Here is a 123,052-nt window from a genome sequence, read left to right as displayed (position 1 = left end):
TCCCCTAGGAGGACTGCACCAGAACATTTGATATGCAAGACTGCCCAATGTGTATTGCACGCATCAAAGAGGATCAACAATTGTGTACCACCATGCTTGGACTGAAACAGGTATATATATTGCACCAATAAGTGATATATTATTGAGTAATTGTAAGTGATGATTCATGCGGTTGCAGACAGTGAGAGAGGGTGTTCAACTATAATTTTTAGGCTTGATTGAGATGACTGGCAATGTTTGTGGCATGATTGGTGATAATGTTTCCTGAAGGTGATTGGACTTTCCCCTTTGACACTTAGCAAAATGTGCTTGTCGGGTCCACTCCTTTTTTTCTGGTTCACAATCTACAAAGACCTCACCAGTCTGTTTAGTTAACAGACACAAATTCACACACAACAATTACTCAATGTCTCTCTTCTTGTTCATCATCAACAGAAGTGCACTACAGGTCAATATCTCTCATCTGGGTCAGGAGTCCGGACAAAGTTGGACAGATTCATTACTTTGAGTCAGGAGGATGATGGAAGGACGCAGGGCAGGACTACCTCAACAACAGCCAGAAGCAGAAAGTTATCAACTTCAGGGAAACCAACATGATGATTACTCCAAGAGGCCTACTCAGCGCAGTGGTATGGTGAGAGGTGGTTTGGGGAATGCAATGCTGCTTAGTGGGTGTGCTGGCTCAAATTTGAATCTCCTTTATTATGTGGTTGCGTGGTTGGGTGGGGAGCCTGTAGTTGCAAGTAACTGTAGACAGTCATGTGATATTACATCATTGCATTATGCATGCTTTTTAGTTTAGTTAACAGACACAAATTCACACACAACAATTACTCAATTTCTCTCTTCTTGTTCATCATCAACAGAAGTGCACTACAGGTCAATATCTCTCATCTGGGTCAGGAGTCCGAAAAAAGTTGGACAGATTCATTACTTTGAGTCAGGAGGATGATGGAAGGACGCAGGGCAAGACTACCTCAACAACAGCCAGAAGCAGAAAGTTATCAACTTCAGGTAAACCAACATGATGATTACTCCAAGAGGCCTACTCAGCACAGTGGTATGGTGAGAGGTGGTTTGGGGAATGCAATGCTGCTTAGTGGGTGTGCTGGCTCAAATTTGAATCTCCTCTATTATGTGGTTGCGTGGTTGGGTGGGGAGCCTGTAGTTGCAAGTAACTGTAGACAGTCATGTGATATTACATCATCGCATTATGCATGCTCTGGGCAAAAGGTTATGATTACAGTTGTTAGCCCAATCAGCCTACTAGTACATGCAGCCACTTGTCTGGGAATGGTTAAATATGCTCTCACTTCTCAGTTAATCGATCACACAGGAGTCATCAAATGAATGATTGCAGCGGACTATGCTCTTGCTCTGCCTGTGAGTCTTTCTGGTACACTCTTCATGAAGCTTAACTTTTGTCCTTCTCCTTGACTCTACAATGTTGATTCCGTTTTACAATCCATAACACAAAAAGGCAAAATCTCCATAACACGTCTGCTTACCTCACTCGACTGCTTCAGTTAGGCACCCAAGATTAACAGGCAATCAGAAGAATACAGATGCAGCACCCAATTTGGCAATACAGTATCATTTTTCTTTTAAGAATAATTTTTTTTATAACTGTGTGGGTTCACTTCAATACTCCATTTGTATTTTTTAAATCTAGATGACAGAATACTTTGATAAATATTAATTACTTGGGTCTTTGGGGCTGTAGGACTCTTTGCAATGCATTTAACTGAGCTGAGTCATAGTAATTCCTTTATTTCCTTCCACAGCAGATTGATAATGATGTGCTGCTCATCGCCCAGAAGAGTATTGTTGTTGTGTAGGGTTTGTCTTTGTCACACCTTTTTCCAAATCCCCATTTCCCATCCAATCATCAAAATCTTAAACCTCACACCCAACCCCCCCCCCCCCCCCCCCCCGGGCTGTGTGATTTTTTGAGGTGTAACTTAATTTACAACATAAATAAATCACACACTTGGTGGGGTAGATGTGGTGAAAGCGACACCAGCTCACTGCAGGACCTTCTATTACATGAACAATAACCCACATTGCCCCATTTACCCACCCACGGATAAAAGTGATCAATATTTTTGAAATAGAAGAACAACATTCACCAACATCATTATTCAGGCTTTGTGTTGTGTAAATGTAAACCTTGTCTACGCCTCACTCTGACTCCACTCCTTCTGGCTCAAGGATTTTTTATGTTCATTTTTAATTAAATACTAGCTCCCCATTGCTCAGAAGAAGTTACTATTGCTGGTTTTTGTTATCATATTAGGTGTTCTTCTTTGTTGTGTTACGGTGGTATTCTGGTCTCAGTTTATTTATTTATGCAGTACTTCTAAACTTATGATAAAAGTAATATAATACACTAACACTGTATTTTTTTTCAATCTATCTGCCTGTGAGGGATCATAGATTGATTAATCCTACAGTTGGAGTTCACCTAAATGGAAATGGGACCTTGCTTGCAATTAGTTCCCTATTAACGTGCTAGCCTGCTACTACTACCACCACCATAATATACTACTTTGGGAAACCCTGCAGAAAGTACTTAGGGAGTGCTGTTGTAGGCAATATAGGCAAAGGCAATCCAGTCCTAGAGGTCAATATAGTTACAGAGGGTAGTAGGACAAGGGTAATGTATACTACCTTTTTAAGAAGATTAAAAAAACAGGCTGCACTCAAAAGCGGCAGTGCAAAGTACTATTTCCTCAAAAAATGATTTGAGGCATAAATAAAGTAAAATACTCATTTATTACACTTTAATTTTTTTAAACAGTAAACCCCACCCCTTCCACCCACACCAGGCCCAACCCTCTCTCCAAACAAAACTTCCCATCTCCAACCAATGTCCAAAAGTCCAACAGAATGTCAAAAGAAACAGTCTCAACTCCCATGCTGATTCCCACTCTCTCCACCCACAACAAGTTTGACTTCCTGAACGTGCCAGCCTCTGCAGAACTTTGCTCTAAAAAAGGTGGCTTGAATACAAGGGGGGAAGGGGACAGTGGTGGTGTGATGAAGGGCTGCCAGTGTTGCTAGTGTTGCTGTTGCCAGGAGGCTGAAGGTATTGGCAGCTGAGGGCTGGCAGCTGCATCTTCCTCCTCCACCTTCTCCTCCTGCAGGACCACCAGCCACTGAAATTCAGCCTATATGGCCTCTAGCCTCTGCTGCAGCAGCCGGGCAGCTATCTCCTGCCTAGTAGGTGGTCGACCAGCAGGAGTAGCTATATCAAGAAAGAAAAAAGACAAATGGTAAACCATGCTCTGTGCAAAGCACTTGTTTAAAATTGTATAGTGGCACAGTATCAGTACATTGCTGGTCCCCTAGAGCAATTTTAATTTGATGTGATAAAAGACACAGCCATTTTTTACCCATACATGCCTCACAAAAAAGGCAAATGCACTAACTGGCTCAAAGGAATTTAGAAATATTAAACAGCACACTAGTTTAAAAAAAATTCTAAATTACTGGAGGCCTGCTAGCTAGCGTGTTGGTAGTCAGTACTTTGCTACTCTCTGAAGTCTGTGGATGTGGTAGCATAAGGGATAAATATCTTGCTTTAATTCCAATGGTCCTGCTCTTTTTCAAAATACCTTTCTATTTTACGCTGACTCCATCACTGGGAGATTGCTTGGAACTGTACGAGCTACAGAAAGAAAGGGATAGAGAATGCTAATTTATTTATATTACTACTACTACCACTATCCTAATGACAGGACAAAAGGAGCCTTCATGACTTCTTAAATAATCAGCGCAAGCGAGCACCAACTGGTATGATTAGTAGCACCAAGCACCTGGCTGGATCACAGAATATTTGTAACATAAACGTAACCCCTTCGATGCTCATGATAGAGCAGTTCCGTCATTAGCATCGGTTGGGCTGTGCTCATAACAGAACCGCTCCGTCATGAGCAAAACCCCTGGGGGAAGCGCTGGTGCTCCCCCCTGGGGCATCTATCTTGTCCCCACACAGGGGGATGGCAGTGGAAGAGTTTCCGCTGCCACTCCAGACCCCCCACGCTTTCCCATGACGTCAGCGCACGCCGACGTCATCAGGAAGCGCTGGGATGCCTGGAAGCCATTTGCTTCCAGGCGTACCAAGCAGGAAGAGGTAGGAAAAGGAAGTGACCCCTTGGGCAAGGGTCACTTCCTAAAGGTTGGCAAATAATTTAAAGACTTCTCTGCCCCCCCGGGGCCAGATCGCCTTGGTTTTTTGGCGTGTCTGGCCCCAGGGGGGCAGAAAAGCCCATTAGAGCCATGGATTTTTTATTTTAAAAAACAGAAGCGACCCCTTGGGGAAGGGTCGCTTCCAGGCCGCAATTTTTTTTAAATGAGTACTCTGCCCCCCCTGGGGGCATATCGGCCCATTTATTTGGCGTTTCTGCCCCCCGGGGGTGCAGAATACCCCTCTAGACACCAGGGAGTCTTAAAGGAAGCGACCCCTTGGGCAATGCTCGCTTCCTTAGGGGGCATATTTTTAAAAGTCTTTTCTGCCCCCCCCCTGGGGACTGTTTGCCATAGTTTTTTGGTGTTTATGGCCACAGGACAGGCATTTAAAAAAAATGTGTATTTGGCCTTTGTGACCTGGGGGGGAAGGGGGGGGGGGGGGAGAATACCGCACTAGACACCAGGGAGTCCTTTTATTATCTAAATGAAGCGACCCCTTGGGCAAGTGTCGCTTCCTTAGGGGGCACATTTTTTTAAAGTATTTTCTGCCCCCCCGGGGACTATTTGACTTGTTTTTTTGGTGTTTGTGGCCCCAAGGGGGGCAGAAAAGCCCACTAGAGCCAGGGATCATTTTAAAAAGAAACGGAAGTGACCCTTCTGCAAGGGGCCTAAGTTTTTTTTAATGTGTATTCGGCCCCCCCTGGGGGCAGATCGGCCCGTGTATTTGGCATACCCCACTAGACACCCGGGGCCTCATTTATGACTTTTTTTCTGTAGGGAAGCGCAGCAGGCCTTCCTGCTGCGCTTCCCTATGGCAAAAGAAAAGGGCAGAAATGCGCCGTATCTATAAGATACGGCGCATTCCTGTCCTTTTCCCCTGCGCCGGCGCACAATGGGCTATAGTGCAAGGGTGCCTGCGTTGCGGGGAAGATTATTTTTGTACAGGAAGGGAAACCTTTCTGTACAAAAATAATCACAAGAGGCTTTTCCTCTTTCTATGTGTGCTGCAGAATGCAGCACACATAGAAAAAGGAAATACGAGGAGAAATAAAGACATTTCTCCCTGTTGCGCCTCCCTTACGCCTCCCCTGGGGAGGCGTAAGCTTTTGGCACTGCTTCAGAGTTACGATTTCTTGTAAATCTGGGGCAGTGTCAAAAGGCCATGGATGTTGCTGGGAACGCCCCCAGCAACACCCATTGCACGCCCCTTTAACGCAGAACACTGCGTTAAAGGGACTGATATTTATCAGGCAGCAGTACGCCACAAAAACTGGCGTACTGCTGCCTGATAAATACCACGCAGGCTTCTGCGCCACGGAACTTCATGAAAAGTGAAGTTCCGATGGCGCAAGGGGCCTCATAAATGAGGCCCCCGGGACTTATTTGAAATAAAAATGGAAGCGATCCCTTGGGCAAGAGTCACTCCCAGGGGGCGTTTTTTTATTTTATAAATGTGGTTAATGTTTTTTCTGCCCCTCCTGGGGACAGATCTGCCTCTTTTTTTGTGGCCTTTTTCCCTAGGCGGGAGGGGGAGGCAGAAAACCCAACTAGGCACCAGGGATGTATTTCTTTTGCAAGGGGGGCATATTTCTGTCTGCTGTTTTCTACCCAACCCCCAGACAAGATCACTCGATCCCTTGGGCAATTTCACCTCCATTTTTGTACAGCCCTATTAGAAGGCCCATCTGGCAGATTGACCAATTGGCTAGTGACATAGTGTGTTATAATGTTAATTCTTTTATTTTTTGTGAATTGCAATTGTAATGCTTTTTTTCCCTTTTTGTTCTAGTTGAAAGCTTTTGCTCTTTAAACTGTTCAAGGTTGCGGTTTCGTTACTTTTGGTTCTGCTGTTTGTTTAGTTGCTTGTGTTTGGTAAGAGACTTTTTTTGTACAATGTAAATGTTTTTCATTTCTCTGCATGAATGTGTTTTTTGCAAATGGTGTAAAAATTGCAGTATGTTTGGCTTCTGTTTTTTAAGTGTCAAAAACCTGTTGCATTTGTGCTCGATGTGTATTTTGTTGTTTTGTGAGTAATTGGTTTTGTTTTTTTTCTTTATAGTGAGGTATCATTTTTGCTGTCTCCCTGCAGAGTAGTTGCTGGTGAGTGTAGCGGTCTCCTGCAAGTGAATCGTATAGTTTTTGATCTTTGTGATAAAGGCACACATTTTTTTACTTACTTATTTTGCACAGTGTTGGTTGTTGTTTACTTGTTTGTGCAGTCTCCTTTCTTAGTAAGGATAATGGCTAGCCGCAGGATTACTGCTCAGCAGGTTGTTTGTATGCTTTTTGAGTCTTCCTCTGACCATGGTTCAGAGTCTGACTCTGCATCTGAGGCAGAGGAGGCAGGGGAAGATTCAGGCAGTGAGTCTTCTCTCCACATGGCATCATCGGATGATGAAGCTACTCTCAGTGCGAATGAAGCTACTCTTAGTGTGGATGAAGTGTCTGTGTTAGAGGAGGACATTGATGTGCCAATAGTGCGGCACGAAGCATCTGGGCTGCAGCCTGGGGCTGCAAGACTTCCCGTTGGGATAGTGTGGCAAGACGCATCTGGGTTGCAGCCTGGGGCTGCAAGACTTCCCGTTGTTATAGTGCAGCAAGAGGCATCTGAGCTGCGGCCTGGGGCTGCAAGGCTTCCCATTGAAAGTGCTGACCTCTGGGTTGCCCCAGGCATGGTGAAGCCGGCATTGCCAGACTTTACAGAGTGAATACTGAAAACCTTTTGCAGATAAATGTTTTTTAGTTGTTTATGGACAATGTGTTTTTGGCAGACATTGTTGAGCAGACTAATTTGTATGCCAAACAGTTTTTGAGGGACAACAGTGCCAGCCTTAAGCCCCACTCTAGAGCTACCCGGTGGACTCCCACAAATCTGGAAGAGATGAAGAAGTTCTTGGGTTTAACTTGTTTGATGGGCTTGCTAGGGAAGCCAACAATGTCTTCATATTGGTCTACTAGTCATTTGATGGCAACCACTATATTTCAGGCAGTCATGAGTCGTGATAGGTATTTGCTTCTGCTTCAGATGATGCATTTTGTCGATAATGGTTTAGTGTTGCCATGAGATCACCCTGATTGTGACCGCCTTTTTTAGATTTGGCCTGTCATTGAACACTTTGTTGATCGATTTTCTGAGATCTATGTTCCAGTGAAAGAAATTGCAGTGGATGAGTCTTTGGTGTTGTTCAAGGGCCGCTTGGTTTTTAGGCAATACATTCCTAGAAAGAGGGCCCGCTATGGAATTAAGCTGTATATGCTGTGTGACAGTAGGACTGGATATGTCTCTAATTTCAGGGTGTACACCAGTAAGGAATCCAGGATTAACCCCCCTGGTTGTCCTCTTTTGGAGTGACTGAAAACATTGTGTGGGAACTTGGTAAAGGATTTTTGAACAAAGGCCACCATTTATATGTAGATAAATTCTACACTGGTGTGCAGTTGTTCAGGGAATTGGCCAAAGTGGACACTGTTGCTTGTGGCACAATCCGCTCTAACCATAAAGGTTTCCCAAATGAACTTGTTTGTCAAAAGCTTGTAAGGGAACAGTGCAGTATGTTGCGTTGCGAGGAGTTTCTAGCTGTGAAGTTTTCAGACAGGAGAGATGTCTACATACTGAACCATCCATGATGAAAGCCCTGCACCTGTGACTGTTTGGGGTCAGGTTGCTGAAGCTGTGTGCATGTTAGACTATAATAGACACATGGGTGGTGTTGGCAGAGTAGATAAGAGGTTGGAACCTTACGCAGCTCTTCATAAGGCTTATATTTGGTATAAGAAGTTGGTTATTCATCTTTTCCACTTGGCAACCTTAAATGCTTTTGTTGTGTTCCCGGATTCTTGTCCTGAGTCAAAGATGACTTTTGCTAAGTTTCAGGAGTCTGTAATAGGCAGCCTTGTTTTTAGTGGAACAGGCAAGTGTTCCTATAGTTGGAGGGCTGGAGGATGTTGCTAGATTGAAAGATTGCGACTTTCCTGATCACATTCCTCCCACACCCTCAAAAGACTTGCCCAGTAGGAGAAGTAGAGTCTGTTGGCGAAGAGGTATGTGGATGGAGACTTGTATGTGGTGCCCTAAGTCTCCTTCTAACCCTGGGCTGTGTGTGCCTGCTTGTTTTAGAATGTACCACAAGCAAAACAATTTTTGGGAGCATCCATGAGTGGTAAAGTGATTTGCCTGGCCTCTATTGTTTAATATTTTTTGTTCAGTCCCAAGGTTGGCATTTGTGTAGTGTATTTAGTTTCAGATTTCATGTTAGTAGATTTGTATCTATTTGCAATTTGTTTGTGTTTTCTTATTTATATAAAAAAAATCCTAAATTTGATGGCAGTGTGCGTGGAGTGGCGCTTGTCTGGCGGTGTGCGTGGACTGTCGCTTGACTGGTGGTGTGTTTTGATTGGCTGGAGGTGTGTTTTGATTGGCGGTTGTTGGACCTGGCCCTTTTTGGCAGGTTCACCCCGTAACTTTTTGCTTTTTCCTAGCCTGTTTCTGTGACCTGGTGTTCGTGATTTTAGGCCTCTGCGCACTTTTTCACTGTGGTACAGTGTAAAGTGCGTGAGCTCTCTGTACATGTGTGGTGAGTGACCTACCCTCCCATAGGAATGAATGGGGAATATGTATGCCCCTGGTAGTTCCTGATGTGTGGGGAGTGCAGGGTCGAGTTTGGTATGTGCGAACTCGTGAGATTGAATGCTGCGCAATGATATATGCGGCATGATTGTGTCTAGTGTAGAAGTGCCACTTCTAGAAGTTGGCATATTTGTGTAATTTGTGTCTGGCGTGTGATTGGCTGAAGCTGGCTGGAGCTTGGCCCCAGTACTGAGCCTGGGCCTGCTTGTGGATTGACTGTCTGGTTTGAGGGTCCTGAATGGGGCTGGGTTTTCCCCACACAATGCTGGCTCTACCCCCTGGGGTGCGTCTGATGTCCCTAGCCTGGCCAGTGAAAGGAATTCCCTATAACCAGTTCTAGCTGGTTCTCACACTGCCTGCACCCTGCTAGACAAAGGATTTCTCTGTATAAAAAGGGGCTGTGCCCCCTTCCAAAATGTTCTTGTCTTGTACTGGAATATGCCAGGGGTGGGCTCTGCCCAGCCCCTGGATGCCTGGAGGACTTCTGGGGGACCCCTCTGCCTTGCCTGGGCTGATTGGGGGACTTTGCTTTGCCCTGGGATCCTTTGGACCTTCTTCCTGGCCCCAGGACTTTGCTGCATCCCCTGAAGAACTTTGCTGGAACTTGACCTATCCTTCTAGTGCTTGGGAGCGCTGTTTTGCCTGTCCTAGCGCTGGGAGCGCTGCATATGCCTCTATAGCGCTTGGGAGCACTTTACTTTTAACTTTCTGGCAGAGCGCTGTGGTTATCCCGTGTGGGAAGCGCTCCTGCCCTTTGTGTGCTGAGTGCGCAGTTGCCACCCTGCGTCTTGAACGATATTGGATGATCATTGTGGACGGGTGCCACCCCGTTTATTGAATTATTTAGCGAGTGCCTACCTCGCTTTGTTATTGATTTAAGAGAGGGAGCCTACCCCTCGGTTGATTCCTCGCCTGCCTGAGAAGGGCCGATGTGCTGCCCGTGGCGACCTGGAAGCTCTAGAGGCCAGGACCGGAAGTTCCGCCTCGAGGGAGCAGCCCGAGGAGAGAGAAGAAGTACGGCGAGAGATGGCGCTGGGCTCCCGTGAGACTGGGAGAGCCCCGCACTGCCACTGAAAGAAGGAAGCCGCCTGCCGTGTCCGTCCCGGGGCTCCTGAGTGAAGGGAGAGCCCCGGGGAGAGAGAGAATTCCGGCCGCCCGAGCCGCGAGGCCTCCGTGCGGCAAGGAGAGCCCCACAGCAGGAGAAAGGAGAGCCCCGCACCAGGAGAGAAGAAGCCCCAGCCGCCGCGAGCAGTCGGTGAGTCAGGGCTGGGCCGGGCAGAGTGGGACAAATCTGTTTTCGCTCCCCGTGGGAGCAGAAGATGCCTAGGGGTGCCGGCGGGAGACAGAATCAGGGCGACCCCGGATGGCAGTGGGCCGCCCCAACGTTGTCTAGAGCCTGCAAGGCTCCCCCAATGGGCATGGTGTTTCCGAGCCCAGATGTCTCCAGTGAGTGGTGCCAGCTCTTGAGGGGGCATGTTTGTGAAAAGAGCCTGAGTGGCTCTAGCCTGGCCTTAGGTGTTTAAAGTGCCAGTGAGAGCTCAATCTGCATTTTGGTGGCCAGAGCCTGAGAGCTCCAACGATTGGGCGCAGTTCTGTTCTAGGGTCAGTGAGGACCCTGTCACAGTTTTGATTCCCCGCTGCCCAAGCAGTTGGCCTAGGGACTGCCACACTTGGTGGCTTATGTAAGTTTTAGCGCAATTGTGCGGTTTTATTACACCTCTGAATGTTTTTAGGCATCATGTGTTTCCCTTTACTACACCTCTGAATGTGTTTTCATGCATTATGTGTTTTTGCGCTATTGAGTTGTGTTCTGGCACCTCTGAATGTTTTTATGCATCATGTGTCTTCCCTGTCCTTACACCTCTGAATGTTTAAGGCATCATGTGTTACTCCGGGATAAGCCTGTCTGCTCGTGCCAAGCTACCAAGGGGGTGAGCAGGAGTTATCTTGGCGTGTGACTCCCTTGCCCTGACTAGAATGGTGGTTTCTGCCTAGCTTTGGCGTCAGCCTTAGCCAAACAGAAATAGCCAGTTCTAGCAGCGGTGTGTTTGTACTAGCGCTTGGCTGGCGGTGTGTTTGGATTGGCGCTTGGCTGGTGGTGTGTTTGTACTGGCCCTTGACTGGCGAGTGTTTGGACTGGTGCTTGGCTGGCGTTGTGCGTGGACTGGTGCTTGGCTGGCGGTGTGCATGGACTATCGCTTGGTTGACGGTGTGTTTTGATTGGTGGTGTGTTTGTACTGGCGCTTGGCTGGCAGTGGGTTGGAACTGGCGCTTGGCCGGCGGTGTGTTTGCACTGGCGCTTGGCTGGCGGAGTACGTGGACTGGCGCTCGGCTGGTGGTGTGCGTGCACTGGTGCTTGGCTGGCGGTGTGTGTGGACTGGCGCTTGGCTGGCGGTGTGCGTGGACTGGTGCTCGGTTGGCGGTGTACGCAAACTCGCGCTTGGCTAGCGGTGTGTGAGTAGTAACTAGCTGCTGGTCACTACACACAATGCTAGCCAAACGCCACTCAACGCAATCCGTTGGCTGGTGTGGTTGCTGTGTCAGTAATGTGGGCGTGTGAAATTGAAGGGCCCTTGAATGGCGCTGTCTGCTGGTGTGAGTGTTGTAATGTGCTGGGCCTGCGGCTGGCATTGTGAATGGTTTTGTATGTGTCACATGTATGAAAGGAGTGTGAATGGCCTGTAAAGTGGTTGGTGCCTTGAAGTGGCTTTACAGCTCACGAGCTGCGAGTCACTGATTCAGTTTTTTGTCCATTCAATTATTGACAGTGCATTTCATTATTGTGAAATCTCTTGTTAATACAATTTTATATACTGAACCATCACTCGCCCTCGTGCCAAATCCAACCAGTATGTGTGTGCGCTTGAGGAACAGATGGCTGTGCAGTAATCTTTGTCTGTTTTATCTCTCTGTAAAGCTGTACATTTCATCTAAGAACAACCTAACAACTGTAGTTTTTGTCGTAAACTAAACACCCATGGGAGTGCATGGTGATGTCTCTCTTGTGGATCCAAACAAGTTATTTTAACCACAATGTCCTGCAAACCTCAAAATGTGATTGTGACATTTCCCTTGCATAATTGTGCCCACATTTTCACACTGCAGAAGGTAACAACAAATTTCCAACCCCCCAGCATTTCTCCAAGTATCCCAAGAGAAATGGTACCTCACTTGTATGGGTGGGCCAAGTACCTGCGGCAGGGAAGGGCCCAACACCTATTGATGCAACATCAAAATTACCTATCACAAACCAAAATAGTTTTGCAAGGGGGGTCCCATGAGTTTTTGGTGCGGGGATCGGCGGCCATCTAGGGAAACATACCTAACCTATACATTTCTGAAAACTAGAAACCCGGGGGAGTCCAGCGAGGTATGGCTTGCGTGGGTCCCGCATCATTCTCCTACCCAGAATCCCCTGCAAACCACAAATTTTGCCCCAAAATTACTTTTTTCTCACATTTCTGTGCTGGAAAGTTCTGGAATCTGCGTGTATCCACAAATTTCCTCCCACCCAGCATTCCCCCAGGTCTCCTGATAAAAATGTTACTTCAATTGTGTGGGTGGGTCGAGGACCTGGGACAGGCAAGGGCCCAAAAACTATTGAGGCAACTTCAAAATTACATATCACAAACGAACCTGGTTTTGCATGGGGGTCCCATGAGTTTTTGGCCAAGGGCTCGGCAGCCATCTTGGGAAACCTATGTAACCCATACATTTCTGGAAACTAGACACCCGGGGAAGTCCAGCGAGGTTTGTCTTGCGTGGTTCCCCCATCATTCTCGTACCAAGAATGCCCTGCAAACCTCGAATTTTGCCGAAAAATTCACTTTTTCTCACATTTCTGTGTGAGAAAGTTCTGGCATCTGCGTGGATCCACAAATTTCCTCCCAAGTGTGGCAGGGTATGCTCAAACGTGAGTCCCTTGCTCACTTTGCCACTGGATTCAAGCAAGCCGGTCTGAAGACGGCTGGAATGCCAGAAACCGGTCCTCGGAAGCTTGTTTCCGGTCCAGGGAACACATGGCTTGGCAGTTCGGGCTGGACTGTTCCCATGAGGCACAGGGTCAGACTGATTTGCATATAGCCATGTCTGAACTGGGGTGGCAGAGTGGGCTAAAGAACGGTGATGGATTAAACCCAGATCTTTTTACATGGTGTGAGTGTTTGATTGATTCAGATGCTCCGTCCATCACCACTCCCTTTTGTACCGTTTTTGGCCGCCATAAGTGTGTCAGGGTATGCTCAGACGTGAGACCCTTGCTCACTTTGCCAGTGGATTCAAGCAAGCTGGGCTGAAGACTGCTGGAATGCCAGAAACTGATCCTCGGAAGCTTGTTTCCGGTCCAGGGAAGACATGGCTTGGCAGTTCGGGCTGGACTGTTCCCATGAGGCACAGGGTCAGACTGATTTGCATATAGCCATGTCTGAATTGGGGTGGCAGAGTGGGCTAAAGCACGGTGATGGATTAAACCCAGATCTTTTGACTGGGTGTGAGTGTTTGATTGATTCAGATGCTCCGTCCATCACCACCCCCTTTTGTACCGTTTTTGGCCTCCATAAGTGTGGCAGGGTATGCTCAGACGTGAGTCCCTTGCTAACTTTGCCACTGGATTCAAGCAAGCCGGGCTGAAGACGGCTGGAATGCCAGAAACCGGTCCTCGGAAGCTTGTTTCCGGTCCAGGGAAGACATGGCTTGGCAGTTCGGGCTGGACTGTTCCCATGAGGCACAGGGTCAGACTGATTTGCATATAGCCATGTCTGAACTGGGGTGGCAGAGTGGGCTAAAGAACGGTGATGGATTAAACCCAGATCTTTTTACATGGTGTGAGTGTTTGATTGATTCAGATGCTCCGTCCATCACCACTCCCTTTTGTACCGTTTTTGGCCGCCATAAGTGTGGCAGGGTATGCTCAGACGTGAGACCCTTGCTCACTTTGCCAGTGGATTCAAGCAAGCTGGGCTGAAGACTGCTGGAATGCCAGAAACCGGTCCTCGGAAGCTTGTTTCCGGTCCAGGGAACACATGGCTTGGCAGTTCGGGCTGGACTGTTCCCATGAGGCACAGGGTCAGACTGATTTGCATATAGCCATGTCTGAATTGGGGTGGCAGAGTGGGCTAAAGCACGGTGATGGATTAAACCCAGATCTTTTGACTGGGTGTGAGTGTTTGATTGATTCAGATGCTCCGTCCATCACCACCCCCTTTTGTACCGTTTTTGGCCTCCATAAGTGTGGCAGGGTATGCTCAGACGTGAGTCCCTTGCTAACTTTGCCACTGGATTCAAGCAAGCCGGGCTGAAGACGGCTGGAATGCCAGAAACCGGTCCTCGGAAGCTTGTTTCCGGTCCAGGGAAGACATGGCTTGGCAGTTCGGGCTGGACTGTTCCCATGAGGCACAGGGTCAGACTGATTTGCATATAGCCATGTCTGAACTGGGGTGGCAGAGTGGGCTAAAGAACGGTGATGGATTAAACCCAGATCTTTTGACTGGGTGTGAGTGTTTGATTGATTAAGATGCTCCGTCCATCACCACTCCCTTTTGTACCGTTTTTGGCCGCCATAAGTGTGGCAGGGCATGCTCAGACGTGAGTCCCTTGCTCACTTTGCCACTGGATTCAAGCAAGCCGGGCTGAAGATGGCTGGAATGCCAGAAACCGGTCCTCGGAAGCTTGTTTCCGGTCCAGGGAAGACATGGCTTGGCAGTTCGGGCTGGACTGTTCCCATGAGGCACAGGGTCAGACTGATTTGCATATAGCCATGTCTGAACTGGGGTGGCAGAGTGGGGTAAAGCACGGTGATGGATTAAACCCAGATCTTTTGACTGGGTGTGAGTGTTTGATTGATTCAGATGCTCCGTCCATCACCACCCCCTTTTGTAACATTTTTGGCCTCCATAAGTGTGGCAGGGTATGCTCAGACGTGAGTCCCTTGCTCACTTTGCCACTGGATTCAAGCAAGCAGGGCTGAAGACGGCTGGAATGCCAGAAACCGGTCCTCGGAAGCTTGTTTCCGGTCCAGTGAAGACATGGCTTGGCAGTTCGGGCTGGACTGTTCCCATGAGGCACAGGGTCAGACTGATTTGCATATAGCCAAGTCTGAACTGGGGTGGCAGAGTGGGCTAAAGAACGGTGATGGATTAAACCCAGATCTTTTGACTGGGTGTGAGTGTTTGATTGATTCAGATGCTCCGTCCATCACCACCCCCTTTTGTACCGTTTTTGGCCGCCATAAGTGTGGCAGGGTATGCTCAGACGTGAGTCCCTTGCTCACTTTGCCACTGGATTCAAGCAAGCAGGGCTGAAGACGGCTGGAATGCCAGAAACCGGTCCTCGGAAGCTTGTTTTCGGTCCAGGGAAGACATGGCTTGGCAGTTCGGGCTGGACTGTTCCCATGAGGCACAGGGTCAGACTGATTTGTATATAGCCATGTCTGAACTGGGGTGGCAGAGTGGGCTAAAGAACGGTGATGGATTAAACCAGATCTTTTGACTGGGTGTGAGTGTTTGATTGATTCAGATGCTCCATCCATCACCATCTCCTTTTGTAACGTTTTTGGCCGCCATAAGTGTGGCAGGGTATGCTCAGACGTGAGTCCCTTGCTCACTTTGCCACTGGATTCAAGCAAGCCGGGCTGAAGACGGCTGGAATGCCAGAAACCGGTCCTCGGAAGCTTGTTTCTGGTCCAGTGAAGGCATGGCTTGGCAGTTCGGGCTGGACTGTTCCCATGAGGTACAGGGTCAGACTGATTTGCATATAGCCATGTCTGAACTGGGGTGGCAGAGTGGGCTAAAGAACGGTGATGAATTAAACCCAGATCTTTTGACTGGGTGTGAGTGTTTGATTGATTCAGATGCTCCGTCCATCACCACCCCCTTTTGTACCGTTTTTGGCCGCCATAAGTGTGGCAGGGTATGCTCAGACGTGAGTCCCTTGCTCACTTTGCCACTGGATTCAAGCAAGCCGGGTTGAAGACGGCTGGAATGCCAGAAACCGGTCCTCGGAAGCTTGTTTCCGGTCCAGGGAAGACATGGCTTTGCAGTTCGGGCTGGCTTGTTCCCATGAGGCACAGGGTCAGACTGATTTGCATATAGCCATGTCTGAACTGGGGTGGCAGAGTGGGCTAAAGAACGGTGATGGATTAAACCCAGATCTTTTGACTGGGTGTGAGTGTTTGATTGATTCAGATGCTCCGTCCATCACCACCCCCTTTTGTACTGGTTTTGGGGAGGGGCACCTAAGATTTTGGCCCCGGGCTCGGCAGCCATCTTGAGAAAGTACTAAACCCAAACATTTCTGTAAACTAGACACCAAGGGGTGTCAAACGAGGCATGGCTTGTGTGGATCTCTCAAAGTTTTCCTACCCAGTATGCCATGCAAACCTCAAATTTAGCTGAAAAAACACATTTTCCAAATATTTCTGTGTTGAATCACCGTGCCGGCTCAAATCTCCTACCATCCAGCGTTCCCCTTGTTCTCCCAAGTAAAATGATACCTCACTTTTGTGGGTGGGCCAAAGGCCTGTGGCTAGGAAGAGTCCACAACATAGGGATTTAGAGTATAGCAACGAGAATTCTAAGCGCTACATTTAAAAAAAATACGTTTTTAGTCAATTCTGCTTTGGACACTGTTAGAAATGGGATTTCTGGTTGGCTAAGGCTTACGCCAAAGCCAGGCAGAAACCACCACTCTAGTTAGGGCAAGGGAGTTAGACGCCAAGAAAACCCATGCTCACCCCCTTGGAAATGTGACACGAGCAGTAAGGCTTATCCCGGAGGCAATGTGTGAAGCGTTTGCGCAACACACACACACACAGCAGCAACACACTAGGCACACCACAAAAAGGAACTCCACACAAGGTTATATATAAAAAATAGCCTTTGTATTACCATAAACACATTAGATCATAATCACACAGATACACTGTGCCAACTGGCACTGGGCAATATTTACAGGGGATTATTTACACAGGACAGGGCCACGTGGGCCACTCTCAGAATCAGCACTTAGTAGAAATAGCACGTAGAACAACTGTAGTACAAAATAACAATTGTAGAACACAACCAGTAACCACTGGTAAAAGGTAGGTACACACTACACAATACTAATCACCTTAGGCATAGATCACGCAGGGAAACAAACTCATTAGCATAAACTATACTAGGCAAAACAACCTCCTATGCATAAAACCACAGTTAGAGGTATCACAGGACAAGCATAAAGGCAGTGCACATTACGCATAAATCACACTAGGTATGAGGTAATCACCATCACAAACACAGTATACCATCCCCTTGCACCAGAGTCACATCAGGTACTGACCCCAGGCCAACTGGCTTTCAAGGGGGCTCAAACGCCCTTTGTCCCAAAATTCAGGGCTGGCTGCGCACACAGCCAAAAGAAGATTGCGCAAGAGTTTAGGGCCTAAACGTGGCAGCTGCCAACTACTTGCTGGGCAGCTGGAGAATCTCAAAGAACATGTCCCCTAAGAAAAGAAGAACCTAAACGGTGCAGCTGACCACTACTTGCTGGGCAGCTGGGGAAACTGAGCCTGGAACCAGCCTGCCTCCGGGCTCTCCTCTGGGGATCTATAAAAATCAATGTGCCCCCAAAAACGGTGCAGCTGCCTGCGTGCTCGCAGGGCAGCTGAAGATGGCACAGGCACCACTATGCCCTGTGAGTCTACCACTGGGACTCTAGAGACAAATGCCAATAATGGAGCGGCCCTCTGGCAGGCGGGGCTGCTCAAGGAAGAAGCTCTGGCACTACAGTGCCTCCGGGCTCTGTTCTGGGTCCCTCTGAACAATCTGGCCTCTGTTGGAGCCACTCGGGGCTCTAAAGTGATTGTGCCCCCGCGTTGGAGTTGCCTGCGCACTTGCAGGGCAACTCTGAAAATGGCCACTGGGGAAGGAAGATAAGGGCCCCTCTGGGCCCTTTAACAATACTTAGGCCCTTCGTTGGAGCGGCCCACTGTTCCTGCAGGGCCGCTCGGGTATGCAGGCACCGGTCCTGTGCCTCACACTTGCTCCCCAGGTCAGCCCCACTCACCAGCGTTCTGGTGCCTCCTCCGGTCGATGTCTGGGGCCTCACTGCAGCCGGATCGGGATGCAGGGACTCTCCTCTTTGCCCAGTCTCACGGCTGTAGGGGAAGCTCCCTCTCCCCTCAGCTCTCTCCCGGCTCTGCAGCTCTTCTCCGCCTCCTCACAGTAGCGGGCCAGACTCGGCAGCAGGCGGGGCTCTCCCCTAGCACGGGAGCCCGCTGCCTCACACGCTTGCTAGCTGCCTCACGTCTCTGTACAGGAGCGGTGGTGGGCTCCCGTCCGCTTCCAGTCTCCACTGGCAGCCCCGCCCTCAAGCAGGCAGTCCCAGGCCATCCCGCCTGACTTCCTGTTCACCGAGGCAGTTCCGGGCTGCGGCGGTGATCTCCAGGCAGCAATGTGGGGTGGGCACCTGCTTGGAATCAGAATAAAAATGCGGGCAAAATGCAGGGTGGGCACCTACTTAACTACAATAAAAATAAGCGGGGTGGGCACCCGCTAAGGTCGGTAGTACGGGGAATCCCTACGCTGGGGATTCCCTCTCTCTCCCCTGGCAGCGCGATGCTGCAGAGAGCCTTTAAGATATCAAAATAGAGCGCTCCCCAGGAAAGGGAAATCCAGCGCTTCTTCAGGGTTGTGAATAAAGCGCTTCCCAGGCGCTTAGATGCAAAAGTCCAGTAGAGTCTTTTCAAGAATGCAGGGAGGGCAAAGGCTGGGCCCAGGGGCCAGCTCACAGGGCCCTCCAGTAGGAGCCAGTCCCCAGTGGCGGTTCCTCCTGGCGAGCAACAGCAGCAGCAGGCCCCCCTCAAGTTAGAAACAAGAGTTAACACATACACGGGGTCACAGCCCCTTGTTATACACACATATCCTTTGTCTGGTAGCACAGGGTTAAGGGAAAACCAGATGCAACTGGTTTTGGAGCACTTTGTTGTGCTCAGCCCCTCTCCCCATTCACAGAAATGGCTAGGGACACCAGTCGCACCACAGGGGGCAGAGCCAGCATTGTGCAGGGTGAGGTAATATAAATTTTATGGTCATGTTGTGTTCCCTAGCGAGTACCCCACCGACTCCATGTACGAGTTAAAAGTGCATGTAACTTCCCTCCTGTACCAGCTATGAAGACGCAAATACATTTGCGTCCAACGTTAACTTGTCCTCTTTCAGACCCACCATGAATGGGTTTGATGGTCCGTTCCTAAGTATGCTATGCCAACGTCTTTTTGAAGTGTACTCCTACGTTTTTCAGCCTGGCTGAAAGTAGGCCCTGAATCTCTGCCACCGAGCCTCTTTTCTGGCTTCTGACTGCGAGGGCCTCTGCCCAAGCAGCCCCCGTACCCGTGAACTCTGACTTACTTCTAGCGCGGCCCTCCGTGCTCAGCTCAGCCTGCTGCCTGCCAAGATTGACTATAATCTTCGAGTTATCTGTTTTCCTCCCCGAAGATACATTCCAGCCTGCTAGCTTCAGTAAACATCCTTCCTCAGCTACAGGGCTAAAGGGCCGACCTGTCTTTATGCAAGTAATTCATAGCCTCTGTTGCCATGCTTCCATGGAAGGCCCCATGCCCCCACGCTTCTCATACAGACACTCAGGCGCTTATACACGCACTCACAGCAAGTATAGAATAGCTTCTGCTCTAGAGACCTTTCTGCCCAGATAGCTTAGTTCCTAAACATCAGATATCAGATATGATAGAAGCACAAGTTGATCTGACATGCCAGACTTCTGTCTCTTTCCGCCAGTGTAAATGTCAAGTCCCCTGCACCCCGTCTATCACACGTCATGCAGCTGCGCGCGCATCCAAGCTTCCGATTTCTGCTGACATTGCAACATTCTGTTAGCACCACCCCTTGGTGCCACCCACTTGCGTCACCTATCAGTGACGTTTCTAGCACACACCCTAGTTCACGCCTAGTTTACGCCTCTTGATGATGTACTAGCACCACGTGTATACTGTTATCTTGTCTTCTCTCAGCTGTTACGCCTCTTACATTGAACATTATGATGTAAATCAAGTATATAAGCTATGTATTGTCAATAAACGACAGCGCGCTCATCTATCCCTTCTGACATCCTGTGTGGTGGTCAGAACATGATATCCTGATTCCTTTATGAGGAATAAAACCCTTAGAAACTCTTACACCACGGACTCTGTTTTCCTTCATTTCGATTGAGTTATTATTGATTAAGTACTTATCTGCATAGAAATTAAGAGAGTAAATTAATTATTTACATCATTTTGGCGCCCGAATAGGGACCCCTCCCCCACCTCACGCGCCGGAAGGTGCGTTGCAATCCGTGTCCCCTGCCATCAGTTAGACGGACCACACGTGTACTGGCAGGATTTCCTGCATCCCCCTCTGACACACGGAGGTGACGAAGACTGCGATCAGTGCCCAGACGAGGCGGTGAGGAGTGCGGAGGATCCCGACCAGAGCCCAGCCGAAGGAAGCAAGGTCCGAGGTGTGAAGAGGCCCACCAGTTTTCCGAAGTTTTCCGAAGTTTTCCGAAGTTTTCCGAAGTTTTCCGAAGTTTTCCGAAGTTCCGAGTCGAGTCCAGTCGAGTTTTCCGAGGCCTTCTGTTTTCCGTGCTTCCCGGTGAGTACCATTGCTGGGTCGTATCTAGACGGGTTTGGGTACGCAAGTCCGGTCTGCACTGTTTTTAGGCAGTGTATCTGTACTGTTTAGCAGTATATAAAGTATTCCGAATTTCTGCACTGTTACAGCAGTGTATCTGTATCGTTGAGCGGTACATTCAGAGTAGGGGGAAGTTAGCTATGTCTTTAAATGTTTCATGTGATTAATGTCGTGGTATGAATGTGATTGTTTTTGTGCATTATTGTGTTTTTTTTGTTTAAATAGTTACAGGCGAAATTAAGTATTAAGGATCAAGCATTTCAGTATCAAGTAGGCACAATGCCGTTTTTTAACAAATTAAAGCAGATAGGAACTAGGAAAGGGATGTTAGAGGAAGAGATTCCAATCCCCCCTAGGGACACTCCAGGTAATTTCATGTATAATAAGCATGGCATAGACGCCATCTTGTATCTAGAGTTATGGACAGATTATACCAAGCACCTAGAGGAAAGATACCGATGGCCAGTTAACGGAACATGGGATGCCGAGTGCATCATAAAGGTAGAAGAAATATTACGGAAAAAGAAAGCTAGACAATCTCAGAAAGACGCCATAGAATTTTGGCGTAAGGAATCACGTAAGCGTGCTGATAGAGCACTCCGTAGAGAAGACAGGCTTAAAGAATCAGAAAAGGCCCAAGAAAACGAATTAGTTACTGAGGGAATTCGAGTAAAAGTAGAACAAATAGATCGTATCCAAAATGGCAAAGTAAACAACATGTATCTTTTGGCCGATGGTACCCCTGACGCCATTTCAGAAATACCGAAAAATTTGCCGTCACCATTAGTTCCAACTAAAGTAATGCATAAGACTACTAAAGACATATTCCTAAATTCATATCTCGAAGATGTAGCGCCAGCTTACACCAATCTGCCTGTTCGTGCCCTGCCTACTGACAGGGCCGGGGGTGGTACTGCCCCCCAAGATCACTCTCAGCCGACACCGAAAAAGACTAGTTCCGTTCCGCCAGCTCCGCCACTTCCCTCACCTAAAACTGATCTGCCGAAACCACTTCAATCAGATCCTACTAAAAGACAAATTCAGATACTGACTACACACAGAGATAATGCCCAAGTTTCCGCTTCAGGAGGTGCGACCGCGGGTCTCCAGACCCCGCCACCGACTCACAGATTAAATCTCAGAGGTATGCAGAGTCCTCTTACGCACAGATCCCCCCGTTCTTCTAATTCATCCCGTCTTGATGCACTAAAAGAAAATATGTCAGTTTGTAGATATGATCCAGAACCTGGACAGGACGACTTAATGATATTAGCGTCTTTACGGTTAAGATCTGCTACTGATAGTTTGTTATGTTATGCAGGAATGAAGGAGCGCCTAGATAGAATATATGAGTTCGTTCAAACGGGAAAGGACCCCGACAGTATTAAGGATGCCCTGGAGAAACAGAAAGTTAACATGCAAGCACTGATACTACGATTTTTCATAAATTGTCTAATAAGAGAACGAGACAGGCCCGGAACAGATCAGAGTGAATTAGATGCATTGAACAAGTGGGGTCAAAATATAGCTGATGGAAAACATGACAGACAAAATTGCATAGAGGCCATGTATAAAAAGATAAGGAAAGCAGTGATAGCAGTACACGAGAAAGAGAAAGAAAAGGTTCCCTCCGAGGAGGAAGAAGAATCTGAAGAACTAGAACCGACTACAAGCACTATAGCATATGTAGGTAAGGGAACTTATCTTAGGAAGGGTATCCGTCCAGAAAGCAAGAGAGTTTTCTTCTCTGCCTTAACGAATCCGAATTCTGCTGAGCATCAGTTCCAGGAAACTGATAAACGGCTTCGAGATCGAGTGGGGTACCATGTACTCAATTCTATGGATGAACAAGAATTAGCCCGATCAGCGGTATCATGGGCCGAAAATGCAGACATATATAATGATGACACCGTAGCACAGACATTTCTGAACCTCTCCCCCGACGAACAGAAATTAGCAGGGGTATATATGATTCAGCACCTTCTCATTAAGTACAGAAAACATTATTCCGATCCAGGTCCCTTACATGAGACACTAGAAGCACTACTGATGGATAGATGGAGAGGCCTAAGCACTAAATTAGTTCAAATAATTCTAGAACAACGACGCAGATATGATACCTTTGTAAGTCCTGAATATGTCCCCGCCCCACCTCCAGAAAGGAAAATGTACCATATGCAGTGCGGGGGTGGTATTGAAAGTCAGAACCCCTTACGAGAAGTACACCCTGTTATGGGTGAGGACAAGGTTTTGAAACGCGTGTATGTGCACACGCCTCTGACTAAATTAGAACTGTTAGAAATGAAGAAATTAGTACCATGCCATGATAAAGACCCTGCAGGTTTCCATAGAGAGCTTAAAGACATGTTATTAATGGGGGACTACACATATGATGATATCATGAAAATGTTGAAAGTATTATTGCCTACGGGTATATTCGAGAAATTAAAGGAAAAGGAATGGGAGGTGGGAGACACAAAGATTGCCTGGGCAGAAATAGAAGACGAAGAGAAAAAACGGGTTCCAGGGTTAGGCCTTGGGGACAAAACTAAAGCATTACCAGGTTTGATAGTACAGGTCCTGCCCAGATTATTGACAACTAGAAAGGAGGATTGGGATGCAATCTCGTCCTGTAAACAGAAACATGATGAAGATACTAGCGACTTTTATTCAAGATTCGAGAAATGTTTTATTATCAATAGTGGCCTCCAGCCAAGTAGCGAGTCGTACCCACATCTTTTTGTATCAAAGTTAGTCGAGAATTCCCTACCGTTAGTTAAAAATAGAGTGTATAAAGTCGAGAGTACATGGCAAGCAAATACGCCATCCCAGATGTTACAAATGTTACAATATCACCAGAATAGAATTAGGGAAGAACAAGATCAGGAACAGAAGCGCATGAAAGACACGAAAATGAAAATGTTAGTAGCCCAGACGGTCCCATCCGACAGTCACAGGAAAGGTACGACCCAGACAAGTCACGCTGCAGCTCCTGTTAAAGGGACATGCAATTATTGCAAGCAGCCAGGTCACTACGTACACGAATGTGCAGTTCTGAAACATAACATAGCGACAGGTAAAACTAAAGAGAGACCGCATCCGCCTAGACAAGACCATAACCAGCATCAGTCTACACAGAATACACAGCCCATGCATGCATCTGCACAGACAGCACAGACCGTAGCAGTACCACAGCCACAGCCCATTGCTGCAACTCAGCAAGTCTCACAACAGATGTACCAGTATGCCCAGTCTGCTTACCCCGAATATTCCCGATATACATGAAACAGCCTAGAGAGGGAAGGTGGCTTGCCTCTTATCGAGATTCCTGTAGATCAAGAAGGTCCTTATGTACACAGTCAAGTATTGGGGAAAGATAGAAAGTTTTTAATTGACACAGGGGCAAGTCGCACTACAATAAGTCATGACGAAGTTCCAGGGGCACCCCTCTCAGGCTCACAAAATGTTTCCCTTGGTTTTTCAGGACAACCTATTGTAAATGAAGTATCAGAACCAGTTCCCCTGGCTGTGGGTCCATTATCACGCGTTACAGACCTGTTACTAACAAAATCATGTCCGGAAAATCTGTTAGGAATTAAAACACTGAAGGCTCTAGGAGCTATAATATGCTGCTCCCCGGAGGGGGTTAGACTCTTTCTGCGGGATTTCAAGGGTCATTACGTCCTTCGTGAGTTTGACGTCAGATTGAAAAATGTACCTGATTACTTGTGGGCAAAAGGCCCAACTGATGTAGGATGTATGCACATTACACCATACCGCGTTACCCTCAAGGCAGGTGTTGTATTACCCAGAATCAGACAATACAAGTTACCACCCGATGCTGTAGCGGCTTTACTGAAAATCATTGAAGAGCTCATTGCCCAAGGAGTGGTCGTCGAGACCGACTCCAATATCTGTAACTCACCCATCATTCCGATTCTTAAACGTACTGATCCCAATGCACCGCCAGTATATCGGCTGGTGATTGATCTTCGAGAATTGAATAAATGCATTATCCCACAGTATCCTGTGGTCCCCGATATATCATCTCTCTTGACTGCTATTGATTCAGAAGCAACGTTCTTTACTGTAATTGATCTCAAGAACGCCTTCTTCAGCGTGCCTATTGATCCAGAGAGCCAATATCTCTTCGGATTCTGTTTAAATGGACGCAGTTTCAAATTTTCGCGCGCACCTCAAGGATTCACAGAAAGCCCCAGCATCTATAGTCAAGCACTGAAAAGACAACTAGATTGTATTCAAATGCCAGTTAACACCGCTTTACTACAATACGTCGATGATCTGCTGATCACCGCACGAAGTGAGCCCGAATGTGAAAAAGCATCACTGACAGTTTTACATTTCCTGGCCGACAAGGGACACAAGGTGTCTCCTTCGAAGCTACAATTCTGTGTTCAGCAAGTTGTGTACTTGGGTCACTTGCTGTCCAAAGTGGGGAGACAGCTCACTCCCGATCGCATTCAGTTAATTGTGAACATGCCGCAACCCAAGACACAAAAGGAAGTGCGGGCCTTCATAGGCCTCACCTCGTACTGCAGACAATGGATTCCCCAGTATGCATTTCTAGCTAAACCACTCATCCAGTTAACGACACAGGAGGCAGCGACTTCGACTGTCCTCCCTTGGACTCAGGAACACACACAAGCTTTTGAAGAATTAAAGAAAGTTTTATGCCAAGCACCAGTTTTAGCGACACCATGTTACAGCAAACCGTTTACACTTTTTGTTACAGAACGTGATGGCACAGCGTTGTCTGTCCTCACTCAAGACCAAGCAGGTTCACATAAGCCTTGTGCTTATTTTTCTAGTACATTGGATTCAGTAGCTCAAGCACTCCCTGCGTGCTTAAAGTCAGTAGCAGCAACAGCGTTAGCAATAAGACAAAGTGATTCAATTGTTTTAGGTCATCAGTTAACAGTTCAAGTACCACATTCTGTAGAGGTTTTGTTAAACAGAACCCAGACTCAACACTTAACTATAGCACGACTGACAGGTTATGAATTAACACTATTCCAGCCACACATAGAAATCAGACGTTGCAGCATCCTGAACCCAGCAACACTGTTACCTACAGTTATGACAGATCCAGCTCCGCATGATTGTATAGAAATAATTAATGCAGTAACTAAGCCTAGACGAGACTTAACAGATGTCCCATTGACAAATCCAGACCTGACACTTTATGTGGATGGTTCATGCATGAGAACAAGTACAGGAGAATTAGTGGCCGCGTACGCCGTGACCACTGAAACTGAAATTAAAGAAACACATCGTATTGACACACTGTCTGCTCAAGCGGCAGAGCTCATCGCTCTGACTCGAGCCTGTATTCTAGCCAAGAACAGAAATGTTAACATATACACAGATTCCCGCTATGCCTTCGGAGTTGTACACGACTTCGGAGTCCTCTGGCAAGAACGAGGTTTTCTGACTTCCCATGGGGCCAAGATCCAACATGGCCCCCTCATTCAAGCACTGTTAGAAGCAATACATTTGCCCTCGGGCATATCAGTCATGAAGTGTAAGGCACATACTAAAGTCACAGATTCTGTTTCCCAGGGTAACGACCTGGCAGACCAGACAGCAAAACATACAGCACTGACTCACACCCAGACTACTGATGTGACAAAGACAATAGTCCAGACCCAGTGTATGGCAGTTAGAGATCCCGCCCTAGATGTAATTGATATCCAGACACATGCTACTCCAGAGGAGATAAAGAAATGGACTGAACTAGGAGGGATTCAGACAGATCAAGGTTGGGTGACGAAGGGAAAATCTATATGGTTTCTCCCCGACTCAATGGTTCAAGTCATGATAAATACAGCACATAGTCCTGCCCATCTTGGAGAGAAAGCCATGTTAGACAGTTTACAGAATCTCTGGTACAACAAACACTTACGAGCAGCAGCAAAACAGAAAGTGCGTACTTGCATGATCTGTTGTCAGTTCAATCCAGGTAAAAGTGTCCCTGTTGAGCAAGGTGGATTTCATCCTCCCGATCACCCTTTTGAAGTCCTCCAGATGGATTATATCCAGATGAATAGCTGTAGAGGATTTAAGTATGTCCTTGTAATTGTTTGTGCTCTGTCCCGCTGGACCGAAGCATACCCAGTCCCAGACTACACTGCTCCGACCACTGCCAGACAGTTGGTTCGTGAATTCTTCCCACGGTACGGTTTGCCCCGTGTCGTGTATTCAGATAACGGACAGCCGCTCTCGTCCGAGCTGATGAGACAAGTTTCCCTCTTGCTAGGATATCAGTGGAGGTTCCACTGTGTCCGACATCCCGAAGCAGCTGGCCTTGTAGAAAGGCATAATCAGACACTAAAAATCCGTCTTGCCAAGATCTGTCAGGAAAAAGGGGTCGACTGGATAGTCGCCCTGCCCGTGGCACTATTCTACATGAGAATGGTCGCCCACTCGAGATCAGGGCTATCCCCGTACGAAGTGGTCTTTGGCAGACCGCCGAATATGTGGGGGACGCCCGTTCCGAAAAAGATCACTGATATTGATTGTAACATGTTGACAGATTACCTTGCCTCCTTGATGTCTGCACTCCAATCATGTCGTTCACAGGTTGCCGCAGCCTTCCCTGACAACACCAATGTAAAGGCGCATGAGGTCCGTCCAGGGGACCTGGTACTCGTCCGGAATTTCGACCGGAAAAGTCCGCTGGAGCCCCGCTGGAAGTCTCCAAAGACCGTTCTGCTTACCACCAGGACCGCCGTGAAAATCGAGGGGAGAAAGGGGTGGGTCCACACGAGTCACATCAAACTATGCAATGAACTAAAAAACGGACTGAAACAGGACTCTGACTCGTCCACCCCCACCAAAGACTGTGTTGAAGCACAAGACGTTACTGTGCCTAAAAGAGAAAAGACTCCTCAAGAACTTTACCGTATGAAGCTTCGATCTAGCAAGTCAGACAGTTTAATTGTTTAAGTCCTCCCCTAGGTGAATCGGTTAAATAGTTTCTGACATGTATCCCCTAGATCGAGTTAGAGAGAGAGAGGAAAAGAGAAGAACATATTGCAAATCACTTCGTAGTCACTGCATAGTGACACTAATAATCATGTTTATTCTGAGTATTCTAATTATTATTGCCAGCATTCTGCTTCCTATGTACTGGCCTATTTTCAGGCGTGAACAATCTGCTTACAATGTCTCTGCTGAACACACTTTTAGTGAACTTCCCGCACATGAACTCTCTTACAGACTTGCGCTGCGCAACAATACATTCATTAGTATGTTACACCATTCCCATCAGACAAATAATGCTACAGACTGTTGGATATGTGGCCGACTCCCTCCCTACCAGAATTACAAGGGAGCTCTGCCTCTCTTTCCGTACCCATTCACTCACAATGGCTCCTGTGGAGCATGGTTTAAAATAATTAATTCTTTAGATCCTGATATTGCTGTTTTCGATGGGGGCTGGGTTTGGGGAAACTTGAACTTAGTCCTGCTCAACGTCTGTTATCCTGATAAAGAGGGACTTCCCACTCGAATAGGAACTGATCTAGAAAATGAAGTATATGGATTAGGTAATTACACAATTAGCCTTATGATCCTCACTGTTGAATCTGAAACTGCTCCAGTTCTGCCCCATATGTTAGTACTACCAGTCACAGGTGAATTATGTGTTAGCAAGAAAGGTTCAGTACACGTAGGTCATAGTAAATGCACTACTGTGGTCGAGTTCAGTGACCATGGTAAATCGTCCTTTAAAGCTATCAGTCATTCCTACTTTGTTTGTGGTCATACCGCATACATACGTTTGCCTCCAGATTGGGATGGTACCTGTTACATTGCCTTCCTCCTGCCACCTGTTTTTCTAGCTCCCCCTGATTACCATAGAAATACGAATCTAGCACCGAATAGACCCAAAAGAGATATTCCCCTTGTCGACTACACAGAAACGGCATGGGAACAGTACACTGATTTCAATAAAGGATTCTTTTTCTTCCTAGGGCCTGTCCAAAACAGTAAATTAATACGCAGATTAACGAGAACACTCGAAGCAGTAGTGAACGAAACTGCCTCCGCTCTAGGTAACTTAACAGAGGAGCAGTCTGCTATACGGACTGTTGTCCTTCAAAATCGCCTTGTGATTGACGTCATCTTGGCAGATAGAGGTGGAGCCTGTAAGGTCATCGGGTCAAGTTGCTGTGTTTTCATTCCACAAAACGCACCATCTGTCTATCAAGCTATCACCCGTTTACATAAAATTGCAAATCAGATACATCAGAATCCAGGCACCTGGACTTGGTCCGGTTGGTTCTGGACTACGTTAACAGCTTGGGGATGGAAGATCTTATCCTTCCTAGGCATTGGCCTTGTTATAGTATTCAGTTGTTGCCTGTGCCTGCAGTGTGGGCCAGCGATATGTGGACTGTGTGCCACATCCTGCATTGAGCATTCCAGTTGCCTCTCAAACAGTCAAAGAAAGAAAGACGAACATATAATGTTACAAGAACAAACTGATCGATTTATGAGGATCGATATATCATGAAGGGTCCGTAGGGAACAAGGAGGGAATGAGGTAATATAAATTTTATGGTCATGTTGTGTTCCCTAGCGAGTACCCCACCGACTCCATGTACGAGTTAAAAGTGCATGTAACTTCCCTCCTGTACCAGCTATGAAGACGCAAATACATTTGCGTCCAACGTTAACTTGTCCTCTTTCAGACCCACCATGAATGGGTTTGATGGTCCGTTCCTAAGTATGCTATGCCAACGTCTTTTTGAAGTGTACTCCTACGTTTTTCAGCCTGGCTGAAAGTAGGCCCTGAATCTCTGCCACCGAGCCTCTTTTCTGGCTTCTGACTGCGAGGGCCTCTGCCCAAGCAGCCCCCGTACCCGTGAACTCTGACTTACTTCTAGCGCGGCCCTCCGTGCTCAGCTCAGCCTGCTGCCTGCCAAGATTGACTATAATCTTCGAGTTATCTGTTTTCCTCCCCGAAGATACATTCCAGCCTGCTAGCTTCAGTAAACATCCTTCCTCAGCTACAGGGCTAAAGGGCCGACCTGTCTTTATGCAAGTAATTCATAGCCTCTGTTGCCATGCTTCCATGGAAGGCCCCATGCCCCCACGCTTCTCATACAGACACTCAGGCGCTTATACACGCACTCACAGCAAGTATAGAATAGCTTCTGCTCTAGAGACCTTTCTGCCCAGATAGCTTAGTTCCTAAACATCAGATATCAGATATGATAGAAGCACAAGTTGATCTGACATGCCAGACTTCTGTCTCTTTCCGCCAGTGTAAATGTCAAGTCCCCTGCACCCCGTCTATCACACGTCATGCAGCTGCGCGCGCATCCAAGCTTCCGATTTCTGCTGACATTGCAACATTCTGTTAGCACCACCCCTTGGTGCCACCCACTTGCGTCACCTATCAGTGACGTTTCTAGCACACACCCTAGTTCACGCCTAGTTTACGCCTCTTGATGATGTACTAGCACCACGTGTATACTGTTATCTTGTCTTCTCTCAGCTGTTACGCCTCTTACATTGAACATTATGATGTAAATCAAGTATATAAGCTATGTATTGTCAATAAACGACAGCGCGCTCATCTATCCCTTCTGACATCCTGTGTGGTGGTCAGAACATGATATCCTGATTCCTTTATGAGGAATAAAACCCTTAGAAACTCTTACACCACGGACTCTGTTTTCCTTCATTTCGATTGAGTTATTATTGATTAAGTACTTATCTGCATAGAAATTAAGAGAGTAAATTAATTATTTACATCAAGGGAAGGCCCAGCCCTATTCAGGTCCGAGGTGCACTCCTCCCTCCCATCAACATGCAGATCTCTCCATTCACCACGGGGGCAGACCCATCCTGACTCCTGGAGCCAGGCACACCAGCCAGCTCCAGCCAATCACAAGCCAGACAGTCAACTCACATTTACTACACAGACATGCCAACTTCTAGAAGTGGCGCTTCTACACTAGACATATTAAATCTGTGCACAACGTCGTGCAGCATTTAATCTCACGAGTTCGCACATACCAAACTCGCCCCTGCACTCCCTACACATCAGGGACTACCATGGACACACACATTCCCCATGCATTCCTATGGGAGTGCAGGCCAATCTCACCACACGCAATCAGACTGCGCCGGCACTTTACACTGGGACACAGTGATAAAGTGCGCAGAAGCCAAACACAACCAACACCAAGCCACATTAAAAGCAAAAAGTTTAGGGGTGAACCTGCCAAAAGGGCCAAGTCCAACAGACACCCACACAAGTGAGGTATCATTTAACTCGGGACACTAAGGGGAACGCTGTAAGGTTGGACATTTGTGCCGGCACGGTGATTCCAAACAAAAATATGTGGAAATGTGTTTGTTTCTGCTAATTTTGAGGTTTACATGGCATTCTGGGTAGGAAAACATTGTTGGGTCCACACAAGCCATACCTCATAGGACTCCCCCTGGTGTCTAGTTTTCAGAAAATTTTGAATTTGGAACTTTCCCAAGATGGCCGCCGAGCCCGGGACCCAAATCTCAGGTGCCCCCCCCCCAAGACCAGGTAGTTTTGCTGAAGGTAATTTTGAAGTCTCCACAGTATGATTTTGGCCATTTCCTATTGCAGCCACTATGCCTACCCACACAAGTGAGGTACCATTTTTATCGGGAGACCTGGGGGAACGCTGGGTGGGATGAAATGTGTGGATCCATTCAGATTCCAGGACTTTCCCACACAGAAATTTAAGAAAAAAGTTAATTTATCGGCGAAATATGAGGTTTGTGCGGGATTCTGCGTAGGAGAATGATGAGGGACCCATGCAAGCTATACCTTTCTAGATTCCACCAGGTGTCTAGTTTCCAGAAATGTGTGGGTTAGGTAGGTTTCCCTAGATGGCTGCCGAGCCCCTGGCCAAAAACTCATGGGACCCCCCATGCAAAGTCAAAAAAGAAACCCCTTTGGATAAATGCACACTTCACACCACATTCATACACAAACCTGCCTCTCAACAGTGGCATAGCTATGGCTACGAGGGATGCAGTAAAGCAAGAAGAAATTAGAGTACAGATTTAGAAAAATAAACACATTTATTGATAGTTAAAAATTATTAAAAACACTTTGCATATTACAATACATATAAAATTTGTTAGACCTGACATCATTGGCGTGAGTCTCCCTTCCATTTTTGATGGATTGCCTCCTCTGTTTTGATATGTTTTTGCTGGTTATATGTTTTGGGCACTGTGCCACTGCTATTCAGTGCCACAGCGCAAGTGCTCCCTATGTTAAATTGATGTCTTGATTGGTTATTCCATGATTGAGTTATTTGATTTACTGTCAGCCCCTAGTACAGTGCACCATGTGTGCCCAGGGCGTGTAAATCAAATGCTGCTGGTGGGCTAAAAAAGAAAGTTATGACGGCCCCTATGGTGGAACACTTTGAGGAAAAGGGGCATGGCGAAAATTAGTTCAAATGGTCAATACTTTTCTGCACAAATCAAATTAAACGTCCGACAGATGTAGACAGAGTGTTGCTGCAAAAAGAGGCGTATCTAATTTTAAAATTCAACAGTACCCAAACGGGACTCAACAATTTGTCGGAAATATCAAGGTTATGAAAAGTACAGTCTTCTCGCTGATTAAGAGCCGGAATTTTCTGAAAAATCTGTTGAACACCATGAGTGTAACAAGTCACACTATGTTGATAAACTTAGAAGGTCCACAACTACATATAGGCATGCAGTTTGTTTATCTAATGGCATTAAGGCTAGTTGGAAGAACTAAGAGTACCATGATTCCTAGAGCCATGTGAAATATATACTAAAAGATCCAAGATGGCGATTACTGCAGACACAATCGGAAAAGTGACGGCTTGTGGAGGGAGAGAAAGGTAATGTGTTCCCCCAGCTCGATAATAGTTTTAAAGCCATGTGAACGTATATTTGAGAGACCTATAATGCGTTTTTGTTTACGCATTAGGAATCGACAAAATATATGCGACAGCGGGTCTCGGAGGAGAACCGGCCGATCAAGACGACCAGCGAGCAGGTTAAAACCAACAGGTATATGCTGTTTTTGTCAGGGGACATGCAGCATCGATAATCTGTGTTTTAAACTAAATCCTGTTCCCCACCTTTACTCGACAGCTCGAGATGTAAGACGCTGAGATAAAAGAAAAGAGTTAAAGATAGAAAACGTAAAGAATATAACAACGGGCCCCAGTGCCTTGAATCCACTCTCCACAAAAATAAGGTAGGACAACTCCTCTCAGTCCTCAATGACAACCAGAAACATCATAACTTTTAAAATAATGTGCAGCCGTGTTAGAATAAAATCTTTTGTCTATACGAATAATTGATACAATCAAGCAGTCTAGAGACATATCCGATTTGAAAAGAAGATTCAGTTGCCCCAACACACGCAGGTAGATATGAGGAAAACATCTGACGTGGGCAGTGTGTTTGGAGAATAGAGAGGGTAAATTCAATCAACAATTAAAACTTTATTGTTGTTTACACCTATTACAGATAAATGTCAGAGCCCTGATGAGAATCCAAGAACTTGCTTACTTGGATTTGAAAGGCATCGGTAAAACCTAAGGAGCGAATACTCTCATTGATTGAGTAAACCAGCCAAAGCTGGGTGTAAATTTGTTCACCTCTTAGGGAAATAGTCTCCTTCTCTGACTTTGTCTGAAAGCTATTCTTTTGAATATTGATTTTGTTGTATACTAATTGACTTAAGTATAAACACATTGTGATTTATTGGTCATCTTGTATGTAGGATGTTCATGTTGTATTTATTTTTTTCTATTTTTTTGAGTATTGTCATGTAAATATGTAAATGTGTTGTAAATAGCACTGAATGTATATATGTTTCTTTTTTCATTCACAAATCTGATAAAAAAGAGTTTATTAAAGGAATTTAAAAAGTCATAAGGGTAAAAATAAAAGTACCCGGACAAACTAAAATGTATTTTTTTGGTTTGATTCCTAAAATAAGTATTTGAAAACGTGTGTGGTGTGGGCATTTTGTGTATTTTTTTGCTGGTGGGCTTGCAGCACTGGTTGTGCCACCCACAGAAGCAGCTTGTAAAGTGTGTCTCAAGCCTGCCATTGCAAGGCCTGTGTGAAGTCAAGCACTGCCATGTCGACTTGGCCAAGTGCACTCACTTGCCAGTCCCTAAAACTTCCCTCTACTTCATATTAGACACCCCTTTCGTAGGCCCAAGGGCAGGGTGCATTGTAAGTATAAGGTAGGACATGCTCTGATGTGTGTAGTATGTCCTAATAGTGAATTACAGCCATTTTCGTTTTTCACTGTTGAAGGCTACCTGTTCTCCATAGACAAGAATGAGCAGCTAGATTATTACATTCTTATAATCCTAACTGACTCAGGGAACATGGTAGAAATTCAAATTTGGTATGCCTAAACTCAGAATAATGGACTGGAATGGAATCGGATTTGTAAAGCGCGTGGCTACCCGTGGGCTTCCCAGCGCTGTGTGTGTGAAGCAGGCTAAGGAGCAGGGGTGACCTAGGGTAAAAGGCTGTTTTTTAGGAGTTTATGGAATTTCAGTAGGTTGGCTTATTTGCGAATGTTGAGGGGGAGAGAGTTCCAGAGCTTTGCGGCGTTATAGGAGACGAGGCATCCACCTGTTCGTGCCTTCTTAATTCTGTGAGTGTTTGCGAGGAAGAGGTGATCGGATCTTAGCTCTCTGTTGGCTTTGTAAGGAGTGATCAAGGCTCTTAGAATAGGGGGGCCTTTGCCCTGGAAGATTTTGTGCGTTATACATAGGGACTTAAATTTGATAATAAAGTACATCTTTTAGTAAAGTTGGTTTTAATATTCTGTGTTTGAAAATACCACTTTTAGAAAGTAGGTATTTTCTTGCCTAACTGTCCAGGCCTGCCTCTGCTAGGTTGTGTATTCCTTGTCTGGGTTTGTGAGTGTCCAGGTTAGACTTCAGCAATGCGATCTACCTCGGTGCCCCTGAGATCACTCTGAACAAACTTCAACAAGTTCAGAACGCGGCTGCACGAATGCTATATAACATCCCCATGTCTCGATCGGCCAAACCAGCACTGAGGGCGTTACACTGGTTGCCAATACGGGAAAGGGTGAAATTTAAATCCCTTTGTCTTGCGCACAAAATCTTGCACGGCAAAGGCCCCCCCGTCCTTCAAAACATGGTGATCCCGTATAAAGCCAGCAGAACTTTACGCTCGGACCAGCAACATCTGATCGTTGTCCCCAGGGTCAAAAAGGCCCGATCAGGAGGAAGGAGATTCTCCGTTAATGTCGCTACCCTTTGGAATGCTCTCCCCCTAGGTCTACGCGTGGAACCATGTCTTTTGCGTTTTCGAAAACAATTGATGGCTCCACCTCCTCTGGGGCGGCTGATATCTCTGCCCTGCACAGTGAAAGGAAGAAGAGAGTCATGTAAACAAAGTGCTCAGGAACTGGTTTGGACTAGGCAGAGGCCTCTTTACCTTCAGAGAACAAAATATTTTGGGGTATAAATATTGGGACCCTGATCCCAAGAAATTAGATCACTTCTGGAACAAGAAACCTTTTTGCCAAGGAAAAGAACCAAGGAAGCAGCAGGAGTTTGGACTGGCCCTCTGCCAGAATGCTGTTTGCTGGGTTGGCCTGCAGTGGTTGCTTCATTGCCAAGGGAAAGGATAAGGAACTTTTTAAAGGACTTCCATCTACAGAATATTCTCCAAGGGCTTGAACTGTGCTTGCCTCCTGCTGAAGTCTCAGGGATAAAAGACTTCACCTCCAGCTCCCCCTGAATTTCCTTGCTGGGAATTCTGACTCCAGACACTTGCGTGCTGCTGGGAGATGGAAGCGCGACGCATCGAGAAGAAGCGTGTCACCGCCGCAGCTGAAATTGTCACATCGCCGGAGAAGCGAGCCTTCGCCGCTTCTCCCTGGAAGCGTGTGTTCATCGAAGCTGCCTGCTGTTGCATCACCGGAGGAGCGTGATCCCTTTGAGAGAGTCGCCGTCGCATCACCAGAGAAGCGTGTCACATGGTCTGTCACGGCTCCAAAGTACAGAGTTGTCGCAAGGCTGCCAGGGAGTCATCGCATCGCCATTGTATCGGCGCATCAAGAGCGCCATCTTCTCGCATCGCACCCGAATCATCGCATCGCATCAAGGCGCCATCTTGCGGACCGCAACGGATCTGCAGGCCGAGAATCCACGCATCACCTCTGCACCGGTAAGGCTCACGACGAGTCCCCTACTCTGCGCAAGCATTGAAGCAGGACGTAACCGTTCCCCCGGGTCACCGAACCGACGCATCTTCCCTTTTGCGAGCCTTTTGTTCACTTTGCGTTACGCATCCAAGTACTTTGTTGAGAACTTTGTCGCATTTATCATCAACTTGAACTAAGCAACTTTAATCATCTTTAAGTCAACTTTTAGTATAGTATTGTGGATTTTTGTCGTTTGTTGTCTTGCGTTAATTCTATAAAAAGAATACCTTTTTTTATAAAACCTGTGTTGTGTCCATCTGTAGTATTTCCACTGTATTACTGTGTATATTCACAAATGCTTAACACACTGCCTCTGAGGTAAGCCTGTCTGCTCCTGCCAAGCTACCAAGGGGGTGAGCAGGGGTTATTAAGGAGTGAAATCCCTTATCCTGACGTAGAAGTAAGGATCCCTATTTGGCCAAAGGTGAATACCATTGCCAACTAGAGACCCCCACTATTAGGTGAAATATGCGCTTAGTGTTATCACAGCAATGATTCTGGGGTTAAAGCCACCCCAGTCTTTTAGCTAGAATTCTGGTAAATATCTCCACGTCCACATTTGGTAAACATATGGGCTGATAGGAGGCACAGAGTTGGAGGTCCTTCCCGGGTTTAGGTAAAACCGTGATAAATACTTCATGGTCTCTGTAAGGGCACTCTGAGTGCTAAATGAGTTGTACAGTGGGGCCAGCATGGGAGACAGCTGCACAGGGAATATCTTGTAAAATGCAGCTGTTAACCCATCCTGGCTGGGAGCCTTGTCCGGTTTAAGCTTCCCTATTGCTTTGAGGACCTCCTGCGCTGTGATATCTGATTCTAAGAATGCTGCTGTAGGTTCAGGGAGTTTTGCTATTGGAGCCTGTTCCAGGTACACAGAACAGTTTGTATGAAGGAGGGGCTCTGTGCTGTCAAGCTGGGCATAAAACAGACCAAATGTTGCCACAATGTCTGTGTCTTGTGTTAGGGAGTTCCGGGCATGACCTAATATATGAGTGATACACTAAGTGTGAATCTCCGCTCAGAGCATATGCGCTAGGAGTCTTCCTGCTTTGTTGCCCCCTGCAAAGTAGTTTTGTTTTGTGCAGAGCATGGTTTGTTCCGCTGGATCCATATTACGGGCCTCAGGCTTTTTTCTAGATATTGTAAGTTGGTGCTGTATCCCATGAGAGCCCAACTGCCTGTGTGAGTCTTCCAACTCCCTCACTGGTGTCTTTAATTCTAAACGTTTGGCTCTCCTCTTCCTATTAAGCTGTGCCGAAACAAATATATATGTCCTTCTCACCACCACCTTAGGGGCATTCCAGAGAATTGCTATCTCAGTGTGGGGCGTATCACTGATCTCCAAGTATTCCATGATCGTCCTCACCACCTCTTTAATTGAAAGGACGTATGACAGTTCTTTAGGATTGAGGCTCTACACCCTAGATCTCGGTCAGTTATTGGGGAGGTGTAGTGCAATCGGAGTAGGGGAGTTGTCCAATATGGAGGCCACCTCTACGTCTGCATGGGACAGCTCCGGCAAGAAGTGAGTGGATGCTTAAAAAATTGTTGATTCTTGCATACGGCTGATGTGCTACCTAGAAGAAGGAATAGGATCTTGTGATGGGTTTCAATGACCTCCATGCATCAGACAGCTCTGGATCTGACAACCATTGAAGTTCCTGCAGATAGAATGCTCATGTTTGTCCGGCTCAGTGGAGGGATCGAACTAAGTGCTCCACCCCTGCCTTCTTTCCAGGCCTGAAGACCAGTATTGACGGTCGAACTAATTGGAAGGCATACGGCTGCAGACCTTTTTTAACTGGTGCATCTCTTGTAGAAGACATATATCGCACTGGGCAGTCTTCAGTTGGGACAAAAGTGCTATTCTCTTCGCTGGAGCATTCAATCCCATGACATTAAGGCTAACTATCTTCACTGTGGGCAAAGGGGTTAAGGTACAGCCATAGAAGCTCGCTGGGAGAGGAGATGCACCTGTGTTGCCGATAAATGTGTTGAGATGAAACAGTGTCACATGTTAATAGAGCACGGAAACATATGTAGAAGAAATAAAACAGGAGGACATAAACAACCAAGTCACCAACTGGTGTAAAATAGTTAATCATGTATTATGGGTCCATGACGTTGACTATCTGAGTCATGCAGCATAGGGGTGTAGAGGTTGTGGGTTCTCTCTGCAGCACTCTATCAGACGTACTGCAAAAAAGGGCAAATCTGAAGTTCAAGCAGAAGTACCATTGTTGGCAGGGACGTCCGGAGGGCCATTGTATGCAGACACTAATGATCCAACATTATATGCATCTGAGGAGGGCGCTGGGAGGCACTCAACCGCGACCCGATCACTTCTCTTTTTGCTCCGGAGACTGATCCCTCCAAACGAGGTGCTGAAAATGGGCCAATCTCTCTCTAAGACTCTCCATTGTGGTCGGCTCGCTCAACCTTTTTCGGGATGGGCTGTGGATTGCTTCCCGGAATCATGCCACTGGGAGTCGCTCAGGGTCATCTTGCTCCAGGTTCAGTCCCAGAATCACCACCGCCTCCAACTGGGTGCAAACCATATCTGTCTCTCCCTCCCAAACAAAGATGAGATGGAAGGGGTGACCCCACCTGTAGTGGGCCCATTTATCTCTAAAGAATGCGGTCACCGGCTTCATGGTTCAACAGCACTGTAACATGATAAAGGAGAGAGCTTGGTAATGGAGCACCTTGATCCCCCCAAATAGGACATGGGATTGATTGCATACCTTATCCATAATGAGTTCATTCTGGTGGAAATTTTTGAGACACGTAAGGATGTCCTGCGGGGATCACGGCATCCCAAAGGGGTGTCCCTCTCTGTGCGTGCAATCCAGGAGAATTTCCTCTTCTGCCAACTTCGGAACAATATGGCGGAAGAGCCGGAGAACATAATCTTCCAGACTGCCTGCATCTGCCTGCGGCAGAACACCCTTAATTCTAATGTTAAATCTGGGAGATCTGTTTTCTAAGTCCCCCAGATAATAATTTAGATCAGCGTTGCAGTCTTCTCAAGCTCAATGATCTCATTGCGCATGCGTCCAACTCGTCTTCCCTCGTATCACTGCTCTTTTCCTTGGTATCCACTTGCTGCTCCAGATTCCCCATGTTGCGCCCAAAGTCCTTTACTTCCTTAGTCATTCCCATCTTCAGAGTCACTATGTCATCTCTCACGGTGCTGAACAGGGATTCCATGAAGCTGCATGTGACCGATACCTCTTCATCTGCATCTGGGCCCTTGCCTGGCTTCGGCGGGGAGTGAGTAGGTGAGTCTGGCTCCCTGGTTGTCTCCGCCCACTTGGAGGAGTTCTTAGTGAATAAGGGCCATATGTACCAAGCAAATTCGCATTTGCAAAGGCCGAAATTCTGCGAATTTCGGCCTTTGCGAATGCAAATTTGCTAAATGGAATGTATTGAGAAAGATTTGGTGCAAAATAAGGAATCGCAAAATCTATGTATGAAAAAATCGCAAATAGCGATTTTCGGATATTCGCAAATTACAGAATCACAATTATCACCAAGTGGGAGCAGGTGGTAACCAGGTGCAACCTATTTAAGCACTAGCAGAATGCTACAGACTTTTTACCACAATGGCGGGGCTTTACCTGATAGCCAGGAGGATGCGACTGGGAGCTGCTGCACAGAGGAGGAGACACCAGGAGAGGATATTCCGTGCGCGCATAACCATCTTCCAGCGCACTGAGGAGGACATCTACAACCACTACAGACTGGATGAAGACAGTATACTTGATTTAATTGAAGAACTCAGACCCTTCCTAGAACACCCGACACGCAGGACACAAGCCATCCCCACTCACATCGCGGTCCTGTGTTCACTACAACTGTTGGCCTCAGGTAGTTTTCAGGGTGTGATAGCCTCAGCAGGAGGGGTGTCACAAAGTGCCCTTTTGCACTTTTTCCATGCGTTCCTTGATGCCATGGCACCCCCTTTTCTGAATGGTACAGAGGATGCAACACCACATTTACTTCCCCAGCACCCCACAGGCAATAGCCCAGACCAAGCAGGAATTTTACCAAATTGCCCAATTCCCCCACGTGATAGGATGCATAGATGGGACACATGTTGCAATATCCTCCCCCTCAAACAATGAGTACATCTTCCGGAACCGCAAATGCTATCATTCATAAAACATTCAGGTGGTGTGTGATGCCAAACACATCATAGCGGACATAGTAGCAAAGTATCCAGGCAGCACACATGACGCATTCATCTTCCGTCACAGTGGGCTATACTGTAGAGCATGGGTACTCACAAACTTTCTCTCGGGGGCCAAATTTACAGTGTGGTTTGTGTCCGAGGGCCGCACCGGTGGGGGCGGTTTCAGTGGGGAAGGGGGCGGGGCTAGAGCAACAAAAAAAACTGCGACCATGAGGTTGATCACAGGTCCCTGCAGCGGACGCCTTTGTCCACTGAGCCACCACATCTCTCTCTCTGTCTCCCTCCCTCTCTTTCTCCCTCTCCTTCCCTCTCTCTCTCTCTCTCTCCCTCCCTCCCTCTGTCTCTCTCACTCTGTCTCTCTCACTCTGTCTCTCTCACTCTGTCTCTCTCACTCTGTCTCACTCTCTCTGACTCCATTTCCCTCTCCCTCACTCTATTTCTCTCTCCCTCACTCTGTCTCCCTCTCTCTCCTTCCCTCTCCCTCATTCCCTCTGTCTCCCTCTCTCTCCTTCCCTCTCCCTCTCTCTGAGGTCTCCCTCTCTCTGAGGTCTCCCTCTCTTTGCCTCCCTCTCTATGCCTCCCTCCCTCCGTCTCCCTTTACCTCCCACTCCCTCCCTCCCTCTGTCTCCGTGCCTCCCTCTCCCCCCTCCCTCTGTCTCCGTGCCTTTCCCTCCCTCAGTCTCCCTCCCTTTCCCTCTCACCCTTGCTCTCCCTCTCTATCCCTGCCTTTCCCTCCCTTCTCGCTCTCCCTCCCTTTGACTCCCTCCCTCCGTCTGCCTCCCTTTCCCTTCCTCCCTCTCCTTCACTTCATATGGTCTTGGTACTCTGGGGTGCCTTGCAATATCCTTTTAATGCAAATCACAGGGTACTTTATTTCTTATAATATATGGTGACTCCATCACCCTTCCCACACACTGCTTAAAGTCCTTGGGTTGTTGCACTTTCATATGAAATCAATAGTATGTTTGCTGACCTGATGAATAAAAGTCGGACCTGTACCACAAAATTAAACACGCCAAAGGGCAGTTAGACTTTTTTTGCAAAAAGATATTGGAATCAGTTTAATACATGTCAGATTTTAAAAAAATGTTGTAGTGCAGAAGCAATATGCATGGACAGAAACAGAGATGATATATTTTTCCATCATTTCCTAATGCATGCATGCAAAAAATATATATATATATATGTTGCCATAAATGTCTCCGTTCTACAGATCATCGTTCATTCAGAAAATGCGAGGTTTTGTTTTTGCATGTTTAAATTGCAGCTTTAATAATGCTCCATGTCCTCCCTTTCACCTTTGCCGCTGGCTCTGGCAGCTCTGGCAGCAGGCGTGATGTCAGAGCTCAGCTGTAATAAGGCATTACAGTTGATCAGCTATGTCAGTTCTTTTTCACAGGCGACTAGAGATGTCACAAGTCGCCTACCGTATGGAAATCAGAGACACACTTTAATAAAGGGATTCCAGTCTCTCCTATATTATGAACGCCCTTTTAATGTTACACTAATGTTGGACAAAATGAGCGTGCGCATTAAAATCCACCCCCTGCCCCTCACATCTTCCCCTTGAAATCTGCTCATTATAAATAAAGTGCAGGTTCTGAAATGCGGCTGACGAGTTATTATTCAACGTTAAATGTGCTTGTCAAAATGCTGCCTGATGGGATTGGAAAGTGGGCCCTGTCACAAAGATAGCCCCAGGTAGAACCACTGACCTTTTGCAGGAATACACTCACTTCTTTGTAGGGCAGTGGGTCTACATTAGCCAGTGCACAGAGGGTGCACAACTTCAGCCAATGGTGAGTGGGGTTGCGTTACGGCTGGCAGGCTGATGTACTTCAATTTGTATGAGAGAAAATGTATTTGCGAACCTAAACCCTAATTTTGTGGGTTATAGACGTGGCTGATCGCTAGTCAAAAAGGTTACTTTGCTTGTAAGCTGAATTTAAATGCTAAACATCCTTAACCATCAGATTAGGCAAGCACTAGTTAACAAACTGGTGGTTGAGTATAATGCAAAAATACCCAAGGGCAACAACAGTACTCTCTCGCTCCAACAGATGTTTCAACAACTGCTCTTATATTTGAGGAGTAAGGTTCAGAGCTTCATCTCTGCGAACAGCTCTCTCCAAGAATTGAAGAGGAATTGTAATTACACCAAACCCAAAGGTCGAGCTGTCCCCATAGACAGCCATCCATCACACCGCAGATTCCCCCAGGGACACAGAGGTCAAACATTGGTCACGGGCCTTACTCTGTCCCAGGTGGGACAGTGGCACCACATTACTGAAAATGCTGAAATAGCATTGGGCAGAGTCTGCTTTAGCGTTAGTGGCCTCCCAGTACAAGAGCCTTTGTTGCCCCCCTTCCCGCCTACTCTAAGGATGCCTTCACTATTTCCTTTCAGTGCTTCCCCTCATTTCTTTATAGCCACCCTCTCGCACTGAATTGTTAATATTGCGATGCCCATTCTAATGTAGGGTCACAGAGCGCTTGACATAAAACGCACATTATTCAGTCAATGAATCCTTCTCCCTCCATTTCCCTCCCACTCGCTCTCCATCCGTGTCTGCCTCCCTTTCTCTCCCGCCCTCCCTCCCCCTCTGTCTCCTCACCGTGCTGTGTGTGCCCAGTCTGTGACAGCTTCCAGGCGCAGGCCCACACACACACAGCCGCACCCGAGCTCTTGACAGATCTTTAATAGACCATTAACATGCTAATTAGGCCTTGATCACCTCTCAGCGCCCCTGCAGCCCCACTCGGACTACGGCGGGAATCGCCCGTCCCCCACAGAGCAGCAGAGTTGCCGAGTGGCGCTCTGGTTGCAGACACACTTTAAAAAAAAAAAACACGGGTACGATATCTACAAGGTCCGCGGGCCGCCAGGGAAGGCTTGCCGGGCCGCCACAGGCCCGCGGGCCGTACTATGAGTACCCCTGCTGTAGAGTCTCAAGAGGGGAGTTTGGCCAGGGATATCTACTAGGTAAATGCTTGTAAACATAGGGCACATTTGTACTGACTACCATGTGCAGTTTAGTGACTCACCAATAACATTTCTACCCACAGGTGACAGTGCATATGCAGTCCGGGATTTCATCATGACGCCCTACCTCAATCCTGCCAATGCGATGGAGCGCAGATACACAGGGCACACATAGCAACCAAAGGCACCATCGAACAGACATTCGGGATACTGAAGAGCAGATTCCGCTGCCTCCATAAAAGTGGAGGTGCACTCCAATACAGCCCACAAACATGTTGCAAGATAGTGGTAGCATGTGCGATGCTGCATAACATTGCTACCAGGAAAGGCACACCAGTGGAGCTGAGTGAATCAGAATCCTCTGAAGTGGAGAGGCCTGGACCAGGAAGTATGGTAGCTGGTGTAGCTGGTGCAGCAGATGGGCGCCAAAGGCGTGATGAGATTACGCGCAACTATTTCTAGGTAAGAAAAAATGACACAATGGCATATCTTATGTGTGTAACTGTGTTTTTATTCCTTAATTGCAGGAAATATTTTGTTTCACGTCCTCAATGGCAACTAGTCACACTCCATTAGTCATGCACATGTTTTACTCACAGTGTAATATAGGAAACAGGAGTGAGTGTATAGTCAAGTCTGTAGTGTTATCAAAGTTGTCACCGCATGTGCGGTGCAGCCTAGCTGAGGCCCCTGTTGCATGATGCACAGCATTATTCTAATTGGACGTTGTAGGCCTGTTGTTCCTGCCACTACGGCGTCTCTCCATGATGGGTGGTGGGGTGTTGCTGCTCCGCCCTGACTGTGCGTCCTCTTCACTGGGAGTTAGTACACCAGGCCCTGTTGTACGAGCTGCTCACAGCTCATCAACAGCTGATGTTACCTGCACAAGTGCAGTAGCAATATCCTGGCTAACATGTGCAAACTGCCGCTGCATGTCTATGCTGCACCTGGTCTGGATGTTTGTGGCAGAGGCCAAACGGTTAATGGCCCGTGTTTATCTATCCAGGCGATGCTGCTCTCAGCGCCTAGCAGCACGGTCTGCGCGCATTTCCCCACGAAGCCCCTGCAGTTCTCTTGTAATGCCTATGAAGCCTGCCCTCACCTCTCTTTGTAATGCTTTAATGTTTTTCACTTGCAGGCGCTGCACCAGCAACATATTCAGTTCCAGGCCGGCAAACACAGATTCCTCACCCCAACCTTCATTGTTGATGGTTGCGCAACGTCGGCGCCTGCCTGTGCCTTGTGGGACTTGGTGGTCTGGTGCACAGACCTCTGCTGTGGCTGTGTGTTCTCAGAGTGCAAATCTTCATCACTATCCTCTGCCTCGCCCTCCATTGGTGGTAGTGGTCTCAGTATGTGTCTCCTTTTCTTTTGCGGGTTGACAGGGCTGTCCTCACCATCTGTGTGTTCCTCATGCCCTGTGTCTCCTGAGTTTGGATGTTCATTGACAGTTCCACTGCCTGTAGGCTTTGTTGTTGATGGTGCTGGTGACAGAACAGCACAGAATTAATAGCTGTACTCACTTGCACTTTGTAAATAAATTAATTTCACCGTTTGTGATGACATTTGTTAGTTATTTCCCTTTCCTAACCTGCGCATGCTATTTTTGATTTGCTTGGCTGAACATGCACAACTTAGGATTTCATGTGACTACATCTCCCATGATGCATTGCTGTGTCTGCTTGTGTACCTGCTGTGGAGTACAGATCTTTTTTCTGCCCCTAGGTCGCTGCTGGGGGGTGTTTGGGGGTGTGTGAAGGGTGTGATGGCATGCTTCTTACCTGGTCCAGATGCTGGTTGATCTGAGCTGTCCAATCAGCCACGCCCCTTACGCTTTCTGTTTGCAGGGTCCCCTCCACCAGTTCCTCCAGAGGTGTTGAGTCCGACACTGTAGAGGTCCCTCCACCGGTGTGCCTGGACTGCTCCAGCCTGGCAGCTAACTTCTCTTTGGAGCGCTGGCGGAGGTCGTACCAGCGCTTTTGTAGTTCATCAACACTCCAGTGTGTCACCCCCAGTGCATTTACTTTATGCTGTATGTCAGCCCAAATGCGCCTTTTACGGGTCTTTGGCACCTTCAGAGATTTCTTGTCAAAAAGTAATTCATGATTTGGAACCATTTCCTGGATTAATGCCTCCAGTTCAGCCTCAGAGAATTTCTGCTTCCTCTTCCTTGAACTTTTTCCCTCCTGCTGCTGCTGCTGGGTTTCCTGCCTGGGCATGTCTCCACTTTCAGCCATGTTGCTTCAGTAGCACAGTACACTCTCCAACACTCCTTCACTCTGACTCTGAATCAGCAACTCAGGTCCAGCATGGGTAGTGAATTACTTCCTGGTTGTGATGGCATCATGCTGCACCTGGTTTCCGATTGGCTGAACTGCGAAATTCGCAAAATTGCGATTTTTTCCGGTAAGAAATTGCAATTTTGCGATTTTTAACGTGAAAAAATCGCAATTTTGCGATTTCTCATGGTTAAGGAATCGCATTTGGGGATCTCGCAAATAAATAGCAATTTTTACAGAATCACTATTTATTTGCGATTTTTTTCATACATACCGATTTGCGATTCTGAAATAGCGATTTCTTAAAATTCGCTATTTCAGAATCGCAATTCAGTACCTTCATACATATGGCCCTAAGTCCTTCACAGTTGGGTCCTTCTTTGTTCTGGTGGACGTCCTTTTGCTCGCCCCCAATAGGTCTAGTGAAATATGCAAGAGGTGGGTGGTGCGTCTCCCTCACTGGCAAGCAGCGATGATACTCCTAGTGGTCGAAGCCGCCTCGTATCAGCACAGTATCTTGCTCCTGTCCAGGTTCCACCAGGAAAAAAGAACCAGCAAGGCTTTACCTCCAGTGGCCCCTTTAGTGTCTTGGGGCCCTAGTCCCTCATGCTACTAAAATGAAGGACGCAGACACATTTTAGATGGTTGGTTAACTGGCCCTGAGCACGTGTGTTGAGCCCCTTTTATTTGGCAGGGTCATCTGACTGATGACGCCTGTGGTGGGTGGGTGTTCAGTGTGTGACAAGCATACTGGAACACTGGAACGTATCTCTGCGATACTACATCTCTCCCAAACTTTAATGAAGATCCAAACAAAATGAAGTCCGAACCTGCGGGCGAAAAATACAAAATTGCAGAACAAACATAACTCGATGTGGGCGACTTCCACATAGTCTCTTCACTGCTGGTCATCTGCCGGCGAGGGTGTCCTTACAGCGAGGACCATTAGTTCTCCTTGGCACAATGTTCTGGTGCACTGTGGACGTGCTCCTTTGTGTACTTGCGCCATGGAAGTATGCTCTCCAGTTCCTTTCTTCCGACACCGCAGTTGGTGAAAAGGTGCAGATGGAATCATGGTGGAACATTGGTGTTCTGCTGTCCACTGTATACTCCTGGTTGAGGTGTTTTCTCCAAATGGTGGCTGTCTCTGACAGGGTCTGCAGTTGCAGGGTATCACTCCCACCGATACCCCTCTCTTGTGGGTGTCGCCTCTCACTGGACGACCCGGAGGCCCTTTGCTGCCAGGCTTCCACTGGACCGGTGGGCTGCCGCCTTGTTGCTCCAAGCGCGTTGGAGGAGTCGCTACGGGTCCCTTCTCTGTGTCCGAAGCTCCACCTGAAAAGGGTGTTGTTGGCACTTGTTCTGTCGCATGCTACCGTTGTTCTCACTGGACCTTCAGAGCAAGCGTCAACGGTCCATCTCTCGTTTTGGGATCCACTGCCACCGGTGTCCCTAAGGCATCTGCCCCTGGATATCATCGGTTCTGTGTCGGCTCCATCCCAGAGGTAGTTGTTACCAATGGACCGGCCTGCTCGCCCCTGTCGTTCCCGGGTGATCTTCGGGTTGCACGTAGATGTGTGCTCCCAGTGGTGCTGATGTTTTCCAGGTGCTGTGTTCGGATGTCCGTGCATCCTTTCCCATTCCCCATCGGGTATTCCCCTTATGGTGTGTGTTGTGGTGTTTCGTCACGCACCTTTCTGTGCTCTTCTCCTTTCCTCTTCGGGTGTTCTCCTTCTGGTGTGTGATGTGCCGGACTGTCATGCACACCTCTTTGCTCTTCTCCTTTCCTCTCTTCTTCCTTCGTCATGGCGTCATACCACTCAGGATTGGTCTTCTTATCCTTTCTTCTCGACGTGGTCTGGTCTTCTATCTGGTTGGTCTTCCCTCACCAGGCGTCACCATGTAGCATGCACACTACCCTGGTCTCCCTGGTTTTGTCCTCCCCTAGGACACAATCTTCATATCCATCTGTGATTGGACCTGTCGTCGCGACCTTCTCTCGCTTGATTCCTTATGACTTTTAGTTGATGTTGTTATACTTTGCTTCAGTCTCTTTCTGGTCCTCTTTGTGGACATCTCCTCCGTTGTTCTCTTCACCGATGTCTTCTCTGTTCTTCTTGTCAGATGTCTCGTCAGATGTCTTCGCTCTCTGACTTCTTGCCGGTCAGCATCCTCCTTGCGACCAACGGGGTGGTCGGCTTCTTTCTCCTTGCGACCAACGGGGTGATCGGCTTCCTCCTCCATGCGACCAGCAGGGTGGTCGGCTTCTTCTGTCTTGCGACCAACTGGGTGATCGGCTTCTTCCGTCTTGCGACCAACGGGGTGGTTGGCTTCATCCTCCTTGCGACCAACTGGGTGGTCGGCTTCTTCTTCCCTTCTCGGGCGACCATCTGACCGGTCGGCTTCTTTGCTTGGGCGACCATCTGGCTGGTCGGCTTTTCGCTGTAACTTTCTTGCACGTCATCTCCCTGTGACCTTCTGACAGGTCTCAGAGGACGCGCTCCCAGCGTCTCTCCGTCATGGTGTCGTGGTTCTTTCTTCGCGGCCTTTTTCAGGCTGCTTTGGGAGGGTTAGTCACGTAGTGTGACTACCTGAGTCCTTTTGCTTGTCAGTCGCAAGTTTGTGCTTCACTTCGTACCGTCTGTGGAACACCTTCAGTGTAGCGTTGCTCCTTGCGCTGGGTGCTTCTTCACTTTCGCTGGCATCGTCGCGCTATTCAAACGTGTGTGCTGCACTTCCTCAGGATTTCACTGCATTTCCATTTGGTGGCATAGGCTCTGGTGTCTTGGTTGTGTCTGTGGCCATCAGGCGTCACCTCCTCTACTTTCCCGCAGGTCCTGGCAGTGTCACACTTTAGCTTGCTCTTTTGCTTTCTTGCTGCTGTGTGGCGTCCCTGCGCCAGTCTTGCGCTTCTGGTGCTTTCTTGTGCTTTGTCGCTTTTACTTTTGCAGCTAGGTAGTGACTTTATGCCACTCTGGCATGGCAAGACTCTTGCTCCCTCTCGTGTGTACTTGACAGTCCCCCTTTTGCCCGGGGTTGCCTTCCTTTATTGAACAGAAATCCAGAGCACACTAAGTGTATCAAATCAAATTTCAATCTTCAAATGGTCATGCCAATGGGATAGATCAAACCAAGCATAAGTTTTTCAAAAAGTTTTATTAGTCAACAGTGTTCTCATTCTCAGAATCACTGTGCCTGTCACTCTAGCCTACACGTGTTTCATCACAGCATGTGGCTGTGAATCTTCAGGGCTGATCTTAATGATCGAGGCGAGTTATCGGTTTTTGTTCCCGCACTTGGAAACTGGAGCTGCACCAAGCTCAACCCACGGCCAACAAACGGCCTTTAATACTGTTGCTGTGTAACAATACACGTTACCCCTTGTCTGACAAATCGGAAACCGAACATCATCGGTACCGCTTTCGTTTTAACAAAAAACACCTGATTAGGACCGGGTTGGAATTATCACCGGTCACCCGATAACTCGCCTCGATCATTAAGATCAGCCCTGAAGATTCACAGCCACATGCTGTGATGAAACACGTGTAGGCTAGAGTGACAGGCACAGTGATTCTGAGAATGAGAACACTGTTGACTAATAAAACTTTTTGAAAAACTTATGCTTGGTTTGATCTATCCCATTGGCATGACCATTTGAAGATTGAAATTTGATTTGATACACTTAGTGTGCTCTGGATTTCTGTTCAATTGCTGTAGAGAGAGGTCCCGGATCCTCTTCTCGTACAGAGGTTAAGGTTTTCCTCTGCCAAGAAGCACCTAACTCTAAACTACGATACTATAAAGGCTTACCGTGATAAGTTGAGCGCCAGATTTCTGAACACTAAAAAACCTGCTCGCAGATTATATAGATTGCCTTCCTTTATGCCTTGTGTGCAGCTTACTCAGGTTGTGCACATTGTAGCGATGGAGCTCCTGAGATTGACCTCATTCAGGAGAGCGATGGTTGCCCCTGACGGTTCTGCCTTTGTGTTTTCCCTCATATGGGCTTTCAGATGCAGGTGCCCTACATGGAGAAGCTTCTTTCCCCCTCCCTTGGCAGTAGCCAAAGTCATTTCTCCCTTCTACAGTTTCTGTAGCTGTTCGAGGGATGCATTGTAGCAGGGACCACCAGGTGGCGCTGTGGTTGCTATCCTGAAACTGCTTCTCCTCTGGGGGCCTGTATGTGGGCTTTTCCTTTTCCCTGCAGGCACCTTTTGGCATGCTGCGAGGGCTTCTATAACTCTCACTGTCTCTTTTCACTGGGGTCAAGTCAAAAGCTAATCCCCTGGGTGGGTTTTACCAGGGAGCAGCCTCTCCATTGCTCTGTGTCATCCTGGCACACGCGTGCAGAGAAAGGCCGTCGCAACCACGAGTACAAGTAGGCCGCACTCCCTCCTCCTTCTGGTGATACCCTCGATCGGGGGGCCCAATCCCCACACTAGCATGACATAGTGGGGATGTGAGGTGAGAAAGGGGTGCTCACGTTCTCTCCGTGAGACCCCGCTGGCATCAAGACAAAAGCCTGGGATCTCAGTATTAGGAAGGTGCTCCAGCAACCACTCTGCCTCTCTAGGGTTCACCGCATTTAGGATCAGGCCGACACCAGGCCCATGATTCCAATTAAGTGTAACCAGGCACCCAGCTTGCAGCATGGACCTCTACTTAACATACTCCATATGAATATCTCGTCTTAGAATGTATAGAAGGACAGCCCTAAATAGTTATAAAAATTCACAACTTCCACCTCTCGGGCATTCAAATACCATTTGAATGTATTCACTTTTATCCCAAATACCACCACCTTGGTTTTCTCTAGATTAATTTTAAGTAACTTTTGCATACTTTATCTTGCTAAGCTATCTCATTTTCTTTGCAGAACAATAGGGGTGTAGTTTGGCAGAACCAAGTCATCTGCATATAGTGAACATGGAATGCGCTGTTTCCCAACCGTGTGAGGAGAATGAACGTCATAATTCTATGGCTGCTGGAAAGTCCAACAAAAACAAACTAAATAGAAAGGGAGCTAATACCCATCCTTGATGAAGACGATTCTGAATTGTAATTTTTTGTGATGCTCTGCCAGATTTATTCAGCTCAACCTGTGCCAGTATGTAGTGCTTGTTGTGCACTGAGAAGGTAATTTGGGAGCTTCCATGTCACAAGTTTCCCCCATAGAAGTCCCCTGTCTACTATGTCGAAGGTTGTTTGAAAATTGATACAGGAACAGCACAGCCATTGCTTTACTTCAGGGCCTTTCGCATAATGGCGCATAGAGCAAAACAATCCTTGCTCAGTCTATATAATTTTTGCTCGTGAGTCCATGCATCCACCCGCGAGAGTAAGATATTTGAGAATACCTTCACAGAGATGTCCAAAAGGCAAATTAATCTATAATGTGAAGGGTCCGAACAGTTCCCCTTTTTCAGGATGAGTTTCTCTATTGAGCCTTTCCAAAAGAGGGGATAATTACCCATTAAGGCTACCCAGCAGAGCAGAAGGGAAAAAACACCCTTGCCTAGTAGGTGCTATTGGACTTAAATAGCACTGCCGGGGTATTATTGGGACCTATGGCTCTTGATCGTTTAATCCACTCAATTACCACCTTTACTTCTTTCATTGAAAAGAGAGAGTGGCAACTTCGTAGAGGTGGTGCATTTAACACTAGATAAAATTGGAGGGGTACCATATAGACTATCTAAGTATGCAGCCCAGGTATCTTCAGTGATCATACATGTAAGGGTTCCCCCATGGGGGGTTTGAAAATTTGTGTACTTTCGACTAGAACTCCCGTTGGTCTTTCATTTGTGTAACCTTAATCAAATCGTCCCAGTTATTATGATAAAAAGAGCCCTTTTTCTATTTAACCAGCTGCTTATACAGACTCTTTAACCCATACATCTCTTGATTTAAATCACCTTCTAGAGACTGCCTAACTTGTTTGGATTCTTTTCTCACCCGACCTTTCATTTGCTGACAAGCAAGATCAAACCAACCTTTACCTTAGAATGACAAGATGTCTGTGCCCCATGTTTATTTATGTTGACACATATACGATCCAGCACATTGGCCAAGATCTCATTGAACCACACAATTCTATTCTCTTGGTTCAAGGAAAAACCCTTACCCTCCTGGCGTGAGCTACTAAAGTATTTTGAGCTTCAAAAAAAGAGATTCAGGGGAAAATTTAGACTTTGACATACGGATACTCAGTCACAAATATGACAGAAATGCTGTCCACTCTATTAGTTGTGCATTGTATCCTTATGCAATTGTACTAAGGTGGATGAACTATCTGTTACATCTGTGACGGAGTACATGGAGGCCAAACTCTAAATCAGGTCCTTAGTCCAGATGCAGAACTTTTGACCTGATGAAGGCTTAAAAAGGAATCTACAAGGCAAGAGGACTTTGATGGTCTGTTAAACTGGAATTTTCCTGCAGTTCATTTTTTCCCACCAAAACCAATGGCTCCAGCTGGATCTCATCCAATGGCTATCGACTTCAAGAGAAATTCTTTAGATACAGTCTAAACCCTTGCTCTGCTGGAGATTTTCGACATTCATAATAAAGACTAAACTAGAAGGCAAAAGCTTTTACTGGGATGACCTGCTTCGGGTATCTGACCATCTCTTTATCATGGTCAGCCTACAATGGCTGACACTGCTCCTAAGTGTGGTCAACAGTGAACAGTGCCTTCTGATTAAATTTACTTTTTCTGGTGCTTTTTGCGCAAAATATTTAGGAAAACATATCTCCAGTTCTTTAATTGGGTTTTGTTTATTCTGTCGAATTTTTCTTATTAAACTTTTCTCAATTTTTATTAAATGGGTGGTATTTTGACTGTTTGGCGTTGCTAACATTATCCTAAGGTTAAGTCTGTCTGCTCTGTTACATAGCTACCAAGGTCTGAGCCCACGTATACTTGTTGTAATTGTAAGTTTCACCTGACAAGTATTTCATCTTTCTGCATAAGATTGGACACCGTGTTTTTAAAACTGACTGGATTAATGTAGTCCTTCACAGTCTTGATTTGTTTCGAAGGGTTAGCTCAATGGCTTGTCCATTTTCACTTTTCTGAGCAAGTGGGCAGTCCCCTGGCACCCTAATTACATACCGGAGGTGGCAAATACTATTGTGAGCTTGGCCGTCCATCTCCTCTGCACATTTAGAACTCCCATATCTCTGCTGCATACTACTTCTTTTTGGTCCTTTCCTATGTACAATATATGCTTTAGGAGGTTCCATTTGAGCATCTAGTGTCGTGATTGACGTTGCTGATGTGGCCAGCTATGGTGCGTTTCCTAGTTGTTTCGACAGAAGAAATAGGATAACAGTGGGCAAAAATGTAAGCAGATGCCCACCTCAAGACTCTACAATGCAGTGTTTTTTCATCTTTTGCTGGGCCCACCCTGCAGTATCATCCGATTTTTATCTACTAGCTTCCTACAAGAGACTTAAACCAGGAGGTCCTTCACTCGATATAGGAGTGCATCTCTTTGATAGTATTCATCCTCACAGACCTGACATTGTTCAGTGAAGTAGTGTGGCTCACTGGTTAGAGGCGGCAGACCCGAGAGCAGAGGACGGCCCGGGACCAGGGTTCGATTCCCGGCGCGGCAGGTTTCTGGACCAGGGTCAGCGGACTCGATAATTCTCTCGCCTCGGTGCCCACTCTGATCAGCGATCACACTCGGCAGCTCTGGGCATTAGCTTGCCTCATCTTCACTAACGGCCCCACCAGACCGCCGGGGATGCCTGGTCTCACCATGGAGATACCCATTAAGGGACCATCTCTCAGGGAAGCCAGGAAGGGTTTCGAAGCGGTCGAAGCGCCTTGGGACCCTCCGGGTAAGTAGTGCGCTATATAAATGCCTATACATTACATTACATTCAGTGGGACCAACAATCTGCAGAGAAAAGGGTTTCCAGTGCAAACGTTCACATGGATGCATAGAGCAGACACAACTACCATATTGAAGTAGCTTCATGAATGAAAGTGTTGTTTGAATGAGATGGTAGCTGGTTGTGGTTTCATAGAGTTAAGAAGGTTAATTTTGGAAAATATAGGGTTAGGATTCTCGCCCACACATCCGTGCCTTTAGGATTCTACTGACACTGTATCCTCCTTTGTATGGTAACAGGAGGGTTAAGTGGCTAACAAGTGTTTTATCGTGATGAAGCAGTCTCAATTACTTCGAAGAAACGAATAAAATAGCACCCTCAAAGGTAGAAAGGAGTCTGGTACGTTGACAGCTTTAGAGAGTTTCACTTTTTTTCTGTACCAAAGTTACCGCTCTGTGGAACGCCTCAAACCAGCCGGTTAAATACCTTCTTTTGCGAAATGTTGAAAGCATACTTAATAACTTTTCGTATATTGAACCTTTTCAATGTGATTTTACAGATGATAGAAAAAAGACTATATTGTTTTTTACAAAATAAATTATGCATCAGAGAAACACTCCAAGAGAATCTATTGAATATTGTGCCTTGCCATAATCAGCACTTAATGGGTGTAATAGACTGTCCCTGGTGGTTTGTAACTCTGCTTGGTCATGTAATTTGGCGTCCACTAACAACACTTGGGCATGTAGGTGTGTGCTCTGCGTATGGATCTGGCCATATTAGCGTATAACTATCACTGTGATGGTTTAAGCTCTTGCATGTGTCTGAAACTGGTGTAAGATCCTAGCAATAGCAGAACCTGTCCATGTGCAGCTGTGTCTTGGCACAGGAGGCTCTCTTCGGTCACCACATGTTTCTTGGAAATTCATGTTATTTGCTTCATTCACTATCCAATCTCACCCCATGACTTTTCCAACTCTGTATGTTTTCTCAATATGTTAACTTCCGTTCTTAACTCTTCTCCGAGCATATCAGCCTAAGAGAATTTAATGACCTGTTCCAAAGAGGTCTTCTGTCTAGCGTGGCACAGAGGGTGAAAATCGATGGGTAGAGATGCTAGCTAGATTATTTGCGACCATTTCTCCTATCATCTTCTCTTAGTTTAAGTAGCCATATTTACTCATCCTCTGGTAAATGAGATATCACTTATATCTTGACCAATGAACACTAGTGTCATGTTACCTAAATTGTAATGCTGTGTGACAATTGTGCGTCAATACTGTGCAATTCTGCACTTTTGTTTGAACGTGTTAATCAGTCTAAGAATAACATTTACAATGACCAATCAAAGAAAAATCCCACTGGTTGGTCAGAAATGTGTTGAAATCGATGGTAAAAATGTTTACCTCCACTGGTTCAATCTATCTATCCTGAAAATTCTTCAAATGTGTTGCAAGCAAGGGTTTGTTATCTTTTTTTGTAACCACAGATACTCATAGGGCATATTTATCAAGACTGTTTGTGTTAAATGTTATTTTAAATAGGTCTTTTATAGCGCACGGCTACTCCGAGGAGTGTCCCGGCGCTTTGTACTACATGACCTAAGAAGGGACAAGCAAAAAAAAACAGTAAAGAAATGAGGCAAAGGGACAGGATTCAAGACAGAGCAGGAAGTCACTAGCAAGTAAAGAGCCAAGTCTTTAAGCCCTTCTTGAACGCAAGCAGGTTAGGAGTAGAGCGCAGGGTCAAAGGTAAGGAGTTCCACAGCTGCGGAGCTAAATGCCTGAACGAACGTCCGCCAATGCGGGCTTTTTTTATTCGGGGCACCACAGCAAGAAAGAGGGACTCCGATCTCAGGGATCGTGCCGGGTGGTAAAAAGCCAGCCTACTTTGCAAATATTGAGCTCCTGCGGCATGCAAAGCTTTGTGGGCCAACGTCATAGCCTTGAATACTATCCGTTTCCGGATAGGGAGCCAATGTACAACTTGCAATAGGCTAGAGGCACTGTCCAGCCTGTGGAGGCCAAAGATGGCTCGCGCAGCAGCGTTCTGGGCCACCTGCAGGCGTTGTAAAAGGTACTCCAGCAGACCGAGATAGAGGATGTTCGAATAATCCAATCTGGATCCAATAAGGGCCTGAACTGTCGTTCTCCTATGTTCCTCAGAGAGTAGCGGGAAGAACTTCCGGAGCATCCTAAGAATGCCAAAACATGTTCCTGTAAGAGCCAGAACCTGGGATTTGAGCGTCAGCCCATTATCGATTTTAATTCCCAGGTTCTTAGCTGACTGGGATGAATGAGCTGGGGGGAACATGTCGGTGGGCCACCACCCACGCCAATCCGGATCAGATGGACATCCGAAAAAGAGTATCTCAGATTTATCTGAGTTGCACTTGAGGCTGTTTAGCTGGACCCAATTAAAAACAGCCCCAAGGCACTCACGGATACTTTCACCATCAAATTCTTCTCCCTTCTGGCAGGTGAAGAGAAGCTGGGTGTCATCGGCGTAGGATACGATCTGGGCCCCAAAAGACTCCACCAGTGTCGCCAAAGGGGTCATAAAGATGTTAAATAGAGTCGGGCTCAACACGGAGCCCTGAGGTACTCCGACTCCCAAAGGCGACATCTCGGCGGAGCCAGGGGAGGCCCAGACAGTTTGTCGGCGGTTGGCTAGAAAAGAGCGAAACCAGCTGAGCACCGTCCCCCTCAGACCGATTTCATGGAGTCATGGAGATTTCATAGAGTTTGCCCATGCAATGTGACACAAACCAGTGCAACGCCATAATAGCTTTCTAAATTCCAGTGAAAAGTAACACAAACAGCTGTTTGAGCTGCTTTGCATTACTTTGTACTGAAGGGGTATCCTATGAGTGCTACGTTGGCATTCCCACGCAAACAACCATGGTTTTTCATGCAAAAGCCATATCTAATAAAATTGTTAGGCGGCACATTTATATATATATTACCTACTGGCGGTCGCCAGTAGGTAGTTATAGTTAGGATCTACTTTCCATAGGAAATCCGCAGCATTCTATTAGGAATAACTTTGGCGCCGGTGGACGAATCTTTGCGAATTTCTCAAAGTAGGTGGCCCGCTCCACTCCGCTCCTTCCCTGGAAATGTGGGGGGGATTCGTCAAGCGGGGGCCGAGATAAAAGGGGGGTCCCAAAACGTGTTTTCTCCATGTTAATTTCCATAGGGCGGTCGAACTCACTTTTAGCCTGAACGGCTGAATGGATTTCCACCAAACTTGGCAAAATTGTAGGGACTGGTAGCCCGATGTGCCTTTGCTATGTCTCAAGATATGTGCTCCAGTGGATTTTGAGTAATTTAGGTTAAAAAAAATATATATATCTATGGCCGCGCCCCGGTACGCGCACCGAGGAGCACTCTGGGCGCGCCACGCGAGGTGCGCACGGAAAGCTGATTGGCTCTCGGGTGTCTGTAAATATTCGAAACAGTCCGGAGCGGCCGCCATCTTGTGTCTCGGTAGGATAGAGACACAAGAGGGGCCAAAAACAAAGGGGGAAATAACCAAAAGGGGGCAGGGTAGACCCCCCCTGACCACATAGGTTTGATGTGGGGGACATAAAAGGGCCCCGGCGCTGAAAAAAAAAAAAAAAAATCAATTTTCGCGGCGGAGCGACCGGTACGCGTACCGGGGAGCGTACCGTGGAGAAAAAAGCATGACAGAGTTTCCCAAAAAAGTTGCTTTTTTTATACATTAGAGGTAGTTCTAAAAAGAACTGTTGTTTCTATTCTTTTTGTTGTTTTATATTTTTTTTATTTTTTTTTTGAACATTTTTTACTTTTTTTGACTTTTTTGAACATTTTTTTTTTTTATTTTTTAAGGGGAGAAACAAAAAACAGGGAATTCTAAAGGGCTCAACAGGAGCAACAACAAAAAAGCGGAAAAAATTAATGTTTCCTTGGGCACTTGTGGTTATCCCAAGCACGGTTAATAAGTGTGATGCATTGCTCTCCATAGCATACTGTTTGTCCACAAAAAATACAAACCATTTTAAAATTGGAAAACTTGGTTTGTATGGTGGATCACATCTCCCTAACTTCCGGTCCTGATGGGGTGGAAACATTAGTTTGGGAGGTGCTGGCAGAAGATTGGACAGGGTTTCTGGCCAGTTCCCTGACCTCTGCCCTAGCATAGTTATTTGGATGCTTCCGTTGCATGTGTCTGATCATGGTGTGGTTTCCAAAGGAGTATTTTTTGTTGGGATTCCCCCTTGACAGCTCCTGATGACATATTAAGCAGGTTGCCTTAGGCGCATTTACTTTTTTTTTGTCCTTGGGGATTGAAAAAAATTGCCAGATGATGTGCTCTTTAGGTTTGTAGGTAATATTGTCCTCTGGGACGAATCTCCTCTCTCATCCTCCTCATCCTCCTCCTCTTCTTGATCTCCACCACTGTGAAGTTGTGGTGGTCCTTGTGGTGGTGGTGGTGGTGGTGGTGGTGGTGGTGGTCCAGAAGATCCAGCAGCTGCAGCTAATGTAGCCATTTTCTACTGAAATAACTGCAGGTCTACCTCTCTCAAAGCACAAAGGTAGAATGACGAAAAAAGGTGGGGTCTTTCATCATTTGGAAAAGAAAACTGATCTGAACCAATGAAAAGTGTTATTTTTAGGTCACATGACCTGGCCTTACATCATTAGGAAACCAAAAGTGAAATGAACCAATAAAAAGTTTTATTTTCAGGTCACATGACCCGACGCGCTTATGCTACGCGCCCGTAGTCGCGCCCCTGAACGCGCCCGAGGGTGCGTAGCGTAAGCGTGTCAGGATGCTGCGCGATCGTATGCGCTCGCGTGCTCCCAGGTGCGCTTACGCAGTGCGTCATATGATGCATCACGCGGTTACGCGAAACGTCACGATGTTGTTTTCATACGCGAGAATAGCGCTAACGGGACGCTCACCGGTACGCGCCCCGGGGCGCGCCAAAGCACTGCGCTTACCCGTGCGTTCACCGGTACGCGCCCCAGGAGCGCTCCGGGGCAAAAATTTAAAAAAAATTCAAAAATATTAAATAATTATACAATATAAAATTCGTTATAAAGATGTTTACTTGTTATACCTATAGAGAAATGCTATTAAAAAACCATTGAAATTCACTGAAAAAATAATAGGTTTCACACCAGTTATAGTTAGGAATTAGCATTTAAAAAACCTATTAAATTCACTGAAAAAACCATAGGTTTGACACCAGTTATAGTTAGCTGGAAATTTTACTGAGATAAAACCATTGAAATTCCCACGTTATAGTTAGTTGGACTCACTATAACTTGCGCGTGTAATGCACTGCTGATGACATCACATATTACATCACTCATGACATGGTCAGTGACATCACTCATGACATCACTGATGACACCATCCTTGTGACAGAGCGACAGACCTCCTTTCACTGTAAAGTAACCCTTGAAACACATATTCAAAAATAGAAACTAACATTTTCAAAAAAGTGGAGATACCCATGCCAGTTACAACAACCAATTCAGTAATTCCACCATTTATATACACATTCACTCATTCACCAACAGTTCTATATAGTCACTCATACATATACTCACTCATCATATGTAGTGATACACCTATACATCCTGTAACACACCGACAGTCTTCCAAAGGTTGCTCACACACATACTCACACATGCAAATAAACTATTGAACATCCATTTATTTGCATATACAGCTATACACACACTACCACCTTACTTCTAAGGAAACTCACACATACTTACTCTCTTAAACAATCACTTATAGAAACACATACTTATTTAACACCTTGGCTGCTAATGGTTTTCCCCTCCTGTGCTGAGTGGCTTTGAAAGCCACTGTTCATGACGAGCTCAGCTCGTCATAAGCACAGCTCCAATGTGCCTCATGACGAGCTGAGCTCGTCATGAGCATGGAAGGGGTTAAACAAGAACTCTTTCAATCTCTCACTCTCACATATACTCACTTATATACATCAATACTCACATATACTAGATTAAAACATATGTAGTTACTGATAAAGACACTAGTGAGACAGTCATTCACCTACTAACTCACACATATACACACTCATCCATCCATACAGTCCTGCACATATGCCGTCTTCCAAACACATAAACAGTGAGTCAGTCATTGATGCATCTATTTACTAAGTAATACCCCCACCAAACCATACAGACACTCATACTGATACCAAAAAAAACATCTAATAACCCATATACACACACATGTAGCTACTCACCAACCCATGCAGCCACTTATACACAAAGTGAAACACTGATACAAACATTTAAATATTTAAACAATACTCGCTAATATATGTATTCACTAAAATACACTTAATAAGCCAGTTAACCAATCAATTTAAAAAAAAAACATCCATTAAGACACTTATTTAAACATTTATTCTTCCATCGACCTTTACATATACATATATAAAACATATTTATTTTTCAGAAAGACACACATTCACTGGATGGTGTCATCAGTGATGTCATGAGTGATGTCACTGACCATGTCATGAGTGATGTAATATGTGATGTCATCAGCAGTGCATTACACGCGCAAGTTATAGTGAGTCCAACTAACTATAACGTGGGAATATATATATATAATAACTCCTCCTTGAGACAGGCATTAACAAGGATAAATGTTCTAATTGCTCCCAACTTTTCACAAGTTGCACTGTACAGTACACAAGTACACATCCAATGGGTGAAGAGTTTAAAAGTTTCTCTAGCCATAATATTTTGTGCGCTACACAATTCCTGTGCCAGTTATCACATAAACACATTTGTATTAAGGTGCATATGTCATCTTTCATCCTCTTCACTGGACTTTTATTGATGCTCCATTATCACTCATATCTCCTGCTTTACTCTCAGAATCCGGTATCTTTCAAGAAAAGCGCCTCAAATCATAACTTTTAGAAGTGCGTGAAACCCCACTGACAACCTGCTGGCATCATCAGCTGCATGCTGGGTCGCAGAGCCATTCCATTGGCAATCACTGTCATTTAAATTTGGATTTGAAAAACAAATCCAGGCATGGATTTTTTAATCTCGAGATAATCAAAATGCTGTCAGCAAGTTCATTACCAGCACGTGTAAAAACCCAAACACCTTTGCAGATTGGATCTTTGAAGTAAACCATCCTTGACACCATAAACTACAACAGAAAGTGAGGCATACAGTAAACACACAAATACAATTGGTGACTGCGAGCATCTGTCTTTATTTTAGCAGTGGTATGGTGCACATTCTGCAGTCTCAGTTTTGGGAGCAGTTGACCCAGTAAATATTGCACCAGCGTAAAGACTTATTAAAAGTGTATTCAAAATCGGACAAGGGGTATGAGCATTGAATGCAGGTATATGGAATACATCAGCTGTTATTGTAAACTGTTTCGCTTTCTGCAGTTTCATTGCTATTGTAGCACACACTATATGTCGGTCTGTGTGAGGTTTTAAAACGTTCACGTGACAGATTCTTGTATTACTTAATCTATTTTAAGCCCCAACTCAATAATCAAAAGCCACCATGCCATTATTTACATGAGAGGAGTGTAGCTTGATCGTCGTTTGAAGAAAGTATGATTTTACAGCACATGCAATTACCACATATGCCTTCCCGTGCAGTATTTATCACACAGATGTATTTAGCACGCGTTACGTATGTTTAAGGTAAGTATATATAATTTGTATTTTCTCTTTTTTTAGGGGAACCCCCTTTTTTATTTACTACTACCTACCCAACCCTAAAATGTCCGTTACCTCCCCTTTGCACTACCCACCCCTAAACCCTAAAATCACCCTTACCTCCCTTTACCACTGTCAAAACCTAAACCCTATAATTACCCTACCTCCCTTTACTACAACCCCTAAACCTTGAAATTACCTTTACCTCCATTTATTTCTACTCGGACTTAAACCCTTCTTTTTTTACAAGATAATTAAAGGTATCATTTTGAGTCTGATGAACAGGTTCCTCCATCACAAACGTGACAGATATCCTGACTACCAGCCTTCATGCCAAGAATCGATGCAGAGTACTCACTGTACTGTTAGCAAGAATGTTATGGATGCTATCTGATTTTATGAAGGCTGGTAGTTGATCGGAGAAAGCCTAGTATTATTTCCTTTACACTGCTATAACTGGATATACTTTGATCGTTGAACCCTATGAAGGTTGATTTCGGCAGAGGCCATCAATGACATTATTTAGATAGATATTGCAGTTCACGTCCTGATGAAGTCTTTAGCTATTACCAATAGACGAAACACGTGTTGGTTCAATCTGTGGCTATATGTTGTGTTGATGAAGAACTGAAGCGCAATTCGATGTAGACAAGACTCAGAATAAAGAACATCTGAGAAAACTACTACGTGAATTAATTATTGCTGAAAATTACATGACTGTGGCTGAGGAAATTGACTTTGTATTCAGTTATAAGTGTGTTGACATTTGTTTAAACTAATTGACAACGTCGGGTGGTCGTTGTCAGTTTCCTTTGAGCACTGTCTGATAACCTATGGTCTCTAATTACGCTTTCACATAACTGTGCTCAGCCTATACCCCACTACCCTCCTATCACGAATCTAAATTAGGCCCAATGTATTATTTATTTTTATAAATCTATGTCTGCATGGCAATGGCATGCATTAAAGGGGCAAATAATTGCTTGTGTGGTATTGATCTGCCTGGCACTTATCTGCATGACTAAGGCAGCGTGGTAAAGGGTATTGTGTGAGAAAGTCGGCATTGTAAAGGCGGGTTACCCTCGTTTTAGTTACTTGGAAGGTGGGAGTGGTATTTCAGTGGGTGGCGAGGGGTCGTCAGCAAATTTCATAGAACGGCAGAACAGCACATCCTTATCGCCAAACCCAAGCTTGTACTGCCAGACGAACATTTTTTTGTGAGCCTCTAACGATACACTGACAGATTCTTCCATCTCCGTCGCCTCATTCCAGTTTTCCGATTCCGTATTGACATTTGTCCCCCCGTTACTGGCACTCATTGAAAACTGCTGTTTGGCAAATGCTGCCGTGAGATCTCCTGCACTGTAGGTGTAAGACATTGATATGTTCCAGTTTTTCTCCACACTCGTCATCTTCTCACGGGTATACCCCACTTTACGGGTAATTTTCTTATTCCACTGTATTGTTGAGTCCGAATCATTGGATATGGTTTTAATGCACTCCCAGGTGCCGTACGCCGCCCCCTTAGTGATAGCCAGGCCTCCGGGCATGAAGCTGATGACGTCACCATGAAAGGAGAATGGCTCACCGTCTTCGTTTGTGTTGAAATTGGTGCACCTGTAGTACTGCACTCCCCATTCGTCATGCGGCTTCACAAAGTAATAGTAGCCCTTTACCCCCCAGTAGTACAGTCCATTTTTGCAGTTTGGATGTAGACTATACTCCACGGCGTCTTCATCCGTGTTCATGTTTTTCACTCGACGGTAAGTGCCTTTACTCTGGAAGATGATGTAGAATTTTCCGAAGGCCGACAGGTAATGGTCGCCCCCTTGGCAGTTTGGGTGCAGACTGTACACCACGGCTCCACTATCTTTGTTCATGTTGGACACTCGTCGATAGTTGTTTCCTTTGATGATGTAAAAGAGGTCATCTTCGTGGGCCAGATAGTGGTCGCCGCCCCTGCATGACTGATGGATGCTGAACACGTTGAGGTCTTCTCCCTTGTTGAAGTTGGTCGACCTCATGTAGCAGTTCAGGTCCGAACGGACAATGTAGTAGTATTTGTCCACGCCACAGAAATCCACCGCTGGGGCATCTTTCTTGGGAACAATTGCAACCATGTTGTTCGGCGCTGGAAAATAAAACACCCAGTGAGCATCATTCGTAATTTTCAAACTGAATATGCAAATCCTTATAACATCCGTAGCACATTTACTGTTAAAAAAAGGCAAAAAGATTTCCCATACACAAGGCTTCTATACTTCTATACGATCATGAACTATGGCTCTTTTTTGACTGAGCTTATAATATGTCAAATATGATGGACAGAGCTGTTGTCTCTTTTGTGTCTAACATTTGAGATTGCTGAGTTGTAACAAGTGCAGCGGCACCAGCGCCCAGGTGTTTTAGGGGCCCACTGCTCCCCAATAGGGCTGTCTTTTACTAGACTGCAGATAACTCTTTTTCTTTGCCTGCGTTTGATTCTGTACCATTACAATACCTCTCTGTGTCTTCTTTCAACACAATGAAAGATTATAATATGACACAGGTTTGCACTCAAAAGCTCAGTGCTTTGGACTTTCCATGACTACAGCTTTGAAAAAATATGTAGGGCTATTTCAGGTCTGACAAAATAGCCCTGCTTATTGCTACACTGTGTAATATGAATATTTGATACGCAGTTATTTTGCTACGGGACCTGACTTTCACACCGGCGGCTGACACTGGAAGCAGGCATTGCGACGTCAGTACTCAACTGCAATAGCTCATTACAGGTGAGCAGCTCCATCTTTTCCTTTATTACCAGTGTCTAGAGATAGTGTTTCGCCAAAATGTTGATTTTTAAATATCATGGCACATACATATAATTAATAAATATATTCGCTGATGACTCACTACTCATTTCCAGAGGCTCATTGACAAATTCTTGGCATTCTGTGAGATTAGGGGCCTGGAATTAAACATGGAGAAAACCAAATACATGGTATTTGGTAAGAGCAAGGGCAAAACTAGACAAGTGAAGATAGTGGAAAACCTCTTGAGAAGGGGACTACGTTTGATTACCTAGGAGTAAGGCTAACCAAAACCCTGGGCTGGGAACTCCAACTCGTGAAAAGCTATCTAACGTTAAGTCATACATTCAAACCCATACTCTGATTTAATAAACAGGCTTGGTCCCGGTCGATTACCCCTGCCCTGGACATTTATCGGATGAAAGCCCAAATTGCTGCACTTTGTGGCGCAGAGCTATGGGGTCACGTTCATTAGCATAAATTGGTGGTAATTGGAAACATATTCGCCAGATTCCTGGTCCCTTTCCCAGTTAGCACTTTGTTGACTGCTGTTTTTTGATTTAGGGCTAAAGAGAATTGGAGGTGTTGCCTCAATAAAAGAATTGATTTACTGGTTTACTGGTTTACTGATTTACTGATTTACTGATTTATAGTGTCCACTCCGAGGTTAGGAGAATATTGTGAATCTTTGAAAGAAGATTTATTTTTAATTGGTGCTAAACGGATTTCCTGGCTAATCCATGTAAAATATTGGTGCATATCATTGGGGTTGAGCCATTTGTGGGACTGCCCGGAATGTATTAGTAAAAAAGATAAAGCCACTGTGAAAGCTGAGTCTTGGGCCTTTGTGGAAGAACAGTACCTCATAAGCAGAACTGCGGTGTACCTTACCAACGTGTTTTTAAGTTTTAAACCTTTTCCTAAGTTTGAGCTACTTTATGATCTGTTTTCACCACCTCTGGCGAAAAGTCTCTATGTGAGATTTAGATTACGTTGTTTATGGGGGCGTTGCTTAGCGCCCGACGGGAATGGCGGCACCCGTGTGAGGCTCCTCGGCGGCTTCGGGCGGCTCCCTCTCCTTTCTGCACCTCCAGCACTGTTTTTCCGATGTAGAGGCGTCAGAACATTTGCTTCACCTCCTCAGACCTTTCCGGTCCCCTTTCCACCGCAATTTGCCGACTTTTGGACTATGTGAGTTCTTTCTTCAATGTCGCTGCATCGCTACCGCCATTTTGTTTTTCTCTTTCGCGCTGGGGTGCCGATTTTCAGCGTTTCCAATGGATAACTGTGGTTTTTCTTTCACTTGCTCCTCCTGATTTTTTACTTCTTACAGTTCTTTAAACAGTGGCATGTTTTCCTCGCATATCTCCAGTATTGTTAATATCGCTCATTCTAACTGACTAACTGCGGTGGCCATTTTGCACCTTTTTCTCTTTCACTACCTTTTTCCTACATGGGCAGATCCAAAGGCTCCCTTTCTGTAGCTCTTCCAAAGAAGCACATTTTTATCAAAAATTTAAAGGTTTTCACTGAATTCTCACGCAAGATTCTTCTCAGCTAGTAGACAACATGGCGGCATCTGACCCTGCGATGGCGGCTTCTGGGAATTCCCTTACTAAACGCCTCAGACAGAATCCTCTGTCACCGCCTAAATCAACCTCGCCTGTCTCAATGGAGGTATTGCAAGAGGAAATTAGAGCGTTACATCCTTTCATGGAGGACACCAATGCCAAACTTCAAGTCCTTACTGATACCTGGACTCAACTTGATAACAGACTTACTGCAGCTGAACAATCCATTTCTTCCATTTCTGACACCTGTGCAAAAATCTCCCCTCTTCAATCCCAAGTCTCTCTTCTTCAACGACAGGTGGAAGAGTTGGAAAATCGCAACAGACGCAATAACCTTCGTATTTACAGCCTTGAGGAAGGACAAGAGGGGTCCGACCCTCTCTCTTTCTTTAAATCTTTTATTCCCAAGGTCCTTCATATGCCTGAAAGTACTGTGCCTAATATTCAAAGAGCGCACAGATTGGGTCGCCCCTCATCTTCTGCTTCTCCCTCGCAAAAACCTAGAGGTGTGATCCTATATTTCTTGGAGTACACAGACTTATTGAAAGTTCTATCTGCATCCAAATCCTCTCAACGTGTTACTTGGTCTGGATCCACTTTATTCTTTGCCCAAGACTACGCCAAGGCTACCGCAAACAGGCGGAAGGCCTTTCTAAACATGAGACCTGCTCTTCGTGCAATGGGCGCTCAATACGGACTCTTCCATCCGTGCCTATTTATGGTCACCTTTAACAACAGGACAACAACTTTTGAAGATCCGCTTCGTCTCCAGAGTTTCATCAACGCTCATCATACTGATGCCATGGATTCCTCCTCCTCTAACGCTGGCTGATTCACTTATGTCTACTATATGCTTGTTGTTTTATCCTTCTTGTTCGTCAATTGACCTTTTAATGTTAATTTTCTTCTCCTCATGTTTGTTTTGGTGTTTATCTTTTTCTTGTTTATTGCATTGTATGCTTTTTTCTTCAACATGGTTATTTCCTGTGAGTTACATTCAGGGTCACCTCATGGAATGTTAAAGGTTTGAACAGTCCCATTAAAAGGCAACGAGTGCTCTCCCACTTGGCCAGATTAAAATCTCACATTGCCATGTTACAAGAGAACCATCTCTCTGATGTTGAAGCTTCTAAATTGCAAAGACTTTGGGTTGGTCATGTTTTTTCCTCCCCAGCCTTGGGAAAGAAAAATGGTGTTGTTATTTTGGTTCACAAAAAGTTTAAAGTTTCTGTTTCTCATCAAGAAATTGACTCTGATGATATTGTTATTTTTACTGTATATACTCCAGTCTCTGTTGACAATAATTTTTGGCCTTCTATTTCAGACAAGTTACTTTCTTTTGATGACAATTATGTTATTTTTGGTGGTGATTGCAATCAAGTTTTTGATCCCATTCTCAATAGGAATTCCCCTGTTAAATTTGTCACTTCCAAAATGCATACTCAATTCACCTCTACTATTCGTCGAAAATCCCTTACTGACATTTGGAGACTCTGTCATCCTGTCCTTCAAGAATACAGTTTCTTCTCTCCTCCCCATAAAACGCTATCCCGTACGGATTACCTTTTCCTTAGTAAATCCCTGACCCAACACGTACTTACCTCAGACATAGGTTCCATCCTAATTTCTGATCACGCCCCTGTTACTGTCGATTTTGACCTTATCCCCTTTTCTTCTTCCTTTAGCAGATGGCGTTATAATAATTCCCTTCTCGCAGATCTTAAATTCTCTAGCCAATTCAGTTCTTTTGCTGAAGATTTTTTCAATACAAACTCTACCCCTGATTCTTCCCCAGCCATGATATGGGACTCTATCAAAGCTACCGCTAGAGGTGTTATCATCAATTACGTTTCTCACAAAAAGAAGAGCTTTGAGCGACAATCCTCTCTCCTTCTTGCTAAGATTAAAAAATTTGAATATTCTTATTATCGCTCCCCCACAGACTCTTCTTTAAAAGACCACATTACGGCCAAAATCGCTTTCAATAAAATCTCCACTGAAGCTGCATCTTCATATCTTTTAAAGAGCAATGCCCGTTATTATGGGGTCAAAACAAAATGGGGAAACTTCTGGCCAATTATTTGAAAACTAGACAAGATAGATCTCGGATTGCTTCTATAACTGACTCTACTGGTACTTCTCTTTTCAAGGATACTGAGATCCTACAGGAATTTGTCAACTTTTACAAACAACTTTATACCCCTGATTTCGTTCCTCTTCCTTCTGAATTATCCTCATACTTTCACTCTCTCGTTCCTCCCTCTTCTTCTCATGTTGATTTTCGTTCTCTTAAAACTGACATAACCTTAGCAGACCTCTCTCACGCAGTTTCGGTCCTAAAACATGGTAAAGCTCCTGGCCCAAATGGGTTCACTATTGAATTCTATAATCATTTTTCAAAACTTCTCCTTCCACACATGCTCCTCCTTTTTAATTCTTTTATTGTCAATATTTCTTCTCACAGTATGTTTCAAGAAGCTATTATCTGTCTAATTGCACAAGAAAATAAAGACCCCGCTTTCTGCAAAAATTATCGTCCCATCTGCCTAGTAAACACAGACTATAAAATATTTGCCAAATTACTTGCTCCACGTATCGACCCTATTCTATCTGAAATCATTAGACCCGAACAATCTGGCTTCGTCAAAGGACGTTTGTCTTCTGATAATTCTAGAGCGTTCTTTCATGTTCTCAGCAAAGCTTCTTCTTCTGAATCCCCTCTCTCAGCCATAACTCTAGATGCTGAAAAGGCATTTGCCAGAATTAGCTGGGATTTTATGTTTCGAGCTCTCACCTGGATTGGTTTTACCCCCAAATTGATCTCCCTTATTTCTCTCTTGTACTCTGGTCCTAAAGCCTCTATCTTTGCCAACGGGAAAGTGTCTGATTATTTCTCTCTCTCAAGAGGAGTTTGTTAAGGTTGTCCGTATCCCCTTTATTATTTATTGTAGTCCTAGAACCTTTTCTCCCTAAGATACGTCAAGACCCTCAAATCACTGGCTTTAATCCTGGCCCTAATCAGATCAAATTATCCGTTTATGCGGATGATATTCTTTTATATTCCTCTAATCCTACGTCCTCCATACCTTCTTTCCTTCACCAAGTTGATGCTTTTTCTTTGGTTTCCGGTTATCGTCTTAATCGTGACAAGCGCGAAGTTTTACCCCTTAATAATTTATGTCTTCGTCATTACTTTGATCAAACAGGTTTTTCCTGGCAACCGAACAAAGTTAAATATTTGGAGCTATGGTTCTCCTCTTCTATTTCAGAAACTATGAAAGCCAATTTTGATTATATTATAAAAAAATTATCTGACTCCATATCTAAATGGCACCCTCTCTTACTCTCTTGGTGGGGGAGATTGGATTCAATTAAAATGATGTTAGCCCCTATTATCTTGTATTGTCTTTCTATGATCCCTGTTCGAATTCCTGGTTATTTTTTTAAGAGATTAGATTCTATTCTTCCCAAATTCCTATGGAAGAATAAACCTCCAAGGATTGCTTTATCTTCCTTAAAAAAAGATACATTTTATGGAGGGCTTAAGTTTCCAGACTTTAGATCCTATCGTTACTCCTTCATCCTTAAACAAGCTTCCCTCTGGCTGACCACTAATCTTCCTACTTATCCCCCTGTCTGGCTCTCTTTGGAAAAATCTCTCATCTCACCTTTTGACTTTTCTGAGATTTTGACTTTTTCTGCTAAAGCCTCCTTTTTACAGTCTCCTATCATTGCTCACTCCCATCATCTTCTGACTCCTTTATTACCCTCTTCTTACCCCTCCCTTCTCTCTCTCAACAACCCATCTGGCATAATAAATCTCTCCGCATTAAAAATCACTCCTTTTTCTGGAAATCCTTGAAATCCAGGGGTTTGTTATGGATTTCCCAACTCCTCCAAGATGGTATTCCCCTAGCTTTTCCTGATCTTCAATCGCTATTTCGTCTTCCATGTTCCGCCAAGAAACAATATGATCTTTTACTTCCTGCTCTTCTGCAATACCTTCAATCTCTTCCCTCCTCCCGCGATCTACCTTCCTCTGTGATACACTTTCTCCGCTTTTATTCTCCTCTCCTTCAGCTTCTCGTATTTACAACTCCTTGGTAATATATTCCCCGCGACTTAAATCAAAGACTGAATTGGCTTGGGAACAAGACTTATTAGTAACTTGGCCTCTCCCTTTCTGGGATAAATTGGAGTTAATGGTTCATAAAACGTCTAGGGCTGCGAACACTACTCAAACGCTTTATTTCATTTATCAACGCTTGTTATTTACCCCGGCCAAACTGGCTTCTTTCTCTCCTGATCTTTCACCTCACTGCTGGTCCTGGCCTTGTCCCTCTGCTGATTTACTTCATATGCTTTTTTCATTGTCCCAACATTTCCACCTTTTGGCACTCAGTTTGGTCCCGTACAAATACTATTTTCAATATAAAGCTCCCTTTTTCCCCCTCTAATGTCCTATTAGGTCCCTTGTCTCCGGATTTACCCCAACACTCCTCTCATTTTAAATTATTGGACCTATTTTTTGCAGTAGCCCTCCGCCTTATTACCTCCAACTGGAAGAATTCCTCAAAAGTCACATATTCCGCCTGGTGGAATGCTATTTGTTTTGATCATAGACTTGATACCAATTATGTTACCCCTTTTTTCTTTTGCCATTAATCGGGATTTACTGTGGATCCCTCTTACCACTTACCTATCCTTGCATGTTCCCTCCAGCTCCACTACCACTACTATTACTCTAAACACCTCATCTGCTGAAGTTCGTAAACCTCCATGAGTTTTCCTTTAGTTGTCTTTTGCATAACCTTTCTTTTGATTTTTTAACAATTGCTGATTTATTCCCATTGTTTTTTACTCTTATTATTGCTTTACTTTGCATACAGTGTTGTACTCGCTTCTAATACACATGTTTCTGATTTCTCCCCCTTTTCCCCCATCTTGTAGTTCCATATAAATGTTTATTGATTCCGTTTTATTGTATATCTGCAGTATCCTTGTCTTTTTTATGCACTATTTCATCATATTTCTGCAGTGTTATTCTATATTTCTTATATTTGGATCAATAAACTTGAACTTAAAAAAAAAAAAGATTACGTTGTTTACCCCTAAGGTCATCCAACACATGGGTTACAAATGCAGATACAGCCACATGCCCAACCTGTGGTTATGGACTGAAGACAGTAGAACATATTTTATTTTCTGGTACAGAATATCATCTTCTCTGTAAAAAATGGACTTTCCCGGTTTGTTGTAACTTGGGAATCAGACGTTATTAGGTGGCACTGAGTGTATTAAAATCTGGTACGACGACATATATTGTTTTTGCTGTAAGTAGGTTTTTGATGAGCGTCTGGTTCAGGCAACAGAAGTTCTTGTCCCAGATTAGCCGAGAAGTTCTAGTTTATCTGAGATGCAGTTATAGTCAGGATGAAACAAGTGTTATTGCAGGAATTTATATCTAGGATTGCTGACCATTTGAGCCACCCAGCACTTTATGGATATGACTTGTAATTACAGTCTGGATAAAATGATTGTTATTGCAAGAATTCCTATTTAGGATTGCTTGACTCTTTCGAGACACCAAGCACTTTATTGATATGACAGTATGTTATTGACTTGTTTTATTTATAATAGTTTTTATCCTGTTGTCCTGGATGTAAAATTCAGTTATTTTATTAATGCTTATTGCTTTTTTTACTGTGCATGGCCCGAACCAAGTGCTGAATTTTAATATTGCTGAAACAGTCATGATTCTTTTAAAACATTTGACATACCCTGATTGTGTGGATCTGACAATTGAAGATGCAAGCTGTCTTGAGTTCACTCAATCAATCAATCAATCAGGTGTTTGTTAAGCATGACTACTCACCCGTAAGGGTCTCAAGGCGCTGGGGCTGGGGCGTTCGTAGGTTCCAGTCCATCAAGGAGGGGGTCTGTCGAAGAGCCAGGCTTTTAGGTTTCTTGCGAAGATGGGGAGCGATGTTGTCTGTCTGAGGTGGAGCGGAAGGTTATTCCAAGCTCTGGCCTCGAGGAAGGAGAAGGAGCGGCCTCCCGATCTGGTCTTTCTGGTGCGGGGGACCTCGGCGTAGGAGAGCTGGGCTGATCATAGGGTCCTTTGGGGTGGTAGAATTTGAGTCGGCTGTTCAGGTATTCTGGTCCGGTGTCGTGGAGGGCCTTGTGAGCATGGGTGAGCATCTTGAAGGTGACTCTAGCTTCGATGGGGAGCCAGTGGAGTGTGCGCAGGTGCTGGGAGATGTGGCAGTGTCTTGGCAGGTTGAGGACCAGTCTTGCAGTGGTGTTTTGGATGTTCTGTAGCTTGCGGTTGAGGTTTTTGTTTATTCTGGCATTGAGTGCGTTGCCGTAGTTGAGTCTGCTAGTGACCAGGGCATGAGTAATGATCTTTCTTTGTTTGAGCGGGATCCATTTGAAGGTCTTATGTAGGAGGCGGAGGGTGTGGAAGCAGAAGGATGAGACAGAGTTGATCTGGCGGTCAATTTTAAGCTCTTAGCTCCCGAATGATTCCCTGGTTGCATGCGGGGTGCTTGGGGGTTGGCAGGCTTCTGAGGGCGGGGGGCCACCAGGTGTCGATCCAGGCGTCGGGGTTTGGGCCCATGATGAGTACTTCCGTTTTGTTGGTGTTTAGTTGTATGCAGCTGTTTTTCATCCATTTGGCGACGGCTTCCATGCCTTCTCGAAAGTTGTGTCTGGCGGTGTTGGGTTCGTTGGATAGAGAGAGGAGGAGTTGGGTGTCATCTGCGTATGACACAATGCTGAGTCGGTAGGTTCTGACGATGAGGGCGAGCAGAACCATGTAGACGTTGAAGAGCGTAGGGCTGAGGGAGAACCCCTGGGGGACTCCATAGGTGGTTGATGTAGGGTACGAGCGGAAAGGGAGGAGTCTGACCAGCTGCGTTCTGCCAGAGAGGAAGGGGAGATCCAGTCAAGGGCCTTGTCTTGGATCCATGCATCGTGGAGTCTGCGTATTAGGGTGCAGTGAGAGACTGTGTTGAGAGCCGCTGAGAGGTCGAGGAAGATGAGGGCTGCTCTTTCTCCTTCGTCCAGTAGGGTGCGGATGTCGTCTGTTGCGGCGAGGAGGGCAGTTTCCTGACTGTATAGGGGTCAATGTAAATGACCATTTAGTAATTCAGCTGAATCTGGTATTGTGTATTTATTTGGGCCGCTATATACTTATGTACTGTACGCATTTATTGGTATGCGTTTGAATGGTTTTTTTACTATGTTTTCTATATTTCCATATATTGTCTGCATGTATTTTATTGCTATGCACTTTAATGGTCACATATCCGAAATAAAGTATGAATTTATAAATATATTGTTGCTACCAAAATATTGCCGGACAAAATATTGTTGTCAAATATATCTTTTTTTGTTGGTATATATCTTTTATATTTTTTTTAAACAGTGGTTTTTCATATAGTTTTCTTTAATAGAGTTGTAAAAAAACATTTTTAATTCTTTGAATACGTTTTAGTTAAAACATAATTTTAGTTGTTAGTGTTCTTAGTATAATTGTTATTCTTTTAAATAGTTTTTGAAATTTTAAGTGTTTTAGTAATTTATTTTTTCTGGACCTGGCCCTCTCTGCAGGATAACTCACAAACCTTTTGCCTTCAACCCCTCCTGTTCTTATAACCCATTTTTGTTCGCCTTTAGGACTCTGTGCACTTTACCACTACTAGCCTGTGCGAATGTTCTTGTGCTCGCTCTTTTGATCAGGGTAAAATGGGCTTACACCCAATTAGCACCTTACATTTATTTGTAAGTCCCTAGTAAGTGGCACTGCATGTAACCAGGGCCTTTAAATTAAATGATAGTAGAGATCCCTATAGGCTACTCACTTAAGTAACCTTTTTAAACTTGTCCCAGGTCTGCCAATGAGGCGTGTGTGTGCAGATTCAATTTAATTTCAAAGACCTTTATTCAATTTAAAAAATAAAATCCCAAAAGAGCCAAATAAATATCACACAACACAATAACTTATATTAAAAAATGGCATCTATTGAGGCTGATAAAGTAAAGGAAATAAAACACACTGATTCAATTACGTCCAAGGGAATCTAACCTTTTAAAGTCCAGTATATAAAATAACACTAAGTGCATTTACACATGTTGAGAATAACGCCAAAAATGTATGACAGGTATCACAATTGAGTGTCATATTTAAGTCTTAAACTGCTTCTTTGACCTGCCAAAATAAACCATTTTCCAGGCTTATAACTTCCTTTCTAATACAGTTAAGTCACCCCCTAAGATAGGTCCTAAATAGTCTTGGAGCACGTGCAATGTATTTCAAATGCTGGACATATACGCTTAAGTTTTACATGGTATCAAACACCTTGTATTAATAAACCCATACAGATTCCTGTTTTGGCTTTATTAATACATGTACCCAGAGGATACTTTATAGGTACTCCCTGAGCCCTACTACTCCTCTAATGTTCTGGCTGACTGCTCCTTTCCAATCTGCCACCACATACATGTTTCTGACCCCCTAGAAGGCTCTCAGAAGTCAGAAACCATTCCTGCTCTTGAAGGGGGTGTTTACACCTCCTCGAGCACGATGGCTAGTATGTTAGCGTGTCAAGGCAGGGAGCTTCAAAGAGCACACCACCTCTGATATGCGAGCCTGGCATCCCCCAGACTTGGAGGAAACTAACCATGCTGGGAGGCATGTTGCACCTCCAGGCTAGTAACACTCCTAGGGTTGGATACCTGTAGTGAACACGAAACTTAGGATCTCAGGCGCAAAATCCTGCCAGGCTGCTTGAACTCCAACTATTGTTGGGACTGACTTCGTCAAGAGTTGGATACTCTCCCTAAACCATTGGAGGAATTCCAGCAATCAGCAACCGGGAAAGAGCTACCCTGGAGTAGAGGAGCTGTTTTAAAGTGTCTGCAGGCACAGCAAAGCTTCTGCAAGTCCACCGTGTTGTAAGTCACTGGGCTCACCAAGGGAACAGCGTGACAGGAGCAAGGACTTGCTGCTCAGGAGGTCAGATCCATCCTCTTGCCAAACCTGGAGATGCCAGGATACCTAGGAGCCACCCAGCGCCAATACCCTGGGTACCAGAACAGTTGCAGCATCCAAGGCTTGTTGGGGGTCCAGTTACGATTCCAACGCCACAATACCAAAAGAAACCATCCACACCTAGATGCCCCATAGCTGACCAAGGTGACCTGTTGGTGCTGCCTTGGTCCTTGCCCCATATTTACCTTAAGACCAGAAGAACAATCCTGTAAGTCATTGACAAGTGACCATGTGCAGTATATGTTGTACTCCATAGGATAATATTACCACTTTAAAGCTACAGATACGGCGTGGCCAAGAGGGCGGAGTGAGCGGTCGCACTCTCTGCGAGCTCCCTTGAACCCGAGCCCCTTTACCGCCTTTATTTGCGGATCTCCCCCCAAAAGGCTGGGGATCTGTTAAGGGATTGCGAGATCTTCCTACAAGGACTTCAGCGGTGCTGGTAGCCCTCAGAATCGCTGCCTGAGAGCCCGAGGTGTGTGCGCGGAGGTTGAGCCGGGTCCGCGAGAAGATTGCGGGCCGCGGCCACGAGGCCGAGTCGGCCCGGGGACGTCCTGCGGTGGAACGGCTGGCTGGAGTATTGAGGCAGGACTCGCCTCGGTGGACCCCAGTACCGCACGGAGAGGTGCATATATCCAGTGCTTGGTGGCGATAGACTGTTAACCGAGGCCCCCGGGTCGGATCTTCACGCGAGACCGAGGATGAGGCCCAGCGGCAAACTCTCCTGAGGCGAAGTTTCACTGTGGCGGAGACGCGTTGGGGGTCCGGAGTTGGAGTCCCTGTGGCTGGCAGCGACTCTGAGCGGCTGGGTGCAGATGCCCGATGCCCGGAGGTGTGTGAATGGGACCCGGAGTGCTGATGCAGGAAGCTACGCGAGGCCGGGGATGAGGCCTAGCGGTACACGCCCTTGAAACGCACTTCTCCCAGAAGCGGAGGTTGTCGCGGAGCCGGAGCGGAACCCCCGCGGCAGTGTACGGCACCCAGTGGTAAAGCGCAGAGGCCCAACGCCCAGAGGAGAGAGACCAGAACCCAGAGTATCATCGAAGACCACCGCGTGGGACCGGGGCTGGGGCCTGGCGGCTGGCTCCCTTGAGGCAAACCCCTTCCGATGGCGGCAGCTGGCCAATAGATTAAGTCGGAACTTTCGCAGCTGACTGCCACGCCAACTGGGGAAGTGAGACCGGCCAGGACCTGGGGGTAAGAGACTTGGCCCGGGAGTGTTGGCGCAGATCGCCACGCAAGGTCAGAGGGAAGGCCTAGCAGAGATCACCATTGCAGCGGTCCTCCTGGGGTCGACGGCCCATCAGAGGAACAGAGCAGGCTCCAAAATTGGTTGGGGGTACGTGTGTCTGCCGTTTGGACACAACAAACTTTGGTTCGGACCGCCAAAACTGCCCACACGTGATATCGGGCCGAGTCCGGGGCTCCTCCGACGCGAGGGTTCTCCACCCGGCCACCGGTTTGATCAGCGGAACGTGCAGCGAGCCGGGTTTGAGACACCCGGTACCCGGAGTAAAGGCTACCTACAGAGCTTGGAAGGCGACAGTGCGCTCCCTCACCGGCAATATGGCCGGCAACAGAGGTAACAGGAAGGGGGACCGGACACTGCCTGAAATGTTGAACAGAGGCCCAGTGAGGCACGAAAAGGAGGCAACAATCACCGGGCCACTCGAGCAGCTCCCAAGGGGCAGCGGGGGGGGAACCCTCAGTGACTAGATCCTTTCTCGAATCCCTCTTCAGCTCGCTCAGGGAAGATTTCCAAACGCTAAAGCAGGAAGCCGCAGGGGAGGTCCGTGAGGTGCGAAGAGAGGTTGATGGTCTTGGCGAGCGGGTGGCCACTATGGAAGAAGCGGGTCACTCCCGGGACGAGGAGATTGCACAGCTGCAGCAGGAGGTGCTGTGCCTACGGGATCAGCAACTCGACCTCCATTTGCATAACGAAGACCTCGAGAACCGGTCCTGTCGCAACAACATACCGGTCTGGGGAATTCCATTCGGAGACGAGAGCGAGGACGTTGCTGGGTATCTCAGGGAACTCTTCAGAGAGATACTGGGTGAGCCGGCTGACTTCGTCATTAGAATAGACAGGGCTCACAGGGTGGGCCTGGCTCGCAGGGCCTCTGCGCCTCCACCTGATATCTTGGCTTTCCTACCGGACTTTCCCCTGAAGGAGCGGATTATTCGTGAAGCACGTCAGCAGCAGTCCCTGCGCTTCCGAGTGCACCAGGTTGCTCTCTACCAGGATCTTTCGATAATAACTCTCCAGAAGCGTAAGGGGTTCAAAATCACTATGGACTTTCTGAGCGATCACAATACGCAGTACTCATGGGGCCATCCCTTCCGCTTGATTTTCCGATGGAACGGGACTCTGCATCAGCTTCGCTCCCTCCAGGACACCAGCGGGGTACTTGGAATTACCCCGACAGACGATACGGCTCCCACTCCCCCTCGACGGCGTGCTACCAGAGACGGTTGGCAATCGATCCCAGCACGCAGGTCTTCTACTTCTTCTGCCCATCCAGACTCACCCACCATCCGAGCGGACATGGCCAATGCAGTTCAAGAAGTGGCTAGAGACACGGCGCCTACGGAAGTCGCTTTGACGGCCTGAATATTCTCCGGGGGGAGATCAACATAGCCATTCAGACAATGCAGGTTTGGGGGTTCGGGGTGGGGGAGGTGGCGGGGGGGCGGGCAGTGGCTGGACGTCCACTTGAGAAACTTTCCGCAGACTTGTCCGCTGAGGACCGGACTGGGACAATGGAATCGTGGGCACAGTTGAGGGAGCAGGGGGGGAAGGGAGGGGGTTGTTGGGGTGGTTCCAGTTGCGGGTCGGGTTGGGGACAGTTGGGGAGTTGGGATGGAGGGAGGAGGGGAAGGTGGAGTGGGGAAGGAAGGGGGCAGGGTGGGCAGTTTGGGGGGATGTTCCTGGGGAGTTGGAGGGGATCGGGATGGGGAAGGGATCCGGGAGTTGGGAAGGGGGGGAGGGTCGTCCAGTGCACTGTGCGGCTACTAGATATTCTGGCGATTTTCATACACCCTAGTCTGCCTGGACGGGGAAGCTGCCCAAACACCTGCACTTTCTTCTTTGCTTTGCAGCTTCTGGTACCGTTAGGGGCGCTCATGCACTCCGCCTTATCCGAGCGGGGTCTTTACGCCTTCTTCCATATCTTTCCCGATGCCTCCTGACACTTTTAAGGTTGTGACCCTGAATGTCAGGGGTTTGAATAGTCCTGTCAAGCGACGGGCAGTGCTCTCTCTTCTGGAGAATACACGTGCGGACATATGTCTCCTTCAGGAGACGCACCTGCTGCCACAGGACACACACAGACTACGCTACCATAAGTTCCCATCACAATTCTTCTCTTCCTGTACCACTAAGACAGTGGGGGTGGCGATACTGGTAGCCAGACACTTTAAAGGGGAAATCCTCCACAAGTTCACCGAACAGAAAGGCAGGCTGTTGGCATACCGGTTTAGGATTGGGGGTCTTACTTTTACGATCGGGTCTTTGTACAGCCCTAATGAACGGCAGGAACGTTTCCTACAATCGGCGGTTGAGGATATTACCGCCTCGCAAGATAGACATATTATTCTCGGGGGAGATCTTAACATGGTTTTTGATTCCGCTATGGACAGGTCGGCGCAGCGCTCCCCGCAGGTCGGGGAGTTCTCCGCCGGCTGTAGGGCGCGGCTGGCGAAGGTAGACCTCCTTGATCTTTGGCGACACATGCACCCCACGGACAGGGATTATTCGTATTATTCCCACGCACACAAGATGTATGCGAGGCTAGACCACCTCTTGGTCACGTCTCTGGTGCAAGCGCTGGTCTCGGGGTCGGATATGGGCGTGTTGTCTCTATCGGATCACGCCCCGGTCGATGCTACGTTGTGTCTGCCTCCGACAGCTCGCCCTCCCAGAACATGGCGCCTCCGTGACACTCTATTGCACAGGCAGGTGGTGGTGGACCGCATTGAGGACGCAATCCAGGAATATCTAACTCACAACGACAACTCTGACACCGCCCGGGCCACACAGTGGGCAGCCTTGAAAGCAGTCCTCCGGGGGGAATTTTTGTCGATCTCCTCTGCCGAAAATAAAGAGCGACAGGCCAAGAGGGCAGAACTCACCAATCGGGTCCGCGAGCTCGAACAGCTACATCGAAGGACAGGGGCCCCCAGAATTTGGTGGCAGCTCAAGGAAGCAAGAAAGCTCCTGGCGGCCCGGGACCTGGACCGAGCGGAGTACGCGGCACTCCGGTTGCGCCATACCTTTTACACAGGGGGGGACCGTTGTGGCAAATTGCTGGCCAACAGGCTTCGAGTAGCACGCCAGAGTCAGCTGGTGAAAGAGATCTCTGATCCTACGGGAATGGTGGAGACGGAAGACGCTGACATAGCAGCCGTATTCCGCAGGTTTTACGCGGATCTCTACACTAGTGAGCCACCGGATGAGACGGCCATGGCCGCTTATTTGGATTCGGTCTCCTTGCCCTCCCTGGATCCCTTGCAGGCGGAGCACTTAAATCGGGACATCAGGATGGAGGAGGTGATTTCTGCCATCGCCAGGCTTAAACATGGCAAAGCGCCAGGCCCGGATGGGTACACCTCGCTCTTTTACAAAACGTTTTGCACGTCGCTGGCCCCTATCCTTACTCGTCTTTTCAACTCGTTTGCTGAACCGGGGGCCATCCCGCCTGATCTTCTATGGGCCTCCATTACAGTTATCCCCAAACCTGGGAAGGACCCGAAGCAATGTGGATCTTATAGACCGATATCTCTTCTGAATGTAGATTTAAAATTATACACGGGAATCCTGGCCGCCCGACTGGCCCCTCACTTACCCAGTCTCATAGATCCTGACCAGGCTGGTTTTGTCCCAGGGAGGCAGACGGTTGACAACACGAAACGGATCGTCCACCTGCTAGAGAAAGCCTCCCAGATTCCGGGGGAAAGAATGATGCTAGCGGTGGACGCGGAGAAGGCGTTCGACCGAGAGCACTGGCCTTACCTGGAACGAGTTCTGGTGAAGGCGGGCATAGAGGATAAGTTCCGCTCTATGATCCTTAACTGCTACAGACAGCCGACTGCTGTGGTTCGCGTGAATGGGTATAACTCTAGGGACTTTAACATCGAAAGAGGCACTAGGCAGGGATGCTCGCTCTCGCCCGCTCTCGGATCCACACCCCCGCGTGACGGGGTTGTGGATGGGAGGTTTCACACACGCTATAAGCCTCTACGCTGACGATGTCATCTTGTCGCTTGACGAGCCCCGAACGGCCCTGCCGGCCTGCATCGAGGAGCTGGCCTCCTTTGGCGCGGTCGCGGGGTTTAAAATGAACATGGGAAAGTCGGTGGCTCTGGATATCTCCCTTGAACCGGCCACTAGGATCCACCTACAGAACCAATTCCCCATGCTTTGGTCATCAGAGGCGGTACCCTATCTGGGGATCCAGATAGCTCCCACTTTACCGGCCATGGTATCAGCCAACTACACGGCCTTGGGTGCGAAGATCAGGGAGGAATTGGGCCGATGGAACCAACCGCGGCACCCTCTCCTGGTTGGGCAGGATAGCCGCCGTTAAAATGACGGTCCTGCCACAGGTGCTTTATTTGTTCCGGGCCCTACCGCTCCAACCACCGGTCGGGTGGATCCCGCAACTACAGACGGATGTTTCGCGCTTTATATGGCAGGGGAAAAAGCCCAGGATGCGCAGAGCCTTCTCACTGTTGGCCCCTGAGGCGGGAGGTTTGGGAATACCTGACTTCCGTAAATATTTCCAAGCAGCGCAGTTGCATTATCTCGTGGAATGGAGTAAGTGGGAGTCCGACAAGCACTGGCTCTTCCAGGACCAGGCGGTGGCGGGCAGACCCCTGCAGGAAATCCCATTTCTACGCCGGACTCACTGACCTAAAAACTTGTACGCCTCCTTTATTACAAGAGTGCCCCTGCGGGTCTGGGATACCACTAGCATTGCGTGTGGCCTCACTTCGTTCCCGTCGCCGCTCACACCGTTGGTGGACAACCCGGACTTTACCCCAGGAATGGAAAAGGGAGCATTCACACACTGTAGGCAGGCGGGGTGTAGAGCCCTGTGTCACATGTATGGCCCAGAGGGGGTTGTCCCCTTCCTGCAGTTTCGCCAGGAGTTTTCACTCCCTGAGACCGAGAGACACCGCTATATGCAAGCTCGCCACTGGGCTCTTCAACCACAGGTGCGAGAGACGGCCGATAGGCACCTCCTACCATATGAAAAATGGTTACTGTCGCGTACATCGGATTCGAAATTGATTACGGACCTCTATAGATTGCTACAACCGCCTTCAACACACCTCTATAATCCGGGGAGAGAACGCTGGGAGCGGGAGCTGGGAAGGACACTAAGCCCTAAAGACTGGGAGCACATATCCTACAGAGTGAGGCATTCAGCATACCACATGGGTCTCACTGACACACTGACTAAGGTCTCTACCTATTGGTACCATACACTGGAGCGGGTTCACGAATTTGACCGTAGCAAGGAAGACACATGTTGGCGAGGGTGCGGGCACCGGGGAACACTTACGCACATTCTATGGGACTGCCCACTCCTGGAAACCTATTGGAAGGAAGTGCTGGATGAAATTGATTCCAATTTTGGCATTGAACTACCACGCTTTCCAGCATACACCCTGCTAGGGCTCCCGAATGGACTGATGTACCCGCTCAGATCCTGTAGGGGTAGGCAAATAGCCATTGCACTAGGTTCAGCAGTACAAAACATCCTGATACGTTGGCGCACTACCACAACACCTTCTATCACGGGCTGGCTCCATAGATTGTGGCACGTGTTGGGCATGGAGAAATTGTCACTCACAGCGGCGGGAGATATAGCGCAGTTTAATGAGCTTTGGCAACCATTTCATTCTTTACTGCTCACAGAATTTAAAGAACTTACCTGTCCTAAATACCTCCGCCTATTGCGGCTCACGAGCCCAGCAACGCCAGCCCCGTGAATTGATGAGAGAATCGCTTTCCCTGTAGGAGGTGGCTTTGGTGTACTTTTTGGATAGGGTCTGTGCACTGGACGAAGGGTGGGGAGGGGGGAGAGGGCCGGGGCCGGGGAGTTGGGTAGTTGGGGTTTTGGGGGGGTGTGTGCAATGAAAATGTCATCTCATACTGCGACAAAGCATACTATGTACTGCTGTAATGGACTAGCACATACGAACTGCACCTGATAGTTCTTCGCTGGGGATGAGGCTTTGCCCGCCCTAACAAGTCGCTCCATGGTGATGTATGTTTGTCCTTGTATGTTGTGCTGAATAAAATACTTTAAACATAAAGCTACAGATACAGAGCATTTTCTGTGTCTTGAAAAATCACTATCTCGAAAAGTACTTACTTGATTATGATGATCTTGTATCTAAATTCATATAAAAATCTGTGTTTTTTTTTAATTGGTGTTGGATGTCTTTATTGAGTGTCTCTCTTACTTTCTCTGTGTGTGCAATAAGTGCTTAACACTATCCTCTGATAAGCCTAAACTTCTCTCCCACACTACCACAAAAGAGAGCATTTGGGATTATCATTATAACCCCTCTAAATAGGTAAAGGTCAGCTGGATTCTCTGCATAGTGTACCTTATTTTAGTACACTATATAAAGAACAAGTTTCTACATTGGTGGTTCGGTGCTGGGATACAAAGGTTTGCATTTGTTGTACCGTCGGTGCTGGGATACAAAGGTTTGCATTTGTTGTACCGCTCTATCAGTATTGTGATTCCACAAAATAATCCACAATTGACTTTAGTTGCCCAAAAAACTTTTTAATTTTCCAATTTTTGTTTTTTTTCAAATTTCTAATTTGAACAGTTAGGGCCTTGGGTAATCCACCAGCCATTGTTGTTTTGAAATTTAAAAAGTATCCTAGAGAGTTATTCCTTAAATTGACTGATAGAATGTTTTTATTGAATTCCCAAAAAGGCCCCAACTGATTTAATTTTATGTCTGAGACAGAGGGTACATAACCATGTGTTGAATCAGTGTACCGAAAAGAAACTTGTTGGCCCAACCTAAGGGCCTCTGTAAAGCATGGAACCTTCCCATGGGGTCTAACCCCACTAAGGCACATCTCCAAAAGTTGCTTGCTGAAATTGATAAAGCCATGGCAATGGAATAAAGCCCTAATGGGACAGGTGATGGAGATGTCAGTAAGGATCATGATGAGTCCTCAGATCTGCCTCCTGACAGCACCCCTACTTGAAGTACTTCTCGCAGTAGCCCTGAAGAAACCGAAGAGGAAATTCCTGATCTTCAAAGACCAGCTAGAAGAATAGCCCTTGAGGCTACAATCTTAGCAATAGAAAAATAAAGAGCTTAAATGGGCTCGGGATCCATCTCTGGTGGCAGCAAAATCTTAAATAGGGAGAAAGATTAAGATTTTGACCCCACAATCCTCAAAGGGATTGTCCCTAAATATGTGGAAGGTGACGACATAACCTATTGGTTCTCTACTGTGAAGAGAGCTTGAAGAATGACAAGGTTACACAAGAAACAATGGGCTTTTCTCTCTGAGAGCTGTTCTCAAGCAAGTGCACGGATAGACTCCTGATACTTAGTGAGACAGATGCTGAGTCCTCTGAACTCACAAAGGAGACCCTGATTGAAGGCTTTGGACTCACCACTGAAGAGTACAGGATTAACTTCAGGGAGATCCACAATACTTCGAGTCAGACCTGTGTTGATTTTGTTGATTTCTCAGTCAAGAAACTAGGTGACTGGTCAAAAGGTAACAAGGTGCAGGATTATGTAGGTCTCTCCAAATTGATTTTTCAGGAGCACATTTGAGCAAACTGTACATCAGAAATGTTACATCAGCATCTAGTAGATACATCACATTCTAGTCTCAGCGAGCTGGCTGAGAAGGCTGATAAATAGGTTAGGACTAGAATGGATTCACAAAAAGCATCATGGGTGAGAGTCTAAGAAAGTGGGGTTAGTCCCATAGAAGGGTAGAGGTGGATGTGGTAAGTTCTCCAAAAAATTCCTTCAGGGACCCAGGCCCTCACAAAAGAGGATAGTGCATCCTACCCCAACTCTAGTGGCAAACAGAGTAGTGAGGAACCTAGGCTTTTAGAGTTTATAGACAGTAAGCTCTGCTTTGATTGTCAGTAGGTTGGGTACTACAGAGGGGACTTAGCTTGTCCCAAGAAAAAAAGTAGGCACTGGGGTTGTCAGTGTAGCCTTTGAGAATTGCTCCTCGGATAAGGACAACTCTGCAAAGTAGAACCAGAAAGTGAATTGGGGATTCTAGAGGGAAGCACACAGGGGCATATTATCAAGGGGGTTTATCTCCACTTTTTTGGCTTTAAAAGCCAAGAAAGCGGAGATAAAATTATCTCCCTATTACCTAGCTGTCGCTAACACCAGTTAGCGACAGCTAGTAGGAGATAGCGACCATCTTGGGCCCCACTTTGCATGTCAGTGATATTTATCACTAATGACATGCAAAGTGGGCGTGCCAAGATGTTAGCGACTGGAAACCTCACTAACATCTTGGCACTGAGCAGTTCTTAGCCATGTTATCCAATGGGAGGTGGATAACATGGCTAAGAGCATTAGGTCGCTAATGCATGAATATCGCTGACTTTTCAGCGATATTCATGCATTGTGGCCGATTTTTTCACGCTAACCAAGCAATAGCGATAATTATCGCTATTGCTTGGTAATATGCCCCCCACTTCCATCACATCGAGGTGAATGGAATACCAATCACTGCCCTGAGGGCTCCTTGTGTCAGTCACACCATTGTGCATGACAGGTTGATATCTCCAGACTCCTGGTACTCAGTGAGACAGATGCTGAGTTCTATGACCTCATGAGGGAGACCATGATTGAGGGTTGTGGACTCACCACTGAATAGTACAGAATTACATTCAGGGAGTCTCACAAAACCTCGAGTGAGACCAGCGATGATTTTGTTGACTACTCAGTCAAGATAATAGGTGACTGGTTAAAAGGTAGCACTGTGCAGGACTATGAAGGGCTCTATAGAAGGGAAATCAGTATTTCTAATGTATGAAACTCAATGAATTACACTTAGGGATTCCTTGTGGGTTGCAAATCGAAGTATCTCATGAATATTAATGAGGTAGGTCACAGTTTGTGACCCATAAGGAATTAGGAATTACAGCCATCATAGGGATGGTTGCCTGCTGAGGCCAGGAGACCACCATTTCTGTGATTGTTTTTAACTAAAGCAATCTTGTTTTTAAAAATGCAGTCTGTTTCGTTAAAGAAAACGGGATGCGTTGAATAAAAAATGAAACCTTAAAGTCTAATTTCTTAATAGTAGGCAGTGGTCAATTGAACCCCTGCCTTTTTTTAGAAAATATCTTTTGGGACCCCTTCCCCTGGCCCATTTTGTCCTGGGGACCTCACCCCCTGGGGCCCGGGCCGTTTTTAATAGGGTAGGGAAGCTGCGCTGCTCCTTTTCCCGGACTGATTTTGGCTGCAGGGACCTCATACCCCTGGCCCAGCCTTTAAAAATAATATTTTACTAGTGGGAGAGATGGGCCACATGGCCCAGGTGACCCAATCCCACAGGGCCTGGAAATGTACAGATAGAGGAGGGGGGGTCAAGCGGCCACCTTCCACGGGTCGATGTTGGACCCGAGGACCCCATCCCCAGCCTCCAGTATGGGTGCCCTGGTCCCACTTAGGGCACCCAGTGACTTTTGTTGAGGGCCGCAGGGGGCACATAAAGGCTGCTGGAGTCCCTGCCAGCTCTCCACCTCCTGCAGGAGCCAACATTTCTTTCAGACATAGGGATCAGCTGGAAAGGCATTTCTCTATGTCTAAAAGCTATTTTGCTCCACTTCCAGCAAGTAAGATAATTTTTATTGCTCTTGCTTGCTGGAAGTGGAAAGTATTCTGTGGCTTGGCGGGAGCAGCACCGCGGGGCATAGTAGGAGCCAGCCCTGGGGGGGGCAGCAGTCAACAGGGTTATCTGTGGTTCAAGGATGGGGGCCACGCACCCCCTCAATTATACTACACAGCCCCTAGAAGGTGCCGGTTCCCCGCATTTAATTTAAGTAAATCCCCTGGGAGGTGGCGTTCCCCAGGGCTGCTGGGTGTCAGATCACCACCACATTTAATTTCAATATTGCCCCAGGGATGTGGCTGTCCCAGGGCTTTGGGCCTGTGCACCCCCCTTCCTCTATTTGGCCCTGGGAGGTGGCTAAATAGAGGCTACCCTGCATTTATTTTAAATAAAGCCCTGGGAAGTGACAGTCCCCAGGGTCATCTATGTCTCCAGGAGGGAGGCACACCCCTCTCCATTGCATTACACCACCCCAGGGCGATAGCAGTCCCCCCATATTTAATTTAGGTAAAGCCCTGGCGAGGTGCTTGTTCCCAGGGCTGTTGGGGGTCTGCATGCCCCGCATTTAATTTCAAGGTGGCAGACCTGGGGATTCGGGGACTGCACAGCCCCCTTCTTTCTAGTATTTGCCCGAGAGGTGGTGGTCAACAGGGCAGCGGGGTAGTCAGCGCAGCCTCCCTGCATTTCAATAAAGCACCAGGGAGTTGGTGTTGCAGTGCACGCAATGTAAATAGTTTTATTTATGTGTGTACTTAACTCCGTAACAGAGAATGCCATAGTTTACTACCCACCACCCTGCCCCTTCCCTGTCCCACCCCACAGCAGCACTCCCTCGGCGAGCCACCACTGCTAGTCAGGGTAAGGGGGATACACTTCTAAAATAACACCTGCTCCCCCTTGGCAGCGTGAAATGAACAGAGAGACTTATCCCAGAGGCAGTGTACAAAGCATTTGTGCACACACACAGTAATACAGGGAAAACACTACAAATGGACACTACACCAGTTTAGAAAAATAAGTAATTTTTATCTAAACCAAACAATACCAAAACAACAAAAATCCACAATACAGTTATCAATATATGACTTTTAAAAGGTAAAAATAGTTCTGTCCATAGCAAACTATAGATGCAATACTTTCAACACAAAGGGGGTCATTAGGGTGGTGGGCGGACTTTGTCCGCCCGCCATCCTGATGCAAAAAGGGACCGCCTGACTGATGGCCCGCTTGGGCCATTAGGATGCACCCGCCACAGTGGCGGGCGCATCCCGTATTTTTAACATTGCTGCGGGCGGTGCTGAAAGCACCGCTCGCTGCAATGCTAAAAATGCAGTCAGGCAGTTCAATGTACAACGTGACAGGCACTGTGAGGTGCCTGCCACTTTGTATATTGAAATGATTTGCACCCCCCCACCCCCCAGAATCCCTGGGGGCCCGCAATGGGCCTCCGCAAGTGATTCCTGCATGCCTTTGCGTATGTGTCCGACCCATCATAATATGGTTCGCGGTGTCTAACAGACACCGCCACCATATCAAACTCCTTTCCGCCCGGTCAACTTGTTGACCGGGCGGAAAAGCGGCGGACAGTCTTTCCGTCTGCCGCGGTCCCCCCACCATAGTATTATAGTGGGGGGGAAATGGGTGGCGGGCGGGGACGGATGTTGGGCAGATCGCCACCACCATGCGGGCGGTGGCGATCCGCCCGACATCCTAATGGGGACTGAAAGTACCTTGGATCCATCAAAATCATAAACAAAAAGAGATGCAGGGAAGGTGATGCATGAGTTCTTTAGGATTAGGGAAGGTGATGTCTCAATTCCTTACTCCAATGGAGGTGATGTGTCAGTTCCCTACTGCCACACAGGGAAGGCGATGCATTTGTTTCCTACTGAAAAGGAGGTGATGCGTTGGTTTCTTACTGCGGCCCGACAAACTTGGTGCCCCGTTGTGATACACGGAGATTCAGGGATGTGTTGATTCTTTTTTTTTTCTTTTTTTTTCTCAGTTAAAGGCCAAATTTTATTTAGTAAACTTGAAAGCATGTATGATTTTGACACACTAGTCCACTGGCACTCCGTGCCTCCAAACAGTTTCTTAGGGGCACAATACTAAAAGCGCACACTTCACTTAAATTACATTTTCCATGAACGCACTTGCATTCATGAACAGAAGAATCCTTAATTTATCAAACATAGTTGGGAGTGCAGTAAAGAATGTGTAATGGATTAGGTCAGACACCATGGTTATGGGGGTCACACGTCCTCTAGTGTTTTTTTTGGTCTTAAATCTGTAACTTGCAAGTCAATTATTATTTACTGTTGTACTGAACCATTATTCAATTGTGTATAAAAAGAGCTGCCTGCAAGCAGCAATTGGAGAAAGACTGTGGAAGACTGAAGTGGAGTCCATGCTATGTGTGTTGAAGATCTTGCTCCCTGTCATAACAGTTAGTAAATACTGTCTTTGCATTGCCGTATATTCTTTTTTTTAAAAAACATTTTTATTATTTTCATCAAAAGAAAGAAGTTACATAACAAGCATGTCACTGTCAAGTCAAGGCTCCCACGCCCTCCACCCCACTCCCCCCCCACACATTCCAACAGAATAAATGTCCCTCCTATTATTAGTCCAGTATACCTGTATTAATGGCTTGTCCACCTATTCGTGATGTACAGTCTCTTGAACTCGGACAGCCCCTTCCTAAGTTTGTAGCCTTGGTACTTACAAAGTGCCTCTCTTATAGTCCTCCATCTAAACCATGGTAGTGTTTCCATTTGCCCCATATTTTACGAATTTTTTTCGGACACCCTCTCGCCGATACGTAACCCTTTCGGCCGCCATGTATAAATCCATGCCCCTCCTCCACTCTCCTAACTGTGGTGCATCCGGTGCCCCCCATTTCCTGGCAACATCCCTTTTGGCTACCACCAGTGCTAGTGCTAAGAAGATCAGCAGTGGACGGGCCAGGTCCACATCATTGGACATCCCCAACAGGATAAGTTTCGGATCCAATGGAATATCTCTCTCTAGTACCTCAATCTGTTCAGCGGTGACCTCCCCCCAGTATGTTTGTATATGTGAACACGACCACAGTGTATGTAAGAAATCTCCATGTGCTATTCTGCAGCGCAAGCAGCTGGGGCCGGTATCCTCCCCATCCTAAAGAGACGCATCCTGTCAAAGTATACCCTATGTAGGATTTTAAATTGTAGCAGGCGGAGTCGCGACTTAATCGCTACCTCTCTAGGATGCATTAACACCACCCCCCAGTCCACCTCATCCATCTCCCCCCCCCTCCCTCCCCCATACCGCCCGGAGGCCCTCCAGTCTGTCCGGTTTATTATTCATAATCGTCTTATACGTCAGGGAGACCGTCTTTTCGGGAATCTTTTCCTGCAGCAGGCGGCCTTCCAGAGGTGCATATTCAGGGAGTGCCTCCTGTAATGTCCTTTCCGCTCGCCATGCGTGCCTAAATTGCATATATTTGAAAAACTGTGAGCGGTGGAGCCCAAATTCCGCCTGCAGTGATTTAAATGACTTCAGGGTCCCACTGTTAGCCACATCTCCTAAAGAGGAAATGCCTATGTCGTCCCAGCCTCTGAAACCTCTCAGTTTACCAATTTCTTTCAGCCAGGAGCAATTCCAAATCGGGGTCCGTCTCGAAGGTCTATGTGCCCATCCTGTGGCTTTCAAGGCCCTCTTCCATGCTCTCAAAGTAAGTCTAGTGGCTGGCAGCAGCCTGGCCTGTCGCTTCCCCTCATATATGTAGTACAAACAGTTGTGCGTGCCCATAGAGTGCCTTTCAAAAGGCATATGTGGGGTGCGTGGCCGGTGCGTGCACCCAGTCATTGATGGGGGCCAGGTGTTCCGCCCAGTAGTAGGCCTCAAGGTCAGGAAGGGAGAACCCCCCCATCATATTGGTGTCTTTGTAGGGTCTCCAGTGCAACCCTGGGGTGCCTCCCCAACCACAGGTATGACCTCAATTCCGCATTCAGTTCTCGGAAAGTCTTGGGCTGCATCAGGAAGTATTCATTTTGAAATGCGTACAAGAATCTCGGTAAGGAGATCATTTTGAACATGGCAGCCCTTCCGAGAATGGTCAAGGGGAGCAATTGCCATCTGCCTGTGTCCAGTTTGAAGTTACTAATAACACAGTGTATATTGCGGTCGTAGGAGGTATCCCTGTTTGTTGTTATAAATATCCCCAGGTACAAAAAACCCTCATTGGTCTTCTGCAGTCTGTCTGGCAGCTGGGGCCACTCTGTTCGCCCTCGGGGATCGTATAGTGTCGACTTATGCCAGTTGATCTGATATCCGGATCTGGCCCCGTATTGGTCTAATGTACTGAAGAGCGCCGGTATTGTAGTCTCCAGCTGCGTCACATACAGTAGCACATCATCGGCATAGAGGGAAAGTTTTTCCTCTTGTAGCCCTGTGTGTCCCATTCGGAATCCCGTTACTCTTGGGTTCTGCCTAATCGCGCATGCCACGACCTCAATAGATAAGGCAAACAAAAGGGGGGATAGTGGGCATCCCTGCCGGGTTCCCCTCTGTATTGGGAAGGCCTTGGAAGTCGTGCCATTTACCCTGACTCGAGCACTAGGACCTGAGTATAGGAGGCGAACCTTTCACCGGAACTTGGGCCCAAAGCCCATATGCTCCAGTACTCCCTCCAGGAAGGACCAATGTACAGCGTCGAACGCTTTTTCAGCATCCAGAGACAGGAACCAATGTGGTTCCGTCCTTCCTTTCACTTCACAGAGCCAGTTATGTGTTCCACGGAGATTATATCTAGTCGCCCTTTCCGGGATGAACCCTGTTTGGTCTATATGTACCAGTTGCGATATGACTTGTCTCAAACGAAGAGCCAGAACAGTTGCATGAAGTTTCGCCTCGACATTCATCAGGGAGATGGGGCGGTAGGACGCGCAGTCGTCCACTGGCTTTCCTGCTTTATAGATTGGGATGATCGTGGCCTGTCTGAGGTCCAGCGGGAATTGACCCTCCTCCTCAGCACCTCGGAACATGCCTAAAAGGTGTTTAGTCAGAAGGTCTGCCGTCTTCTTGAAGAACTCCACGGGGAATCCATTGGGGCCTGGGGCCTTACCTGCACGGAGTTTTGTCAGCGCCACCCTGATCTCTTCCTCCGTGACGTCAGCCTCTAAGTCCGCACAGTCCATCTCCTCTAGCTTCGGTATATCAGTGGTTGCTAAATATGCCACCGCCTGCAGTGATTTAAATGACTTCAGGGTCCCACTGTTAGCCACATCTCCTAAAGAGGAAATGCCTATGTCGTCCCAGCCTCTGAAACCTCTCAGTTTACCAATTTCTTTCAGCCAGGAGCAATTCCAAATCGGGGTCCGTCTCGAAGGTCTATGTGCCCATCCTGTGGCTTTCAAGGCCCTCTTCCATGCTCTCAAAGTAAGTCTAGTGGCTGGCAGCAGCCTGGCCTGTCGCTTCCCCTCATATATGTAGTATAAACAGTTGTGCGTGCCCATAGAGTGCCTTTCAAAAGGCATATGTGGGGTGCGTGGCCGGTGCGTGCACCCAGTCATTGATGGGGGCCAGGTGTTCCGCCCAGTAGTAGGCCTCAAGGTCAGGAAGGGAGAACCCCCCCATCATATTGGTGTCTTTGTAGGGTCTCCAGTGCAACCCTGGGGTGCCTCCCCAACCACAGGTATGACCTCAATTCCGCATTCAGTTCTCGGAAAGTCTTGGGCTGCATCAGGAAGTATTCATTTTGAAATGCGTACAAGAATCTCGGTAAGGAGATCATTTTGAACATGGCAGCCCTTCCGAGAATGGTCAAGGGGAGCAATTGCCATCTGCCTGTGTCCAGTTTGAAGTTACTAATAACACAGTGTATATTGCGGTCGTAGGAGGTATCCCTGTTTGTTGTTATAAATATCCCCAGGTACAAAAAACCCTCATTGGTCTTCTGCAGTCTGTCTGGCAGCTGGGGCCACTCTGTTCGCCCTCGGGGATCGTATAGTGTCGACTTATGCCAGTTGATCTGATATCCGGATCTGGCCCCGTATTGGTCTAATGTACTGAAGAGCGCCGGTATTGTAGTCTCCAGCTGCGTCACATACAGTAGCACATCATCGGCATAGAGGGAAAGTTTTTCCTCTTGTAGCCCTGTGTGTCCCATTCGGAATCCCGTTACTCTTGGGTTCTGCCTAATCGCGCATGCCACGACCTCAATAGATAAGGCAAACAAAAGGGGGGATAGTGGGCATCCCTGCCGGGTTCCCCTCTGTATTGGGAAGGCCTTGGAAGTCGTGCCATTTACCCTGACTCGAGCACTAGGACCTGAGTATAGGAGGCGAACCTTTCACCGGAACTTGGGCCCAAAGCCCATATGCTCCAGTACTCCCTCCAGGAAGGACCAATGTACAGCGTCGAACGCTTTTTCAGCATCCAGAGACAGGAACCAATGTGGTTCCGTCCTTCCTTTCACTTCACAGAGCCAGTTATGTGTTCCACGGAGATTATATCTAGTCGCCCTTTCCGGGATGAACCCTGTTTGGTCTATATGTACCAGTTGCGATATGACTTGTCTCAAACGAAGAGCCAGAACAGTTGCATGAAGTTTCGCCTCGACATTCATCAGGGAGATGGGGCGGTAGGACGCGCAGTCGTCCACTGGCTTTCCTGCTTTATAGATTGGGATGATCGTGGCCTGTCTGAGGTCCAGCGGGAATTGACCCTCCTCCTCAGCACCTCGGAACATGCCTAAAAGGTGTTTAGTCAGAAGGTCTGCCGTCTTCTTGAAGAACTCCACGGGGAATCCATTGGGGCCTGGGGCCTTACCTGCACGGAGTTTTGTCAGCGCCACCCTGATCTCTTCCTCCGTGACGTCAGCCTCTAAGTCCGCACAGTCCATCTCCTCTAGCTTCGGTATATCAGTGGTTGCTAAATATGCCAGGGCCATCTCTCTGGTCCCCAGATCACGGGTCTTATAGAAGGTCCCATAATAGTCGGCAAAAGCATCTGCTATCCCAGTGTCAGTACATGTCCACGTATCAGGGCCAACCCTAACTTTTTCCACCCATCTCTCATCTCTTTCCTTCCTACTCAACCATGCCAGGAGCCTTCCGGACTTGTCACCCACATCATAAATGCGGTGTAGGGTAGCCAGCGCCTGTGTCTTGGCCTCTCCTGTCACTAATTGTTTATACTGGGCTTGTACATCAACCAGTTGTCTCAGGGTCCCTGGGTCTTTAGTGCGATAGTGTTCTGTCTCTAGTCGCAGTATCTGCGTCTCCAGCTCTTGGATTTCCTCCTGTCCCTTTCTTCTAGCGTCCGCCAGTCTACAATGCGCCCTATCTCTGAGCATAACTTTAAGCGCCTCCCACAGGACAGCCCCTGAGTCCACAGACCCTACGTTTTCCGCCAGATATACCTTAACGTCAGCTCTTAGTCCCCTCAGGAGTCCCGGCTCTGTAAGTCCCAGGCTGAAAGCCTGAGAATTCTAGGTTCAAGTTGTCTCTTCCTGCCTACTTCTAATATCAGCGGCGAGTGGTCGGACATCCCTCGTGCACAGTATTCCGCTAAATCTGATACCTGTAGTGTCTGTCTCGCCATGAAGATATAGTCCAGGCGGGAGTAGACTTTATGCACCCCAGAGAAGAAGGAGAACGCCTGAGCAGTCGGGTGTAACCATCTCCACACATCTAGGAGGCCCAGGGCATTCATGGTTTTGGCCAATGGAGTCAGGGTCGTGGGTCTATCTCTGTCTCCCGACCTATCTACCGATGGGCACATTACATCATTGAAGTCCCCCCCAGGATCTGGATCATGTCAGAAGTGTTAAGAATGATGTCGGACTCTCCCTTTCGCGTATCTGTCTGTAATTTAGGCGGTGCATAGGCAGAGATAAATGTGTATTCCTTCCTTCTCCACATCCCGCGTACTCCCACATATATACCCCTTGTGTCAGTCCAAACCTGTGCTACTCTCATTGGTGGGGACTTTTTTTTATCAGTATTGCTACCCCTCTAGACCCAGAAGTAAACCCAGCGTGAGCCAGGACTTTATATTGTCCTCTTGCTAGGAAGGCACATTTCGTACCTCTCAAATGCGTTTCCTGTAGGAGTATCACATCTGCTCCAGATCGCTTGATATAATTATTAACCAAACCTCTTTTGATCCTAGAGCCCAGGCCGTTAATGTTCCAGGTCATCACTTTAAGACTGTCCCCGTGTGCCTTCCTATCTGGGGTCCTTACAGACATAGCAATGGAGTCTCACCAAGCGACCTCGAGCGCCAAGCGCAGGCATTCTTCGTGTGCTGTACGTGTGCTGCCAATCTCGTGTGTCAAAGAGCCCCTGGAGACAATGTAGGCACCCTGTTGGTGTGTGGTGTGAAGTGCACTCGACCGTTCGGCCAGTGACTGCAGTGCTCAAGCCGTCCCAGCAAGAGAGTTCAGGGGAGCTGGTGGTGACGTATTTGTGTTCCTGAGACTTCAGAACAGAAGACAAGCTCGCTTTCAAGCCCTTGGAGATATTCTTCAAGCAGGATACACAGCACAAAGCAAAATCTTTTTCCTCTCCTTGCCTGAACCAGCCAATGCAGGCCAACCCCAGACCAACCCCCTTTACCTTTCCCAGCTCTTTTCCTTGGCAGAGGTTCCTCTTGAGACCAGAAGTAATCTAAAAGTTCTGTGGGCTGGGCCCTAATATTTATACTCCATTTCTCTTTGTTAACTTGTGGCTGAGAGGCTCTGTGCTCGGTCAAAACCAGGTTTGTACTCTTTTTTGCGGCAGGAGGTGGATACAGCATTGTGTAAGCAGACCAGTCCCATTCAGGTGAAAGGTAATCTCCTCCCTCTACTCTAAATGCAGCCCAGGTCTATTCAGCCCCACCCTGGCTCATCCAGGAAAGGCAGGACACACCTCAACCCCCCCCCCCAGTGGCTGTCTACAGTGAATGCACATCCCCAGCCCCTGTCACTCCATAGCCAGCCAGACAGTCAATCAAAAAACTAGCAGAGGCACACAAGTTGGCTAAGCAAGAAAATACCTACTTTCTAAAAGTGGGATTTTCAAACACACAATATAGAAACCATCCTTACTAAAAGATGCATTTTTATATTCTGAGTTCAGGCATACTAAACTCCATCTTTCTATCTTGTCCCAAATGGGAAGGTATATTTATAAGATGTTATTTTTGGACTTGGCCTTGTTGGCTAAAGTTCACTTAAACGTTTTGCTTTTCCACTAGACCATTTTTAGCATGTTGTCCTGACCAGTGCTACCACTTTTCAATCCTTACTTCCCCTTTTGCATACACATGGGGCACCCCTGTAGGACATCCTGGGTAACCCCTAGGCAAGGGGCAGAGTAGGTAAAAGGCAGGACCTGAGCCTGATTGGGTGCTAGGCCCTGACAGTGGAAAATACTCCATTTCATTTTCCTTGGTGACAGGCCATCCTGCCCATAGGGCAGAATGGGGGAGGCTGGGTGTAGTTTGGTATGTCTGAACTCACAGCACCATAACACATCTTTTTCGATAGATGGTTTTGTCGCTGTGTGTCCAGAAACCGCTGTTTGAAGAAATGGCTGAGTTTGTGCTTTAGACCTTTTTTGTGTGTCTCAGCAGAATGTGAATTGCCTGCTTGGATCTGGGAGAAGTGAGAAAGGCCTAGGGAGGTCGTGCTCCAGGGGAGGGGTGGAGACAGAGCCAGGCCGCCCTGCACCTGGAGCGGGGAGAAGGAAAGGCTTTGCGAGGTGAAGAGGCCTGGTTCAGAGCCATAAAACAATAGACCCATCTCCCTCTGAGTGATTAAAGATCCAGGCCCCCAGTATCAAAGAGAGGATGGTGACACTGGGGGGGAGATATGTAAGACTGATTTAGGGAGGGGTCAGGGACCCCTGAGCACAAGGAAACTTCAAAGACAATGAGGGGTATAACAGGAAGAACTGTAACCCCAAGACTTTGGTTATGTTGATGATGTCATCGAGAACGGTCTCGGTATCGTTCAGAGAAGTGCTGGGAGCGCTTTGAAGACTCCGCAGACTGGTCGAGTCTCTGGCGGCTTTGACCTGTCTGAGATCGGGAAGAAAATCTCTGCCTCAGGAAGAGTTGCTGAATAGGCTGCGTGAGACACTTGACCCTTGCTCCGTGATCTGGGGCTTGTGGGCAGTTTGTAGCTCTTAACCAAGGAGAGACTGAAAGGGAGCTGCAGTGTGTTGTGTCTCCCCCTCTTCCTGAGCAGGACTTTGCTGTGTGCTGCGTCCTGTACTCCAAGGGCCCGAGGTGAGCTGGCTCCCTGTTCGGAAACACAGGAACATAAACGTTTACAGGAAGTCTCAAGTGGTGCGGTGGTGGGACTGTGTCATTGCAGCCTGAGACCTCGGAAGGGTTCCTAAGGTGATCATGGGCACCAGGAGCTAATCAAGACTCTGACGCGCAGGGTGCGAGTCTTGGTGCGGCTGTAGGTGTTGGAGTGCCTGTGGATTTTGGGCATCGTGGAAGAGAGCCGAGATTCGGGGCGCGCAGGTGGTGCGTGTCACAGTGCAGTCCAGGCACTAGTGAAGAGTGCCGGGACATCGTGGGCACTAAGAAGGAGTGAGTCTCTGACATGTGGGTCAGCATGTGGTGGTGCAGCCAGGGCACTTGTGGAAAGCGCCTGGTACCTTGTGTGCACCAGGAGGAAAGGTGAGACTCAGATGCGCAGTATGCGTATTATGATGCGAGCCTGGCAGTAGTGGAGAGCGCCTGAAGACCGTGTGCACAAGGAGACGGAGTTAGTCTTGGACGCACCAGGGGTGCATGTCAAAGGTGCCACCGGAGGTGCTGGTGAGGAGTACCGGGGAGTGGTGAGCACCAGGGAGCGAAGAAGTCCTAACAGCGCTGGAGAGGAGGGCCAAGTGATCGGGCCCTCGAAGGCAACGTGAGGAAGCCAGTAGGGAGGGGGTCAGCTGATTGGGAGCCTGTCCAGTCTCCTGCAGTGGGGGTGCTGGACTAAGGGCCAGGTCTGGGCACGGAGCAGGGGGAGCGTACTACATTAGGCTCCACATGAGCTACCACTCTTAGAGAGTTCAGCTTAAACCCAATTGAACCCCCCTTTAACGCACAGCCGCTCCTGGCTCTCTCTGCTGCTGGGGTATCGCTGTTGACAACAAGTCAGGGGGCACGCAGCAAAGGTAGAAAAGGTAGTAAAGACCAAAGCAGGGGGGGTAAACTCATTAAAAAGAAAGAGGGGAGGAGGGGGAGGACTCCTGAGTTGGCTGTGCAGGCTTTTGTATGGCTGGATTCTGGGGTATCGACCCAGGGCAGCGCCGAGGGGGGTCAGGAGCTGGCTAAAACACCTTCTAAAACGCCTTCTAAGTCACCCACTAAAACCTCATCATATCTCTCTACTGAGGTGAAAGATAAACGCGCGAAAAGGACTAAAAAGTCAGCTAAGTTAGCCAAGTCTGTCCTTGATTCCAGCTCTAGGATAACGCCTTCTCTGCGCTCCTATTTCAAAGTCATTCCTCAGGTGTTAAATTTGGTTCAGAGTCATCCTCCTCTAGTCTCTGTCCTACCAGGTCTACCCACAACTATGGTTCAGTCTGACTATTCGGGCCTGGTTGATCCTCTAACAGCATCCGCTCTTGAGTTACCTTTTCGATCAGTCTCTTTATCTGCCTGTATACCTATTGTTGTTCCATCTCTGGCAGCAAATGTAAATATGGAGGAGGCTTGTAAGGAACTTCAACCTGGGGTGGGAGTCGCATCTAACAGCCCCCCGATAAATGAAAATTCTGCCTTGAATCCTACTCCACCGACAAAATCACCAGTAAAATCAAATGTCAATATCAATGTCATTGTCAGTGCCCCCCTGGTAGCAGCCCCCTCGGAGCTCAGTACCGAACCAAGGAGTGAGGCAGCAATTTCTAACACTCCAAGTAGATTCGTTACAGTAGGAGTAGGAGATTGCAGTAGTTTTGACGAGCAAAGCAACGATGTATGCCATGAAGAAGACACAGACCTTGAGCCAGACGACCTGGGGTGTCAAAGCCAAGAGGAGCACCTAAATCTAAATATCTCGCAGCAAATTGATTCCAATTCATCTTCTACCTGCGGGACCCCTTCTATCCCTTCAGCCTCCAAGGCAAATATGCCTCCAGATCTTTCAGTCTCTTCCTTACAGCTTATGTTTTCCACCTTGACGGCTGACATTAAACGGGGCTTTGAAGAGTCATCTGTAATTCCGAGAGAGATCAGAACTTATTGTGAGTCCTTAGACAGTAAGATAGATGGTCTTTTCTCAAGAACTGGAGTGCTGGAAGACACAGTTGCGGGGATGTCTGTTGAACGGGATAATGCTAAGGAGGAAATTGTGAAATAAAAAAAAGAGGACACTGCTTTGGCAGACAGGATGGAGATCTTGGAAAATAATGCGAGGTGCAGCAATATTCGGATTTTGAATATACCAGAAGGCAGTGAAGGATCAGACATCATGCGCTACATCATTTTGCTTCTAAAGAAGTCTCTCATCTTGGATCAATCTGAAGAGGAGCTAGCTAATGACATTCAGCGGACACAGGGACCCCTTTAGGTGGAACCCACAGAGAACTAAGCCACGAAAGATCTTAGTGAACACTTATTCGTTAAAAGACCACATTCTTAACCTAGCCCTCAAGCAAAAATCCCTATCAGCAGCAGGCTTTACTTTTCAAATAAGATCTGATTTATCAAGGGTTACTCTAGCAAAACAATGGGAATTGGGCAGGAGAATGGAGGCTTTTAGGAAGTTAGGTGCAACAGGGCAGCTGAGTTTCCCCGCAGCTCTGAAAATAATGTTTAACAATAAAATGTTTAACATTCGCTCACTTCAGGCCGTGGACGAGCTACTGATGTCCCTTGGTGAGACCAAGGGGGCTGAGGGGGGTTCCGGCTTCTAGTATGGGTTACTAAGGTAAGGAGATTAGGGTCATACAACTTCCTGACTCTCCTTGTTGCTCCGTCCCCTTCCTCCTTTTCTTTTGTCTTTTCTTTTTTGTGACACATGGTGGTAAGGTTAGAGATAAAAAAAAATAATAAATAATAAATCAAATAAGAAAGAGGGGGGAGCCACATATAAATAAATAAAAAAAAGGGGGGGAATAAATAATTAAAAAAGGGAGAAATCAATAGATGAAGCTAGGTTGTACCTCCGAAATCAAAACAGCTTTCTTAATCAACCGGAGGGGAATACAGCAGATAAATTACAAAGAAAATATAATCTAGTTCTCAACTTTATAGCTAAAAGTGCTCTGTAGGGGCTCAGAATGGGTAGGGGGTACCACAAACCGGACATGTTCCGGTTAGACAGTACAAGGGTCCTCAAGGGTGGGGGTGTGGGGTTCACCGGGATGTGGGGGGTTGGGTTTCAAAGCATAAAATGTTCCTCATTTCCAAATTGGTTGTTGACAATTTTCTTTTTGTGGTATGGGCAAGGATCGTACTACTGGTAATAGCTAAGGGCTGCATGCATGTATCCAGCTGTACTAGTTATGGGTAATCTCAGGATCCTCTCCTGGAATATTAATGGCCTGCGCACCAAACCTAGAGCAAATAGGATCTTACAATACCTACGGGATTTTGATGCGCAGGTCATTATACTCCAGGAGACACATCTAGTTGAGGCTGAGCTATTTGACGTGTTTAAAAAGAACAGATGGATAGATCTGTCAGTATCTACCTCCCAATCAATTAATACAAGGGGTGTGACTATCCTTTTTAAAAAAAATGATCACCACAAGACTAATCACACAGAAGGTAGACTCGGCAGGTAGGTGGGCAATCACCACCGTGGTTATAGGTGGTTCCCGTTTAACTATAGCTGGTTACTATGGGCCTAACAGGGATGATCCCTCAGCCTTAGAATCACAATTTTCCGAACTTTTGCACTTCTCAGAACCAGTCATAATAGCAAGGGATTTTAACATCATGCTTGACCCCTCTCTAGATAAGACTCCATCTAGTGGACAACAAACATTGTCTAAATCTACAGCTTTCTTACTCAAATGCATGCATCAATACAGCTTCATAGACATCTGGAGAGTAAGGGCGGGTCAGCAATCTGACTTTTCTTTTCGGAATTTCAAGTATCGCCAACAATCCAGGATCGATTTTTTCCTAATAAGCCGAGTTTTGGTTGATTCCGTAAAAAATGTTAGCTAATTACCATCGCACCTGTCGGACCATTCTTCAGTCTCTTTAGATTTTGTCGGTGTAATTCAATCCCCGGCAAGGTCATGGTCTTTCGACCGGTCCCTCCTTTCATCGTTGGATGATGTCGTATACATTAGATCAGAAGCACGGGAATTTATGCGAATTAACATCAGCTCTGCAGGCTCCAGTACTGTATGGGACGCCTTTAAGTGTTCCCTGTGAGGGGTCATTAAGAATAAGACTGTACTCCGTAGGAGGCAGTACACACAAGAAGTTGCATCTATAGAGGCCAACCTGTTAACATTGCAAACTGAACTAGATGCCTGTAGCAATGTTTTCAACCCTACTTCACTGGACAAGCAGGAGAAGCTGCTGGAACTTAAAGGGCAACTGGCTTCTGTGTTAAATCAGCGTATCCTCCAGAAATGGGAAGCGAGTAAACTAGCCCATTTTGAATTTGGAGAAGGGGCAGGCAAACTGTTGGCCTGGAAGTCTAGAACCGATCAGGCACGTAATAACATTGATTCCATCACAACTAGTGCAGGGACTGTATCTTCATTGCTATCCCCGGAATAAAGCGCATCTCTAGATAAGGCGATTACGGAAGAGGAGGTGGTGATGGCGATACATGGTAGCAAGGGGGGTAAGGCTGCGGGGCCTGACTGCTTGCCGGCCGAGATATAGAAGCACCTTGTGGGTGAAATAGCTCCCTTCCTTGCTGTATTATTCAACCAAATATTGCAGGAAGGAGCACTCCCCCCAATTTCCTGGAACAACGCATCTATTACACTTATTTTGAAAACAGGTAAGGTTGCTACCGATTGCGGTTCATACCGCCCCATATCAATCCTTAACGCTGATTATAAAATCTTTGCGTCGCTCCTGGCTAAGAGGTTGGGCCAGGTTGCTCCTGTAGTTTTACATCCCAATCAGAAGGACTTTGTTAAGGGTCGCCAGCTCTTCGAGCTGACGTACGATCTTATAGGAGCAACAGATATGGCGACCATGTCCTCTGCGCCATTGGCTATCCTCACGCTGGATGCCACCAAGGCCTTCGACAGGGTCAATTGGTTGTACCTGTCGGGGGCCTTGGCTAAATTCGGCGTGGGTGAGGCTTTTCGCAGAGCGGTGGAACTCCTATATCATAAGCCATCCGCATCTGTCATGATTAATGGAGGTCTGTCTGAACCATTTGCTATTACAAGGGGAATGCGGCAGGGTTGCCCTCTATCCCCCTTGCTTTTTGATCTCTATATAGAGCCGTTTGCTCAAAAAATTCGGGAGGACAACAACATCAAGCCTTTTAAATACATAGACTGGGAAAGGAGGGTGTCCCTGTATGCGGACGACGTCATGATCAGGACGTCAGAGATCAATACCGTGTTCCACGCAGCTATCAATCTAGCCCTGGAATTTGGGAAAATCTCAGGGTATGAGGTAAGCACATCAAAAACGAAATAGTGGTGTGGAATAGCGATGTAACAGGATTCTACGAGCAACTAAGCACAAATCTGAGATATCTTGGATTAAGAATTGTTAAAGATATCAATCTGATTGCTTCCACCAACTTTGCTATAGTTGCTAAAGAGTGCCGGAAGTTATTGGGGTCTTGGGGACATCTTCCCCAGACTGTTCTGGGTCGTGCAAATCTGGTGAAAATGTCCATTCTACCTAAGCTGTCTTTTATTTTTAACATCATACCACTTTATTTTGACACATCTATGATGGCAAAGCTACAGGGTGACATCTCTTCATTTATTTGGAAAAATAAAAATGTAAGAATTGCTTGGAAGAAAATAAGGCGTCGGAGGGAGAAAGGGGGTCTGGCTGGTCCTGACCTTCAGATATATGCGTGGGCTTTCCAACTGTCACACGCACGAATGTTGCTAAAAATGCCAACAGACCAGGGTATAGGGACGATGTTTTCGGCCTTATTAAAGGGTGAAGGAGTTGGGCAGTCAGGTTTTCTTTTCAAGTTTGGTGACCCTAAATTTTTTGAAATGGTTAAATTGAAGGTGCTGCAGGGCCTAGCAAGAATTTGGTCTAATCTCAGGTCTTCCATAAAACTAGGGTATTACTCAAACAGATCTCCCATATGGGATCTCCCCGCTGCTCCAGGTTGGGTGAATGATATACTAGCAATCCCACTAAAAGATGCCAGAATATCAACATGGGGTGACTTGTTTGTGGAAGGGACTCTGCTTCCATGGGAATATCTAGTGAGCAAAGTGGGCCCTAACCTTTCAAGACTTAAATACCTGCAAATATCAAGTTGGGCTCAAGCCCTTTCCGCTAGAATCCCCAGTCATAACAACATGCCTCTAGGGGGAGGCAGTCAATTGGAATCACTCTTGCTCGATAAACCACCTGTATCTAAAGAAGTTTCTCTATGGTACAATTTAATCCTGGAAGAGATTGATGCGGAATTCCATATCCCGACCTACTGTGGGGTTCCTTGATGCCTAGCCTGAACTTGAACGATCTATGGCTAACGTCCTGTAATGTCTTGTGGGATCTAGTCAAACCAGCCTGGCTCCGTAGGAATCACCTTTTCACCCTACATAGGGCCTACTACTCTCCTCAGAGGTTGTCTAAATTCTCAACGGGGGACCCGGCGGCATGTGCCCGGTGTGGACTAGTTGCGGCCTCTGATGCGCATATGTTCTTTGATTGCCCTCACCTGACGTCTTTTTGGGATTCAATCAGCTACAAACGTACATCTTCCATCGGCTTTACAGTGGTTATGGACCTTCGCCTCGGAATCTTCGGTGTAGTGGATCAGAATCGAAGCCCAGCCAAAAACCTTTTGTTCTACTCTATTCTGGTGGCTCGCAGAGAAATCTGCAAGCAATGGAAGGAGGCTTCCCCTCCATCTCTACATGACTGGTGTACTTCAATCCTCCAAATATCGAAATTAGATCTCGCCAGGGCAGGGAAACCAGATAAAAGAGCTTTCTGGCATTTACTTGATTGGTCTCACTAGCTGTACTGGGGTGTTTTTTTTTTGTTGCTGTTTTTTTCCCCCTCAGTTCCGATGATTACGTAGCCATGATATACTCTCCCTGCTAAGCCACTTCACCTTTTCGTTGGCACACTGGTGGTTATAAGCAATGGTGGTAACTGGCTTATGGTTAGTATCTGCCAACCAAGCAACAAGGTGCCAAGATTGGCATGGTGTATGTCGTAGCTGTTGGGTTATTGCAGTTCCACTCACCTCTCTTTACCTCAACAGTCTTTGACTGAGGCAGCACGCCAGCACCACTTTATGCCTTTCTTCCTTGTTCAGAAGTTCAGCAGATCACAACCATAGTGGAGATGAGGACAAAAAAAAAACGTGAGGTAGCACAGGCGTCGTGAGGAAGGCTTCATGGAAGGAGTGTGTGCTGAACGTTAGAGGCCCAGGACCCGCAGCCCCCAAGAGCTGAATTACGGGGCCGAGCGCGCCTTGCCCCTGGTGACAAGGTTCTGGAGTGAGGCCTAGCTGCTGCGGCAGGAGAGGAGAGTGGAGTCGTGCCCCCCCGGTAAAGTGGATCATTGCCTGGGGCGGGGTGTGGCCCTGGAGGGACACTCTCTTGGCCTCTCGCTGTTGGCAGCTGTGTGGGCCTGATGCTTTGCCCCAGATCTCGGTCCATGCTGGTCCCGGACAGGGCAGTACAGAGGCCAGGTCCCGGAGTGGAAATTGGGTGCCATAGTTGATCCGTGTTGGGGGCAACAGGTTGCACAACCTCTAAAAACAGTTGTATAACAATTTGCATATTTGCTACTAACAAACTATCAAACTATTGGACAACGTCTGACAGTAGAGGTGCTTAAAGAACTCAGGATCATAGTGTAGCACACTGCATTGGTTGTTTACTGCACTGTACTGAATTGCACTTTGACGCACTACCTTATTCCTTCCTTGCACAGTGCATGCTGCTGGTGACACGCATTGCATTGTTTTTTTATTGCACTGTACGTAATTACAGTGTGATGCGTTGCTGTAATCCTTTCTTGAACAGGGCATGCTGGTAGCGAACCAATTTGCATTATCTTGTGTTGACTCAGTACATGATCTTGATGCTACGCATTGCATTGTTTCCCTGTGGCACTGTACAGGAACCCATCGTTAAGTAGTGCAGTATTCCTTGTATTTTGCAAAATGTGTGAATCTAGTGATACGACGTACCTAACCTGTTGAGAACGGTTAAAATTCAGCGTAACTGTTGGTTAGAAGCGGTGGATGGGGATTAGGACTGCCCAACCCACCAGAAACAATATTACCCAGTGTATATATGTGGGAGTTGTATTGTGTGGTCATTTCGTATATCATTTTAAATAAAGTATACTCGTTTTGTACAAACTCGTTTGGAGTCCACTTGTGGTGACATCATTGGGATTGCTGTGGGCGTGATTGCACATACTGAACACTTGTGCATTGGAGATAAGCCTGGCTGCTCGTGTCAAGCTACTAAGGGGGGTGAGCAGGGCTGTCTCTGACGGCCTCCTTTCTTGACCTAACGTGGGAGCAGGGGGTCTGGGTCGTGCACTTGACAACAACGGTGCGCGTGGGAATGCCAGCTTCTAACATTTATAATCAATAAACGTTCATTCTAATCTATGGGAGAGGTAGCCTTTCAATAGTGAAAAACAAAATTTACAGTATTTCACTAACAGGACATGTCACACACATCAGTATATGTCCTACCTTTCACATATACGGCACCCTGCCCACAGGAGTACCTTGGGCCTACCTTAAGGGTGGCTTACATGTAAAAAAAGGGAAGATTAGGGCCTGGCAAGTGGGTGCACTTGCCGGGTCGACATTGCAACAGATACTGCACGCAGACACTTAGTGGCAGGTCTGAGACCCCTTTGAAAGGCTGCTTGTGTGGGTGTCACAATCAGTGATGCAAGCCCACTAGCAGCATTTGATTTACAGGCCCTCAGCACATACAATGCACTGTACCAGGGTCTTGGTAGTAAATGAAATAACCAAATCATAGAAACACCAATCCATAAACAGTTTACACTGAGAGCATATAGACTTTAGCACTGATTAACAGTGGTAAGTGCCCAGAGTCTTAAAACCAATAAAAGCAGGGTCAAAAACAGGAGGACCAAAAGAAAATTCTAGGGGTAAACCTGCTGAAAAAAACAGGTCTAACAATATAAATGCCATGCGTTGTGCTCTGATTGGAGTTGCTGCGATGGGATGCTCACCTGCTATGTGAGAGCAGGTGTGCTGTCTTTTTAAAGAGAGGTGTGATGCTGTGGAAAATGCTCTGTCAAATCTGAGTGCTGCTTCCTCACCTCGCAATAGAGACATGCCCACTGCTCACCATCCCTTTAACTCTGCAGTGTCTGGCCCACTTTTCCAATCGGCCTGTGCCTGCGCCTTCAAATCCTTGCTTCAGCACTCCATTCACTTTCCATGCAGCCCTTTTACCCGACCAGCGCTGCACTGAGCGGGGGTGATTCCTGTTAAATTTTTGGATAGCTTAACATCCACTATTCGCAGTGTCCTTTGGTGCTGTTAATGTACAGTAGGTGGAAGGCCCAGGAGCAGTATATTCCCATGGGAATAAAGCTGTGTGATCCCAAGCAGGAACTCTTGTCCGTTTATCCATTTTCTAATTACATCGGGCTTCTGCATGGAGTGAGAAATCATTTTCACAACTAAGTTGGGTTTTTATGATCTTATTTGAGTGTGGTTTATTCATGCATGATAATATACCAAAATGCTCTAATGCCAGGACTCTCATTCCAATTCTGGATCACAGCCATGGGCATATTTACAGTGCTGCTGCAGCACTTTTACTTTTGTGACATTCTGGAGTCATAGTGTGCCAGTCCATATTTACAAGGGCACGCAAAGCCACCTTGCGTGGCTTTTCCTGGCTTTGTAAATATGGAGTTAATCAAGGCCTTTCTCTGCATGGAAGGGGTGTTCCATGAGTGTTGTTGTTGGTGTTCCTATGCAACAGACATGGCTTTTTACACTGCCCAAGATTTACAACATAGCATTAATCTGGTTCAGTGGCAAAACTAATGCCTTCCCAAATAAGGCATTAACAAGAATATTTTTGTATATTTCTCCTTTTTTTCCTCCTTCCATGTGTGCTGCATTCAACAGCACCCATAGAACAAGGAAAATGCCTCCTTTGATTGTTTTTGCGCTGTCCCTTCCAAAAAGAACAATTGATGGACAGAATGCAGAACAATGTCATACACTTGCCCCAGTACAGAGATCTGGGCTAGAATCCATGGTTGTTTTGCTCCCTATGTCATTTCAGTTTGAACACAGCAATATGCAAATCAGACTTGACCCTGTTCCCAATAGGAACAGTCCAGCCCGAATTGTCAGGCCAGGTCCTCCCTTGACTGGAAACAAGAATTCTAGGGATGGTTTCGGGGTTTCTCCCCTCATCAGCCAGGATAGCTTGACTTCAATGGCGTGGTACTCACGTCTGGGCATACCTGTCGACTTGGGTGACAAATGCAAAATGAACAATTGATGGACAGAATGCAAAACAATGTCTCACATTCACCCTAGTATAGAGATCTGGGCCTAAATCCATTGTTGTATTGCTCCCCATGCAATTCCAGTTTTAACACAGCCATATGCAAATCAGTCTTGACCCTGCACCCAATGTGAACAGTCCAGTCTGAACTGCCAGGTCAGGTCCTTCTTGGACAGGAAACAAGCATCCTAGGACTGGTTTCGGGATTTCACCTCTTGTTGGACTCGGCCCTTTTGCAGGGTCATCACTGAATTTTTTACCTCCCTCCTAGTCTTTTTTTCTGGGATGGTGTTGGGGGTTTTAGGACTCTGAGCACTTTAGTACTGCTGTCCAGTGTAAAGTGTGTGTGCTCTCCATGGTAGACATGGTAAGGTTGGGCTACACCTGTTTGGTGTATTTAATTTGCCTGTCAGTCCCTTGTAAAGTGGTATCTCAGATACCCGGGCCAGTAAATTAAATGCTACTGGTGGGCTTGCGGCGCTGATTGCGCCACCCACCAATGTAGCCTTTCAAACATGTCTCAGGCCTGTGCCATTGCAGGGCCTGTGCGGGCAGTTGACTGCTGCTGTGAGGTGGCACATAAAGTGGGTGCCACGTCTGTGACCCCCCCTTTTACTGCATGTCAGTCAAGCCTAAGGTAGGTCCTAGCTAGCCCTATGGGCAGGGTGCATTGTAGGTAAAAGGTAGGATATGTACCTTAACTGGGTGACACATCCTGTTAGTGACAAACAGCCATTTTGGTTTCTCACTGCTGTGAGGCTGTCCTCCCATAGGAATACATTGGGGAGTCCCTGATAAGTGTTTCAATGGTAATTCCTAATATGAGAGGAGCAGCGTTTTTGGTATGTTTGGAATAGTAATAATAACTTACTGAGGCAAGATGGCGTCCGTTCTGCTGGCTGTGTAAGCAGCCCAGTCTCCGCTCCCTGTAGCGGACGAGAGAAGGTAACGGACCCCTGTTGCTACGGGTCCCAACGAAGCATTTTGCCACCTTATATCGACACATTACAGGAATCCTCCCAAGACTGTGCAACAACGGAAGACTTGGTTAAAGATCCAGCTGCAAGATCCAGCTGCGGCGGCTGTTTGGCGTCTCACCTGTGGCGCTCTGCTCCTTACCTATGGTGCACAGCTGTGTTTGGGTTGCTCCCGGCGGTGCGGTGCTGTTCGCTCATATGGAGCTCTGAAGGACGGACTGCGGACAGCGGCTGAGTGTCCTGGTTGAAGGCACCCCTTGGAATCTTTTGCGGTGGTGAGCCTGCCCTGGGTCATCGGACCCTGGTTGTGTTTGGCGCTTGACTTGGCGCTCGATCTGTCGCCTGATTTGGTGTTTGACTCAGCGATGCAATTACGCTCGGAGGAGGCAGCAGCCTGAGCGAAATGATAACGAGAACGTAACGGGCGAACAAGAGCAAACAGCGAGCTGACTTTCCTCGCTTTGGGAAAAAAATTGTGTTTTACTCTTCACGTTGGTAAGACAAAAAACACACAAAGGGACTACTGACTTGTGCTGCTTGATTCACTCAAAATGCGGTAAGGGCAAACTGGTTTAAAAATGTATTCATTTTATTTTATTTTTCTCTTGCTAACGTCTTGTTGCTTAGTTGCTCCTCGTACCCCCCCATGGTTGTTGCCTGCTGCCTGGGCTGGGAGGAACTGTGAGGGCGAAACCTGGTGTTGATATGTCTCTGAAGTAGCATTGAAGGGGCATTAAAGCGGCTGACTGAAGAAATTCTGGAGAAACTTGAAGAAACAAAAATTCAGCTCGCAGAATTTACTAGTGTTTTGTACTTTACTTATTGTGCCAGCTACGTGTAGCTCCGGCTGGAGCGTTTTTTTTGGCAGAGCGCGGATGACAGCGGGTCTCCTACTGTCGGACCATAAGAGGATATCGGCTTGGTGGATTCTATCCTTTATTTTGGTCCCCTCAGCTTTGTGTGGTTCGGGGGCGTGGGGGCTCCCGGACAAAAAGAAAAGAGATGCCACCTAAAGTGACGACACGTAGTGGCAAAGGCAAAGAGCAGTCTGCATCTGAGGGTGTTGAGGGAGTTGAGAAGGATCCCATTGGTAAATTGGTGGAAGAGAGTAACAAGCAAACCGCTGTTACACCTAAAGAAAAAAGAGGGGGTGATCTCACGGGAAGACTGCGGCACGTGGCGCCACTCGTGGAGTAAACACCCTACCTGCGCTATTTGAACAGCAAAAGGCAAAAGGAGCTGAACATACCCCAGGCGGTAGCACGGAAGGCACTGAAGGCATTACAAAGGTGGATGCAGGGGCAGGCACAGGTGGTATTTCTAAATCTAAAGCTTCGCCTTTACTAAATAAATAAAAGGGGGAATAATCGGGCATATTGAGTACTGACAATGCTTCTCACGCCGGTAATGACTTATCAAGGCAGGGGATCGTGTCTATTGACTCAATAGGAGGTGAGGGAAGCATTGTTGGAGGCCTAGCTCCAATCTCTAATGAAGTTGTATCTGGCAGTCTGGACAGTTTAGTGGCTGTGATAGATTCCTGGGCCCTGTCTGAGGAAGCCTCTTCACAAGATCCAACAGGCTCACAGGAAGCAATAGAAAAAATGTTCTCACTCTCCGACGCCTCTTCACAAGGCAGTTTAAATGCCAGCAAGGACTGGACATATTATGAGGAGGAGAGTAACTCGGATGAAGAACTGGCATCAAACACTGCCTCCCCAAATGCAAGTTCAGCCACAGTAAAGAGAGGCAGGAAGAGAGTGAGTCAACTTAAGAAAACTCTCATGAATGTGGGTAATCCAGGGAGCAATGTCAGACTGCCAGAATCTGGGACTGCGTCGCCTGATAATTTGGGTTTCCAAAGGGAGAAGGGGCCATCTGAGGGGGTCTACCCTCAAGATATTACTCTAGCCACTATATATGAAACAATGATGTGCCACAGGGCTGAGATTAAAGCGGAAAATAAGAAAACTCAAGCCACATGTAGTAAAGTAAAGAATGCTGTACGCAGGGTAATTAAAATTTGCTCAGAAACAACAGTTAGAGTTACTGAAGCGGAGACAAGAATAGCGGCTTTAGAAGATGAAGTTACCGCCCAGAAAACTGAATTAGATTTTATTAAAGCACATCGGGACGATGTCAGCCACAAATTATCTGAATTGGAGAGCCAGGCTCGTCGAAATAACTTACGTTTCTTAGGCATCCCGGAGAAGAAGGAGGGCCCTAAAGTGAGGAAATTTATAGCAGAACTCTTAACTGAGCCTTTCCCTGAATCTTCCTGGGACTGGCCAAAAGAGATACAAAGGGCGGATAGATTCCCATTCACAGTGTGCAGCCTTTGTACTCGTTGTGCAGATAAGCTCTTACCCAGTCCCTGTCCTGAGGAGAACCTACAACATCTACGGTTCGAAACACGTTGACCCCCAGCCTGTGACAAGAAATAAGGGTGCAGCTAGGGACTAACCAATACCACTTCTGTGGGCCCTTGCTGGCAATCTTATAAACATTCCATCACAGGTGCTGTGAGATAGGCAGGCAACCTTATTCCACCTTTAGCTCCGCCTGTCCACTGGTATTCTAGTAAAAGGACTGGTTCCATCCCATGTGTAAATACTGTGCTTCGTGTAAATGTTGTTTATGTTGCAATTGGTTTGGAATATAACTATTTTGTATTAAGTTTCTTTTTGGTGTTGTGAAATTTTGAGTATTCACCGTAAATGTATGTACACTTGTATATATTGTAAACACAATTGCATGTTTTTGAACTGACTGTCTTGACAGAATTTTCCTTTGATGTCATCTTTGGATGAACTAATGAAATTTGATTATAAATGAAAATAAATTCTTTTGTAATATAAAACTGTTGGCCACGCAGTACATATGGGCTGTGTGGGTCCTGATTTTTCTTGAAATAATCCTGATCAGCCATCTTGTTCTGTTTATCAATTGTTGAGATCCGGGCTGGTCAGCTGTAGGATCCAATACCTTCATTTGTATACAGTTTGACGGGACCAAGGCGCGACAGAGACTTTGGCTCCATGAATCCCTGCCGGAAGCCAGGCGAAGACAAACCAGAAGCCAGGTGGCGCTTGCCTGACTAAGGGCGGGGCTCCCCACACTGAGGAGGAGAGCCCCGCGTGCCGGCCACGGAAGAAGGAGCCTCGTGGGCTGACAGAGTCTCAGGAGAGGAGGACCGGAGCATAGCGGACTCCCTCAGTGACCGCCTCTATCTGGCAACTTGCATCTGCAATGAAGAAAACAAAGCTCCGGTGAGTGAGGCTGGAGAGGGCACACTGTTGGGCCAATTGATTGCACCAGGAGGAGCCGGGTGACCGGGGCTCCCCAGGCACTGTTGGTATCAGTGCTGATTCTTCACAGCTGCGCCACCAGGGTGCAGGCAGCTGCAACGATGGGGGCCTTTCTCCTTTTGGGGCCACAATAGAAGCCCCAGTAAGAGGGCTGAAGAGGCACTGTGGGTGCTTATTTTTGCACACAGATGCACCGCCCGATTGCTGGCAGCTACAATGTTGAAGGGGGCATTGTTTTGATTTCATGAGAGATAGGGGTGAGTGAAACCCTCGCCCCCCCCCCCCCATTTCTGGTGCCGGCCTTTTAGGCTGGCACCCTTCTGTAGTGGCAGCCTTGAGCCCTGACTTTAGGACATAGGGCATTGCGGGAAAGTCCCAGATGGGCACCAGTGGAAGGCCAGCAGGCCCGTGAGCGCCTGAGGTGCTGATAGGGTGCAAAGTCCTAATGAGGGCCATAATATGTTTATGCCTAATGGTATTTATGCTAATGTAGGATACATGCCTAGGATTGTTTCTACCTAATTTGATTTATGCATACTGTGATTTATGCCTAATGCTGATGTGATTTATGAAAAGTATCTTTACCAGTAGTTACTGGTTTTGGTATCTTTTACTACCAGTTCTAATGTTTTTGACAGTGACCCAATTGGCCCTGTCATGTATATAATCCCCTGTAAAGTGTTGTCTAATACGAGGTGGCACAGTGTACGTTTGTGATTATGATTCTAATGTGTTTATGAGTAATACAAAGGCTATTTTTGATATTACCTTGTGTGAAGTTTCTTTTGTGGTGTACCTAGTGTTTCACTGCTGTGTGTGTTGCACAAACGCTTTACCCATTGCCTCTGGGATAAGCCTGACAACTTGTGCCAAGCTACCAAGGGGGTGAGCAGGGGTTATCTTCAGCATGTATCTCCCTCGCTCTGACTAGAGAGGTGGTTTCTGCCTGGCTTGGGCGCATGCCCTAGCCAACCAAAAATCCAATTTCTAAGCCAGGTAAGCTTGACTCCAGTGATATGGAGAGCCTGGGACCCAAATCTGGGCATACCCGTCCCACTCGGGTCACAAATGCAAAAAGAATGATTGATGGACATAATGCATAACAATGTCATACATTCATCCCAGTACAGCTATCTGGGCCTAAATCCATTGTTTTATTGCTCTCCATGCCATTCCAGTTTGAACCCAGCCATATTCAGATAAGTCTTGACCCTGCGACCAATGGGAACAGTCCAGACCGAACTGCCAGGCCAGGTCCTCCGTGGACTGGAAACAAGCATCCTAGGACCGGTTTCAGGGTTTGACCCTTCATCAACCAGGATAGCTGACTCCAGTGGCATGGCAAGCACAAGACCGATGTCTGGGCATGCCTGTACCACTCGGGGTGACAAAATGTAAATGTAAATGCCAGCATTTGTAAAGTGCACAGCTACCTCCGACTGAGGTGTCCCGGCGCTGGGGGCCGTCGGGAAGATTAAGCAAGCTATTGCCCAGAGTGACATGGTGCTGGGCTAACCTGCTGCCGGGATCGTACTGTGAACCCTGTGATCCGAAGTCAGGCACCCTGGCCACTGCGCCACACCTCTTCCACAAATGCAAAGAGAACAATTGATGGACAGAACGCAGAATAATTATATAAGAAGAGAGGTACCCCTATTTACTTTTAGGTCCAAGAGGAGGGGGAAATAACAGCAAATACAAGAAAAACTTCTAATCTGACCTATTTAATTTCAACATTGGCAAGAAGCTCTAACCTGAGAAATTACCCTATAAACACAGTCGTGTTGCAGAATTGCACCATAAATAGGACGTCAAATGCAAAAGCTTTGATTTTCTTTCATGAAGGCGCCTTTCCTCAAGTTGTTACTATATGCCCCTTGTAAGTCAAATGCAAACACATTTAAAATATTTTATGAAGATGCAGCTTAACAAGTCCTTACTATGTGTCCCTCACAAGTAAAATGTAAAAGTTTTGAAAATTTCACATATAGGTGCAGCTCCACTGGTCACTACTAGGTTTCCCTATCGAGTCAGAGGCAAAAGCATTACAGTTCTTACATGAAGCTTCAGTTCCACTAGTGGTTACTAGGTGTCCCTCATAAGTTGAATGTAAAAGAACTGGACGTGTATCACAAAGCTGCGGCTCCACAAGTCATTACTAAGTGTTCCTCAGAGATCACATGCAAATGAATTGATATTCTTGTATGAAGTTACTTTTCCACAAGTCAAGTATTAGGTGTGTTCACAAGTTAAATGCAAAGCATTACAACTCTTTCAGCAAGCTGCAGTTCCACTAGTAGTTACTTGGTGTCTCTCACAAATCAAATGCAAAAGAACCGATCTATTTTCATGAAGCTGCAGTTCCACTTGCTGCTAATAGAGATTCAACTCAAGTCAGAAGCAACTGCTTCAAATGACTTGTACGAAGCTAGGAGGGTGTGGCTTTAGTATATGCATTACTATACATGCTTTTGCTATTTTACTCATTTGTGCTTCTTTTCTATAGGATTCGTTTTTTGCCATAGCTGTTTCACAATAACGAGTCGAAGTTACACCTTTAAATACATTTCTGTTTTTTGGAGTTTGCGATCACATCCCACTATTTATGAGAACGTTCATGCACTGGTAAGCCTAATGATATGATATAGTTTGACGTTTTATATTTAGGAAGGTGTAAGTTTTGTCTCTGAATTGAAAGGTGTGCTTACTTTATATTGACAGTGCTTGTACAACACTCCAAACGGGGAGATGCAATTTCACAAGTAGTTACTACAGGACTCTTTCTAGTCAGTTGGAAATGGTTGCAATTTAGAGAGTGTGGCTACAACCTGAAATCTCCAAAGATACATCAGCTACTCTAATTACTTTTTCTCATTATCCTGGTTTATAGTAAGGAATGAACATTGTAGTTTGCATTAAATGTTTGAAAGTTGTTAAAATAATTGTTGTAACCATACTAGGGACCATTAGTCATTGGGTAGTGCAAGTGTTTAACAATTTCTATTTTTAGCAAACCAATTTTTAGGTGTTTGTGTACACTGGCAAAATGTGGTCACTCAAAGTAAAGGCATTCAATGGCAGAAGAGGGCTGGTATGTTGATCTATATGTATTGCTGCAGTGGGAGGGAATAGAATATGAGTAACATGTCAACAGACCAATGACGAAAGAACGTTGATTGTGTGCTTCCAAATATGTATATATTTATTTGCATGATATTGTTCGGAAAACATGAGGCTGGCCAGACATAGGACAGGCTTTAGAAGGTCAGTGGTTTACACAGCACTAATTCACTTAAAAAAACAACTCTCATAGTGGAGACTTATTGACTTTGCCAATGCGTGTTATCTATGCTTGATTACTGTACTGCCATGCAAAATGTGCTGGTAAGTGCTGGTCAACTGTGATCTTACTGGTGGTATTCTATTCTGCACATTCCTTCAATTGTACAGTGCATAAAGTAGTTTTTACCAGTTCGATCCCATAAATTGTGTGCGGCAAAGCAATGAGTTATGCAGAAATCATCCCTAGATGTGCACTATCCCATCCATCCCAAAGTATTAAATACAACTGTTCCAAAGGAGCTTCTTACTAACAATGCCTACCAGGACTCAGAAATGGTCTGAAATCCGGAGTCATTGTTTTCCTCCTTCTTTGCCGATCAATACAAAAAAGAAACATTAATAATACCAGTAAAACACTCATAGCCTTTCATAATACAGATTTTAGAGCAATGCCTTGATACTTACAAAGAAATGTTGAGCACGATGCTTTTGGGCAGACGCTTCCTTCTCGGAAATTACACCTGCGAACAGTCAGTAAGAATCTGCTGTTGAACCCGAGTATAAATAGAGAAGATTTCTCCAGGCCTTGACTACTCATTAGGTTATGGGACTCGCCCATTGGCAGACCATCAGAAGCCATTGTGAAAGTTTTGACAGCTTCTGCCTCTGGCAGTGTCTCGCTGGAGTACGCTGTGTTCACATAACCTGCCTCAGTAATTACCCTCGCTTCACAACTGGGCTTTTAGATACATTTTTTGAGTTTTAGTAAAGCAGTGCTATATAAAAGCCTTAACGTAATTCCTCATTCTTTAATAAATTAACGATTGAATGAGCATGACCATCTTGCCTTTGGGTACATACGGTACCACTGCTGACTACTTTCTTGTTTAATAAGAAAATGTCTCCTTACCAACCCCTTGACATATCTGAAACAAGCATTTGCAATGAAATCGGTCTTGCATTTGTGTTAGGTAAAGCTATTGGCGTTGTAAAGGACAACATATTTTACTTATGTTAATGCAGTTGATGTATGTGATGTGGAGTAGAATTATGTGGGTTGGACTGACCCTGTCAGACATGGAATTGTGCGGCGTGGAAAAGTGTGGTGTGGAGTAGATTTGTGAAGTGGAATTATGTTGCATGGTGAACATTGAATTATAGGGATAGTAATTATGTGGTATTGAGGGTACTGGAAATTTGTTGTCGAATTATGGGGTGTGGAATGGAAATATATGGAGCTAAATTGTGTGGCGTGGAACTGTGTGGGTTTAAGTGATATTATGCTGATGGGAATTATGTGGAATGGTGTGGAGTGTTTTTACATGGATTGTTGCTATGTGATATAGATTGGTTTTATGTGGGGTGTATTTATGTGGTATTAAAAAAAAGGGTTCAGCAAAAAGGCATAAAATCCCGGGTGATTTTGCAGAAAGGGCAAATTCCAACAGGGAGGTTTATCTTGTACTTGTTTCTGAAACACTTGTAGAAATAACCTGTTTTCCCCACATTCATTACATGTAACAAGGTTGTCTAGGGAGTCTATGGCTTTAGTGTAATAGCCAGCATGCTCCGTTGAACTCTTTCACATACCTCTGGTTTAAAGTTTAGCATAAGCACTAACTCTTACGTTAAAACATCATGCACACTCAGACCTCCTTTGTCACTGCTCAACTCATTAGCAGATTTAGCAAGTGCTCCACCCTTTCAGGGGCGGCTCTAGGCTCATGGCGGCCCTGGGCAGTGAGCGTAGGTAGAGCGTAGGTAGGGGGCCCCGGAAGAGGAGGACCGGGTGGGGGGGAGCCCCCCATAGCTCAGGAATCCTGAGCTCCGGTGGGTTCCTCCCCGCCCGGACCCCCTCTTCCGGGGCCCTCTACCTGGTCATATAACACCTTTTCTGGACGTTTTATTAAAACACCTTCCTGAGACATGAAGGTGTTTTAATAAAACATCCAGAAAAGGCGATAGATGACCAGTACCTACGGCTGCTCCTACCCTTCCGAATTCATCTCAGAACGATAAAATTTAGGAGGAGGAGGGTATTGTGACACACAACGTGAAGAACTGGCACAGACGGCTGCAGTGCCAGGGCCATGACCGGGGTCCTGGACCCACAGCCCCCGCACAGAGAAAGAATCAGTGGCTGTTTGCCCAGAAACATTAATATCAATACCATGTCGAATATGGTGTCTCACCTAGTGCATCAGCAGTACTCTGGATGGAGGATTCTCCATCTTTAGGTTTCCCTTCGGTGATAAAGTATAGGATTGCTCCTTCCTGTGACGCTACGAATGCCTGCTGAGCCGCCTTTCTATTTCGTTTTCGAATTCTCTTAATTTTGCTTGCAAAGGGTACGTCAATGTCGTGTGCCCCCTATCCCACCAGATATTTACTATGACGATTGCGCTAACACCAGTACTTTATAAAAACTTTAGATAAACTTGTAAGACGACTGCCCCGTCGAGAGAAGAAAAGGTTATAGTTGCTTTCACGCAAGAGTAACAGGGAATGAAAGGATGGCGGTGGCCGTGGCTTATATACGCCTGTACCAGCGGGCCAGCAGTGGGTAGGGAAAAAAGAAGCCAATCAGGAACCAGGAGGAACGAAAGCGGGGAGGCCAGTGAAGAGGCGGGGGGTGTTTGGAAGTGGAATAGAGCCAGAGGCCGCCAAATCCCTGCCACTGGGGCCACCACACAAATATGTATCCATCCTTAGAGGATTATTATATTAAGGATATATATTGGCGTGGCGGCCCCTGGGGTTTCGCGGCCCTGTGCAGGTGCACAGCTTGCACCTGCCTAAGGCCGCCCCTGACCCTTTTTTGCTACCACAATCACCTCTTCGAATGAAGGCTTATATTTTACCCACAATTCTACTCAATTTTACATTTGATTGTAAACCGGCCTCATGTCCTTTCATCGGTAGATACATTACTCTAACATGTAAATGCCAACTTTCTCAAACTAGTTATGCATTCGTCCACTGACTCCTCTTTTCTCAGAGACCTCAACTCAAAATGATATTGCTCTAAAATTGTGCTTATGCATGCAAAATAATGCAAATCGAACATTTGTAGACACATCTCATAAGTATTTAAAGTCTCATTTCCTCGGCACTTTATCAACTGCTTAATTTTAGGCACAGTCAGTACCGAGAATGAAAAGTTGCACCCATCACCGTTATTTGTTCTAAGAAAACAATTTTTTCTTCACTTCATATTGTTAATTTTCATACATAATTGACAACTAAAAAGATACTAGTACCTGCACTTGAGTGAACAGGCTGAGAGAACTTGTGCCTGTCACTGCTTTGCAAATAAGGTGCAATCCGTTGGTACGCACATTCACTGTTGCCCACTATGGCATCAGGCAGCAGTCACCTCCTTGCCTATGACTTTGCTACTCTGCCCTTCAGCAGCTTCCTAACATGTGTGTCAAACCTATGTCAAGCTTATCAGACTTTGTAATCGTTACCTTAAACAACATTCTAGGAGTAGCGGTTGCACTTATTTTTGGTCTCTCTTGTCTGATTACCTAGCACACACCTGATCATATAACAGAATGAAGCTATCCACCTGCCTCTGTCTATTCTTCTGTCACTGTGCTATACGCTTAGCACTCTGTGCAATAAGTCACTGTTGTCTCCATCGTTTTCCATAGGTCAATTTAATTCCAATGTCACTCTTGTACAAAATGGCAGACTCCAGACATTAATCCATACAACAAGCAGGTAATGTGTCAAAGTAGATTATTTCAGCATCCCAGCCTCCAAACTCCCAACTCCAACTGGTCCCAGCTTGAATCAACAAATTGAAAACGAACCGCCTGGACATTCTCCAAAGGAGCCTAATAAAGACACTTGCTTGGCAGTGCACACTGAGTGGTATATACAGTAGGAGCCATCGCTGAATTAACGGCACAATATCGTAGCCAAAGTCATGATAAAATTACCCCACCATTCACAAACTCCTGCTAACAGCCCATAGCACCAGTTTACCTGCGATAGCAATCTCAAAAAACATCGCCACAGAGGACCTCAGCGACAACACCACACCTCAACTTTCACAACGACCAGCCAAATCGGCGATAAGAACACAAAACACACAATAAAGCACGCTTGCAGCAGGAATTTTGCACCTGCTCTGACCTGGTGTAAAGTCAGACCATAGCTTGCACCACAAAAGAGAGCACAGCCCACAGCCACAACTGAAGACAACCAGATGCCAAGGAGCAACTGAACATGCAGCACGGACACCCTAGAGGGCCACAACACCCACCGACACCACATACAGGCCTGCAAACCCTCCCTCTGGCCCACCCCCAACCCCGGACAAAGAAACTGCACACCAACACCACAAATCCCAAAACAAATATTCTGCCTGATGTCGCACAAGCAGGAAAATCAACATACTTGCATGGCTAGAAAATGAAGATTGAGTCATACAGCAGTGCAATCACTAACACAAAACACCATTTAAACAAATGCCAAAACAACCATTCAGATGAGACCTAGTGGGTCCTCACTGGACAATCGATGGACATAGCCTGGATCACTAAAGCCAAGAGAAGAAGATGTGCCATGCAACCAACAATGGAAAGGAAAGAGAGGGAGAGAGTGAGGGAGAGAGACGGGGTGTAATTGCACAAGCAGTGCAAGGCCTTGCAGGGCACCTGGCTCCTCATGCCAACATGTGTGTGTGCATCGTAATCCATACACCTTGAGCCCAAGGCCAGGTCCCAATCTCAGCGCCAAAGCCACATCACATTCCGAAAATGCAAGTAGAAGACAGACAAACATCAGGGATGAAAACGCCATTGTCCCGATGCAGAAGGCGGGAGGACACCAGGACTTTTGACCTTGGTCCATAACACGCCTGGAACACCCTGAGAGAGATGCCATGGCAGATGTGAATGACTCCCACACCACGCATAGGGCAAATAAACTATCTGACTCATCCACACCTCACACACAGAAGCCCCTGCCGGAGGTACCCCCGCATGGGATGCCCTTGACACTCACAGAAACAGCAACCCATTCACCCCAAAGTTGCACACACATTCAAATCATTGCCCAGAGTTGTGGCATATCCTCCACACAACTGCCGCAGTTCAGAAGAGTGCTGGTTCCACGAGACGCACCAAGGCAATGGCAGCCACACCGGGCACATGCACAACCCCCGTCACGTGGAACACTACCGTGCACGTATGCTGCCGAACATGCTCATTTGAGTGTCCCATGGATGACACAAACAGGAGTGTAACAGAGACAGCCGTGCATGGGATGCCTTGACATACTGTGTATGTATTGGCAGTTGTGCATGAGAGATTGCACAATTCCTTGTGTGCAGTGACCACATAGAGACGCTGCCCTATTGGGCTGTATTGCGGATTGGTGAAACGTCATGGGCGGAGCACACCTGCCTGGACCAGTTAATGGATTGGCTCACCCTGGTGTTCCTTGAACAGGACAACGATGTACTATTGGAACACATCACACATGAAGCAGCGCGGGCGTTCATGGATGAGTAACTATGTCTCAGCACCCGACATCGCCATCGCCATCCCGGACGGATACAAGATCACCCGGAGGGACTGCGGCAATCAGACCGGAGGAGGCAACGCCATCGTCCACAAGAACACCATCCGCATCACGACCAACACCGACGACACCCTCAAAGCCGCCGAACACCTGCACTTCCAGATCCACACCGACCCCAAGACCACCCTCAGAGGCACCCTCATCTACAGACCCCCAGGACCACGCACACAATTCAGCGAAGACATCGCCGACTTCATCAGCCCGCACGCCCTCCCCTCCACTGACTACATCCTCCTCGGGGACCTCAACTTCCACCTGGAGAACAACAACGACCACAACACCACCACCCTGCTGGACAACCTCGCCAACCTTGGTCTCAAGCAGCTAGTGACCACCCCCACCCACTACGCCGGACACACACTCAACCCCATCTTCTCCTCCAGCAAGGACATCGCCTCCAGCCACGCCACCGGACTCCACTGGACGGACCACAGCTGCGTCCACTTCAGCTTCAGAAAGAACACGATCCACCACCACCAGCCACAGGTTGCACGCAGAAGCTGGAACAAGATCACAGCCGACCAGCTGGCCGCATCCTTGAGCCAGGACCCCCCGCCAGCTCAGCGAACCCCAGCCAGGCCGCCAACAACCTCACGAAGTGGATCAGCAACTGCGCTGACGACCTCGCCCCGCTGAGGACTCCGCCCAACAGACCCGGCAGTAAGAAAGCACCATGGTTCACAGACGAACTCAAGAGCTCCAAGAAGAACTGCCGAGCCCTCGAGAGAAACTGGCACAGAAACCCAACACCAGACAACATGACCACCCTCAAGCTCGCCACTCGAAAACACCACCAACTGATCCACGCCACCAAGAAAACCTCATTCAAGGAACGACTGGACAACAACGCACACAACAGCAAGGAACTCTTCAACATCGTCAAAGAGCTCTCCAACCCCAACGCTGGAAACAACGACATCACCCCATCACAAGACCTCTGCAACTCCCTCGCCTCCTACTTCCACAACAAGATCGCAGACATACACAACAGCTTCAGCACACAGCCGAAGCACCCCACGACCGCACCGGCACCCCCCACCACCACCCTCCGTGCCTGGACCCCGATCAACACCGAAGAAACCCAACGCACAATGAACTCCATCCACTCCGGATCTCCTACCGACCCCTGCTCCCACCACGTCTTCAACAAGGCAAACGCCGTCATCGCACCCCACCTGCGGGACATCATCAACACCTCCTTCGACACCGCGACCTTCCCGGAGAGCTGGAAGCACGCCGAACTCAGCGCTCTACTGAAGAAACCATCAGCAGACCCCACCGACCTCAAAAACTACCGCCCCATCTCGCTCCTCCCGATTCTGGCCAAAGTCATCAAGAAGACCGTCAACAAGCAGCTGGCCGCCTTCCTCGAGACAAACGGATCCCTCGACCTCTCGCAGTCTGGCTTCCGGGCCAACCACAGCACCGAGACTGCTCTCATCGCAGCCACCGATGACATCCGAGCCCTGCTCGACAACGGGGAGACCGCGGCCCTCATCCTCCTGAACCTCTCCGCAGCGTTCGACACTGTCTGCCACCGCACCCTAGTGCAGCGCCTCGGCAATGTCAGAATCCAAGAGAAGGCCCTTGATTGGATCATCTCCTTCCTCGCCGGAAGGACACAGAGAGTCCGCCTCCCCCCGTTCAGATCAGAAGCCACCAAAGTCATCTGCGGCATTCCGCAAGGCTCCTCGCTCAGCCCCACCCTCTTCAATATCTACATGAGCCCCCTCGCGGCCATTGCATGCCAACACAACCTCAACATCATCTCGTACGCCAACGACACCCAGCTGATCCTCTCCCTCACCAACGACCCCGCCACCGCCAGAGCCAACCTGCACGAAGGGATGAAAGACGTCGCCGAGTGGATGAGGAACAGCCGCCTGAAACTGAACTCAGACAAGATGGAAGTCCTGATCCTGGGCTTGTCACCCTCCGCCTGGGACGACTCCTGGTGGCCCCCCACCCTGGGCAGCGCACCCATACCGACAGACCACGCACGCAACCTGGGCTTCATCCTGGACTCCTCCCTCTCCATGACCAGACAAGCCAACGCCGTCTCCTCATCGTGCTTCAACATCCTGCGCATGCTACATAAGATCTTCCGTTGGATCCCCACCGAGACCAGGAAGACGGTCACCCAGGCCCTCGTCACCAGCCGACTGGACTACGGCAACTCCCTCTACGCCGGAACCACTGCCAAACTCCAGAAGAGACTCCAGCGGATACAGAACGCCATCACAAGACTCATCCTCGACATCCCCCGACACAGCCACATCTCCGGACACCTGAGAGACCTGCACTGGCTCCCGGTCAACAAGAGAATCACGCTCCGACTCCTCACCCACGCACACAAAGCCCTACACAACCAAGGCCCAAGATACCTCAACAGCCGCCTCAGCTTCTACACTCCCACATGCCAGCTCCGTTCGACCAACCACGCCCTCGCCACCGTCCCCCGCATCCGAAGGGCCACCACAGGAGGAAGGCCCTTCTCCTACCTGGCCGCCAAGACATGGAACTCCCTCCCGACCCACCTTCGCCGGGCTCAGGACCACCTCGCCTTCAGGAAGCAGCTAAAGACCTGGCTGTTCGAGCAGTAGCGGACCCCCCCCTCCCCAAGCGCCTTGAGACCATCCGGGTGAGTAGCGCGCTAAATAAATGCATTGATTGATTGATTGATTGACTGCAGCCACATCCTAACAATCATCATTTAGCGCCAGGAAACTTATGGTGTCAGTGCGCTTTATAAGTTTAGCTTAACATTAACATTAACATTAACATTAACATCCGAATGTTACCCACGGCACATGTCCCAACAACTTGTTGCATCGTGGGGATTGCTTACATATCCCACCACAACAGAGGACACATCTGCTATCGTCTGGACTCTGGAAGCTTGTGTGGGGCACACTGCGGACCAAAATCACCACGGACCAGATCTCTGCATCGCTCCTTCTAAACACCCCAGCCCACTCTTCTAACGCAAACGAAGCCGCCGCCAACCTCACCCTATGGTTATCCAACACCGCCGACACCTTGGCACCACTGAAAAAACGTCAAAGCAAACCTGGAAACAAAAAGGCCTCATGGTTCAACGATGATCTTAAGAAGTCCAAGAAACTCTGCCGCTCCCTTGAAAAGGCCTGGAAAAAAGACCCAACCACTAGCACCAAGGACGCCTTCAAAAACGCCACCCGCACTCACCACCAACTAATCCGTAAGGCCAAGAAAACAGCATTCAAGGATCGACTTGACAACAACGCCCACAACAGCAAGGAACTTTTCAACATCGTCAAGGAATTTTCCAATCCCTCGGCCAACTCCAACGACATCACCCCCTCTCAAGCCCTCTGCGACTCCCTAGCCTCATTCTTCCACAACAAGATTGCAGACATCCACAACAGCTTCGACAACCAACCCGGAAACCAACCCACCCTACCATTTGCTGAACATTCTCCCCCCGTGAACACCCTTAACGACTGGAACCCAATCTCCACTGAGGACATAATCCGCCTGATGAATTCCATCCACTGAGGATCCCCCACAGACCCATGTCCTCACCACATCTTCAACAAAGCAGACTCCGTCATAGCACCGCACCTCCGAGACGTCATCAACTGCTCCTTCAACTCCGCCACCTTCCCGGAAGACTGGAAACACGCTGAACTCACCGCCCTTCTGAAAAAACCCACAGCGGACCCCACCGAACTCAAAAATTACCGCCCCATCTCGCTCCTTCCATTCCCGGCCAAAGTCATCGAGAAAGCTGTCAACAACCAGCTCGCCGCCTTCCTCGAATCCAACAAATCCCTCGACTCCTCACAATCTGGCTTCCGAGCAAAACACAGCACTGAGACCGCCCTCATCGCAGCAACAGACGACATTCGAACTCTACTGGACAATGGAGACACAGTCGCCCTCATCCTCCTCGACCTCTCTGCAGCATTCGACACAGTCTGCCACAGCACCCTTTTACAACGCCTCAATAACATCGGAATCCAAGGAAAAGCACTTGAATGGATCACCTCGTTCCTCACCGGAAGAACCCAGAGAGTCCGCCTCCCACCATTCAAGTCCGAGCCCACTGAAGTCATCTGTGGCGTACCACAAGGATCCTCACTCAGCCCCACCCTCTTCAACGTATACATGAGCCCCCTCGCGGCCATCGCCCGCCAACACAACCTCAACATCATCT

General features: G+C 47.0%; 1 protein-coding gene across 1 annotated transcript; it reads right to left on the bottom strand.

The window, feature by feature from the left end:
• Positions 1-60,279: 60,279 nt before the first annotated feature.
• On the bottom strand, positions 60,280-113,812 carry LOC147671270 (uncharacterized). Its single transcript, XM_086948111.1, has 2 exons — positions 113,725-113,812; positions 60,280-62,893 (listed from the first exon to the last, which is right to left on the bottom strand). The coding sequence occupies exon 2, from the start codon at positions 62,880-62,882 to the stop codon at positions 61,854-61,856; it is 1,029 nt and encodes a 342-aa protein (XP_086804237.1). The 5' UTR covers positions 62,883-62,893; positions 113,725-113,812; the 3' UTR covers positions 60,280-61,853.
• Between the last annotated feature and the right edge of the window lie 9,240 nt (positions 113,813-123,052).

The sequence above is a fragment of the Lissotriton vulgaris genome, unplaced genomic scaffold, assembly GCF_964263255.1.
Source record: "Lissotriton vulgaris unplaced genomic scaffold, aLisVul1.2 SCAFFOLD_859, whole genome shotgun sequence".
Lineage (NCBI taxonomy): Eukaryota > Metazoa > Chordata > Amphibia > Caudata > Salamandridae > Lissotriton > Lissotriton vulgaris.
This window is presented reverse-complemented; position numbering and strand designations above follow the sequence as displayed.

Bases quoted from the DNA above. Each gene is read 5' to 3' on its own strand.
- LOC147671270 (XM_086948111.1), bottom strand. From the start codon at position 62,882: ATGGTTGCAATTGTTCCCAAGAAAGATGCCCCAGCGGTGGATTTCTGT.